This window comes from Chelonia mydas, chromosome 14, assembly GCF_015237465.2.
Source record: "Chelonia mydas isolate rCheMyd1 chromosome 14, rCheMyd1.pri.v2, whole genome shotgun sequence".
Taxonomy (NCBI): domain Eukaryota; kingdom Metazoa; phylum Chordata; order Testudines; family Cheloniidae; genus Chelonia; species Chelonia mydas.
In genome coordinates this window covers 20,508,006-20,652,184 of record NC_051254.2, presented here as the reverse complement: position 1 = coordinate 20,652,184, position 144,179 = coordinate 20,508,006, and the positions used below count along the sequence as shown (strand labels likewise).

Sequence of the window (144,179 nt, the reverse complement as noted above, 5' to 3'; positions counted from 1 at the left end):
CTGGTTTTAGTCAGACGGAAAGCCATTCTGAGAGCTGCTCTGTGCAACACATCAAGGCACTCATTAAAATCCCTCTTGGTCCCTCCTGATGGAAAAACAGTGACAAAATGTTCACCCTCTGTGGAAAGGCTGTTGAACAAATTAGACCATGTTTTGCCAAAAGATGATCCTGGATGGATAAGAGTGTTTGTGCAGAAAGGGGAAACCCCAAGAGATACCATCACCTGGCTGCAATCATGGTCTCAATAAATGGTCCCCTTGTTCAGACTGTAGACACCAGTGTGTATTGGATTTAAATACCTTGAAGACCACCAGTCACTTACAGGCCTCTTAAAGGGAAATTCCACTGACTCATAACCATGCAATTCATTCTGTTTATTGTGGTACAAATGGAATTTCTTTTGAAACTGAAATTAAATCTAATAGATGTGAATTACCTGGGAACATAAATTAAGTCTGGAAAGTTGAGGCCTTCACGCTAACAAAAAAAAAAAAAAAAAGGGGGAGCGTGGCTAATGCTGCTTGGTTTGAACTTCGGAATTTCATGTCATACAGATGCCTCATAGCTGCAGGCAAATTGAAAAGTTGACAAAAAATCGTTTTGGGGGCGATGGAAACATTTTGTGCATTTCAATTTTAAGTATTTTTAAATGCTTTTTCATTTTTCAAAAATAAAGGAAATTTCTAAATGAGGCATCACTTTGAATCAACAAATCAAAATGTTTCATTTATAAAAACGAAAGTTTTCAATTTTTAGGGCGGCTGCGGGGGGGCAGAGGGGTTGGGGTTCTACCAAAACAATTCAGCAAAATCAACATGAATCGCAAAATGTTTCTCTGTCACCAAATCTACATTTTTTTTCCAGAAAAAATGTTTCAGGCGAAAACTTTCACCCAGGTCTAGTGAGATCCCAAATGGATCTTTTGCTCTCTCTAGCATGGCATCTGAGTTTGGGGGCAGATGGAGTGGGATTTGCATCCTGATTCTTGGATCTCCAAAGAAACAGCCCCCTGAACCACATGCTCAGGGACTGTAATGATTCTTTTCCTGCTGCAACTTTTTAAATTAAGACCTGTGGGCCTGATTCGAGTCTCACACCAGATTTACATCAGAGAAACTCCATTGCCTTCTGTACACTGATTCCTCGCTTATACCACGGTAAGCAAGAACACAATCACACTCAATATCAATAAAATGGCAGCTAGTGAGATAGACAATGGCACGGGAACTGGTCTTCACTGAGATCAGGCATCATTCTGAAGTGGCCATGTTCTACCAGATATGTCAGTTTTTGCTAGGAAATAGACCCACTCCCAGCCCTATGCTTTAATTATCCAGTGCAAGCCAGGTATCTTTCACAGTTGGTCACCTTGAACAGAGCTTCAACAGTAGAGATTTAATTAAATTAGCAGATCTAAAAACAAACTTAGAAATAAAGAGGAAATATGTCTGGTTTGTTAAGCATAAAAAATTCATCACTTAATGGTGACATTAACAAACGATGTTCATTACTTATTTTCCAACTGACCAGGCCTGATCTCTGATGGAGATGTTAGGAATTCCAGTAATTCTCTTTTAATCATTTCACTTTGCATGATGAAAGATGGAAACCACTCACCAGTAAAGTAGTGCTAGGCTGAAGAAAAGATGCACTTCTTTAATGAAAGGACTAGCACGTCCTTTGTCTCAGTGCAGCCATGCTCCATATCAGTATAGATACAGGCAGAGAAAGAAGGAGCACAATGCACTATGATTTATTTCGATCGCAGAGCATTTTTAAATTCACAGAATCAGAATGGCTGGTGTTTAGCTTCACTTTCATGGGGTAGCATGTTTGAATATAAAATTAAAAAAATGGGCCAGATCTTCAGAGTATGTAGTACATACATGTATTTGTTTGAGGCTTAATAATATGTATTATATCTGAGCTTGCGTCTCTGTGCTTGGATTTGTGAGCTTTGATGTGTGTTTGCATACGGTGGTATTGTGTACATGTGAATGTTTGTGTGCGATTCATTTAGTGCGTGGGTGTTGGCCTTTGTAAGCATCTGCACTTTTGTGTGTGTTTGTGTAGAATAGTAGAGGGCATAGAACTTAACCTACATGGTGTACAGCAATAACAGTACAATTCCAATACATTGTTACTATTATTGCTTTTATTAATGGTATTATTTAATCCTTATACTGCCGTAGCTCCTAGAGGCATCAAGAAGATTGAGGCTCCCTTGAGCTAGGCGCTGTCCAAACACAGGTGATAATTTTCAAAAACTCCTGATGAATTTAGGAGCACAAGCCCATTGTCTTTCAGTGGGAGATCGCCTCCAAATCCTTTAGGCTCGTTTGAAAATCTCCCTCCCAGCAAATGACAGACCTTGCCCCAGAGTTTACAATCCTAATTCTGCAAGACCTTATTCAGGCTAATAGTCCTTGTGCACATGAATAAACCCATTGACTTCAATAGGGACTGCTTGCATGTATGTAAAGCCTCTTCTCCTGAATGAAAGTTTGCATTCTCTATCCCTGTAACAGGGGGTCTTCAAATCCCTGTCACTGGAGGTTTTTAAAAACAGGTTAGTCGAACACCTGTCTGGAATGAGCTAAGTACATTTAATCCTGCCTCAGCGGAGGAACCGTTGAGGTCCCTTCCCGCCCTACATTTCTATGATTCTTTTGAGAATGTCAATAAATGTTAAAGCATATGTTTGTATGTGTGTGTTTGATGCACAGCCGATGCTAGCCCATTGGGTGCTTTAAGCAGGAATATTTTTGCCCCCCCCCCCCCCACAATACTAAAACAGGCAAGTTTTTATAATAAAAAGCAAATAGGGGGCCCCTGTGAGCTGCTCGGAGCCCTAAGCAATTGCCTAGAACTGGCTCTGGTTTTGTGTAGATGTATGCTTGTGCCGTATTTAGATCTGAGCAAACTCATACCACGTTATTTTGCATGTATGTATAAATCTGTTTGTGTGTTCAGGATACAGGGGCCCTAGCAAATCAAAAAGGATGAGCAAAGGAGCAATAACATTTGTTTTACGCCGATGACCAAAAGAATGGTGAAAAACCCCTGCATTTTATGAGGGGGCAAAGCAATGCCTGGATTACAAAGGACAATTAGAAAATGGCCATGTTTTTACAAACTGCACTGAGCATCAATCAGAGTAAAAGACCTGCACCAGAGCGCAAGTCTGTGGAAAAGATCTTTGGATAAATTCCCAGAGCACTGCTGGTCGCTTCATATATTCAGCCTTTGTAAGAGGGCACTGGCTGATCTTTGTTTATAATCATCATCATCATTTGTAGTAATGGTAGTGGCTAGGAGTCCCCGTCACGAACCAGGATCTTATTGTGGGAGGTGCTGGACATTATTATTGCTGTTTATTAGGTGTATTATAGTAGCACCTAGGAGTCCCAATCATGGACCAGTACCCATTGTGCTAGGTGCTATACAAACACAGAACAAAAGGATGGCCCTGCCCCAAACAGCGCACAATGAGAAACAACAGGTGGAGACAAGGAAAGAACGAGAAGTACTGATCAGCATGATGGGCAGTGGTCAAAGCACACCAACTGCCTCACCATTGTCCCGTTTTTTGAAGGCAGCATGGTGCAATGAAGCGAAGACCACGTAGCATGATGATTTAGCTACTGATTCAATTGCAGTGTGTGCCGTCCCATAATGTTCACAACCTGCTTCTGGCTTGGGGATCGCTTTGGGTCCCACTGATGTCAAGGGGAGATTTCCCATTTACTTCAGAGGGTCGGGATTTGACCATTTAACTTTTTTGGGAGGGGGAGGAGTTTGTATTCAGGATGCCGTGTCCTGCTCAGCTAAAACGAGAAGGTGGGCTATCTGCCCTTCTTCTCTCCACAGGGAAGGCCAAGTGTTCCATCTGTTCTGAAGAAGACTCAGTTTTATGCAACAAACGTAACACTGGAGCATGAATTTGTCATTACAAAAGGCCTTCAATTCCACCTCAGCTATTTTGCCATGGTCTAAGCATTGCAGGTGGAATTTTCTAAACTGCCTTAGGAATCTAGATACCCAATTTCTAGATACCTACATTTTAATGGGAACTGGATATCCACATGTCCCATAGACATCTTTACAAATCTCAGCCCATATTCTGATTTTCCTTCTTAGTGGTGTCGTTGGAGAAAAGTGCATATACAAGAAGTTGCTAGTGAGTGGGAGTGGGGGTGCATCCATGCAAATTGGAGTGGTTGTGCGTGCAAATGGGTGTAATCACAAATTTTGAAGGTGCAGTTTTGGAACCCCCTGTGCAAATATGAGTCAGAACGCACTGACAAAACCAGGGCAATCTGGCTCAGTGGGCAACTTTACTTTCAAATTCACCCAGCTATACTGTTAACCTTCTCCAGCAGGACAGGGTGTGAGCAGTTGTGCAGGTGAAACTCTTTGGGGACTACATGGGCTCCTGTGCTCAGTGAGCTTAGCACACAGTGCAGTAGCAGGGACATTGCATAAACAGCGAGAGCTTTTGTTACCAGTCTTGTATGGTCTCTATTATTTGCTGAGATCAGGCACATATATAGAATGAGCCTCACACTTTGCACCCCCAAAATACTATTAACCTTTGAGCTGGCAGAGCAGAGTCTTTCTTTTTTGTATCCTTGGTGCCAGTGGTTGGTTTCAGTCAATGACATGTTGGCGAAGAGACGCAATTGAAGCCCTGACACAGTGTCATGAATCAGTGTCACTGTAATTCCCCGTCAATGCAATGATCATGGTGCATCACCGTTGTCATCCACACTGCTGTACCATGTCATCTTCCCAAAGCGTGACCCCTAGCAAAGTCTGGGCATGGACAGCACTGGGTCCTTCGAGCTCTCCAGGTGGCTGGGACGACTCTGGCAAGTTCAGATTTCTGAGGGATAGCAGAGAAATGAGTTTGCTGAGCAGTTTTACAGCTGTTTCTTCCCATCCCATATACTATAGATGAAAAAAAGCCCTATTATCAGGGGGGATGTAATTGGAAATGTGTTATCACTAAGGAAAGGCTTATTAGCTCAGTGGGGCTGTGAGAGGGAATTGCCTGGGGCTCCTGGAGCCTTAGGGATTTTCAGGTTTTGTCTGGTGCATCCTTAATTCAAATAATCCTCAAGGGCTTTTCTTTTGAGTGTAATAAACATACAATCCACTTACATGGCACTCTCTGGCCAAAGCAGTTCTAAAGGGTCAAGCATCTCCATTTTACAGGTGGGGAAACTGAAGCACCAGAAAAGTGAATTCACTTGCCCAAGGTCACACTGTGAGTCAGTCCTAGAGCTAGCAACCATTGCATGCCCCATCTGTGTACCTCTGCTGCTTCCCTGTAACATCCATCTGGACGGCATTGCTGGGAAAGGCCTAGACTATGTCTAACCCTAGGGCAGTCGTGTGTGGGAATGAGGGTTTTTTACCCATCTGCACAGCATGGTAGAGCTACCTGCATGGCATGAGCAGCTTTCAGGGGAGCAGTGGGTGAAGCAATAGCTCCATTCCTTACTTTCCTCCCAACGGAACTGGTGATTAGCAATGAAGAGTAAGGGGCACCTGGAATAGGGAGGTGGCAAATTACTACCCCCACCAGCCCAAGCAGGCCACAAGGCACCACTATCTTCATAATAACACAGGTCAGAGAACTGCATCTAGTGATTCCTTCAATGAGCCCAGTAATCTGTGGCTGAATGAGAGCAAGCGTGTGTAACTTACGCCCGAGGAATCAGTAGAAACTATTTAAAGGTACCACGATTTGAACAACCACTGCAAGGGCTTTTCAGATATTGGAACCCACGAGCTCTCATCCCAAAAGCCAGAAGCCTAGGCCTGCAACCACCCACGCTAATTTACGGGGAGTTTTCCGAAGGCACAAGAAACAGTCGTGCACCCAACTCCCACTGACAGGCAATGAGATGTGGGCACCTAACTCCCATCGTGCCTTCGAAAAGAGCAGCCTGCAAACCTGCCAGCCAACTCTTATGAGTCCGACAAGCGACATTGCAACGTCCTCCTGGACTGGGTACATAATGGAAACAACTACATGTTCTTCCCTCAGTGGCACCCCCGGGCGGATGCTGCCCTGTGAGCAGGGTAATGTTTCCCAGGTAGAGACTGAACAGGCAGGAGAGTTTTGGAGCTGGTGGCCCCTTTGTCTTCCTACCTCGAAAAAATTCTCCATACAAAATATTAATTCACTAAATGTATATATGCAATAAAACTCCAGCAGACCCCGCTCCACCAAATTTGCAGACTTCATTAAAGCAACTAAACTGTTGTAGCTCAGTTATATTTGTCACTGAATGTCCAAAGCAAACCAGGTGACACCTTCCTCCCATTTAGCCCCACTACTGACATCATGGGTGTAACGGAAAGTAGCAACTGGCCCATCTATTGCATCCCCCCACCGACCCCCAGCAGCCTTTGAGTTGTCCAGTCCGGAATGAGAGCACACTACAGCAGAACTGTCTGGCCATCCCAACTGGACAGGAAAACACCGTCTGGTTACACGCCAAGAGTAAAACACTATGGGCCAAATTCTGTTTCCCCACTCCAGCCCCGCTGAGGTGCCCCAGTAGGAGGGAATGTAAAGAAGCTGCGACAGCCGGTGGGAGAATTTCCCTGACGCAGGAGCAGCATAGGGCCAATGTAGTATAGGGCTGTAGTGTGGCCTAGTGCGGTGGTTTTCAAACTTTTTTTCTGGCGACACAGTTGAAGAAAATTGTTGATGCCCGCGACCCAATGGAGCTGGGGCAGAGGGCTGGGGTGCGGGGGTGAGGGCTGTGGGGTGGGACCAGGAATGAGGGGCTCAGGGTGTGGGAGGGGGCTCAGGGCTGGGGCAGGTGTTTGGGGTATGGGAGGGGGTCAGGGCTCTGGGCTGGGGGTGCAGGCTCTGGGGTGGGGCCAGGGATGAGGGGTTTGGGGTACAGGAGGGGACTCTAGGTTTGGGGGGGGCTCAGGGCTGGGGCAGGGGATTGGGGCATGGGGTTGGGGCGTGGGCTTCCCTGGCGCGGCTCCTGGTCAGCGGCGCAGCAGGGGTGCTAAGGCAGACCATACTGTGCCCCAGAAGTGACCATCAGCAGATGTGGGCACCTAACTCCCATTGTGCCTTCAAAAAGAGCAGCCTGCAAACCTGCCAGCCAACTCTTATGAGTCCGACAGGCAACACTGCAACACCTTCCTGGACTGGGTACATAATGGAAACAACTACATGTTCTTCCCTCAGCCGGCACCCCCGGGCGGATGCTGCCCTGTGAGCTGTGTAATGTTTCCCAGGTAGAGACTGAATAGGCAGGTGAGTTTTGGAGCTGGTGGCCCCATTGTCTTCCTACCTCAAAAAAATTCTCCGGACAAAATATTAATACACTAAATGTATATATGGAATAAAGCTCCAGCAGACCCCGCCCCACCAAATTTACAGACTTCATTAAAGCAACTAAACTATTGTTTAGAACTAAACGGCTTCTAAGGGGGAGGTGCACAAGAGGCTCCGTGCAGCTCTGGCCCACAGACACATCGCCCCCCCACCAGCTCCCTTTGGCCAGGAACTGGCCAATGGGAGTGCAGAGCCGAGGCTCGGGGTGGGGGCAGCGCGTGGATCCCCATGGCCCCCAGGCCCAGGAGCCGGACCTGCTGATGGCGGCTTCCAGGGTGCAGCACAGTGTCCGAACAGGTAGGGACTAGACTGCCTTAGCCGGGCAGCACCACCAACGGGACTTCTAACGGCCCGGTCGGTGGTCCTGACCAGAACCGCCGTGAGCCAGTGCCTTCCTTTCCGCAACCCAATTCTGGGTCGCGACCTGCAGTTTGAAAACCACCGGCCTAGTGAACAGAGCACTACACCGGTGTCAAGAGACCTGGGTTCTGTCCCTGGCTCAGCTCCTGAGCTGCTCTGTGACCTTGGGCAAGCTACGTCATCACTGGTTCCCCTTCTGTCTCGTGCAGGTAGCTGGTAAGCTCTCCAGAGCAGGAGACAGAGTGGTGTGTCTGTACAGTGCCCAGAACAATGGGGGCCCCTGGATGCTACTGTCATAACTGGCTCATGGGTACGTAGGCCTTTATGCTGGCCCTATGGTCGGGGTGAATGTCACCGTTCTGAAGAGAAAACGCTTTGCTTGTGCAACAGAGCGGATGGCACCCGACAGCAGGGATTGTCAAAGACATCCTGGGGGGAAGAAGACCAAAAGCTCCCCAAAGGTGCTCGCCCTTGCCCCCATTTCAAATTGTGCCAGCTGGCCCCTGTGTTCTCCTAGTAAAGCCGTGCCAAATGGCTTCCATTATAGGTTTCTGTTTGATTTCGTTTAGGTTCCAGAAACAAAGTATAAACTCTCCCAGCCAATGCACGTACTGTAAGTGCACCCGCCAAGTACGGTTTTCTCTGTTAAGTTTATGGAACACACTTCGTTTAAACAGGAAAACAACTGAATAGAGCCCCCATTTTCTCACAGCCCTTCCCTGCAAGCCCCCTGGGCAGTGGGATTTAGGGAAAATGTTGGCACAAGTCCCTTGTTAAAGTATTGGCAGCGTCTCTGGTGACATTGGGCACCACAGGTTGCTTTAGGGTTTAAAAGAGAGAGGGAGGGAGGGAGGGCAACTGATAACTCAGGCTGGAAATAAAGTAGCATCTTCAGAGTCAGTACAGCAAGGAACTGCTTCTCCTCTAGGCTACTCTATCCTGAAACTCAACACCACACACCAAATCACAGCCCCGGGAAGCAGAAACCGAGGTACCACTTGTAGTGTGTTCTCATGAGCTGTAAACAGGAGGTACCTCAATTTCTGCCTCCCAGAGCTATAACTGGCTCTGTGGTGTGGGGTGAAAATTCACCTCCATGGAGTGGGCCAGCTAAAACACCACTTAATCTCACTTAATTCCTCAAGGTAGGGTTTAAATGAGATTTAAATGGCATCAAGGCCAATGAGCAAGGGTAAATTTTCCCCAGGCTAGAATAAATCCTGTCTGACCCTTTCACTGAGTTATTATTTTTCTGATTAAAGGTGGGGAAAAGATGAAAATCTACCCTAAGTACAGCTGGCTAATTTTCGCACTTTCTTTACAACAAATGATAGGCCAAAGGCTCACTGCTGGCAGGCATCAGATCCAACATCTGCAAACAGAGAGCCTCTGGCCTCTGGAATTTATTGGAATTTTCCAACCCACGTAAAAAAATTCCCAAGCTGACTGCAATATTTATTGAGGGGAGGGTGGGGCAGCTGGATTGTCCATGCCCTGCCCCACCCTGAGATGTGTCCCTGCTTCCACCCTTATGTTCCAGGAGTGCCCAGCATAAGGATTTGACAGGATAAATCAGTCAGCCCTAGACAGAGTAGGTTTCAAAGAACTCAATTTCTCACCTTCAATCTGAAGGGGTAGCTGGTCTGAGGAACAGGGGTGGGATCTCCCACTCTGTCCATTTTCACTTATCTATTTGCTTCACTGAATGTGTCAGATCCAGTGTTTGGAAACAGCACAGTGACTTTCCCACATCACTCATTGAACCAGAAGCCCCAGCTGGGGGAATTGGTTAATAGCACTTTTCATCAGTAGATCTCAAAGCGCTTTACAAAGGAGGCTGCTATCATTATCCCCATTGAACAGAAGGGGAAAAGAGGAGAGAAGTGACTTGTCCAAGATCACCTTGCAGGCCAGTGGCAGAGCTGAGACTAGAACCCACATCTCCTGTGCCCCAGTCCAGTGCGCCAGCCCCTAGGCTGCACTCAAATAAGTGCAAATGAGTAGAACTGGTTGGAAATTCTCTGATGGAAAATAAAATATTTCATCGACAAATGCTGATTCGTCTCACTTGAAACGTTTTGCAGACATGGTTCAAGTTTGATGAAGTTGCAATGGACCCTAGGCAGATTTCTGATGTACCCACTTGGTGGGCTGTCGGGGAGCAGGGCTCCCAGGGCTTCCAAGCTCCTCGCCCACTATTAGCGCCGGCAGGGCTGCATGGCAGACTGCCCCAAGGCCGGGTCGCCATTCCTTTTTGCTGAGGATTTCAACATGTTTGTTTTCATTTCAAATCAGACTGAAACCAAACCGCAGTATTTCAAAATCCTCTGTGAAACAGTTACCTTTCTCCACATGGGTCTACTGATGGGATCTGGATGTTTTTCCTGTCTGAGGTGGCTGGAAAGAAATCCACCATGGGGTCAGTAGGTTCCAAAAGTTGTACCCATTTGTGGGCTGTTTGGTGGCCTCTCTGTGTGATGAGTTTGGTGGGTCTCAATCGGGTTTTTAGCCGAGAAGTGTCCACATCATCGAATCCATCACCACATCTGACACTATGAGGAGGCCTCAGCAGAGGATGAAGACTGAATAGTCCAAGGACACTGATCTCCACTCTCTCCAATAGATCAGATTGGTCCCCCTGGCAGAGGAGTGTGGGGGCACTGAACTAGCTGCTGCCGATTCCACAGGTTATCTGCTTCAGACTGTCCGTCTGGCTCCTTTCACATGCACTTAAGGAGACCCTAGACTACAAAGTGCATCCACAGAATTGTCTGAGTCACCTGGACACATGCCAGGCATCTGCTGGAGGAGACAAGCAACTCAGGGGTTAAACACCCTGGCAGAAATACAGTTGTATGATGCTATAAAATATTTTATAGCATTTTTACAATATTGTGCAATGGGGTTTGGGACCTGAAAAGAAAACACCCTATAAACGTAGGCAGCAGCTGATGGAGAACGCATGACAGGTATCGTTTACCTCCTCCCCCTTCCCTCTTAGTGCCCGCAATGCAACCAGAAACACTTGTTCCCCATTTCTCAGGTTGATTTGGGTTTCTTTTCTTTTCCCCGGCACATCTGTGCAGTTTTTATGTGAGTGCCGCATACTTACAGGGTGAGCGCATGTTCCTTGTTGCTGCAAACAGCCCCTATAAATGTTGGAGCCAAGCGTGTCTAAATATTACAACATATTAAACACCTTTCAGCCTGATCCATAAACTTGTAATTGGTACAGAAATAACAAGCCCCCTCTTTGAATGTGGCTCCATGTTCACCATTGTCCGGTTGCTCAGTTCCAGCTTGCCTCAAGACCCAAATGGCGGAGTCTATAAAGGAAAACGGCAGTGATTAGTTAGAACACTTTAGATGACTAAATAAGCAGCTACTAAATTTAGCATGTGTGTGCAGGGGGGAGGGTGGGTGAGTAAAATGAAACTTTAAAATTGGGTTTTCAGAAATACAGGACAGCTCACTGATTGATTCTCTTCGTGCCTGGCTGATTTTCACCCACGATGCAGTAGGTCAACACAAATTCGGTGCACCATTTAAACTCTTACAATAGGGCTGTGACTAATGCCTAACGCTCTGGAAAGAGGTGGCTTTGACCCAGCTGTATCTAGCACTGGTGTATCCCAGTGTGAGGATGGTCTAAGATTAAGGCTCAGGGTCTGCAGCTCCCATTTGAATGCATGGACAAGGCAGGAGATTTTCAAAACAGTTTTAGCTAGAAACTTACTTTTTTAAAAAAATGAAAGGCGAGATTCTCACGTAATCTTTGTATTCCAGTAGCCGGGGCTTAAGAAAAATTCCAAATATCACGAGACTTTCTATAAAATCGCAAGGGTTGGCAACACTATGTTTACAGTGAGGCATGCTAAGAAATGGCTAGTCCAATTGTATGATTTAGAGCGAAGCAGATGGCCTCAGGTGGTCAGGAAAGAATTTTTCCTCCTATGTACTGCCCTGCAATAATCATCCAGGTACTTTGTAGGAGAATGAGGGGTTCCTCTCATGTAAAAGCATCAAATATTTGTCCTCTCTGAAGGTAGATATCTGACTTCATGGCCTATTTGTCTGATCATTCTGGGCAAATCCTACAGTGTGATCCTATGGGTGTTTTGCAATTGCTTTAACCATGTCAAATGGAGCATACAATATAGTTTCAGCATAAGCAAACTTTCCGTACAACAGCTCTGTTGGCCTGACTTCAGTAGGGGACTCAAATTGTCTGTCGATGTACTGAGAGAACTGGGGGGCAGGGTTTCTTGACGATTCACTTTTGCATTTCAATTTTCTTGTGTTGTTTATTATTACAATTATTTATGTTCCACTAGCACCTAGGGAACCCAACCAGGCTCAGGGATGGGGTGATGGGGTGAAGCTCTTGTAGAGCCAGGAATGAGGAAAAGAGATGGCCAGATGGGCTGTCAATCACCCAGAGAGACAAGGGAGGGACCTCCCTTCCCTGCAAAGGACTATGGGTAAGGAAGCCCTCTATAAAACTCCCTGGCTTCCAGTTAGGAGTCAGAGTTACAGGAGGAAGGGTCACCTAGAGGAATCTGGGTGTGTTGGGGCTTTGTTAGTGAAAGTACTCCTTGTAGGGTGTTTGTTTATTTGGGGTTTTTTGGGGAATGGGGGTGGATGTTGGGGGGGGGAAGAATTTGGAATAAATCTTGGTATTTTTTGTTTAAACTCCTCTCAGTTGGGTGTAGCTATCACACTCTGCCACTGATTCATGGTCCTAGGTGCTGTACAAACACGACCCTGCTCTGGAGAGTGCAATGACAGCCTTAATAAACAAGAGAGGAAACAGGTTAAGTGCTTAGCCCTAGGTCAGCAGCTGTGCCAGGGCTTGGGCCCAGATTTCCTGTATTCTATCCCAGTGCACTGGACCATCCTGCCTCAGCTTCAGACAGAGCTGAACTAAATTGCTTAATAGATAGGTAGTTAGCCTAGTAACTTGCCAAGCTAGTCTCTTCATGATTTCAGGGGGTTCTGGCTTTGTAACTCTGGGTGAGGCCCACCACACGCACACGCGCGCACACACGCACACACACAGAGTTGTATGAAAATGACTACGCTTTCTGCCAAATTGTTCAGAAAACTTGTTCAGAAACTCCAGCTCAGTGATTTACTTTAAAACTCTCTCTTCCCTGCCCCCCACCCCCAGCTCTTCAGGTTTTGCATTTCTGCAGAATTTTATGCAGAGGGGTCAAAAAGCATGAACATTTGGATTTCAAAGTTTGAATGTTGACATGCAGTGACCCCTACCCATCAAAAAGAGCCTCTCCTACTGGAAAAGGTGCTCCTTTTCAAGTCAGAATTTGTCCTGTGCTGAATGGAATTTCTAGCCAAATGGTTCCAGATTCAAGTTAATCATGAAATGAGTGTTGGTTTTAAACAATCATAAAATCCTCTATCAGAATTTAAAATTGTTCCACTTTTCACTGCAAATATTTCACGCCGTGGGTTATAAGTGGATAAAGCAGATCTTCTGGTTCTAATAACCTGCCCTTGGAATATCTTGAAGGATGCTGTGACTGGGAATAACCCCCCCTGAAAATGGTACCTTCACAGAGAAACATCTGTCAACCAATCCTCACCAGCCAAAGAACTGCTCCTGTGCGCGGTGATTATTGCAGTGACATTGTTTAAGTTCAGGGACCGGGGTATTATCCAGCCAACCTAGATATTTGTTGGGTATCTCGAGCTATCATAATGGGAAACATATCCTATTCCCTATCCATCCCTAAGCATGATATGACATGACCCAAATTCTTGTAATAGCAGCTGCCCCTGTGTGTAATCCCCTTCTCAACACAGAAGAGATGCACACTAATCCCTATCCCACCCAGCCAGATGCCCCCTGCCTGTTGTTCTTTGATTCAAAAATAACTGCCCCAGGCCAATCCATCTCCCTCCTTCCCATCCATCTCACAGATACCTTCCCAGTTAATCCAGATGTCCCCATCCACTTCTGTCAGCCTCTCGCTTCCTCAGGGCATATATGCCACAGAAGCACAAAAAGCATTTTGCAGCAGGGGAGCTAGGTGAGTCTATGGTACTCAGGCTGCGAGGGAAGGGAGTGGGATCTGAGCCCAGGAACAGCTGAGTTAGTATGTGAGGAGCTCTGGGAGCCTGCTAGCTCACAAGGGAGGAGAGATCATGAGGATTTATGTAGAAGCAAATCCTTCCAGGGTCCATGTCTCCATCCCTATTGTGCTTTATCAGCTGGTGATGGTGAAGCCTTGAGTGTGTGAGGAAAAACCAGATATTGGGCGGGAGGGAACATCTCCAATACAAAGTGACCGTGATTCCACCATTCAACACATTAGTGCTCATTATAATAAGAGATTTACACAATGGGTTGCCTTTTTAAGCTCATTTATCCTCATATGGGAGACAAACCTCCTTATCGGTGTATTAATCGGTCTGTCCATTTAGCCACGTAGCTGCCTCTCACATTGGAATTTATAGAGTGCCCATCCTCACGGCACAGTGCTCTGACACACTCTGTGGGATTTCTTCAGACATGTGGCTATCTGCGGCCAGACTATGAATTGCACTGCAGCCAACCTCTTTTTAACCCTGCATCTTCCAAAGTCCACCCCTGAAACATCTGATCATCGCAGGGACCATATTAGAAGCCATGTAATTGCAAATGGAAACCATCCCATCCCAACCCCTCCTCCCAGGCCAGCTGCTATCAATGGCATCAGAACTTGGATTACATCAATTCTTTTGACATTGCCCAATTGAAACCTGGCTCCCCCAGGGAAGCCTGATTTAATTGAGTGTGGTTATTAATATTGTATTATCAGCAGCCAGATGGTCCGGAGACAGGCAGTGTTCATACATTTTACTGATGTCCTTCAGAGGAAAACGATTTCCACTTCTCTCCCAGTCTCCTGTGCTGTGGGTGCTACAAAGTGTTAACAGCACCCCGCTCTGTTGAGAGCCACCTCCAGCAATAACAGCCTGGCTGTAAAGTGGGATGTAAAAAGGTGTTGGTGTGGATTTTAATTAAAATAGTTTTCAGAACTTTTGCGGGGGGAGATGGGAAGTGCTGGGTCCCCCACGCTGAGCCTGGAAAATGCCCAAGAGTGACTTCTCTGGAGAGATTTTGGACTGATATGCTAAGAGCTTTCAGCAGCTTAACCTGGTGCCTCCAGTCCTGCTGCAGCTAATGCCAAAGGCATTTCCAATGTAAAGCAACCCTGATTCTCCAAGCAAGTCAGTTGGATTCAGGCAAGTTTGGGGACAGATCAAAAGCCAGCCTGGTGACTTGCATGGAAAAATGTGGACATGCAAGGGGGGGAATAAATCTTTTCCACAGCTTGGTTATGTCCAGAGAAGTGACTATAAAATCGTGGCTTAATGGGGGGACACTCCAAAGGGTCTTTGGAGTTCAGGCTTAGATTAACATCCAAATAGTGATCTTAGTCCAAGCTGTGGCTTCCAGCCTTTCCTGTCTACCCATAACCCCCTTCACCCAGTAGGTCCCACAAGCCTCTGTACAGAACACACACACTCACACACCTGCTGTTTGCCTTCTTGCAGGTCAGCAGGCTGGGGACGAGTGGGAGGTGGCAATCTAGCAACCTAATGACCCCTCTTGAATTGTGATCTTCTTCAGGAGTGACCTGGCAGTCTGTTCCATCACACTGACTGTGGGCTCGTGTTCCAAAGATAACTGTGATGCTGCAGGAGAGAAGCTGGCTCTCAGGTCTCCCAATAACTATTTGGGCAGCACAACAAGCAAGAACCAGGGATGAGGTTAAAAGGTGCAGGGGCAATGTTGGGACTTCCTCCATCTCTCCTCAGAGGAAGAGGAATGGGGACATCTTCAATGTGGTGTACTGAAAACTGTTAAAATGACATACTATCCCTTTAAAAGTAAGGGGTTTCCTGGTCTGGCTTGCAGGCTAGGGGGCTCTGTATGGAAGCATAGGATCTAGGTCTTCTGCAGTCCATCTGCAAAAAGACAGCCTAGAGCAAGATGGGGAGAGTTGTGCTTTCTGTCTTAGTGAGCAGTCTGTTTTGTCTGTCTCTGGTTTTGGTTACTGTGTGTTATCATTCTGGCTTCCAAGAAATAAAGTAATGTCACATTGCAGCCTTTCAAAAAGAGTTCTTTTATCTTTTTATCCAACTTCTCTGAATGTTTGCCATGATCACAGTACTTCATCAAGAGCTCTCCTGGATCTTGACGAAGGTTTGCATTTGGTTCAGTTGGAGGGATAGGCAAAAATTTGAGAGACTGGCCTCTTCACCCAAATCAATTCATCCGTCCCTAATTTGTCAGTGTCTTCCATACCAAATTCACTCAAGACCTGGTGCCAGTGACTCTGGGATATGGGACAGCCGGGAAAGAAAAGTCACTGCAGTTTAGGCTGCAGGAGGAAAAGAGCTGCAAAGTCCTTGTATTAGAGAATGATACTTGCTTTGAGACAGCAGTGGCCTCTCGTGACTGAGAGTCAGGAGAACTGGGTTCCAGTCCTGGCTCTGACCGTGACTCATTCTGTGGCCTTTAGCAAGTCACTTTGTGTATCTTCAGAGCCTCCATTTCCTCATGAACAAAGTGTTACCACAGGTAACTCTCACTAAGGGGGTTTGGGGGGGGGGGCGGGGGTTGTAAAGCACTGAGAGCCTTGTGCAGAAGGGGCTGTTTATATGCTCAGGGTGATACCAGTGCTCAGATAATGCCATACGCCTGACCCTGCAGTCATCACCCACGCTTCAGACTCAGATCTTGTTTGCTTTTCACACTGAGACATGAGTTCATGTGGCTAACTTCACCAGGGTGTCCTATGGGATTGGAATACTCAGTAGACTGTGTCCTTTTCAGAAAGGAGGTGGTAGACGACATGTGGAGCCTTGGAGAATAAACTGAACTCAGACATATGATGTGACATACATACAATGTCCATGTGCAAATCCTGGTTTTGGCCCAGTCTCTGCCTTCTACTTGGAGAGGGAAGGATATTGCAGGATTTGCTAGGCTTTTGCCTAGCCTGATACCCTTCCCTTGCTAGGCTTTTGCCCGTCATGTGCACTTTGTTTCTTGGTGCTGGTCTGCACAGCAATACCTGCCAGCGGGAAGACATTTACTCTGCTACGAATAGCTCCCCTGTTGCAGTATATTGATCCAGCCTCTTCAGCCAGAAGATAAATTGCCCTCATTCCCTCTCTCCCTGTCTGCACTTTGAAGAGTGCAGCAAGAAGAGCAAAATGGTGGTGTGAAAGGTTGAGAGAGAGTTTGCAGATAATACATAAATATTCACATTTGTGGCTTCATCATTCAAGCTAGGGAGGAAGATCGAGTGGTCTTTATGGGGCAGATCCCAATGCTTACTTCAGTATGCAAGAGCTTCATGTACAGCCCCCACAGTAGTCTTTCCAGGTGGGTGGGTAGGACAGTGTTTCCGTTTCCTTGAGCTCTGGCCATCCAGCCCTTGTCTGCATTTTAGATGGAGAAAATGTGTTTTGGGGACACACAGCTGGAAGACGGACCTTCCAAGGATCCTCAAGCATAAGGAATATATATATTTGCAAAGTGGCCTCTGCAACACTTGTCTTCTCAGGTCCAGTTGTCTTGGAGCAAAGGGTGCCCATTGTACTGAACTGCACCAGCAATGGGGAGTCTGGGACAGTGCAGACAGAAAACAAGCAACGTCATCAAAGCAAGACTCATTTGTGGTCTCAGATACCTAGGTTTTATGGGAAATCAGCGCCCTGTAAAGTAATCCTTCATTCACAGATTTAAGGGCAGAAGTGGACCCCTTTGGTAACCATTTGACCTCCTACATAATAGACCATCAGCCCCTCTGAGACTCGCACCCGCCACTCCTGCCTTACCCATTAGGCAACTAGGATTATGATTATTAAACCAAGCTGAAAAAACTAAGTCCACTTGCAAAGGGATGACTTGCTTGCTAACTTTGGGGTGGAAAAGTTTCCCATTAAGAGATGCTGGGAAGGCCTTGAGCTGGAATCATCTGAGCATAGCCCAAATGACAAACTTCCTGCACTTGCAGGGAGGAAAGGACCTCTGTCCTTCCTGTCTTTTATTTCTGTGTCCAAATATATGGAGTACACTCCTTCCCCTGAGCACTCTTGGTCACCGAATCAGCTCTTTTATATTAGCTGAGAACTTCTTCATCTTGGAAAATTTAACTGGACATAGATTGTGAGAACAGCCGCAGTAACGTAGCTTCGATTTAGAAAAAAGTATGGCCCTCGTGCTTCAGGGCATAAGCCGGTCACTAACTGCCTGGGATCAGGAAGAAGCTTTCCTATAGGCAACTCATACCATAAAGCTGAGGTTTTTTTCAAAAGGGCCTGAGGGATTTAAACACCCAACTGCCGCTGAAGGTCAGTGGACGTTGGGCACCTGACGCCGAGGCGAACTGCCCGACACGAGGTTTCTAGTACCTTTCTCAGAAGCGTCTGAGGTTGGCCACCAATGGAGTCAGGCTGCTGGGCTGGATGGACCTTGGGTCGGAGCTGGCCAGGGACTTCCTCTAATGGAAGATGCTGTTAGTTATCACCAACGTTGAACCTGAGGCTGCCTCAAGGAATGGTTTGTGACGGAAACAGTCCAGGTCGCAGACATTATTCTTTATAGCTAACTCTGCTTTTCTCCTTCCCTAACACTTGTGATAAAAGCCTCCTGATTGACATGTCCCTGCGGATTATTTCCTCGGGGTATCTAATCCCTATCATGACTATGGACCTCTACCTTTCTACCATAAGGGTAAAGCCACTGTGCAGGAGACACAGGCACCGGCTTTCCAGTGTGCCGGAGGGTGCTGGACCCCCAGCTCTGCCCCAGGCCCCGCCCCCTACTCTACCCCTTCCCCCAAGGCCCAATCCCCCTCCACTTCTTTCCACCCCATTCTGCTCCCTCCTCCAAGCGTGCCGCACCCTCGGTCCTCCTCCCCGCCTGGCACTAGGACTGCAGCAGCAGGCAGGCAGGGTGGGCTACGTGGCTGAGCTATGTGCAGCTGGGGTAGGAGACCGGCAGGCATGGGGAAGGGGGTGTAGGCGGCTGGGGCACTAGGAGGGGTGTAGGGGACTAGGAGCATGAGGATGGGAGTGCAGCCAGTGCATGGGGGACAGACTCTAGGTGGAGGTACTGGTGGCTGGGGGCAGTCCCTGGATGGGTGGGCTGAGTGTTGAGGGGCAGTCCTCGGGGGACTGGGGGCAGTTGCTGGGGGGGGCAGTCCCTATGTGGCAGGCTGGGTGGAGGGGGGCAGTCCCTGAGGGGGCTGTTCTGCCCTGGACAGGGTACCCTGTCTCTGCAGGGAAAGTACATGTGCCTTCCCAGTGTTGGGGTGGTGGAGTCTGGATGCTGGGGGGACAGTCCCAGAGGGGGTTGGGTGATGGGGGGAGCAAACTCTGGCTGGGAGGCAGTCCCTGGCTAGGGGGCAGTCTGGGAAGGGGCTGGGGGCAGTCTCTGGCTGGGTGCATAGGGGGCATTCCCTGGCTGGGGGGGGGATGCCCCACACCGGGCAGGGCTTCCCATCTTTGTAGGCAGGCTCTGCAGCCGCACTCTCCCAGCCACGCCACCAGCAGCAGTGCGGAAGCGAGGCTGGCAGTGCATCATACCATGCCACCCTAACAGGAAATTAATGAACTTGAACAGTGAATGTTTTGACTTATTTTGCTAATTTAAAATGCTCTTGGTAGACATTTGCCAGTGGTGAAATGAAAGGTATTAGATCGACTTGAATGGTATTGCTGTCATATAACAGACACTAAACCATATTGTTTTTCTAGATGTCCAGGTCGTATATATAGTGTGTGGATGCAGCCCACATAACACAGAAAGAGCGGCATATGCGGCCCACAATGCTAAACTGGTTGAGAACCACGGCTACCTTGCATCATGGGAGATGTAGTCTTGCTGGAGAGCTCAGCCCATAGAAAATTCAAGCATGAGGCTATCAGACTACAATATCCAGTAGACACCATAGCACCATTTCCAAATCGTAATTTTTTTGGTCTAAAAACTTGTGTTTGGCTGAAACTAGTTTTCAGTCAAAAACTCAAAATATTGCAGTCTTCAAGCATTTGGCTTTTTGATGTAAAAAATCAAAACTTTCCATAGAAAACACACTTTTTGAAAAAAAAAAAAAAAAAAAAAAGCACTTAGTCACAGACCCAGTTTTTCATGGGCCAGTTTTGACAGAACTTTTCTGACCAGCCCTCATCTCACCTTTTTTTATTTTTGGTTTGGTGAGAGGCAAATGTGTAATCTCAAAGGCTTTGCAGGTAGTATGTGGCTCTGCTAGGACTGGATAAGCCCTAACCTTGGCAGTAGTTGCTTTCTGCTGGAATATTTAAGCCCTGTTTTTGTTTGTTTGTTCTCTTCTCATCCGGAGCGGGGAGTATCTGGACCTGACGGTGACACTGCCAGGAACTGTGTGTGCTCTGCGGGCCATATACCCGCTGTGAACATCATAAGCAAAATACTTTAGATGACATCTGTTTGGTAGTTCATAAATATTTCATAATGTACTGTGAGCCACCCAGTGAAAGACAGAGACCTCAGCGCTAGTTCAGAGCTTATTACTGAAGACTGACAAATGCTGCTAATTGCATTGGTGGCAATGATAATATTGCCAGTGATAGAGGATTAATGGCTATGGTTGATTTGCTTTGCTATGGGTGATCTGTGTTAATATGTAATTTGAGGGTGACAGATACGGTTTTGTGGAGGGTTTCCTGTCTCCTCTTGTTAGACCAAGGTATCAATATAAGTAAATAGGCAGCTATTAAGTAATAAGCTATGCATATGGGGATAAATTCTGCTCTGAGATATGCCAGTGTAAACCTGAAGAATAATGAGAGTTACTCCAGGTTTACACAGGCGTATCTCAGAATAGAATAAGGCACAATGCCTTTCTACTAGCCCCACCCAAACTTGAGTCAAATGGTTATAAGGCTGAAAGAAAATTCTCCATGAATTCAGTCCAGTTGCTTTAAACTGGAATTTTTTTAAAGGAGCCTTTGGGAATTGGGGAAAGTCAATAGATGCCAATTCCCCTCAGTCCCTTTTGAAAATTCCTGATGCACTGTTTGTACCATGTGTAAAGAGGAGAGGATTTTTTATAAGTAAAATGATAAGCCAAATTCTGCAGTCCCAATTCAAGGAGAAATCCCTTTTTACCTAACATGCTTCAGTTATGTAGCTCTCCATGGGGGGGGGGGGGGGAGGAATGATGCTATGTAGGGTAGGGGCAGTGCGACTCAAGAAAGACTCCTGGTTTCCATTCATAGCTCTGCCACTGGTTTGTTGTATGTAAGCCGTCTCACACAGGTACAGTACTGCAGCTATATGTCTCTATAATGTATTCCATGGATGATGTGAGACTTGATTCATTAATGTTTGTAAAGCATGCTGAGGTCTTTGGCTGAAAGGAGCTTTTAGTAAAGCGTCTCCATGCTAATAGCTGCCTAAAACTAATAAACAGAAAGTTGGAGAGATGTAATTTGGGGGCAAGATGACAGCTGGTTGTGTGTGCATGCCTGCATGTACGTGTTTACGAATCTCGGAGACACCTGTTACATTTAGAGATAAAAGAATCTTCATCAAACCAAAGGGAAGAATTGTTGAGGTGTTTTTTAAGGATTTTTTTTAAAGAGCTCCTTTATGAGCTTCAATTTTTGCAGCTTGTTGGGTTTTTTTCGGGGGGGGGGGGGTGAGAGAAGAGGGCTTGCTGGTCATCATTACCTTCCTGCTAGAGCAGATTAACAGATTGCTGGAAGGATGCAATTTAAGTGCAATTAATTCTGCTTCAAGTCCCAATGCAGTGTTGCTAAATAGCTCTCAAATCCCCCGCATCAGACTCCACGGCCTTGCACTGCCTGTCAAATTCTGCCATGGGGCTGCACTTTTAACAGGGTTTGTTCTGCCAGTGCCAGCCCTTTGTTTGCAGTCACATATTTTGCTCAGATTATTGGCAGATGAAAATGGTATTTGTGCTATAACTCTACATTTTATAGGGATACTTAAGAGGTTTTCTGCTCAGTTACTTCTAAGCACCTCATGTACAGGGAGCAAACTCCAAACTGGCTTGGAAAATGCCAACCACAGCATCCACTTTGGTATCTGTTTGATATCTATTTTGTTGGCTCTGCTAAACAGTCAGAGCGAACATGTTCCCATCTGCTCACATAAAGTAGTAAGAGTTACTCGTAAAATAAAACAGATAAAATATAAGACAGTAAAATCACACTAGGCAGTATGCTAGCCACTTTTTTCCAGAAAAGACTGTTGTCTTGACTGTAGTAAGCAGGATTAAACTGGATTCTTTATTTAATCAACCACCCCCAGATTCTGCAAAGCCTCATACAGGGGAGTAGGTTTATGCAGGTGAAAATGGGACTCCTGGCTGTAGGTGCTGGAACTAGGGGTGCTCCTGCACCCCCTGTCTTGAAGTGGTTTCCATCATACAACAGGGTTTAGAGTTTGGTTCTATGGTTCTCAGCACCCCCACTATACTAATTATTCCTGCCCCCTGCTCCTGGTGGGTGTAAAGTTAAGTATGTGCATAAAACTATGCAGGATCAGAGCCTTGGTCTGTAAGTGCTTTCAGGCAGGGACTGTCTTTCTGTTGTATGTACAGTGCTTAATACAATGGGGCCCCAGCCCACCAGTGGGCCCTCCAGCTGATCCTGGAATCATCATCCTCTCCTTTACAAACACGGAACATCCCTACTTGTTTGTTGTCTCTGGGTCTGACCCCTTCCCTCCGGTCCACCTAGTGTTCACAAATAGGTCTTGCACGTGCTCGGTCTAGGGAGCATTAGGTACAATAAATCTACCTGTCTGAGTGAGGAGGGCTATATAAGTATCTGAGCTCCTCCCAGTCTCTAATGTGTTGGTCCTCCCCAGACCCTGTGAGGCAGGGCAGTGCTGTTATCACCTTGTACAGATAGGGCACAGAGGCCCACAGAGACTAAGCAGCTTGCCTAAGGTCACATAGGAAGGCCATGGCGGGGGGGGGGACTTGAACCTGGATGTCCCAGCGAGCACCCTAACCACTGGGCCGTCCATCCTGTCGAAGACCATATGAATATGAAACCGATGCTGCTGCTGCTACTGGCATTTTTAGGATGATCAGATTTTCAATGTGAAAAACCATAACCTCTTGGAGAAGGAGGGAGTGGGGTAGGAGGCTGCTTATGGGGAGGGGAATTCAGGGGGAAGTGCACAATAGGGGAGAGATGGCGAAGGGTGCCCCTCAGTACCCCTGGCTCTATTCAGTGGGTTTTGGTCTATATTTATTTTCATTCACCGTTGGAATGAGAACAAGGCTCTGCAAACGTACATGTGTGCGCACCGGCGTGGGGTGTGGGGGAGCCAGGTTCACCTCCCTACTCTGCTTGATTTAGAGCAGACCCTTTCATGGCCGCTCACTCTGACTCAACCAATCTTCTCGGTGAAGGCTCAGGCGAAACCAAAACGTCTCCGTGAAACATGTGGCTTCACTGAAGCAGCACGCTTTGCTGAAATTTCATTTAGGCAAAAATGTTCTGAGTAGCGCTCGTGCTCAGTGTTTTGCAGGATTGGGTCTGAAGTGCTGACTACTGAATGCAACGAGAGAGGGGCTGCTCTTTGCAGTCGGAACTAGGGCCTGGACGTTCGGCTCCTAACTACCTTTGAGGCTCTGGGCCTAGGAACCTTGTGAGACAGTCACAGACTGATTTTAATACCAGTTCTTGGTGTCTTAACCAGATAGGATTCACCTCAACGGGGTGGAGAGCCTATCAATGTGATGGGGGCATCAGAGAAGATGACTTCTGCTGCTTAATAATACAAGGCTTTCTAGCTGGGCATAACATGGGCCTGTGTGGAATCCGGCGTCATGTACCTTTGCCCTGCAGGGATATGTCCCCAGTCCCCGAGGCGAACTCCTAGAACAACAATGCAAAGCAGTTTTCATCGTTAGTGTCTCACATCTCACAAGCCAAGCACACAGGACAGCTGCAGAGGCCTGATTGTCTTAGGGCCCTTCAGCTAGTTTCCTTTGGCTGCCTCCTCACCACAGTGTCCTTGTGCACGGTGCCTTTTTTCCCCCTGGTTACAGCAATAGCCAGCAGCCCTACAATGCAGCGAGCAGGCCTGTGATGTAGTAATCAAGCCAGCTTTGAAGGGTATGTGTCGTTATGTTTGTATGTGTCGTTATGTTTGTATGTCTGTGTATACACATGTGCATGCAGGGGCTTGTTCAGATCCTCTGCTCTCGTTCTGAGCTACAGTGATGGGTCCAAGCCATGAAGTTTAGAATCCGATCTAAACTCATGCAATGCTTGAAGGGGCTGGAGTCTGTATTTCCAGGCAGTGGGAGGATCAGCTCTGCGAGGCAGGATGCAGAAGGAAAGCCTGGACTGTGTCTCTGCTCATCAGCCAGTCCCTGCCCACCCCACAGACTGTGCCTGTTATTTTGGAGAAACTTCACAGCCAGCTTCTCTACAGGAAAACATGACCCCCTCCACCCCACACCTCTGTGCTGAGACCAGGCAGGGCCAACAGCTGAGGAAGGCTGGCTGTGGAATTCCACTGTCCTGCAGGCAGCTTCCGCTGGCACTTCTCACAGATGTCAAAGCACTTGAGATGCGGGGCCGCTCTGAACTCAGCGACACCACTGTCTCTGCTGGGGGAATGGCTCCCTCCCCACAGGCAGGGAGGATCTCCACCAGCTCTGCAGTCAGCCTGCTCTGAGGGAGAGTGTGCAGAGTTTGCAGGGTCATAGCCTTGCCTCTTCCCTGCCCAGCACTCCAGGGACCCCATCCTAGGGACAGCCCCTGTGCTCCTCCAATTGCGGGAACCTCTGTTGTGACAAGCCTAGTATCCTTTCCTCACAATCTGACTGGATGCGGTTGCACCAGATTGACACCAGTGTGAGATCAGAATCTGGGCCAGGACACACAAATGTGCTTGTGCTGGCCAGTCCAGCTCTTCATCTCTGCCCACATTGTGCGGTCACTACAGAGACATCCTCTCCTCTCTTCTCTTACCCTGCCCCTTTCCCCCCTGTGTTCCACCCACCTCCTCCCTGCTTCTCCCCACCTGCCAGGAGGCAGCCAAGTCCTCCAGTGACCCTGGCAAAGCCCTCATGCACAGATGGGTTCATGGGCTGCAGTGGTGGCTGACCCACACATGGGGGATCTAACAGGGGGAGGAATTGGTTTCCTCTTTGTACACCCCCAGCATGGCACCCTCCAGTCTTGCTCTGTTAGGGCCGAGTCCATTGAAGTCAATGGGAGCCTTTCCATTGCCTTAGTGGGTGGCCGGTGCCCGCCCTGGCCTGCTGTGAAGTCTGAATGCCAAGGCTTTTGGATAATGAGATAGCTGACTATTATACACCAAGACCCCCTTCCACAGAAGCCTCTGTCACTGGCTGGCCTTCTGACATGCCTTCATTTGTCTGTACTGTGCAGTGTTCCTGGCAACTGGGATTCCCAGCGGGCTGAGGAGGCAATGGAGACGTACACCTGGCACAGATCTGCCGGGGGTTCCTCTCTCCTGATGCAACCAGTTTACAAACCAACCTAGACTGCAGAGAGTTACTGTTATTCTGGGATGAAAAGGGAGTGATTTATAACAGAGGAGTGGTGATTGTGAGCAGCACCTCTTATGGACAAAGGGTGTGAGCTCATTTGCGAGATAGCCCTTTGCAGGTCTCTTATTCGTGATGCTCAGGCGATGGAGAGACTGCCCTGAAGCCAAGAGGGAGAACTCTGCTGACAGATCCACTTAGCCTGTCTTGACTGCGAAATGCTGCTCTTACATGCGTGGATCTCCCATCTCCCTGCATTTGGCAGGAGCGAGGAGGATTTTGGAGCTGGGATCCTGGCAATGCATGTTTGCCATAAGTCTGGATTAACTGTGATGTCAGACATATGGTGAAAGCATCATTTAAACGGTGATAGTAAAAACATCATGCCTCAAAGCCAGCCAATCCTGGCTCTTCCAGAGGGGTTGATTCTACAGGGGTGGCCTGGCTGGCATTCCAAGGGGGTCAAGCGACACCTGTCTTGATGTGGCCAACTGTTTCCTGAGCTAGCAGGTGCACCTGCTCTTAAAAAATAAAACAAACAAACAAAACTCAGCTCGGACTATATTTTCTCCTGCTTTGCACTCTCCCAAAGTCAACAAGTGAACAGTCATTGAAGCAACGCCCTAAATCTGGTCAAGGATTCAGACATGAAGAGGTTCACAAATTGCCTGGGATTGCAGTAATTTTATTTCTTGAGCCACTTTTTATTTTAAAACTATTTATAGTTTGGGTTCTTTATTTCTGGTAGTTTCACAGAGAATAAAGAACTAAATGCATGCAGCCTTTTGCAAAGTTCACTGGTGGAATGAAATGCACCCTGATGCAGGGCGCCAGCACAAGTCCAAGGCACCCCTAACTCCCATTTGTGCCTTTCAGTGGGATGACTCACATACTTAAATTGATGTATATGATCAGGGCCTGTGTGAGCCAGTGGGATAGGTGGGTGTGGGTGTGGGTGTGGGTGTAAATCTCTGGCCTACAGGCACTCTATAGGTGTTTTAGTGCATGCAACTCACGTACAACCAAAACTGAGTGGAGGTTTAAAAATTTAGGGCACAGGGCTTGATTTTTGGTCTGGCTTTAACGAGGCCTTGAGCTTTGCACCTGACAAATAGTTGTAAGTGCCATTTTGTGCCAGCAATTACTTGTAGGTGCTGTCTAGGTCATTTGAAAGCTGAGGAATTGGATTTACAAGCACAGCTAAGAACTTAGGGCCCAGATCCTCAGATGCTAGTTAGGCTCCTAACTTCGAGCAATGAAATTAACTTGAAATCAGTGGAAGTTAGAATCCTAAATACTCTTGAGGATCTGGGCCTGGTTATCTAAATGACCTAAGGCTGAAATTTTGAAGCCACCTAGATCAGGGGTTCTTAACCTGGGGGTCATGACTCCCAGGTGAGCTGCAAACAGGTATCAGGGTCTCATGATTACCTGCCCTTCCCATAGTGCTACATGGGAGAGGGTTCCCAGCTAGAGGGCATCCCAAGATGGAAAAGATTGTCAATCCCTGGCCATCTGGACATGTAAGGCATGCAGATCCCTTAGGCAGGTTTGAAATTCTGACCCCAAATGTCCTCAGCTTGGCATGCACAAAACTGGAGAGCATTTAAAAAACAAACGAAAAACCTTTGTCCTTAGTCCATTTAGTTGATCAGGGCTAATTTGTCTTAAGACTGCCTCTCCAATCAAGTAGATTGTATGATCAAGTAGGCATGGTACAGAGCTGTCTATAAGAGTGGAGTGGGGGGGGGGGTCACAGAACAAATTCACTGTAAGCAAAGAGTCACTCTAATCCAAACTAGACCTGATGCGTTACAATGCCCTGTATTAATAGGGAACTTCCAATGTATTATAAACAGAGTCTGAATGCCATTTGTTTAAATTAGGTCTAGGTCTTAGGTACTTATATGGTCCCATTACCATACTATTTCAGCCCCTCACAATTGTTAATGTATTTATCCTCACAATTCCCCTGTGAGGTAGGGCAATGCTATATCCAAAATAAGACATGGGGGGAGGGGAGGGTTCACAAAGATATTTAGGTGCCTATCTCCAATTGATTTCAGTGGGAGTTAGGTGCCTAAGTGACTTGCCCACAGTCATATGGGTAGTCAGTGGACCTGAATCTAACCAAAGGATCATCTTCCCTATGGTCCCACTGGCCATTCGGTCTGTCCTGTTCAATTACATCTGCCTTTGTGATGTTATTTCCTGTCTCCCCAGCTGATGGCGAAAGCGATAGTTCATCCACCGCATTTCAGTTAGCGATAGAGGGAGAGAGGCCTAGAGACCGAACAGAGGCTGAGGTTCACTGGCTGGCTCTGAATCCCTAGCTCTGGCGTCAACCCACTGAAGTCAATGGAAAGATTCTTGCTGACCTCAGTGGGCTTTGGAGCCAGCCCTCGCCCTAGCTATTCCCCATCCAGCCCTTTCTAAACCGGGGCTGGACTGGCTAGTAATGCTTCCCTTCCTCATATGGATAGATGTTTGGAGGTGCTCGTTAGGTGCAAAGTCTTATTTTCTTAGCACATGGGATCAGTCCCAGCTGGCTCTGGTAATACAATGTAGCTAAACAACACTTGGAAAGGATAGAGCAGAGGGTCAGGACCCCAACAGGTGCCAGGGGCTTGGGACTATCCTGCCCTTCCCACGTTACTCAATGGGCGGGGAAGGGGGGTGGTCCTGGTGAGAAGGGATCCTGGTATGGAAGAGGCTGAGAGCCAATGAGATCAAGCTTATACCCCACCAAGCTAGTCTAAAAACCTAGGACAAGACAGATTCATAAAGCCCTGAACCCAGATGTGGGGGCTGGAATCAGATAGATAGTAACTAGCTCCCTGGGTAATTTTCACCTGGCTTATGGAGTGGCTTATGGATTCTCCTCTCTCCTCACAGTTTGAAGAACACACCAGTTCCCAGGCAGGCCCAGAAGCAGCAAGCCAGCTCCTGCTGACAAAGCCATTTCTGGATGCAGCCTGTCCCTCGAAAAGCACAGCCTTGCGTGTGAACCGACAGTATTGGAATCACTCTGGGGACCACCGGGTGGGCTATGACCTCAGTTCAGTTGTGCCCAGAGAGAACACGGGGTTTTAGCCACCCAGCATCACTGATGGTAAAGCCTGCACTGCTTTTTCGTGCCAAAAAATAACGGTATTGCTGATTAGAAGTCAAATTCAGAGCAGTTAACCCGATGAGCCTGCAGACCTGTACAGTGTATACGCATCCTCCTTAAGCATTCACTTGGCTAGAGAATGCCAGGACTTGAAGGGTTAATAGGGATGCTGGCTAGATAGACTATTAGAAATGGAGCAGAGTGTGGCCTCAGAGTATTATTTTCCCAGTTACAATTTTCAAAGCATGTTTACCAGCTCTAGTCAATACCAACCCTTTCATCGGCTGCTGGGGCAGTCAAATAACAGCTCATAACGACTGGCCAGCAGGGAAAAAGATCAAATGTCTTCCAAAAAATCCCAGCCCATCGTCTCGTCGGAGCTCTGCACACTCAAACATCTGAACCCTTGGCAATGATTTAAAGGATGCCGTGCGGTCCAGTACATTCTTCAGCAAACAAGTGGCTGCATTTTAGAGTGGGGCAGAGGTGGAAGAAGACATTTTTTTGGCAAGCTGTGTGGGGAGAAGATTTATGGAGGTTTTGTTGTGTTGTCTTTAGGCAGCTTCTGGGAGGTGGGTTTTTTTTTTCTTTAAATCTATTTCTTTCTATCTGATGCCAAATCCACCTTTCCTATGGAAGACAGGATGATCTGCCATCAGAATTACCATTATTGATTAATTAAACAAAAGCTACCCTTTTAGCCTTAAAATTCACTGGTGCACAGTCTTTGCTTCAAAGATCTGATGCAAGAAAGTAAGAATGCTTACAATAAAGGTCTTAAATGCTGAGGTTAAAAAGGGTTGACCTGAGGTTGGGGATCAGTTCCGTGATATTCTCTGGCACCCAAAACCCCCTCCAGCTCTAGAGAGATTAGTACCCAAAAGAAGGTGATTTGTTAAAGCTGTGGGTGTGTCTCTTTTGTATCTTAACCCAGGACATCTGGCAGAAGCAAGAAGGGTCTCTGATAGCCGGCTCCAGCCCCCATTCTCAGCCAGTGAGCTGTGCATCATTGAAACACTGACCATGGATTCTCATGCAAATGGCTGAACGGTGAGAGCAGATGTGAAACATTTGGTTCTGTTCTTGTTGGCTTGTAAAGAAATAATACAACTGAAAGGGGGGGGGGGGGAAGGGGCGGGTGGTGGTAGGGGGGTGAGGAGAGAAAGTTTACAACAATGACTTTCTCCCTTGGTGGCCCAAAGTAATGAAGTTTATGTCAGGCTGTGCCAAATTCATATCACTAGGTGAATGGGAATAGTCTTGTCAAATTGGAGGTAGAGGCAATGCACCAATATTATAAATATAGGGAAGTGTGGAAGCTGTGGCATGTCCAGTTTGGGAGCATCCATCATTTCCTCCTCAGCCTCAGTTTATAAAGTGGTTTCTGACAGTACTTCAGCTGTTTACTCAGGCAGTGTGGACTGGCTGGAAAAGCTGACTGCATGTTTCGAGTATGTTGCGTTTGCTGTGGCAGAGCTCCGGTGATGAGCTGCACTGGCAGGTTTTGTTGATATTAACGGACCAAAAAGCTGGGGGAGGAACTGCAAGCTCAAAGGAACAGGCAAGTAGAAAAAACAATATATGCTACGGATGACCCCTTCCCGGCCTGAAATGAGCACAGCATGTCAGTCATTTTCCAGCCGAATCCCCCCGAGCTTCATTCGGCTCACTGTATGTGCAAACATTACTGGGCAAATAATAAATCCTCTAGTGACACAAGTGATTCAGCAAAGCGGCTGGAGTTTTCTCGGGCGTTGTTCATATTGGCATCCTCAGCATACAAGTGTTCTCTTCCACATTCGCATGGTGCATAATCCACACACATGCACATAAATCCATATTCAAAGACACATGTGCACGACCACATCTTTGCAGGCACACAAATCCATGCACGCATTACACACCTTCCTATTAACATATGCATGTAGGTATACACACTTGTATATCTACAAACACATGCCTACAGGTATGCATAGACATAAAACATCCATGTGTATGCATGCACACACATATGAATACACACACATGCCACAAACACACATGCAAACAAGCATTCTTATATATGCATATATACACATGCACATCCATATTATTATTTATTCCTACTGCAGAAGAATCTAGGAGCCCCATTCCTGGACCAGAACCGCACTGTACATCCATACACATCACTATATGTACAAGAACACACAACCCACTCTGATCAAATCAATACAAAGAACTGCTTTCCGGGGACCAACCACTCAACCTTAACCAAAGCTAAATGACACTGTACAGGGCTCACAGGCCCTGTTAGTTCTGTGTATCTCCCTTTCCCAGCCATGCCCACTGCACTGCAATACACCTGGAGAGGCCATTACCTACATAACTACCTCCTTTTTGTTCCCATTTCCTTTGCTCCGCTTTTCTATCTGTTTGTTTGCTAAGAGAGGCCTCTGCATTGGGAAGCAGGCAAGAGCAATTAGGAAAATCCTCAAGATTGACTCTGGCTTAGCTTTGGGGGTGGATGTGCCCTCTAAGCATATTCCAAAGGATGCGGCTCACAAATCATGAGCTGTGTGAGGGCTAGATTCACTGAGAGAAGTGGGGTTTGTAAGATGTGGGGCCCAGGAGGGAAGGAGGAGAATGGAGGGAACAGAGGGGGGGTGACCTGGGAAAATAGCTAAGGACCCAGTTTATACGTATAGGCTAAGTCTAGACAAGGAAAAGCGATTGCGGTTAAGTGGGTTGAGGTTAGCTAGCCCCAACCTAACCTCAACCTTCTTCCTAATCTATATGCATGGTAACACCTTGTCTCTTGATTTAGCTGGTTGAGGTGTACCCTAGGGGTTAGCTAACCTTGACCTAAACTCAACCACGTTGTCTAGTCTAGACATACCCATAGATGCATGTACACAACAGCCTGGTCTGTGCTACAAAGTTTTACTGGTAGAACTTGCCTTACTTTGGCGTATCTTTGCATGTGTCCACACTTGATGCTCAGTCCTGTCAGTGCCGGACAGTGCCACAGGCCACCCTGGAATGCCTGCCCACAATGGAGTGCGTCTTTTGACAATACCGTACATCGCAGTGCAGGCACACAACATCAGCAAAGGCAGCTGAGTGTGCACACACTCTAGCAACCCTGCAGTGTTGGCAGCTATATGCCAGTGTAAGTGTGATCAGTAAAATCTTCTACTGCAGAAGTGGTGATTCTGTTCTGTGAAACAATAAGAACCAGATTTTCAAAACATTCCAGTGGACAAATTGCCTGCGCAAATCAGGTAATGACCCACACAGTCCTGATAATTGCCCATGCAAATTGGGCGTGAAATTACACCTGCATTTTGTGCTCCAAAGTTGTTGAAAACCCAGCCCTACGTTTCCCCCCAAAATGCTTTAGAACTTAAAGTGTTCCCAGCCTTGCCTCCCTTTCTGTTCTGCTTCCTGGCTCACCCAATGCACATACATTATTGCCACTGGAGACCCTGGAGTTTCAGGTTGCTGCAAAAAGGCACCAGCTAATTCCTCAGAGGAGAAAAGAAAATCCTCACAAACCATTTCTGCATAAACTTTCCACTCCCAGACAGATTCGCCACTAACGGATGGTAATTTCTGTGTACTGCATAGACACTATGGTGAATGCCATAGTATAAATGCTTAAGCAGGCAGATGGGCAGGCAGGCGTATAATGGACAGATTGATAAATGGATGATAGGACAGTCATTTCCCCATAAATGTCCCTTGCAATTTTAGTTGCCTTTGGTTTTCTTTGTTTCCTTCTCATTTCCATGATGCCTTTCATCCAGGAGGATCTCAAAGGGTCACAGATATATACAGAGATCACTGCACCCACTACTGATATGCAGCCACCTCTGGGAGGCAATGTTGCAGCTTTTTTTAACAGTGCACAGCAATACTGCATAGTAGTTTGGGACGAGAATTGAAGGATGCTGTATCCACCCAAAATAGACAAGGAGATTTAGGGAGGGCAAATTTCCCTGAATTGAGCAGGAACCCCGATGCAAAACCTTTCAAGGAGAAGGGGACATCTCAGAGGAAACAGCACGGCGAGGCAGCATGGCCCAGTGAAAGGAGCACTGCACTGGGAGTCAACAGCCACACCTGGCTTCACTTCCTGGCTATGCCACTGCCTTGCTGGGTGGCCCTGGGCAAGTCACTTCCCCTTTCTGGTTAGACTGCAAGGGACAGGGACTCTTTCAATGGATATGTATATCACCTAGCACAATTAGGCCCTGAGCTTGGTTGGGGCCTCAAGGTGCTATCATAATACAAATAAGGGTAATCCCCACCAAATCTCCAATAAAAACATGGAAAATGACCCCTTGTTAGTAAGGGACGATCTCAAAGCCTGGATCTGAACATTGTTCATGAGAGATTTGCCAGGATTTCACACCTGGATTTTACTACCCACCTCAGCCCCAGTTCATTTCAGGAGTCTTTCAATCTGGGGTTTTGGTTCATACTCTCAGAGTCCCATTCACTGCAGTGGGCTTTGGCTCAGGCCTGTTGTGATGACAGCGTATTTGGCTTTCTTTTATAGTCTCTCTCCATCTGCAGTTATCTAAGGCTTCTCACCTGTAAGTCTCAAAGCACTTTACTTAGGTGGTTAAGCATTGTTAGCCCTATTTTACAGATGGTGAAACTGAGGCAAAGAGTGGTGATGTCACTTGCTCAGGGTCCAATAGGAAGCCTGGGGCAGAGATGGAGACGGAGGAGCCAGGTGTTGTGGCTCCCAGTTCTGTATCCTGTCCTCAAGAACATGCTGCAATTTCACCTTACTTTGGCAGTGGAAAGATATACGGTATTTTAATACAGAATGTGAATGCAGATGTAGAGTTTAATTTTCCTTGTGTGGTTTGGTTTGGACTTTTTTTCAATTGAGAATATTATAAAAACAATCCCCTCCCCCCATGGTATTTACTGTCATTCCAGATTGTACTGAATCGTGATTGTACCAAACCAAGCACAAGGGGCTGCTGGGCACGAATAAAGCAACACATAAACAATGGTAATAAACCAGATAAGTACCTGTTTCCAAAGCACTTGGCTGGCAGCAGGAATGCATCTATTTCCCATTCCAGCTAATATAGCTGTCTCAAGTGATCCACACAAAACTATACCAGTGAGCAGTTTGTGGGTTTCCTTTGCAGAGCTCTGGTAAATATTTACCTGCGATAGTTAAGAGCTGTTGTTAATGCTAGTGATGTGCCGATCATTCAGTTTGCCAGACAATCTTAAGTAACCCACTGCTCAGAGGATCAAGCGTTCTTGAACAGGGGCTTGCACTAACACGCCGACATGGGTTGTACTGCGGATTTTGTCGAGGTGTAGAAGACACTGGCTTATTGGGACACCGGCTTGTCCATGAAACATACAGACTGTGCATGTGAAGTCTGTGTATATGTCACAGCTAGATTCAGATGTGAAACATTTGACTTGTATAAATAATAGTAGGACATATTTTATATATGTTTATATATAAAGCGCCTTTCATCCAAGGATCTCCAGGTGCTTTGAGCACATGAATCAACTCGCACAATGCTTTTGCCAGGCACAGAGTGGTTCATTGACCTTCCCTCTGCTCTGTCGGTTCCACTTCACAGGCTGGGGCGGGCTGGCAGGAGTGGAGTCAAACTCCCACCGTCTCTCTCCCCCTCCTTGGCTCCACTGCTGTGTACATTTGGGGCAGTAGGAAGGACAAGGATTGCAGCTGTGTCTGGTTCTATGCAGGCCACACAAAGAGAGGGGTGGAGGGAGATTCTCGGACCTGGCCCTCTAGATACCAGTGAAGGGCCAGGAAAAAACGGGCCTCTGTGAACTGACATGGACGTGGGTGTTTAGGAGCGTTACAGCGACGCATGTACATGACAATCCCTCTTGCCAGTCAGTGTGGTTTGTGTCTGAATGAATCGATGACTGTACGGCAGCAGCGTGCTAGGCGCTTAGCAGACAGGTGTGAAGAGAAGGTCCCTGTCCCATAGAGGAACATGCTGTTATGTACAGAATTTAATATTCAGTCTTTGAATGACATTAGTAACATACATGATATTGGCCTGTAACTCAGACGAGTTGTGGGTCCGAGGGAGTGATTGTCTTGTCGGAGGCATTCCTTTAATAGCATCCTACATTCTGGCTGCACTCTGGAGAGGATTGTGTCAGAAGATAAGAAGTAAGTGGAGCTCTTAAGCTATTATTCAGTAGGGTACTAAAGCACAGGCGTGATGTCAAGCATGTGAATGGTCCCATTGCAGCCAGCGGGCTGCTCATGGGCTTAGAGTATGGCACATGCTAAAGTATCGTGCAGAATCAGGACTTGAATGTGTATTTTGGGATCTAACGCAGGGCCTAATTTTCAGAGGTGCTGAAATGGATGAGATGAGAGCCCCAAAGCTGCATGTGCCATCACCCTGATCTGGGAGGCTGTGCCGAATGTAAACCACCCACGCGCAGCACCCCACAACTCCAGATCTCTGCTACATTGTCAAAGGAGCAGAACAGCACTGGTTTCAGCTACATGTTTTTGTGTAACTTACATCAGAAACTAAACTGAAGTTAGAGAACCCCTAAACTCTCTATGTCTCTCTCCAGCCTGCTTCCTCTTGCCTCTGTGCTGCCTGGTACATTTGTGCAGTGTGCCACAATCCCCGTAGTCAGAAACTAGGGAAGGGCACTTACTGCAGCTGCGTGAGTGAAGCGCCTAGCAGCAAGTTCAAGAGCACATGGTGGACGTGGCATTCAGCACCTCTGACTCATCTCCTTGGGGAGTGACGAGGGGTTACAGAGCATGGGAGAGCAGGCCCTGCCCAATGCAATGCTGTGCAGACAGCCGCCATTGCTATGCAGCATAAACCTTGGCGCTAAAGCCTGAGCAGCCTGACTTATGCTTGGCAGGGTGGGGCCTTTAGCATTTTACTCCGTGTTTCCCAAATGTGTGAAAGATGAACCTCTCCCCCTTCAGAAAAATGAGCCCACTCACGCCCCTTCCAATCCCACCAGGGGTTGCTAAGGTGTGGCTCTTCATATGATCCGTCCTCTCCTTTGTCACAAGCTTCGATGAGCAGTGACATAGTTAACAATGTTGCTGTTTAAAATGTCATAATTCGGCATCTGAGGTAGCATTGAAATGAAAGGGGGCAGTTCACACTGTAGAGCTTTTGTTTCAGGCTCTCTGCAAACTCAGGCAGACATTGCTGCACTGGTTACACTCGGGTCATGCTTTCAAAGTGTCTTGGCAAACAGAATAGCTGGAGACTTATTTTTTTTAAGAATAGAAATGGAAACTCAGACCATGGAGAAAGGTGGAAATACCTGGCTGGGCGCCGCTTTCTCTGGCTAGTCCTGTATACTTTGGGAAATGTTGAGAGAACTGATTTCACAGAACATCTGATCTATGAAAAGGCTATGGAATCCCACCCAAGAAATCACCGACCCGCATATCATGGGGAAAGCTATGTGAATCAGTCTTGTTTACAGGCTCATTTGAGCTTTTGATCCATTTCCCCCAGGGGTTATATTCTGTATGAATAATGCAGAATTCAGGGCCAAATTCTCTCCTCCTTTATGCATAGGGCTGCACCATGAATTCAGTGGGATCACATGGGGTCTCAGGTAGGGCAGAATCCAGCTCTTTGGCTCTACAGAAATCTGTATTGTGCCTGGCACCACCAAGTACAAAGTTTTTCTATCAAGGAGCTAGAAAGGTTTTGAATCCTTTTCAGTCTCCTCGTCTTACCAGCTCTTATTAATTCATGGGCAGGAGTGCCTGCCTAAACGTCTCCCAGATGTCCCCTATTCTCATGCCAGCTTACCAGTCGTGCTGGTCTATCTTTATTCCCTGCCTGGGACAGGATATCAGATACAAGGTGGATGGAGCTGATTTTCAGCACTGGATACAGACAACAGGCGTAAGAACACGCTGCCTCTTGCAGCAGCTAAAGCAAGACTGGGTAAGATTTCAACTGCACTATACTCTGCTCAGAGAATTGTTGCCTGCTTCCCTGGGCATAGGCAGTACTGCCTGGGTAAATTACCTGTGTGATCGCCTGCCTACTAGGGCTGCTTGAAAATTTCCCATCACAATTTTTGGACAGAGAATTGGGTTGTTGACTATACTGATTTGGGTTGTGGGGGTTGGGGAGAGCATCTGCTTTCCTAACATGATCCATTTGACATCAGAAAACCTACAAATCAAAATGTTCCTTGAGAAAAAACACCCATTTTCTGACAAGCTCTACGTAGAGTCAGTGTCTACGGCCAAAAGGGACCACTAGATCATCTCTAGCCTGACCTCCTGTGTATGTCACAGGCCAGCAGCACCCCCTAACAACCAAAATGAGACCCACAAGAGACCAGACTGTTATGTGCCACAGGAGGGAGGGAGGTGCACCAGTGCTCAGGGACCCTGCAATGGCAGGAAAAAGAGTAAGTGAGATATACCCAGACAATCCTGGCAAGTGACCCGCACCCACATACTGCAGAGGAAGGTGAGAGAACCCCCAGGTCACTGCCAATCTGAACTGGGGAAAAATTCCTTCCTGATCCCACGTATGGAGATCAGTTAGATCCTGAGCATGGGAACAAGAAGCAGCCAGCCAAGCACCTGAGAGAGCGAATGTTCTGTCCCTGCTCAGTGCCCTGGCCCACTCCACCCAGTTTCCCATCTCCAGCCCTGATGCTTCACGGGAAGGAGATCAAAAAACCGCCCAGAATACATTGGGGGAAATATCCCTTCCTGACCCTTGCTGGTAGCCAACTGAAGCCCTGAAGCATGAGCTTTAGGAACATAAGCCGTAAACCAGAAGTGATCCCCAGGGCTGCTAAACCCTTCCCTCTTCCATCCCAAGCATCCCCATCTTACAATCATAGTCATATATTTGTCCAGCTCTCTCTTAAAACTGTTTGCCCCCACAACTCCTGCTGGGAGGCTGTTCCAGAACCTCACACACTCCAATGGTTAGAAACTGTCTTCTAATTTCCAGCCTGAATTTGGTCATGGCCAATTGATATCCACTGATCTACCTTAAAGCATTCTGCATCTCCAGGGGGATACATCCCTCTTATCAACTGGTAAAGAAGCGCCTGATTCTTCCCTCTGTTGCTTGGGTGCAGCTCCCATCAGCAGCATTAACTACAGCACAGATGGCAGACCACATATCTGCAGGAGTCTGCCCAAAAAGAGAGGTGCCTGATGCCCCCCCGCCCCCGCCCACACTCTGCAGAGTACCAACCCTGAAGAGTGGAGGTGAAGGTCCAGAAAAGGGTAGCTTGGAACACCAGTTCTGCTCTCCATCTTCCATGCCCCCTCTCTGACCTCTTTCATTCCCACAAGGAGTGCATAGAGCCCCCCTGACCCTCCCTCACTCTCCTGGCTTAGCTGGGGGCTTTATCCTTTGTTGTTGCATGTGCCCAAGGATGGACAGACACTGAAGCGCTGTATTTCAGCAGTAGTGCCCAAGCTGGAATCAGGGCCCCATGGTGCTAGGCCCTGCACCCACATATGGGGGGGGGGGGGGAAGGATCCCAGCCCTCAAGCACTCGCACTCTGAGCACACAAGATGATAAAACACCGAGAAAGAAATGAGCTTCTGGGTATGTAGATGAGACTTACACAATGGGCCAGATCCTCAGCTAGTATGAACCAGCGCAGCTGTACTGGAGTAAATATAATTGAACCGCTCTCATCTCTACCAGGTGAGGAACTGGCCCTATTCTGTCAAAATAGCCCCAGTATGGACGTGCCTCATTTAATGGTAGAAATAATGAAAAAATTAATAACCATGAACAATCTTGGCCCGTTTCCTCATTCAGCTCTGTGCAGCTCCCATCAGAACGTTCCTCTGGGTAAAACCTCAATTTATCTTTAGTTGTAAAATTCCTTCGAACGTTAACGAGGGAGGGGGGAGATTCCGGCAGCCTCTGGCAGATGCTCAGGGGTGTGGGGAGGGACAAAGGATCCTTTCCCAGCAGACAGGATGTCAGTGCCCGAACACAACTTGGGAGTGATAGAGTGAGACATCCTGCAGGTGAGGGGCAGGAGTTAGGTTGTGGCCACACACCCCTTCCATGTCAGCTGGTGTGGGAGGACTGGAGGGAGCATATGTTGCAGCCTAGGACAGGGTGTAGCAGTGTCATTCCCATGCATGCTCCCCCTTTTTACGCCCCCTCCCCATGCTGCAGCAGTGCCCATTAATGCTACAATACTCCCTTAAGTGTTTTTTATCCCTGAGTTGAAGGCAAAGGGAGGCATCTGCAGAGCACGGAGCCCCTGAGCCTCCAACCACAGATGAAAAATCCACTAGGACAAACCCAGAGTTCAAGAGAGAGCTCTTCCTCCCGGTGATCCGTGCAACAGCATTTGCCTTGCAAGGGCCAGCTTTAAATCTGTCTCAGGCTGGATCACACATGATATGAGTTAGGTGGCCTCAGTGGAATTCCTAGCGGACAATGCGTACGTCCACACAATTCAGAGGCAAAAAGTCCTTGAACTTTCAGTGCAATTTCAAGGAGGGGAAAGCCCAGGAGATTACTGAGATCAATAGAGGATTTGGGTAAAACAGGACCCTCCATTGACTCTTCTCCTCTGGGCTCTCAAATCCTCAGGCTGCTGCTGGCCCAGCCCCATTAGCTATTGTTCCTATTCATTCTAAATGAAGGGGCTTTTGTCACACAAACCCGTTCGGGGTCAGCCTGCCCCTTGGTTATCAATCTGGCTCTCTCTCCTCTGTTCATTACCCCACCTCCCCTGGTACAATGGGATGTTTTCTTCTGGAGCAGATTCCTGACACCAAGTGGCTCCCTTTGGCTTCCAACCTTGTAATGAGATGTCAGGATGTGCGAGCCCCAGGCGCCAACGTCCCCTCGTCCCCAAATTCCCAGTTTAATTCCTGGTCCTATCTACATTATGGGAGTCGCTAATAAAAAAAAAAATTAATCAATTAAATTCCAATAGAGGCTATAACTGGCCACCCATTAATGATGCATCCAAGGTGTCACGTGCTGTAACTCGCAGTCCCACAGGCTCCTAAATAGTATGGAATAAACCTTCCTAACCTAAAGAATGGCACAGGCTGACATGTGCAAAAGGGACTCCTGCTTCTGGGTGCCCAACGCCCCTCCGCTGGGACCCAATTCTCAGAAGGCCTCTGCTCAGCACTTCTTGCAAATCAGGCCCCTTTAAGGTGCCTCATAATTTGTGACATCCCTCCAGAATTAAGCTCCCCCCCGCCCCAAATCACTAGCCACTTTTGAAAATGTAGGCTGTATTTTCAGATAATAGGCCAGATCCTCCTCTCATTGAAGTCAGCGAGTGTCTTGCCATTAATTTCAATGGGAGAACTGTGCTCACTGCCAGAAATATAACCAAAAAAACCATTTACAGTTGTATCGTATAGTTGGGCTGGGGCCACGTATGGGATGGTTCAATCCCTCTAGTGAGCGAGTGCAAACAGGGCTGTCTGATGAAAGTCTGTAAGTAACGTTAGCACTAGTATCTGCTTCTTCAGGCAAGGCAGCATGATCCAGTGCTAACGACAAAGGCCTGAGAATAACTAGTATTGGGATCTATTCCCAGCTGTGCCTCTGACTTGCCAGACTAGCTTGGAGGACTGATTTAACCTCTCAGTGCCTCAATTCCCATTGGTAAAAAGGGGAAAAATGGTGCTCAACCACCCTTAAAAAGAGCTCTGAGATTTACTGATGAAACGCAACATAGCCCTGATTCAGCAAGACTCTTATGCAGAGTTAACTTTAAGCATGTGCTTAAGTCCCATTGATATCAATGGGCTGTAGATCAAGCCTTGTAAATCCTAAAGGCTAAAATCATTTTTACGATAAACTTCCTCCATTTCTCTCCTTTTCCCTCCAAAAAAAGGTTGCCTGTAAGATTTAAAGAAAAAATTGTTTTCTGAGAGTCAGCTGAAAACAAGGCATCTCTTTGAGGAAATACTGTGATCAGTTCAGGAACCATCCCACAAGCACCTGCAGGATTTTATATTTCTTTTTCATTTATTTATCACATCTTTAAAAATTGATGAGCAATTTAAATGATGAGAAGAAGAAACTGAAACAAAGAATACACTAGCAATCAACGAAGGGGATCTGGCTATAGAATGAACTTCCAGGGAAGATTAGATGAATCCAGAGTCTTTACAATCTTTCAGAAACAACAAGGAGTTCTTGTGGCACCTTAAAGACTAAAACAAATTTATTTGGGCATAAGCTTTCGTGGGCTAAAACCCACTTCATCAGATGCATGGAGTGAAAAATACAGTAGGCAGGTATAAATATTCAGCACATGAAAAGATGGGAGTTGCCTTACCAAGTGGGGGGTCAGTGCTAATGAGGCCAATTCAAACAGGGTGGATGTAGCCTATTTCCAACAGTTGACAAGAAGGGGTGAACATCAACAACGGGAAAATTACTTTTTGTAGTGCTAACAAGGGTGGATGTGGCCATTCCCAATAGTTAACAAGAAGGTGTGAGTATCAACAGAGGGAAAAATACTTTTCGTAGTGACCCAGCCACCCCCAGTCTTTATTCAGGCCTAATTTGATGGTGTCCAGTTTGCAAATTAGTTCCAGTTCTGCAGTTTCTCATTGAAGTCTGTTTTTGAAGGTTTTTTGTTGAAGAATGGCCACTTTTAAGTCTGTTATTGAGTGTCCAGGGAGATTGAAGTGCTCTCTGACTGGTTTTTGAATGTTACAATTCTTGATGTCTGATTTGTGTTCATTTATTCTTTTGCGTAGAGACTGTCCAGTTTGGCCAATGTACATGGCAGAAGGGCATTGCTGGAACATGATGGCATAGATCACATTGGTAGATGTGAAGGTGAACGAGCCCCTGATGGTGTGGCTGATGTGGTTAGGTCCTATGATGGTGTCCCTTGAATAGATATGCGGACAGAGTTGGCAATGGGGTTTATTGCAGGGATAGGTTCCTGGGTGAGTGTTTTTGTTGTGTAGTGTATAGTTGCTGGTGAGTATTTGCTTCAGGTTGGGGGGCTGTCTGTAAGCGAGGACTGGCCTGTCTCCCAAGGTCTGTGAGAGTGAGGGATCGTCCTTCAGAATAGGTTGTAGATCCTTGATGATACTCTGGAGGGGTTTTAGTTGGGGGCTGTGGCTAGTGGCGTTCTATTACTTTCTTTGTTGGGCCTGTCCCAATCTTCAGAAATCCTGCCAAACGTGAGAAAGCTTTCCCCCAATAACTGAAATAAGATTCACAGCATTGAACACCCTTTTGTGCTTCCTTTAAAGAAACCTACCCCAGACAGGGCTTCCGAAGAGAATAGCCAGAGATTCCATGAAGTCTGCTAGGGAATTAGGGATTTGCTAATTGTGGAAGGTACTCAGCTGATGATGGCTGGCAATACAAAACCTTAAGATAGCTAGATAGATTAGCTAAAACTATAAAAGAAAGGAGAAAAGGACAGAACAAAAATATAAATGAATCCGTCATGATGGCAAAATGTGTATCAATATTGCTATGTTCAGTGCAACTACAATGTGAAACACCCCTTGTTCTGAAGTGCAAACTTCCTGAAAAATCATGAATATTACCCTGAAAAATGGTTTGTATTAAAGCTGAAACAGGTGAGGTGAGTACGCTCACAAATATAGATAAAACTGTACTCACCTAATATTTCTAACATTAGAAGTACAGTATTCTGCAACAGTGTTTACACCAAAATGCATAAATCTAGAATAGAAATATCAGCAAGACTTCATCTTTAACCCCAATTAGTGCCAAACTCTGCCTCCAGATCCACACCTTTTACCCTAAGTGAAGTGAACAGGATTTGTGCATGCACACCTGAAGTGGTGCCAATTCAGATGTTTCTTGGGGAGGTCAAATTCCAATCCCCTCCCAGCCAGGACCCCGTTCCTGTCCTATTTTATCCCTCTCCCCCTCCCTCCGGAGGATGTTTATTTGCTAAAAGAGAAAAAAAGTGTTATCAAATTTCTAAGCAGACCTAGTAGAATAATTCATTGTAAATGTTTATGAATTATAGTCTGTTTTCTATTTACAAACACATTTGTATAACTCAACCCACGCTGCAGATGGCTAAACGGTATTCATTGCCATTTTTTAATCTTCACTGAATAATTTGAAAATACACAAGTTCTGCTTCCAAGTAGCTGAAGTCTAATTGCTTAGCTAGATTCACACCAAATAAACAGAAGAAAAAATCCAAGTCAAGTGTTTCATGTGCACGTGTGTTTAAAAACTCTATAATCTATGACAAACATTTCATATTAAAAGGACATTCCCACAGGCAATGAAATAATGAAGCCCTTAGTATCAGGCATTCCAGGCATGAAGATGATAGCTATTTCAATATTTTATTTACTCTCAATGGAGAATAATAAATTCTGAAAGCAATATGTGTATATTTATGACAAACTGAGGGCCCGATCATGCAACTTGATCCTGAAAGCATAAGTATGTTCCACTGAAATCATTGGGGCTGGATCTGGTTTCAGGACTTCATGTACTTTATAAATTGCCTCCTACCAGTCTATGACCACAATTCTACAAAGATTTATGCAGGTACCTAATTGTATATATCTGAGTAGTCTCATTGACTTCAGTGGAATTACTCCTATGTGTAAAATTACTCATGTGCTTGAGTGTTTGCAGGATCAGGGCCTAAATCAGAAATTTGTGCTCCAATACCATGGTGATGGATATAGTATGAAAACCTAGGTGGATGGATGGTTACACAGCCAGATACAGTACTGGATAGGTCTAAACTCCATGTTTGTCCTGATACAAAGCCCTTATGGAAAAGTCCTATCGAATTTAATAGAGAATTTTTAATACATAGAATTTTATAATTCTCTGTGAAATTCTAGAAGATGATTTAAAATAGGGTTCTATAGAAATCACCCCAAATCCTATAGGATGAGATCCTTTCTATAGAATGTTTAAAGGATCCTATAGAATGCTGGAGCAGGGATACAATTCTCTATTAATAAATCCTATAGGATGCCCTAAACATTCAATGGAAAGTAGATCATTCATTATGAAATTCCATAGGATTTTAGAATAATTTCGACAGACCCCCTAGTACATTTCTCTAGAACCCTACTTCCTTTCATCCTTAGTAATAATCCTAATAGGGCTTCCGCCATAAAAAGAAGCGACTTCTGTGCTTGAAAACGTGTTTGGTGAAGAAGAAGTAGCTATCAAACGCTTAGGGTGAATTACAAGCTGGTTTTCCCCTAAATCTGCCTGAGCTTATGACAATAGAGAATTAGATGAACCTTTGGCTACCAAATCCACCTCTGGTTGGAGGCTGATATAAACACAGCGTGCAATGGACCAGTGGCTCCTGCGACTCGGGGAAGGGGGGTGGGGTATTCAGAGCCGCCCACGCCCCTCTCACTCCATTGGGTCGCCAGCAAGGGCTGCTCGACACGCGGCCCGCTCCAGAGTCCAGCCCCGGCTCTGCGCGCCGCATTCCCCTCGCTCAGGGGCGCGCCCCGCTCGCTGCCTTCGGAGAAGTTTTGCTCCAGCTCCACGTGTGGCAGCAGCTGGAGGCTAGAGGGGCGGTGACAGCAGCCCCGGAGCGCTCCCCCCCCCCCCCCCCGGCAGGTCTCGTCAGCCCAGGTGGCAACAGAGCGGAGCCAGAGGCTGCAGCCGGAGGAGGGAGGCGAAGCCGGGAGCCGGGAGCGGCTCTGTCCCGTTGGCTCGCAGCGATTCTCCCCTGCCGGGGGTGCGCAGCGGGTGGTGGGGCTGTGGCGAGCAGCTGCTTCAGTCGTGCAGACTGTGACACCCCCACCCCACTGCCAGGGGACTGGCCGGGCGGGGGCCGGCGATAGGTAGGACCGGGACCTGCGCTCCGGGACTCCGTTAGCGACTCGCCCTCCCCTGGGAGACGGGATCGGTTCGCGTCGGGGCTTCCCCTCCTGCGGGGCTTGGCAGGAGCCGCCTGCGGATGATGCCCCCCTGAAGCGTCGCCCTTAAGAGACCGGGGGTGGGGGGGAAACGGGGGACACAACCCGAGCCCCCTCCCAGCTCCAGCTCAGTGACAATGCGGCCCGGGGCAGCCCTGCGCCCCCCCGCTGGCTGCTGACTCCGGGGGCGGGGGGCATGGCACCTGCCTAGCATGGCCGGGGGGCCGGGCGGATGCCTCGGGCTAGCATGGCAGGGAACGGGCCGCCTGCTCCCGCCGCCTGCCCCGAGCCTCTGCCCCGCAGCGTCTTCAAGAAGTTCCTGCTGATGCTCATGTCCCTGCTCATGTCCCTCTACGTCTTCTACTGCCTGGCCGAGCGCTGCCCCAGCCTGCCCGGGCCCCTGCTGGCGGCCGCCCCGGAGCAGGCGGCGGGCGGCGGCGGGCCGCTGGAGCCGGGGTCCCCCTCGCTGGCCAGCTGGCCGCCGGCGGCCCGGAGGAAGCGGCCGAAGCAGCAGCAGCGGCGGCGGCCCGACGCGCCCGGCCGAGGCGCGGGGTCGGGCGGCGGCGGGGAGCCCCCGGGCACGCTGGCCCTGCTGCTGGGCGAGGGCAGCAAGCGGCTGCCGCAGGCCATCATCGTGGGCGTGAAGAAGGGCGGCACGCGGGCGCTGCTGGAGTTCCTGCGGGTGCACCCCGACGTGCGGGCAGCGGGGGCCGAGCCCCACTTCTTCGACCGCGGCTACGAGCGGGGCTTCGCCTGGTACAGGTACGGGACTGGGGCGGGAGCCGCTGCCCTCGCGGTTCGTCCGGGGCTGGGCGGGGGAGTTAGAGAGGTTCCCTGCTCCAGCCCTGATCCCCAAAGATACCCCATAGCCCTGATCCCCAGAGACACCCCATAGCCCTGATCACCATAGATCCCAGCCCCGATCCCCAAACACACCCCAGCCCTGATCCCCAAAGACCCCTCAGAGCCCCCAGCCCCGATCCCCAAAGACACCCCATAGCCCTGATCACCATAGATCCCAGCCCCGATCCCCAAACACACACCAGTCCTGATCCCCATAGCCCCTAGCCCCAAACACACCTCAGCCCTGATCCCCAGAGACCCCTGAGAGCCCCCAGCCCTGATCCCCAAAGACCCCCCATAGCCCTGATCCTCATAGCCCTGATCCCCATAGCTCCTAGCCCCGAACACACCTCAGCCCTGACCCTCAAAGGCCCTCACAGCACCGAACCCCATAGCCCCTCCCAGCCCTTCATCCCCATAGCCCGGATCCTCATACCCCCCATAGCCCTGATCCCCAGACACCCCCTTGCCCCGATCCCTATGGCTCCCTCACCCCTCCAGCCCACCAGCCCTGATCCCTGAAGACACCCTATAATCCCCAGTCCAACCCTGATCTGCAAAGACACTCCTCAGCCCATAGTGCTCCCTCCAGCCCTGATTCCCAAAGCCCTTCCCAGCCCTGATCCTCAAAGTTTCTTCTGCCTCTCCAACCTCCATAGCTTTCCCCACATCCCTTCCCAAATGCCTGCCAGGATCAGGTCATGCAACATGATCAGCAATGTCTCATTTGTCCACAGTTGCATCAGTGAAGGGGAAAGGGGGTGCGGGAGAGAAGAGGGGAACAGGACTCATCCTAACCCGGTCAGTGCAGGGGGAGCCCAGTGTGGGGAGGCCATAGCAAAAGTCATTTTATAAGGAGGGTTCCTCTCAGGGACAATCAGCTCTTGAACTGGGCTCCAAAGTTTTCAACCACCTATAGCATGTGATTTATTTAGTGACTGGCTCATTTTCTTTGTAAGGCTTCTTTAGTGATTAAAACAAACAAAAAAGCAAAAAATGCATCCGATGAAGTGGGCTGTAGCCTACGAAAGCTTATGCTCAAATAAATTGGTTAGTCTCTAAGGTGCCACAAGTACTCCTTTTCTTTTTGAAAAAAGCAATAGGTATTCATACCCCCCCCCCCCCCATTAAGGAAGGGAAGTACCATGTCAGGATGTTTAGGAAATTGTTGGGTGTTTTTAAGGTATATTTTGAAGGCTAAGGGCAAGTCTACACTACAAAACTAAGTTGACCTAAGTTACGACCAGGTACAGCCACTGCAGTAATTGAATCAGTTTTACATGTACACACTACGCTCCCTGTGTCTTCAGTGTGTGTCTTCACCAGGAGCTCTTGCACCGATTTAACTGCCAGAGTGGGGCATTGTGGGACAGTTTCTGAAAGGCAGCGGCAGTCAATGTAAGCAATGCAGTCAGTGACTACACTGACACTGCGTTGACCTAATTACATTAACGTAAATGCTACGCCGCTCGCAAAGATGGAGTTATTAAGTCAGTATAGTGGGTGAGTTCCGTCGGAGAGAGCTACATTTTAGTGTAGATGCTTACAGGGTTAGGCTGATGTCAACCTAGCTCTGTAGTGTAGACCAGGCATAAGCTGATAGCAAACTATATTTTGAAAGTCTGGCTCAAGGTACTATCAGTTGTGTTTTTCTGCTGTGATGATCTAAAAGACTTAACTCAGCATTTCACTTGATTTTTTTCTGTGTGTTTGCAACTTCCATGTACTTAACATCACACACACCATGGGATTACTCAAGTGTGTAAAATTGAGCAAGTTTGCAGGATCAGGGCCTAAATCACTATTTTCAGTGGAAATTTGGCTGATAATTTTAGATACCATCCTGATACGAACATTGCTTTAGATGATCTTTAAAAAAAGACTTGTTGCAAGAAAACTGAACTTTTTGTTTTTTAAAGAAGTCTCATTGTAGGAAAAATAAACTGCTTGTGGATGAAAGTAGATGAAAACTTAGCAATATGCTCCAGAGCCCTGTCTTTGTTCGATTTTTATTTTTTGTAAACTGCCTGGCTCATCTTTCTTTTTAAGAAAGAAAAATGTCATGCAGAGGAAAGCCTCAGAGTTCCCTTAAATTTGCTGTTGTATTTGTAAAATCGGGTAGTAATCCCTGTGAAAATGAGATAAGACTGTATTTTAAAGTGAGCAACTGACAGTGTAGAAATAGATATGTTATCAGGTATTACAAAATCAAGCAAATAAACAACCCCTAAGAATCTAGTCTTTAAAATATATTTCCTCCATTTAAGTATGAGGAAAGTTATAAGTTTCACTCATAATTTTGGGCAATCTGATGATAATAAAAATGTCAGTGGTAGTAATTATCCATAAATAGCCATGAACAAAGTCAGGAAAGAAAGCGAATGTTGTTAAAGTGTCTTTGTTTTAGCTTTCTGTTAAAGTAATTAATTTTTCATTTGCTGGAAAAGAAAGTAAGTGGGAGCCCTTGACAATGTGAAAACAGAAATTAAAGCCATAGGGCAATACTCCTCGTGTTATTAGTTAGATTTTTTTCTGATGTGTCGTAGTAATTTAAAGTTAATAAAGTTGTGTCCTCTGGCAAGTTCATATGAAAATGACTTGTTGGATCTAAGAATAGGTTGTCCTCCCTTTGCACAATAGAAATATTGAGGTTTTGCGTCCGGCAAACGAGCAAAAAAGAAGGGACTTGAAGTCACTCTAAAACTTGTATCTAATTGTCATTTAACTCTTACTAACATTTTAGTGGAAGGTGGTATTTGGTTAAAATTGTGATGACTATACTGAAATCAGCAATATCATCATACGGAAAGTCAGAGTCTAGCCCAAGCGTTTATGCAATGTATTTTTTGCAAAGGGAAGAGACCACTGTACGTCCATATATTGCACTGGATAGAATGCACCTTATTTTCTCAGATTGCAGGGTGTGTTTTTTCTGAGAATAAAGATTTCCTCTTGTGAGGGCTGAAGCTGTCTACAGAATGATATTTTTAGTGTGCGCTTATCCAATTTTCCATGCACTGACCCTCTATCAGAAAGGAAATATTAAAAACAAATCTGAAAACCTCAAGAACTTTAATCAACTCTTGACTTTGAAAAATAAACACATGGCTTTGGGAGAGGGTCTGCCATTATTTATAGTTGGTAATTCAGGAAATCTGTTTCTTTGACAATGGGTTCCTTGATTCATTGCAGAGGAGATGGCACTGTGGGTTGGCCTAATCCTGGAAATCTTGCCTGAGCAAGGAATGCAGAATCTGACCATTTGCCAGTGACATACATTATTGCACAATAGATTTCTTAGTGTCGGGGGTTTAATTTTCAAAGAGTTTGGGCTTGATCTGGTAGCTCTTGCCCATGTGAGTAGTTCCCCTTCAGGCTCTTCATGTAATCACCGTGTTTTACCATTTGATACTGGAGCGTTTACATTAATTGCTTCAGTTTGTTTGCTGTTTGATGTGTTGAGTTTCACTGTTTTGGTATTAGCTCTGTGGAGATTGAAGTACAGTGAGTTCTTTGTATGGGGCTATTCATGACTAGGGACCCAGTCCTGCAACCGTTATTCATGTGAGTAATCCTTACTAACATGTAGTTCCAGGAATCTCAGAGCTGCAGGATCAGAAAGTCGGTAATCACTTAAATGGCTCTGTTTTAAAACATTATTTAAAAAAATCTTTACATGCATTTGTCATGATCTTTGAGTTGAACTGAATACTGGGAATATCACCATATGTTTGCTAGTATCTCTTGATTGCTTGTCTTTGGAATCACCATCTTAGGTTTCAGATTTATTTTTATTTTCGAGCAGGCAGACTAAACAGCATCATTACAGGATATAAACATTTTAGTTCACTTTCTGTGGCCTTAGGGAACCTCCATGGGCACTGAATGCTTTATCTAAAAAGTAACAAAAAGGGCCAGGATCTTTACACTGAAATGGAAAAGCCTTTAAATAGTAATATTCATAGGTGTTTATTGACAGCAGCAGCTAAATAGCAGACTTAAGGGAAGAGAGAGGGGATCAGTGGATTTTACATGTTTCATGAAGTTGATGTGTTTGGATTCTTGAGAGATCATTCAAATTGGACTGTATATTGTCACCACAGTGCCCCTCACAGGCTGAGAAGAGAGAAGCAATGTTGATCACAGAGGAGATAAAGGGAGAATATCTATTTGGAATAAAAGATGAGCTTTAGTAGCTGTTGCATGTTATCATGAGATCCTTTTAATCGGGACGTCAGTGTTTGGAGAGGCCGATAACAGAAGTACAGCAAGATCAGACTCTTTTTTTTAACCGATGAATTAAATTGTAATACCTGTAGGATAGCAGACTCCTACGGCAAAGAACTTGTAGCAAAGCTCTGTGCTAATAAGTGAAAGTCTCAGCACCTACTGTGGTTCCAGACAATAAGTGAAACTGATCTAAAATGCTGTATGTTAAATCAAGTGGAATAATCACCTCTCCTCTTAGACTGCATTGCATCTGTTTAAAAGGCAGCTCACCTACAGTGAGGTTTATTTAAAAACAATCATGGTGATTTTATTTGGGAGGTGTGACACCTACATGGGCATTTGCATGAGGTTTGAATATCAAGGGAAGTTCAGTGCTTACAACAGCTTTCTCCATTTCAGTTTTGCGAGTACTTAGTTCATAAGGGAAGGAAGGAGGGGAAACAGCCCACAATGGTCTCATTGACTTTAAAACACAGAAATCTCTGCTCTGGTCCTGAACAAGTCTATTGAGTTGACAGAGTTCAATAGCAGGTGAGCCTGTGTTTTAATAGAGCTGAGCTACCATCCCCTCTACCCGGCACATGACTGTATGCAGCCTGGGGAAAACTTCAAGTCTATGGGGTGAATGCAATCGAGTAAGAAATGTCTGAAAGAAAAATACGTGTTTGTTGATGGTATTGTGAGCCTCACTGTTTCTCTCTGATCCTTTGTTAGCCGTGCACCGATTCAGTCGCCCGTTGGAATGTCATTATGCTGTCAGTCACACAGGGAACGTTTATTTCATATGTTTTAATCTCCCTGCCTTTGTAACACTGCTGCCAGTTGCACTAGAGAAAAGCTGAGCTAATGTCATTAGGCTACAGCATTCTGCAAGAGATGAAAGATTATTCAAGGTTTCTCTGTCAGGCTGGGAGTTTCCTCCCTGATGCCTCTAGACCTAGGAAGTTCCATGTCCTTGTATGAATATCCTCTTGGTTTTTTTCAAGGCAACCAGTAATGCATGAGGGTCAAAGTGAGCCGGGAGTTGTTCAGTTCCTGAAAAGAATGGCAGGAAAAGCAAGTTCATAGCAGCTGGGAGCAGCTGTAAAGGACCTTCTTGTGCAGTGAGTTTCCCAGCCCCTGTGCCTCAAGCCTCGATTCACACAAAGAGTCTGAAATGAAATCAGAGCCTCCGGGACTCTGGAGGTCAGCCACTATTGCGAGGTCGTATGGCCAGAGCTCATCTGGACAGCATAGTTCAGAGGAGAGGAGTGGGAGTCATTTGCCACTCGGCGAGAGACCAGAGGAGAGTATGCATTTTGGGTAGGGTTATGCGTGCACAGGGGGGAATGTTTTAAAAAGAACTAGCGCAATGAGTGAGAACTGCAAGCAGCCCAGATGGCCCAACCATCATGAGTAAAGTACTGCAGAGCAAAGTACTTGATGTAAACACCAAAAACCCTCTTCTCTCTAAGGGGAGATGCTTTAGCAATTGTGAGCCACAACTGTCCTCAGTCATAACTCTGTGCCTGGTAGGGGAGACTTTATGTACCGTACACATTTCCTCAGGGTAAGTGCGATTTTTCCCCTCCGTCATGCAGCTTGGTTGACAGAGTCTTTGGTTTCTAGATGTTGATGTGGTCCCCACAATACTGGAACTGTGAGCCTTTATATTGTTTGTATTCTCTGCGGGCAGATAATTATATTCAGGCATTCGCTTGATCTTAATTCTTTTGGTTTTTTAATTCCTGGTTTATATACCCCCCCCCTCCCCAGTGTGTGCTCGTTGTCGGAAGTTTTGCCGTTAAAGCAGATTTAAGCTTCCCAATCCTTGTGTTCAAGGACGGAGTCATTATTTTTTGGCTGGTTTTTCTATTCCAAGAGACGGTTTGTGATGGGGAGGCTGGAGTTCAGGAAAGCTCGTTTACATGAAGCCAGAGCTTTAAATGTTTTTGCGGGAGGCGCCTCGTTCTATGAACTCTGCTTCTCCCAAACACACTTGAATTGATGACAGCGTTGCATCCTGCTTATAGTGACTTTGCAACCTGCTTATAGTGAGCTTAGGCTGTGTAAGGAAGACAGTGGGAGAGAATGGGAGTCCTGAATTATGTATCTGTATTGCAGTAGGGCCTACAAACCCCAGTTATAGACCCATCGTACAAACAGAACAAAAAAAGGTCCCTGCCCCAAAGAGCTTACAATACAAGACAAGAGACAACCACTCAGACAGACAGGGGAGTGCAGTGAGACAGTGTTGGCCAGTATGATGGGCAGTGGTCCAAGCACGCCAGCTGCCTAACTTGTAGAGATTTGTGTAGGCCTCATGGCAAAGGAGAGTTTTGAGGAGACGTCTGAAGGAGGTTAGTAAGGTCGCTTTGCGGCTATTTAAAGGGAGCTTCTCCCTAGCCTGGGGGTCAGCCTGGGGGACAGCACAAAGGAGCTTGTTTGAAAATTTTACTAGTGGGTGATGGAAGCTGGCATCATCAAATGCAGCATAAGATGATGAATGGAGTCAGAGGGGGAAATGTTGTTCAGTGTTTCAGGTGCTCGCCTGGTCTCAGGGGACCAGGTTCAGTTCCCTGCTCTACCACAGACTTCCTGTTTGACCTTGGGCAAGTCGCTTAGCTGTTCCGTGCCACAGTTTCCCACCTGTACCGTGGGGATAATAGGCCTGCCCTGTCTCACAGGGGTATTATGAGGATAAACACCTAAAGATTGTGAGGTGCTCAGATACTGTGGTAACAGGGGCAGGGTCATAGACATACCTAAAATAGATAATCTGGTAATTGGAGTTCCTGTTACAAACTGACCATCAGGTTAGTGTGATATTTATCTGTGGGCAAAACACCTTCACTGTGAGGAAAACCCTACACGTGCTGCTGGGCCTGCGGGCACGGGGTTGGGGCCGGAGAGCTGTGCAAAAGGGATTACCTCGCACATGATGCAGGGCTCCATGTCCTTTACAGGGCCAGATTCACCTGTATGTTCCAGCTGCTTTGCGCCACTCTTAAGATACAAAGCAGCCATAAACCCCGCTCTGACTGTCCAGTTAAACCAGATTTGTGGCTGCTTTGCATCACCGGAGTATGCCAGTGAACTTGGCCCCCCTTCACAATGTTATCTGCGTGGAATGTCTTGATCAGGGCAAAGGCTGACTAGTTAAGAGAGTGAATAGACAAGTCCTCAGAGAAAGCTGAAAGAGACAAGTCCCTTCTATCACAATCTGCTCCACAGCCTTGTTTCTTATGTCTGCACAATCTGAGATTGCTTGGGAGCTAGCTTTTTTCACCTCTCTTCACTATGCGATGTAGAGCGCCATCTAGTGTATACACATGGGGGAAGATTAAAAAAGCAACATCGATTCCACATACCCAGCACCCAGTGGGACCCAAACTTATTTTGGGTGGATAATTTTTTAGGGATAAACCAAAGGGGTTTTGTTTTGTTTTGTTCTGCTATTTTCAAATAAATATCATCTTTGATTTCTTGCCTGTGGGGAGGCTGAAAATATACGGGGTTCCTTTAATTTCTAGGCATTTGGGATAACTCATCGTTTTGAGCAGGAGGAGGTCTGTGACAGGGCCAGGTTTTCAAAAGGGCCCAGTTCCCATTTAGGCACCAGAATAAGCAGTCAGATGTTTTTAAGTGCCCTGCAGCCAATAACTCCCACCGTGACCCTTACAACCAGGCTTTCAGTGCGGGGCTGGGAGCTCTTTCAGAAGCGTGGCCTCACATCTGGCTGCCTAAATTGGAGTGGAGCTCTCTTGAAGAATTAACCCTGTTTGTGGGTGCTGAGCAGTATTGAGAATCTGGCTCTGTACATCAAAGACTTCCTAGGCAAAACTCCCAAGGCCCAGTCTCATGGAAATCACTGCTGAAACGCCATGTGGCTGTCATGAGAGAGGATTAAGCCCATTTTCCTGCAGTAAAGACTGAGGGTACATCTACACAGCAGCAGGGCCGTGTAATTTCCAGCTTGGGTAGATGTGCACGCGCTAGCTCTGCTGAAGCTAGTGCCGAAAAACAGCAGTGTGGTCGCAATGACATGGGTGGCAGCTTGAGCTAACCACCGGAGAATGTACCTTGGGGGCTGGGCAGGATTGTATTCAGACAGCTAGCCTGAGGGTATGTCTTCACTATGGAGATAGCTGCGTATACTCTGGAGGCTGTGTCCACATAGCTGCATTGGTCAGTTCCCAGCTGCTGCATAGACATACCCTGAGTGGCACATTTTAAAGGCATGCACGAAGCCAGCATAACAGTGATACGCTTACCTCCATTTTTAATAAGTAGCTGGTGCTATCTTTGATCTTGCAAACTCTTACTTACACAGATATCCCATACATAGGCCAGTAGTGCTGCTGCCTTTGGGGGGACTTTTGTGAGTAATTGTATTGAGTCTTTGGTCCCTGGGTAGAAACCTGGCTCCATTGAGACAGTGACAAAACTCCTATTCACTTCACTAGAGCCAGGATTTCATCCCCATATCTTTTGAAGCATAATAAGAAATTAGGCATATGGGAGTAGTTAGTTTCTTTCCAAAGTGCTCAGAAGAGGGAACAAGCGATGAGAAAACCTGAGAATAAAAATGTTCTCCAGTCTCTCTCTCATGTACACATTAACACTTCTTAGCTACTAATTACACTTTTCTTTCCCTTGAGAATATCGGAGTAACCCAAACTGTTTGCATGCTGAAAGGGGGTAAGGGGAGAAGAGGTGATTGTTATGGTCATAAATCTTTGCAAATTCTCATTAAGTACCTTTATTATGGAAGGGAAGTGGATTAGGTTGCAGCTGTAGTTACATTCCTGGGGCCAACCCTGTAACACTTTCTCATATAAGGAGCCCAAAGTAAATCAGTGAGACTATTTATGAGAGTAAGGGCTGCAGGATTGGGCTCTTGCAGTTTACTGCTATGTTCACTAGCTTCCTTACCCCAGATACAGTTGTTTCCAGCCCTCTTGGCGCTAATCTGCCTTCAGGGAAATTCAGTAGCTATGCAGAGATTTCATACAGTGTGTAAACTGAGGGACCTGATCCTGCAAGCCTGACTCTTGTGAGGAGTCCTTACTCTTATGAGTAAGTCTATTGGCTTCAGTGGGGTCTCCTCATGCAAGTAAGCTCTGCAGGATCAGGGGTCTAATTATTCTTAGTGTTTCTGTTTCATCAAATGTGTGATTCTGCAAGAAGAAAGATACATATTTTTGTTCCTGCTGAGGTCATTGCTTTCTTTTCTTTGTGGAGAAGTTCATAAAATAATGTTCCTGTTGCAGCACCATCTGTTGCAATGATACCATCTAAAGTTCCCCCAGTCTCCCGCATTCTACAAATCTTGTTACTGGTTTAGTAATACAGCCTAGGACACTGCAAAAAGAAAATTCCCCACTTCACCCTGTGGGATGCTTTGGAAGCCAGAGAGAGGCTGAATTCATTTGGCATTGATTTGTTGTTTAGGTGTTGTACTGAGATGTGAAGGTCCGCACCTCCACGTGAAAGTAGGGAAAGGGGAAACTGGTGGCAGCATTGTAGAACTCTGCAGATCTTATGCGGCCTGTTATCTGCATCTTTATGTGCCCAGCTCTAAACTGTAAATCAGGATCTGAATGATCAGGCTGAATTTTCAGTGTGACGGGCCTGATCTAACTCCCACTGAAGTCTGGGGGGAATCTTCCCATTGATTTTGATGGAAATTTCATGAATCAGGGCCCACAGAATCATAGAAATCATAGAATTGTAGGACTGGAAAGGACCGTGAGAGGTCATCTAGTCCAGTCCCCTGCACTGAGGCAGGACTAAGAATTAGCTAGACCATCCGTGACAGGTGTTTGTCTAATCTGCTCTTTAAAACCTTAAAAAAACATGCTGAAGAACTACTTGCTTTAACTCCCTCCATGGCATATGCCTTTTAAATACTTGCCTCCAGCCGCAATTTCAGTTAAGTATAACACCTGGTAATAAAGGATTTCAGTTTTTAAAGGGTTTTTCTAATTTCGTCATTAATACAAACACATTCTTCCAATGTTTCTTCGAACACAATGTGTTTTGTTTCTAACCTCTGCCCCAGTCTCTCTCTATATAAACCAGTTCACTGCAGCAGGGATATTTAAATGAGATTTACACTGTGTAGGATTCATGGGTTTCTTGCTTTCTTCGATCTTTTGATCTTCCTAATCGGTGGGGGGAAACATTTTATAAAGCCTATTTGCAATGTTAAAATTCAGGTGCTTAAAACCCAAGTTCCTCCTCTTCTAATTGTAGCAAAAGCTTGTAGTATTTCATTATTTCATAGCTTCAGTGTTTTTGGTTTATTTTCTTCCTGAATCGTTAAGTTCCTATAATGGTCTCTAGGAAGCAGGAGGGGTTCTGTCAGGTTTAAGGAAGTGGCATGCGTTCTAGCTTGACCCACATGCTGTTCACCTATTGAAGTAAAATGGGGCTTTGCTTGGATAGAACCCAAATCTGAAAGGCCATATTCGGGCTGGCTGTGTGCACCACACAAAACCAGGCAGGAAACTGCATGGTGGAAAATGTCCAGCTGGAATTCTGGCTGAAGAGCTTCAGAGGGGCTGTGTCTCAGGTCCTCCATAACAAGAACCACAGAGCTTCATTCTGGGCTAGGGCCTCATGCGCAGGGGGGCATGGTCTGTGTAAGCACACTCCCTTGAAGTGACAAGATCTGTGCATAGGGAAATGGGGCGGGTGACATATTAATGCTTCTTTCGCAGCATAGTCTCTGTGGGCCAGGCTCTCTGTTCAGCCACATTCCTGCAATCTCTCTGGCTACAAATGTGCACCCTAACTCATAATGCTACGTACTCCATTTTAGACTTAAAGGGAACGACAAAGGTTTTCGATGGATTAATTCCCCCAGGAGGAGTATTATTGATGAATAAACACCAAGGCTAGCTAAAACTTTTACCACATTGAAAGTCTGTTGGTTGTAAAGAGGCACCGTCGCGTGGTTTGGATTCCAAGGTTAGCTGGTTTGAGGTTTTTTAATAGTTGTTACACTAATCTAATAATGAACAGAAAAGTACCTGGACCAAATTGTCCAGTCTTTCCAGTCAATCAAAACATCCATTGATTTCAAGCTCAGGGGAGTTCCTCCATGCAGACACCATTCATCAAAGGCTTTGTTGGGGCAAGTACATGGGAAAGGGTCTGGTGGGCTGAGGGTTTGATTTCAGTGAGAGTTTTGCTTACCCTGGGATTTCAGTTTGGCTCTTTGTGATACGGTTTGTTTTTTTCCTTCATTTCAATAAGAAGGATTTTGATTGTAATGTTTAAAGATATTCCTCTGCGGTGTGGGACAGTCAAACCCCACATCACTGGGGAGAGCTAGTGGAAAAACGTTCAGCAGAACAGTTGTTCATTGGAAAAGGCAGCTTCATTGACATTGAACGATTTTGTGGGAACGTGTTGATTGATTTTCAATGACATTATTGATGGAAAAGTGTTGAAACAAATCATTTTGACGTTTGTGTTTTGATAATGTAAAAAACATTTTGTTTCAGCTGTATCATTCCATTTTGTTTCATTTCAACTTTGATATTATCTTAATTTCAGTTTTATTGAATATGATATAATATACTGTTTCGTACCATAATGTTTCAACATTATCAAACTGAACTGTTTTGATTGGGCCCAGATTGCAGTTTTTTGATGTTTCTGTTCCCTGAGAAATGTTGACTTTTTGTTCCAATTTTGAACAAATATAAATTTTGAACTGTTGGACTTTCCCGCAGGACAGAAATACCGGTTTCTGACGAGCTGTAATACCGTGGTTGCGAAGGAAGACCAGGACATGAAATTGAGGACTATAAAGAGCAATGCCAACCACTTTGGCTTTACTGTCCAGTCAGTGCAAAATGTTGAATGTCAACAAACCCACATATACTAGTGAATGGGATGTTTTAAAGCCCTTTCAGATTTAATGAACTGCAGTACCCTGGGGTCAGGTAGGGTATTGTTTTTCTTCTATATGGGGACAAATTCTCCCAGTCTGCAGACTGTCCCACTGGATACAAGGGCCAGTTTCTGGTCACAAAGGGCCCACCCCAACTTCCAGTGAAGTTAATGGAAAGAATCCTGTTGACTTTGGTGGTTGTTGGGTTGGGCTGGAGTCTATCGTCTCCTCTGGGAGCAGTGGTGTTTAGGTCCCTGGAGCCTGTGCCCCGCCATCGCAAGATGAACGGAGATCCACGTGGAAAACCTTCAGACTGCGGGGACATCCAGGGTGAGGACTGACTCCTATGTGCTGTTCCCCACTGTCTACATTGCTTTCCTGACCTGTTCCTAACCCCTCTGCAGTGGGCAGGTGGCACAGAGCTGGAAAGGGACAGCATTAACTCCTAGAAAGGAGTTTTCCCGGAGGATGGTGCTGTGTGGAGTTCTTTTTGTTCTGTGTTTGTATAACACGTAACCCAGTAGAGTCCTGATCCACAACTGGGGCTCCTGGGAGCTACCACAATAGAAAAAATAAGTAATAACTATAGTGGCATGTTAAACTTTGTGCAGGAACCTGGAAATCTGTTTCCACCCTCCTTTAACAACGATAATGACTTTCCCATTGCAGATAATACTTTGTCCTTTAGATGTTCAAAGTACCACATGGACATTGACTAATGAATCCTCACAGCACCCATCAGGTAGCTGGATTATCATCATCCCCATTTTACAGATGGGCACACTGAGGCAGAAATGTACCTTGACTTGCCCACAGTCACCCAGTGAGTCAGTAGCAGAGCCGGGATTGCAATTCAGGACCTCTTGATGCCCAGTTCTGTGTTGCCACTTGTTGTTCTCTTGTCATTGTGATGGGTTAGGAGAGCACCAAGGAAAATCCAGGTACAAGAAGTGGTGGTGGGGTTCTGTTGGGCCAGGAATTTCCAGCATGGTGCTCCCAGTGTGTTGTCAGAGGTGCCACCTTTCATTCTACACGTGAAATTGTGGTCCTTACGCTTGAGGTCGTTCAAAGTTCTCCTGACTCTTTTTACACGGTGTCACTCCTGTCATCCTGGCTGAGTGCCAACTCAGGTAATTCTAGTCTCCATCCCTAAAAATTGACCTGGCGGTTTCAATTGGCTATGATATCCCTTATTCCCCTTTCACAAACTGATGGGCAGTGTGTTATTGGCATCGACTGATTGCTGGATTCCAGCCCAGAACTGGTTGAATTTCAGTGGTGGGGAAGTGATCCTTTGCCTATAATCTGAAAAACAACGTGGGATCCTTGCGTATGAAAAGCACTATGCAGTGGCAAGGGATGTTGATAATGTTCTAGCCAAGCCCTGGCCTCTCATACGGCGTGAATATTAATATTTATTTACAGCCATTTCCATGGCTTTTCTCAGTGTAGCGTCTGAATGTCTGTGACTGTTAAACAATCAGGACAGTTTACCTCCTCCAGAAGAAAGAACTAAAGCCAGCTGTCGCATGCTGAGCGCTCAGTGCTATCTCCACTGCATCTGTTGTTGTATTGGGCCACAAAAGCAGGTTGGTCTTTCAACTCTGATCACACGGTGAATGGGCATTGGCTATATGTGCCACTTGTATAGCTGGGGACGACATGTCTTATGGCTTTAGCAGGCCACCTAGGGCACATCTGAATCTCTTTGTCGAGCTGCAGCCGCTGGGTCACTGATTTTATGTATATATATTGCATTAGCACTAGAAGGCCCCAGGTGAGATCGGGGCCCGATTGTGCTAGGTGCTGTGTAGACATATAGAAAGATGCGGGGTGGGGAAGGCTGGTCAGGTTGGATGCGGGGGACACGAAGGGGAGTGAGAGAGGGCAAGGGGAATGGGAGGAGAAGGGCAATGAGGAGGGGGGTGGGGTAAAGGGGAACCAACAGCCAATGGCGATACAGAAAAGGAGGGGTGGAAATCCAGAGTCTTGATTTTACGAGCTGAGGGGCAGGGCTAGCAGGGGGCGGTGAGAGCTCCTCCTGGCCCCTGCACCCCATGTGGAGAGGAGGCCACTGAGCCCGGTGCTATGGGTTTGTGGGTGGGGGTGGTACAGGAGGGCTCCATGCCCTTGCTGTTGCTAGCTGCTTGGGAAAGGCACTCTGGGAGTCTGGGGATTTCCATGGCCTGCCGCTGGCAGGCTCCTGAAGGCTGCTGCATTTTCAGACAGGCCTCGAAACAGGGAATTTGGGAGCCCACATGTCCAGACGCAGAGTGTGAAGCGGACACTTCCAGCCTGGGTGACTGGGGTGGGGATTAGGGAAAGGACAAATCCAGAACCTTTTGGAGCAAGAGAGAGGAGCGTTTCCCTCACCCGGAGAGATCCTCTCTCTGGCATCCCCTCCTGGCCATGCCAGATGAGAGAGGCAGCCAGACCCCTTGCTTGGAAAAGGCCAGAGCAAAGAAAACAAAATCCTAGCCACACACATCACATTCTTCATCACAAATGCCCTGTGCTTGCTGTGACGGGTCGGACCCCTCCCACCCACGTCTAGGGTGCCACCTGATGTGCTGGGGTCCCACTGAGCCCACCCGTTCCACCAGCCTAGGATTCCTCACCTGTCCTTGCTGTGCCAGGCCCTCAAGCCTTCTCTGGCACACACACACGGGTAAGGCCACACCCAGCTCCGGACACAGACTGAAATCAGCTCTTGGGATTTACCCAGCACTTACGTGCACACCTCCTTTGGGGTGTAAACCCAAAATAATATTGTCTTGCGCTGTGTAGAGAGATCTGTACCACGCAAGCTCATAAAAATCACCCCCTCCCTCAATGTGGAGGGAGGTATGCACGGCTTTTTGTCCCCCCTCCCCACTCAATATGAATTGCACAAACTGGGTTACGGAATAAACAAAAACAAGTTTATTAACAACAGAAGGTAAATTTTAAGTGATTATAAGGGATAGCAAACAGAACAAAGCAGATTACTGAGCAAATAAAATAAAAAACACAACCTAAACTTAATTCACTAAAGGAATAGGTTACAAATAGTAATTTCTCACCCTAAATGTTGTTTTGGGCAGATTGCAGAGTTTCTACAGCTTAGAGTTCTATTTATTTCTCTTCACAGGCTAGACCCCTGTCTCAGCCTGGATTCAGCCCTTGCCTTTCCCTAGCTTAGTTCCTTTGTTTCTTCAGGTGCTTTCAGCAGTCTTCCTTCTTGGGCGGGGAGACAATGGAGAAGAGCCCTGATTGACTCACTTCCCAGCCTTAAATAGGATTTACACAAGGTGGGAATCCTTTGTTTCCAGTGGAAAAATACCAGCAGTGTCCCAAGTGGTACTCCATACCAGGTGACATTATCACATGGCCTTGCAGTGTTAAAGCCACTGTGAGACAAAGCGCCCCAGCACCTCTACACTTGGCAGTTCATAGCCCCAGCACTTGCCATGTCAGTTATGAAAGTAAAAAAATTGCTTGAGCCCCAGCACCTCTTCCATTACAAATTAAACACTGCTGCAGAGCTACCAGTGAGTGCATGGTTGGAGCATGAGGAGCAGCGGCTCGGAGCTAAGAAGTATTTGCAGAAGATCTCAGTGAGGTGGGACTTCATGTTGCAGTGCATCAGTGGCCCACCTAGTCCAATGTCCTCTCTTCTACAGCACCCTGCACAGGCTGTTTCAGAGGAAGACGTTGAGACTCATTCCCATTTCACTCTGCACCAGGTCTATTTGTGCAGTAAAATACCATGGGGCAGCATTTCCACTGATCCACCTGGCGATCCGTGTGTTCACGATCTGCTTGTGCCATTATGCTGAGAGCCCAAGCATCTCAGCACTATTCCCCCCAGCTCATCCCTACTGAGTTAATTATTGCTGTGCCTGACACATGTAGGGAGAGGAAAGTGCATTATCTGGGGCTCTGTAGGGGATCAGTAAGGAAAGCATGAGTGTTCTCCTGTGCCCTTTGACAACAGAGAGTCTGCCAGTGTTTGTCATTAGACAAATGCCTCCCTCTTGCTCTCTGTGTACTCAAGTAACTGGCCATTATCTCCTTTAATCCTTGTAATAATGGTGTCAGGGTGTCAAGGAGTCTCCATTGCACAGGAGCCATTGAGAGAGGGGAAAAAAGCTGGATTGTGTTTTTGAAAAGGCCTGAGAGAGTGAGAGACATGCAATTAGCCAGGGAGAGCCGCTGCAGTAGATTTAAAGAGGGAATGCAAAGCTATCCAGGCCCAACTCCTGCTCCCATTGCTTTCAACACAACAGTTGTCAGTGGAAACAGAATTGGGCCCTCAATCGCTGCTATTAAATTGCAAATAATTTCCTGCGAGGGGGTGAATTTTCCAGTAGGCATATGAGACATTTGAAGGTTTTAGGGGGAAGGAGAGAACTGTGCACTGCACCCACGTTCCAGGGTCACGCTAGTATTAATGAAAACCTCACACCGAATAGCTTCCTCCTCCAGTACTCTCAAGAGGCTGTGTTCTGCAGTCCTTACTCAGTAATAATTCCTGATAAATCTTGTTGGGGTTGGGCCTAAGGATTTGTCTGTTAAGAACCTGTCCACGGGTGTAACTACATCAGTTTAGTTACCCTGAATCAAACTGCTAATGGAGCGGTTAAACTAATTAAACTAAACTGGTTTCAGCCCCGTTTTACCCTAGTGCAGTATATTTGCACTGGTGTAAATAAAGCCGTTCAGTTACCTCAAGGCACGCTTTCTTAATATAGACAAGGTCTGAGTCAGGACCGCTGTTTCCCAATCGGAGAAACTGAATAACAATATAGATCTTCAAATCCTGTGATCTGGCGGGGAACAGGAAGCAAGGTGAAATGACCTAAATAACAAATTATTCATTGTGAATTACTCACTCGGTTCTAGTTATCAGGCCAAAGTCAGAGAACACTGGAAAAAAAATGTCATGTAGCTCTCATCTTAGTGAGGTGAAAGCCAGGGCACCAGCCAGATAAGTAATCACGATAGACACTAAGGGTACGCCTACACAGCAGAAAAAGGCCCGCAGCAGTGAGTTTCAGGGTATGTCTACACATTAAAAACCCACGGCTGGCCCATGCCAGCTGACTCGGGCTCGCAGGGCTTGGGCTAAGAGGCTGTTTAATTGCGGTGTAGACAGTTGGGCTTGGGATGGAGCCTGGGCTTCAGGACCCTGCGAGGTGGGAGGGTCCCAGAGCTCAGGCTGCAGTTTGAGCCTGAACATCTACACTGCTATTAAACAGCCCCGCGAGCACGGGTCAGCCATGGGTGTCTAATTACAGTGTAGACACACCCTCAGAGCCCAGGTCAACTGACTTAGGCTCATGCTGTGGGGCTAAAATTAGCTGTGTAGATGTTGAGGCTTGAGTTGGGGACCAGGTTCCACGACACTCTCCCTTCACAGGGCTCCAACCGGAGTCCAAGTGTCTACACTGCTCTTTTTAGCCCTGTAGCGAGAGCCCTGCAAGCCCGAGTCAGTTGCCCCCCTGGACTCTGAAGCTCGCTGCTGTGGGTTTTTTTGCCGTGTAGATGTGCCCTAAGAAAAGGGTCCGTTATTACATTAGACTTAATTATTGCTGGATAAATACTGGAGAATAACTTTCAGCAAATGTCATTTCAGGGTTTGGGGTTTTTTTAGTTACTTGAATTTGCTTTGTGTCCGCACCCCTTCCATGTCCGCTTTCCAGGAAGATTTCAGCAGGCTGGCAGGAATATCCCTGGGCACAGCAGATTTCAAAGGAGACCATAGTAGTTAGTTGCCCAGATCCCACTGAAATTTAATGGGAGTTGGACACTCAACTTCCTGACGCTCTTTGGAAAAACTCCCAGTCTCTGCTTGTGTCAGTTCCTTCTAGATTTGTTTTCCCCCAAACTTAAAATGTGATGTCAGATTTGGCTTTCACTCTTCAAATCATGGACACTGATGATCTGTACACAGGTAACATACAGGTGTTCCAACTTGCCATTGCTTTGTAGATCTGCTAGGACTGTATTAATTTACAAAGAAGAATAAGCCCAATAAGTGTAGGCCTCATTCATGGTGTCTTTTAGTGTAAATAAGGTACATTACACCTGTTCCAAAGCCGAGATGGTCTGCTAGTTCCCTCTATTTCTGTCTGTTAGGGATGGCTGAAAAGCAACATGGGCCCCAGGCTAAGCTTTGGGGCATCTGCCTGATCCAGCAAAGCAACAAGGAAATCTGCACTGCAAGACGTTGTGGAAAGAGGTCTCCTAGAAAAAAGAGAAGCATTATTCTTAATAGAAGGGCTGGGTGTTTGTGCACATAGATACATTTTAGGGATGGGGGAAAACTTGGTCAAAACTGTTTTTTGATGAAAAATTGGGTTTTTGACTAAATGAAAATTGTTCCTCAAAGTATCCTCTTTCCACAGAAAAGCCGAATGCCTGAAAAAGGTTTTATTTTGTGTGAAAATCAAAATATTTTGATTCTGATTGGCTGCTAGAGTACCTCATGGGAGATATATTTCAGTTGCCTCCTGGGATGTCATCCCCTCTGATACACCACGACCATAGGATTCCCATGATGCACCTCCTGCCCTCACCAAGAGGGGAGACCATGGTGCATCATGGGAGACATAGTCTGACCAGGGAGCCCAGCCTGTAGAGGATTGTGGGAGCCTGAGGCACCCAAACAAAAGTTCCCAAGAGGCACCAGGGCAGCATTTCTGAATTAAAATATTTTGTTTTTTTATTTTTTGCTGAAAAGTGAAAATTGTCTGTAGACTTTCCCTCCCCCATTTCCCAACTAGCTCTAATATATGTATATACACCTGTGTGTGTGTGTACGCATGCACAGACACACAGCTCTCCTCTGCTGTGAAGCCTACAAAATATAACAATGGTTAAGCCATTAAGTGCTGGGTCCACTATCGTCTCATTGCTATCTACTGCTCCCCTGTCTGTCTGTCTGTATTCATCTGTTGTCTCTTGTCTTATACTTAGATGGTAAGTTCCTTGGGGCAGGGAATGTCTTTGTGTCCAAAACCCAGTACAGTACCTAGCATGATTGGGGCTCTCTAGGTGCTACGGCAATACAAATAATAAATAATTATATATTATACATAGATACATGCTATCCATAGAAGCAGTGTGGCCTAATGGATAGATAGAACCCTGGCTTGGGATTCAAGAGACCAGGGTTCTTATTGGCCATCTGGGTGACCTTGGGCAAGTAATTTTAACCACCTTGTGCCTCAGTTTCTCCAGCTGTAAAATGGGGATAATGATGCTGACCTCCTTTGTAAATTGCTATGAGACCTACTGATGAGAAGCACTATATGAGAGCTAGGTATTATCACAGAATCTAATATCCCTGTTATAGAATCTATATCAGTCTCAGCATGTATCGTTCAGGGAGCTTTGATTCCCTGGGTATAACGATATCTCTGTTATATATCTTAGATATCTCTGTTACGCTTGCTCAACAGCAGGGAGTGGTAGAATGGGAAGCGGGGAAGGGTGGGGTGAACAGTTTCTCTGGGTTCAAATGCCCACTTAAGTCACCAAGCAGAAAAGGCATTTCATCGTCGTCTTCACGTGTGCACGTACTAAAATCACCGTGCAGCTTTGCATGTTGTGCCTTTTGGAGGGGCGGGGGGAGGGACAGCTCAGTGGTTTGAGCATTGGCCTGCTAAACCCAGGGTTGTAAGTTCAATCCTTGAGGGGGCCATTTAGGGATCTGGGGCAAAAATTGGGGATTGGCCCTGCTTTGAGCAGGGGGTTGGACTAGATGACCTCCTGAGGTCCCTTCCAACCCTGATATTCTATGATTCTCTGAGGGCCAGCCGCTGGTCAAGAGAGGCCCGGCACCTCCAGATGATTCAGGTTAGGAGGGAGGTGCATTAGCAAAGGCCAATGGGTGGATCTTGTCCCATGCTCACTTCTGCAGCGCCTGGCTGCAGTCTGTGCTGAGGGCCCCTCACTTTCAGGGGCAATAAATTCACTTGCATACTTTTCAGGAATAAAGAATAGCAGGAAATGCAAGCAGCTGGCTGCAGTCTCTGAAGGGGCCAAGATGGGGGAAGCGCTTCACACTCTGACCCAAATAGACTGCACAAGTATTTAATTGAATTAGATGGTGTCAACCACCTTAAGTGTGATTCAGCCTCACCATTAGCTGATGGAGCTCCATTGAAGTCACTTCGTTTGGCCACTTGTGCCTACTCCACTCAGCCCTGCCGGCTTTGAGGTAACAGGACACTTGTCGAATGCAGGGTGCCTTATAATCCACAGTCTAGTGATGCCACATTCAGCGCTGGATGGTTGTGGCTGGAATTGCATATTAGGGCTTGGAGAAATTCCTGAGCTCCAGCCGAAAACCGAGGGTGTATTTGCCGATTTCAGGGGTGTGTGTGTGTGTGTTTTATAGGCATCATCTGTTCATCGTTTCCTAATTACAGATGATTAGGAGGCCATTTGGCGAAGTGACAGCTAACTTTCAGATCCCGGCTTATGCATGGATGTCTCCATTTCTGATTCACCCATCTGTGCAATGCTGACATTCAAGTGTCTTTGGCTTCATCAAAAAACAAACTGTTTAAAAATTAACACTCCTCTTTCTCCAACCCATCCACACATACGCCCCCAACACAAACTCCAAAATCAAGGCTGCAAGAGGGAAATCTCTGGTTAATAAAACCCACCCATCTCCTAACCTACCCCCATCAGCAACAGGTACAGCCCAAAGAGGGATCTTACCTTGCCGAGGTATAAAAATTCCCCCACTCCAGGCTGTCTGTGCAAGGCAGAGAGATCACTAACAGATGGTTTCCTGCTGCTGTTGAAAGTGAAAGCCATTTGCTTGATTTAGCAGTTGGGACATGCCAGCTCTCCTGGGCTAGACAGAAGGCTGCTGGTTTTCAAGTTGTCCTCGAGGTTCTTCAATACATGAGTTCCATCCTCTTATGTTGTAGTTGGTTTTTTTTTGTTTGTTTGTTTTTAAAACTATACAACCATCCTTCTTTCCCAACCAAAGACTATTCTGTGGAGACCGGCTTTCACCCAGCTCCGATCCTTCATGTAATTTCTGAGTGTGCCTCGGTCAATTTCAGCACACAGCCACATCTCATTCCGCAGCAACTGGAACTCCTGTACCTGTGCTTGTTATAGTGTGCATTCACTCCCTTTCATTGTAAGTGGTTAAGGGAGCACATATAACCTGAGGGGGGTGAGAGATTTAGACACAGTGGGATTTAGGCACACTGGGGAAGACTTTGGTCATGGCTGCACTGGGTAAATCTGGGTTAAAATGAAGAGTGACTCTGGATTTAGACTAGTGCATCTGAAAGCAGGATTTGTTTCGGTGGGCCAAATTCAGCAGTGATTTATAGGTAGTCTTGGCAGAATTTGATTTTTATTTTTTATAAGTTTGATGGACAATATCGATGTTCATTTTTAGGTATATTTTAATTGGTATTGATTTAAATTTTCACCATTGTGCAAAATTCTAGGTTGTAAGCATTTTTTCCTATTTTTATCAATTTAAATGTTCACAGTTATGGGAAATTATTGGGGGGTGTCAGACAATAATTATTTAATGACAATAGATGCTGAGATTCAAAAACTTAAAGCTTTATAACCATTAAAACACACACTGTCAACATCACATATCAAAACATACAAAGTAAATAGCCTTAAATCAAACTCTAATAAGTTCTCAAGCATCATTTTTCTTACTTTGCTTCTCTGTGCATTTTGATTATTGTTGATGGAAATATTTGTCTCTGTGTGTACGGTGAAATTGACGTTTACCGATAAAAATCTCGTCCTACCATGCGGACATATAGGCTGGTGTGAAGAGTCTAAGCTTGTGTAACTTACGTGCTGCCAACCTCGTTTGACCCCATGCTAGTGCTTGGGCTGCTGGAACGATGGAGTGGGATGCAGCTGTGATTTGCCTCCTGTTGCCATAACCCCTGTAGGAATCCTGGCAGCAGGTGCTAGCTGGGGTGTAGAGAAACCCACACTTCCCTGCATTCCTGGCCCACCTTGGAATGCCCCAATATTCCCACTCTGTGGTTGTCTGCAGGGACAAAGCAGACCCAGTGCTTTGGCTGGTGGAGAGGCCTCATTGGGATTCATTGGCGAGGCGGGGCGGGCTGGGGGGGGCAGTGCTACATCTTCTAGAAGAAGATGCACATTAGAATGGAAGGGTGGCCTCCTTTAACCTGCACCTTCTTACACCCTCTGCTCAGCTGCTTTTCCTGCTTTATTCTTTTCCGGCTCCTCTCTGTGTTAGTTACCCCACCATAGACTCTATTACAGGCAGCTACCCCAGCAGTGGAGCTTGAATCCCATTAATCATCACCTCTGAATATGTTCCAGTACAGTCCCTCTCCAGCATGGGGCTGTCTGAAGCATGTGTAATGGTGGGGCAGGGGTACCCCGCCCCAAAAGGACAACAAAGGATCTGACCAAGGGGCTCATTAGAACTGGGGGCAACTCTTTTTACCCTAGCGGAACTAGCGGACAGCTGGCTGGCTTTAGTTTTCGATGCTCATGACCCTTTTATGATATACAATCCCCCTGTAAAAAAAATACAGGCCATTCAGTTAACTCAAGTTTGCCGAAAGTATCTCTCGCTCTTTTTTTTTTTTTTTTAAGACTAAAATAAATACTGTCACAGTAAATATAAGAATTTTTACAGTTACGGGGCCCATCTGTGGGCTGTAGAAACTCTGGTGCCTTGTGTTTTGTGCCTTGATATTTGATTCTTTGGCTCAGGTTTGGCCCACTGGAAATCTTTCCAGTGTTTTTCCATCAGTGCAGAATACCAAAGCTTACAGCCCATAAATCCAGGAGTTCGGCCGTCGGGGAGCTGAGGGGGCAGGAAGAGGGAGATGAAGACAGAGAGGTTTGAGTACCCAAAGTTTTTGCATCAGGATTGTGTTTCTTCAGTTTTTTAATCTGTCTTTCGCACTGGGCATGTTTATAGGGCCATTAAATCCCAGGATGTAAGGGAGATCAGAGGAGGTGTGGAGGGACTGTAATGTCAGGAATTGGATTGGGTTTCATTCTCCCCTTCCTCTGGGGTTGCCTCTGTGGTCACACTTGTGACAGGAATTGCTGCGTCTGCTCAGCTGGCCTAGTGGACAGACCTATCTGAGCCCTGCTGTGCGTTTCAAAATGGATGGAGACACTGATACGTCTTTCCTCCTTCCACAGGGAGGTTTTTTCTGAGTTTCCTTTGGTCAGGCCAAGATTGATGCTGCGACATGTCGGGCTTTGCTAATGGTCCCCCTGGATGTGTTAATTCCTGCATTTGGGGAAGTTTCAGCTTCACAATTTTTTCCCCCTTTATAGGTCCCCAAAACAATTCATAGTTTTTTTTTCTTTTCAATTCCATCCTGTAGAGTTGGTGGTGAATTTCACATCAGCGGTGGACCAAGTACTTGTCCTCCCCCCCGCCTCATCCAGTCACTGTGAGATCTCGGTTTTGCCTGGAACTAATCTTCATGTCTAAGTCCAGTTACTGCTGTGAGCTATAGCAGGGCTTTTGAAACAGAATACAGTATTTTTCTTGCCATTTGATACACAGCTCCTCCTAGATTGCTCATCTCCTCTCTCCTCCCCTGCCTATAATAGCAACTGTTCGGAGTGGAATAAGATACAGATTTTTTTTTGTTGGTTTTTGCTTTCTGTCCTGGATGGAGTAGAGTCTCTGCTGTCCATCAGCTGCTCAAATTACCTTGCCTCTCCGGATCTGCAGGGGGATCTGCAAAAGATGGTGAATGCATTTAAGAATTGCTCAAGCCAATTAGTCTCCTTGGATAAATGCTTCCAAGGAAATTATCAGTAAAGGGGTGGAGGGGAAGCAGAGCCCTATCTGATCTCCTAAGCCCAGGGGCTAAACGCTTGACTTATCCTATTAGAGTGCTTTGTTAGAAGAAAAGAAGCCCGTGCAGTGAGAGAGCTCCAGCTTCTGTTTTTCTCTTGGGAGGCACCTACAGTGCTGTGCACTTAGATGCTGGGAACCATGCAGGAATTCCCCTCCAGGGCTGACCACCTGTCCTTTATTTTACAGGACATACCCTTTTTTCCTCCCCACTATTGCTTGGATCTGAACAGCACGTTTCCAGCTGGAGTCGAAGCCCATGGAAAACAAGGGAAGGGTTTCCATTGACTTCCATGGGCTTTAGATGAAGCTCTTCGCACGTTGCCAGTGCATTTCTCTTGAGTTCAGATCCTGTTTCCTAGGTACCAGTACTCAGTCCCTTTTGGGCCTGACTCTCCTCTCCTGTCTGCCTATTTTACATGGCTGTCGCTCATTGACTTCAGTGGAGTTACTCCTGATTTGCACCGGCCCTTAATATTTAGGGTCACAGAACCTGTGGCAAAGAGAGGTGGCCATGAGCTGGGGAGTCAAGAAGAGCTTAAAGAGGAAAGGGACTGAGTGGCCTGGGAGGAGAGGGACATGAAGTTCTTAACGGAGGGGTTTGCACCAAGCGTGACCCCCAGCTTGTGGGTGCCCACAGAGGAGAGAGAGAGAAGGCCAAGTCTGGAGGAGCAGAGCTGCTCAGAGAGGTCAGGTAAAGCACGTCTCTGGAAAGCGCTGGAAATCAGCACGGCAGATTTGGCCTCTCAGCTGGGTGGGCGATGGGGAGGGTTGACAGAGTTGTTCCCATGCCATGGGATGGGAGTCACTGGCTGGTCTCAGCATTTGGGATTCTGAGACATTTGGAGAGCAGGAAGGACTGTGGAAGATTGAATTGCAGCAGTGAAGCCCGTCAGTGGCGGAGCGAGACCCCGGGTCTCTTGAGTCCCAGGCCTGTGCCCAGTCTGCTGGACCAAAGTGCCTTTTGCTCTGCCTACTATGACTCACGTTAAAAGTATTGGTAGGGGAAGCCATAAAACTGATATAGCAGTGGGAGATGGAGGCGCTGCTCAAGTAAAACTAGACAGCCTGACTAATCCATTCATCAGAGTGCTCCCAGCTCCTCCAGCAAGGCAGATGAGACAATGCGCAGAAAGTTCACCTTGATCCAGGACATTTTAATAAATAAAACATTATAAAGGGGGGGAAAAAAGTCTTGTCAAGAGGCTTGGTTTGGTTTGGAGGGTGGATGGAGGGGAACAGATTTGGTATGTGAGGGTGGGTGTTTCATTGTCTTACTAGCCCAATATTTCTGAGTCCATTAGAATCCCACCAGCTGAAGCTCAGGGAAAGTAGATTTCCAGACGCGCAGTACTTAACGTCTCTCACAAGGCCCATTAAAACCAGAATATTCTTTAAAAAGTGGATTTGCCTTGTAATCTAATCAGTATTAAATAACAATTCTAAATCTGAGGCTCCATATTTAAAGTGCATTTAATCTCTGGGGGTTGACGGAGTTATTTAATCTAATGAATCACTATTACTGTCTCATAAAGGTGCTGCACAGGGATGGATTTTTCACTGAAAATTGCAGTGGTTAAATAATTGGAAGTGAGGGCCAAATCCTCAGCTGGTGTAAATCCATCTAGGTTCATTGAAGTCAATGGATTTTACCAGCTGAGAATCCGCCCTAGAATTTATTTGCATCCCTACAACATCTTTTCAGTCAATACCAGAGGGTAAATAATTGTCAGTTGTCAAATGTTAATGGTAAATATTGGGCTGTGATAGAATTCTATTCCCTGTTCTGCAACCCGTTTGCCATGTGGCCTTGGGCAAATCACTTCCCCAGTGTTTCAGCATGAGGATAATAACGCTTCCCTTCCCCACAGTGGGTTGTTAGGAGCCAGTTGTTAATATCTTTAAAGAGTTTGCAAATGTGAAGTGGTGATGTTCTGCTTTGAATGCCATTTCCCTGGGATTGCACACAGTTTGCTCCTGACCAAACACAGATTCCCTTCGTCCGTAATCTCATCTGTTAGGTTGCTCCGTGCATGTAAAAAGCCAACCAAACACCCCTGATTTTTCTTTCTATGCTGCCGTCACCGTCTGCATTTGGTTTTGCTCTACATTTCCATTATCCCTTATGCAAAGGTGGAAATAATTACTTGGTAAGCAACTTCTTCTTCATTTTTGAGTCTGTTTATTTAGATTAGAGCTCTTCTGAACCATCTCTTTCCTTTTCTGGCCCAGACGGTAGTTATTTATTTTTAGCCCTTCTTAATAGCTCATTTTTTCTTTGGAATTTACTACATTAATTCCAACGAGCCGCGTTCCAAGTTGACTTCCCCTAAGGCGATGGGGGCCATTGCATCTGTTGATTCTTATTTTTTCCCCAAAAAACCTGGCTGTACTTTTTTTTTTTTTTTTTTTTTTCATTAAGCAGTTTTCCTTATCACCTTTCAGAGGGAAATAGGATGTGTTCCCATCTGGATTTCCCTCGCTGGCTTTGTAATGATTTCTTAGTCACCCGGTCAATCCACTCATTACAGAGAAAGCTGATCCATATTGTGCTGGTTAGTTACATATACTCTGAACTTTTTGTGCTTAAATATATTGCAGTGATATCAGCAGCAGGCAGGGACTCCGCTGCTGTCAAATGTCAGAGTTGGCATGACTATATCTAGCAAAACTGGGCAAATATTCCTTCTCTGTGGTGTGCACTTTAATTTCCCATGATTATTTCTTTAATAAGACTGATACTTACTGTACATTGCTCATTTGCTGCTAAAATTGGAACAGTTAGAGCAATAACTGGCAATTACCTCCTGAATAGCGCACCATGTGAATATCTACATTGCTTCTCCAAAGGGGGGAGTATGGAAGCGTGGCTTTTAATAGTAGGTGTCTGCGGGCTGCAATATAAGACTCCAGTGTATATTTAGGGATAGTCTTGGCGTGTTTCTGTTTACATACAGAGATCTGGAGCACTCCTAAGTTAGATGTTCAGCCAGGGCCCCATCTCTAATGTGTTACAATGCTAAAGTAACACTTTGCACTTATACGTGGAGAGGCAGTGCGGATACAGTACTGGGTGGGGAGTCAGGAGACCTAGGTTCTAATCCTGGTTTTGCCACTGAGTGTTAGTGGATAGTGACCTATCCACTAGACCACGCTGCCCCTGGAATCCCGACACACAAGCAGCAAGTGTATCTGGACAATTTGCAAGGAAGCAGTGTGGGGCTGAGACTGCACGAGGCACCTCTTCTCGTTTGTCCCTCAAAAACTTTCCACGGTGTTAAAAACAATCTGCCACAAAGAGCAAAAATAAAGCCCAAGTAGTTTTGTTTGGTGGCTTCCTCCCCTTACTGAGCAGAGGCTCCTGTCCTGTTTTGATCAGGGAGCGGCGCTTTATCCCTACAAAGCGCCTGACTGTTCATTAGGCTGGTCTATTGCAGTAGTGCGCACCTACTGAGGCGGAGCAAATCCCACTCTCATTGTCGACTCAATGCCCTAAATAAGTTATAATGAGGCTTAGCTAAATGAACCCCCAGATAGCAAGTAAGCCTCTAATTCAGGTGGCTGCTCGCTGAGAAAACAAGAGCCTGGAGTATAAACGGGACAGCAAATTCCACAGTGCAAGGAACTTTCTGAGTTAGGGAAATATCTTGCTTTAGGCTTTGCTGGTGGAAGGGAAGTGGGGCAAACGTTTCTGACTCCAGGTAGGTGGAAAGAGAAGCTGGCCTATATCCCCCATCCTGTGTACTTAGTCTTACACATACGGCTCAGATCTAGGAAGATTATCTTTTAACCCTTGCTAATCCGAGAGTGATGGATCAATAGAGATGCACTCAGCCTGATTTCTGATATCCTCATGCGCTAAAGGCATAGGTAGAGTCCCTCTTAATAGAGGTCACATGCACAGTGAGCTGGGGATGAATGATTGTACGCCATAGAGTTCTCCACTTGGCCTTTATACGCACATTTCTGGCCTGGAGTCTATTTATTATTCATCTCAAAAGTTAAATAATTTTGAGGGCTTTCAAAAATAGACAGCTTGCTCGTCCTGGAGACTCGGGTCTTTTATTTTCATGAAGAACGGACAGTGAAAGTCAAAGCATCTCTTGCCCTTCTTTGCCAGTGCACGTTGACTCTGCATCGTTGAGGGATCACCTCGGGTGGCAAGAAAGTAATTTGCAGGTTTTTGTGTGTGTATATATACACACCACTGTGCCTCTCCTCCCCTGCTTTCCAGTGGCTGGCTCGCCGAAGGTAAAAGCCTTACTACTAGCAACTGCTAATAAAGATTCTTCTGTAGCTCAAATGGGGGCTTGAGGGTTTGGAAGCTCGTGAGCCATGTTTGGACTGTCAGTGCAGAGATGAAAATGATTAGTCATCTGAAACCTGGTAATCTGAAACAGGAAAAGGAATGTAGCTTCAGCCTTCATTGTGGGACGGGGGACATGTAGATTTTCTGGTCTCAGCAGCAGAACTGGAGCGATCAGGTCCATTCAGCAGATCTATAGATAGATCTGCAGTGCTCAGCTGCATTCAGTTATTAATTAATATGATGGTACCATCAAGAGTCCCAGTGTGCTACAGACACACACCGTGAGATCGTCTCTGTCCCAAGGAGCCTACAGCCTGAACAGTCAAGACCAAGGAAGGAGGAGAGGGGAAACGGGGTGGTGGCGTAAAATGACTTGCCTAAAGATTCATAGCAGATCGCTGGTAGAGCAGAGACTAGGATCCCTGGCTCCCAGGCCAGGTCCTATGCACTGTAGTGCGCTGCCTCTCATTCGAGTCAATACAACTGGGATGGCCAGGGGACCAACCTAGCCTAAACAGAGTGGCCATGTGCTGAAAGCAGCCTTTTTTCAATCCCGTCTGAAATGAAAGCCTCAGACACGGGTGCAAGAAGAACAAGCCACCCCCGGCTCAGATAAAACGCAGCTCTATGCTTGCGAATGCAAACCAATGAAAAAGAGAAGGCAAGTCCTGCAATGATAACAAGGGGGCTCTGGGAGCTGCTGTTCATGAGCATGTTCCCCTAAGGGTGACTCCTCTGTGACAGCCTTGATGTCTGTGTTCATTATGCACATCCCTTTCCTACTGCCATCATTGCTCGCATGCTATCTAGTGTCATTAAGATATCAAGTTCATTTAGGTACATCCACACTGGCAGTTTAATTATGTCTGTGTACTACTCCGTATTTTATTCATGGACTATCTCGGGGTGGTTGTCAAACACAAGCCCAGGAGATAAAGGTTTTGTGGCTATAGCATGCTAATGTCCTGCTAGTTCCCTCTTGACAAATATACAGGCTGGTTATTACCAAACTGATTATTTCATTCATTAACACCACATACATCAGCGCCCTTCACCCCGTATTATTGTGTGCATTCGTCTTTTCATAAACAATCACCTGACAGGGTTGGGAAACGGGAGGGCTGGGAGAATTAATGCTCTAAGGGGAATTTCCTGGCTAGGGTCAGTAACAAGGTGCTGTGCATGGACTGCCCTGTTTGTGTGATCGCTTCATTAATCAAATGAGAGACAACAGCGCATCACATGTGTGCTGTGTTTCTCAACAATACCAAACCAGGTTCCATTGTACTGGTGGCTTAGCTGATGGGGATCTGTGTCCAGGTTGCTTTGATTTGGGAGGGTAAAATAAAGCCTGGAGATTCCAGTGGGAATCCTTGAAAAGCATTCTCTTTAGAGTCATCGTTGCTGATGTGTTTCCTGCATTGCTCATCTTCCCTTTTCCTTTTGTATTATTACTATTGTCATGAGGATCATTTGCATGAAAACAGGTTTGTTATTTTTTTGCCAGTTCCCTGGCTTCCTCTTATTGCTCTTCCAGAGTTGAAATTCTCTGCGACCGCACAACTGGTGGCCGTGGGAACGATTGCATTGTCGTGAACATGCAGGCTTCTGGAAAACAAAAAAGACTCTTCTTTTCAAATCGAAGTCTCTGCTGACGAAAAGCCGAGGGAATAATAATAAAAAAAAGAACCTAGATGGTACCAACAGGCTTTCTGGAGATGGTTTTGAAACATCAGGGCCAGGATTTTCAAAAGGGACTAGTGATTTTGGTTGCCAAATTTGAGACACCTCAAAGAAGCCAGACTGAGATTACGTCTACACTACCGCTGTTACAGCGACAGCTATGACGCTGCAGCTGTGCTGCCGTGGCGCTGTAGTGTAGACACTTCCTACATGGATGGAAGGGAGTTTTCTGTCGATGTAGGTAATCCACCTCTCCAAGAGGCTAGGTCGACCTAATTAGAGTGCCCAGGGCACGAAAATTTTCACAGCCCTGAACAACGTAGCAAGGTTGACCTAAGGTTTATGTATAGACCAAGCCTTCCAGAAAGTGTTGCCCCTTGGCGTGTTGCTGATGCCACTGGATGATAGCTGTTCCAGTCCATAGACAGTCCCTAAAGCCATTAGTGATCTGCAGAGGCAGTTTTATCTAGAGGACTGAGCAGAGGTCTAGGAACTAGAATCTCCTGAGAACTAATCCTTGTCCTACACTGACTGGCTGTATCACTTCCCTTCTCTGCCTTAGTTTGCCCATTTTTAAAATAGACATAAATAATAGGAGCTCATTGGGAGGGCTCAGCATTTGAGTGCGCTTGGTCAGTTTGCCCTGAATCCGTGGACCACGTGGTTTTGGTTCCATATTTATTCCTTTAAATTCACTGTACCCTCAAACGTTCCTGCTAGAAAACTCACTCAGTAGGATATCCACAGGGAGCCACCACAATAGCGCAAAGGCACATCCATGGCCAGTTCAGTTTCTTGCTCAAGCAAATGCTCATGGCAAATAATACTTGGTGGAGCTGCTGTGTCTGGGATTTTCAAAGCTGTCTATAGGAGTTAGGTGGGATTGGGGTGCCTAACTTCCTTAGGCTCCTCTTGAAAAGCCTAGAGCTTAAATAACTAAGGGGCTTTTGCAGTACCGTGACCATTGGAGATGTTATGGCATAACAGTGCTAATCATTCTTGCTATTGCTACTCCGAGCGGTTATCCAAAATTCAGGGTCTAGCAACTTGCTTCCATTAGGAAGAGAAATTGATGATGGAGTCAGGTTTTTCTTTGAGGCATTCCTGTTTATTTACAAAATATTTTTACATACCATCCTGTTTCCCTGAATGTGACAGGAGTCAAACAACAGGAGATAGATTCTTTGCTCACAGTTCCAACTCTCTTCTCAGCTTGCACTGTGCTGCAAAACTGTCTCTCTAGGCTTTTTCCCAGGGCCACAGTCCCAGTGCTTGTTCTGGCTGTCTCCTGGCCTTTTTGCTCCTTCTCTGTCTGGCATTACTTGCTGCTTCTCTCTCAAACATACACTCACAGTGCTCCACCAGTCAGTGCCTCAGTCCCTGCATTTTCTGTGCCAATCTCCGGGGAAATCCTTTGGACCAGGTGGTTTAGCTTCTACTCAAGCCTTGCTTTAGGCCTGTGTTTTGGGTAGTGCTCATGAGCCTTGTTTCAGCTGTCTGGTTCCACAAAGAAGCTCAATTGCATTTATCTTGAAGGAAAGGCACCGGTTACACTCACCCACTCCAGTGAGGTTTAACCCAACCTACAGCATTATCTTCAGGAATTTCTGATCACACCTCCAAAATCTTCACCTCCCAAAGGCTGCAGGTGCTTGGTGGAATTTTCCAAAGTATCTGTGTGATTCCCAGATTCCCAGGCAAAAGGGACTATTGTGATCATATGGTCTGATCTCCTGTATAGCACAGGCCAGAAAACTTCCCCCAAATAATTCCTAAAGCAGAGCTTTTAGAAAAACATCCAGTCTTGATTTAAAAATTGTCAGTGATGGAGACTCCACCATGACCCTTGGTAAATTGTTCCAGTGGTTAATTACCCTCACTGTTAAAAGAAGAGCCGATTCTTAAATATTTGTTCCCCATATAGATACTTCTAGACTATAATCAAGTCACCCCTTAACCTTCTCTTTGTTAAGCTAAAAAGATCAAGCTCCTTAAGCCTATCACTATAAGGCAGGTTTTCTAATCCTTTAATCATTCTCATGGCTCTCTCTGAACTGTCTCCAATTTATCAACACCCTTCTGGAACTAAATTGGACAAAGTATTCCAGTAGCTGTCGCACCAGTGCTAAACACAGAGGTAAAATAACCTTTCTCCTCCTACTTGAGATTTCCCTGTTTGTGCATCCCAGGATCGCATTAGTCCTTTTAGCCACAGCTGTTCAGCTGATTATCCACCACGACCCCCAAATCTTTTTCAAGAGTCTCCACTTCCCAGGATAGTGTCCCCTCATCCTGTAAGTATGGCCTCTATTCTTTGTTCCTAGATGCATACATTTACATTTAGTCATATTAAGATATATTGTTTGCTTACTCCCAGTTTACTGAGCGATCCAGATTGCTCTGAATCAGTGACCTCAGTGTCCTCTTCATTAACATTGATTTAAGAGCAGAAATCCTCTTGACTTCCAATGAGACTTGTGCTCCTAAGTCATTTACATGCTTTGGAAAATCCCACCCACCTTTCTTGGTATGGGGCCGATTTTTGCTTCCATTGCAGTCAATGACAAAACTTCCTTTGGCTTTAATGGTGCAGGATAGAACTAAATGCAGACACTTATCACTCTGTGTGATGAAATGCCATGCTAAACACTGACAGGAAGAGAGTAAACATGTGTTATGTGACAAAAAGCATGTCTTTGGAATTTCTACTGTTGTGGAATGTTTCAGGCTTGGACCATGTCTGTTTTAGCTTTTCATCCCTAAATTTTCCCACTGGCGGTAGCAATCACAGGCATGGCATTGGGGGCCACTGACATTTTAACTCACTGTGTCTGCTAACACTGTTCAAAAGTGATCTGGAGATGAAGATGTATTTATGGCACTAGCTTGTGATTTCATGGAATCTGCATTCAGTTCCTTGCCACCGACTTCCTGCATGACTCTGGGCAAGTCACGTGGAGCCAGATATTTAAAGATCTCTGGGCACCTAACTTCCATTGAAATCAATAGGAGTTAGGCACTTAAATACCTTTAAATATCTGGGCTTTGTCTCTCAGTTCCCCATCTCAGTTCCCCATCGGCGGGGAGGTATGGGGATTGATATGTGAAAGATTGCAAGGTGCAGTAACTGGGGTCATATATGGACCTTTGCCAGATTGTGTGGCGGGCGGGGGCGGGGAGTGCTGGCTCTTGTAAATGAAACAATGGGGAATCCCTGTAACTGTACTGTGCAGGGTCTGTGCTGGGGTGCAGAACCCAGTCTGGGATGAGATAATGGGGAATTCATGTACAGCACAGGTAGGAAGCAGGGGCTCGCCTCTTCCTGCAACAGCTGTAACCTGCCCATGGCAGTATGCAGAGGTAGCCCCTGCTACTGAAGTCCTCCGTTTGGCTTTTCTCCTCCATGTGGGAACAGAAGTTCCAGTTGAGATCAGGAATCTAGGAAAGGTTTGTTTTGTTTGCTACTTCTAAGTAGCACCCAACACAGTGAGCTGTTAGATGGGAGAATCCAGTGGGAACTAGCAGAATACAGGAATGTGTCTAAAACCAGGGGCACTTATTAAGGGCCAAGAACTGAGCCTCTAAACACTGCAGTTAGCTAAGGGCCATGAGGGTTTATTGATCTGGGCCCAAGTGGCTCAAGCTGACTTGTAACAGTAAAGGCACTGATTGGTTGCCTTTTTGTTCATTCATCTTTTTGGAGTTTGGCTGCTTATTTTGTAACTGGCTGGGTTGATTCTTAGAAATCCTGGGGTGTCACTGACTCCAACACAACAGCCCTGAAGCTGCCTGTAACTCAAGCGCTCAGATGCTGTGGTGATGAACATGGTATAAATGGATAGACAGAACTGTTCTCTAATTGTGGGCAATGACTTTGCCTTTTTGTACACACACGTACACACACACACACACACACACACACACACATCCCTCTCTCCCTCTCTTTGTATATCTATGACTCTCTCTCTGATATAAGGTTAGACAGTGATGCATTCCGTGTATGAGGCTGGAATAACTGAGTAGAGAGACTTGGGTGAACGACTCTTAATTTGTGACCTTTGAGCTGTGGCTAAAATCCATTAATAGACAGCAGGGCTTGTGGAGGCCAGGGTGTGACTGCTCAGCACATTCTCTGCTACACTGTCCCTTTCCTTACCCCGAATTTGCAAATCGGGCTGTGGAGACTCTGTTAAGGTTCACGCCCACTCCCCCCAGAGGCCTTTCCTTCTTTGTCACTCAGCTTTTCCACTTGAGCAGCGAAAACAGGGAACCCTTTGCTAGCCATTTAAGTTCCTTTTAACAAAAGGACAAATAATTGGCACTGGAACTATGAAGAATGACTTCATGGGTAAACTCGTGTGACTCCATATACTTTAGATCATAGCTTGAGGTCAGTAACTCTTTTCATAATACAAATAGATGGGTTTTTTTGCCTGGGAGCAGTAGAACGGACTATATAGTGATATATAAAGAAGACAATTCTCAGCATAATGTAAGAAACAATATATATTCTCTAAGGGGATTCCTTTTAGATATCTAGCTCTATCATAAAACTGTCATTGATGAGCCCAGATGTGTATATAAAGACTATCTGGCAGTAAATGGCATGTCATAGTATTTTCTGAAGGCTGAAAATTGACATGGAGTTGCTCAGGGTGATCCAAGCAAGTCTACCTGGGAGGAGAGAAGGCGAGAGGGCAAATATCTGGGGAAATGACCGTATGGTGTGGTGTATACAACTGTCTCCCAAGGGAAGACATGGAGAGAAACTCCATTGCCTGGGACGTTTGAAATGAGACTGAACAAAAGCACTGCAGGTGAGTACACTAGAGAAGAGTCCTAGTACAGTCTTTTAGCTCCAATTTAAGATTATATGTTATCAGAGCTAGAATAGGTTCCCACCCCTGCCCCACTTGGCCAAATACCCACCAAACTTTGTGTTTTCCTTTGCAAAGTTCTCATACAGAGGTGGGGAGGGAACCCTTCCACCCATCTCCTGATATACTCAAGTACTTGTGTGTGTTAAACAAAAGAAACTGGAGTCTTTGAACTACCTTCAGATAGCATTCGAACTCGAGTGGCTCTAAAGCCTGCTGTCTCCTCTAAATGCTACCAGTGTCACACACTGTCTCAAGGGCTCCTCTGCCAAAAGCTCATCTCCTTATGTTTTGACTAATGGCTGTTCCTACGATGTGCTCTCCCTAACTTCTGATTCCTACCCTTTGAAATCTGGTGATGTGCATTCTCTTCCCCTGGAGAAAGGAAACAGGAATGTGTTTCTCCCAGTCTACTCCTGGGGGAATTCTTCGCCACTGTGCACGTGCAGAATTCATGTCCCACGCACATTTCTTTGCTTCCCTGCAGAAAAATGACTTTCTGACGGGGAAGCAAAGGGAAGCCACAAGAGTGGTCATGTGCCCCTCCCCAGCAGCGCGGACACATCATTTCAGGCACCCGAAGCCACCAACGGAGAGGTAAATCACTGCGTGGGCGCAGGGCTGTGGCTGCCCTGGCCAGGGCTGGGTCAGACCCGCCCCCATCTGTCCATCTCCCTGTGCAGCTGGACCCCCCATACCCAGACCGTCCCGCTGAGCCCCCCTAACCCAAACCTCCACCCTGCCGAGCCTCACCACCCTGCATATGAAACCTCCTTGCCTAGCCCCACCCCCTGCATCTGGACCCCCCACCCCTGCACCCAGATCACCTCCCACTGAGCACCCCCACTCGAACCCCCACTCCGATGAGCCTCACCCCCATGTTAGCTATTTCCATAACTTTTGCTCTTATTAGAGATGGAATGAATGTCTGTGATCTATACATGAGTCCAGCAGTTTAAATTTATGTGGATTAGTCTACAACTGGCTGTATTTTTCCAAGTTTGGAAGAACACAATGTACTCAATGAGAGACATTGTCAAAATAATTAAATGAATTCACATCACCATTTTGTGGGTTGGTGCTCCAGTTTGATACACAGATCATAACTCCCATTAGCATCAGTGGAGGAGAGAGATTTATATGCAGAAAGAGAGATCAAGATTAAATAGCTTGATTCGCATCACATCCACCGATAGGTGTTTCCACGCACCCAATGTTTGGGATGCTGGATGTATACAGAGGCTCAAGATTTTCCGAGGTTGCGAATGATTTTGGGCGCTGCTGTTTTGGGGTGCCTTAGAGGGGTCTGTTTTACGGAAGTGCTGAGCATCCGCTTACTGAAAATCAGTCCCCTACGAGATGTCGCAAGTTGGGCACCCAAAATCACTAGTCATTGAAAAATCTCAGCCTCTTTTCCAGAGAGAAGCCAAAAAGTTCCCTTGAAACGTGCAGCTGGGTTTGTGTGACCTGCCGGGCTTTTTTCCCTTTCTTTCGCAAGATCTCAGAAAATTCCAGGAAGGCATCGGTTGTCTTTAACACCCAAAGGGAAAATCGAAGGGAAGGGTTCAATTACTCGCATGAAAAATGAGTTGCCTGCCCAGGGCATTTCCATTTATTAGTTGTGCTTGTTTTAAAACTGAATTATAGAGACTGCACATTTTGCCAGAGACAAATGCATTAATTTTTCTCAAAACAGACAAGAGGGAAGCAGAGGGAAAATAAGATAATAAGAGTTTCCACAGTGATTTATATGCCTTTGTGAAAAATAATGGGGGCAGAGCCCAGAATACACCAGCAGCCCGCAAGGGAGACGGGGGGCAGCTGTGACAGGGAAGATTGCAGGGAAAGCTGCCAGAAGTCCAAATAAGATTGTTGTTTTTAGATGATATAAGATCACTCTGTCTCTCTAGCTGGTTTGAAAAATATATATATAAACATACATAAAATATATGTCACATGATGCACTTAGAGTCGGCGAAGGCTACATTGTTTATACAGGAAGGGATTGTGTTCCTAGCCTGCCTCTTTGCTATCCTTATTCTTATGACCAAGGATAAACTGGGACCTTTAGAAAACAAAGGGGTGGATATAATTTTAACAGATTTGATCTTGCATATATTTATATAGGGTGGGAGAAGTCCCTCCCCATCCCCTGGCTGATTGCAGGGAGGGATATCGGATTCTTTTGACACGCTGTTTGCTCAGCCTATAGTCAACCTGGAGGTGTCCATTTCACAGTCGAAATTACAATGTGGGCTTGCAGGGCTGGAGGGCTCAGTGATTTGTGTGCCAGCTACTGGCCTTGACCTTCAAGTTGCTGATTCAAATCTGGTTGAGATCAGGGGTACTTGAAAGTTCTTACCATAGTTTGGCCTGTGTGAAATGGTTTGGTGGCGTTGGATCAGTTCTTCTTGGACAGATCACGGTATCAGAGAGCTCAAGAGCTGGAAACTGAATTCCTTTTTCCTCTCTAGAGTTGAATCCCCTCCTGGGTCAAGATTAAGCCTCATGGGGCAGGGGAAGATTCTCTGGATGGGAGCTGAATTAGCATACAGATCTATTAACTTGGCTCTTTCCACCCACCCTAAGTTCACTAGAAACCAAAAAGATCTTGTGATTGTTTTCAGAGGAGAAACTGCTGGCAAGTCAGCCTCAAAGACAAACCGAGTCATGCACTAATGTGATGGAGAAATTGTCAGGCCAGCTGAGAGGAAAGGTGGCTCTGTGGGAAAAGACGTTGGCCTGGGACTTGGGAGAGCTGGGATTAATTCCTGGCACTGCTGCACACTCCTGTGACCTTGCTCAAGTCACTTAGTCTCTCTGGGCCTCATTTCCCCAGCTGCAACATGTGCTAATAGCTCTGACTTGGCTATTTAGATCTGAAGCTCTTTGGGGCAGGGACTGTCTCTACTATGTGTCTGTACCATGCCTGGCAAAACGGGGCCTCCCAGGCATTACAGCAATACACATAATAATTTCAAATAGCTGGCAATCCGTCCCTCTGGGGATGGGTCATAGAAATCCAAGAGATGGGGTAAACTGGCACATGGGAATTGGAAAAGGATGCCCGTCAGTGTTATGCTTTGTGAAAAATGTGCCCTGGGTCAGTGCAAGATACGCATGTCAAGAGAGAGCAAAAGGGAGGCGGAAGGGAGCTGAGGCCCTGCACGTGGTGGAAAGAAAGTAAAAAAAAAAAAAAAAAAAAACCGAGGGGGATTTGCTTGGCACAGAGTACAGGCCTGCTGGGGAGCAGGGCAGCGGGAGCAATGATCTACTGCAGTAAAGTATAAGTGAGTGAGTATTAGTCAGACCCTCCTGTTAACTGCTCTCCCCTCCATCTTTCATCCCTCTTGTTCTTCCCAGGTTTTTTTTTTTTTTTCCTCCCTTGAACTTTCTATATAAACGTTTCAGCCTCAGCATCATTTCTTCCCATTGAAATGAAACAGTAGGAGCTTAATTGGTTTATTATTCCAACGAGAAGTGCTGAGACTCGGCTCCTGCTGGAAGAAAGACAAAATTCCAGACCTCGGCTGCTGCTCATATTGAGCTGCCTTTTCCTTCCCTGTCTGGGGACAATGGTGATGGGGACATAGCTGCGGCGCCAGATAGCAAGGTGTGTGCCCTGAGAGGGAATGGCTGGCTCATTGGAAATAGACACACTGAGCCTTTCATTCATCTCTCTGCCCCAGGTGAATCTCGGGGTTCAAAGCCAGCTCAGGTTGATGGGGGTTGAGTGTTGTCACTGTCAGAAGACAAACACTGGACAGTGGATTCAGCCCAGTTCCTAGTGGACAGGCGCTTGTCTCACGAAAGGAATTGGCGCTCCTGTTGATAGTCTTGAGATAGCTCATGGGCAATGTACTCTCTGAGAAGCTCATGAGGAATGTACTTTCTTCTCAGCCCTAAACCCAGTTTAGTTTTGAGGCACATTGCTAGGGACATGTGACCCGTAACTCGCGCCCCTCTTCCCTCTGCTGTGCCTGCTCTTGGGATAAACTGAAGACCTGGTCTTGAGGGAAACCAGTCTAGCACTGGGGCTGATTGGGAACTGGAATTTCCAGTCCTGGGGACATTCCGATATTTTGAATTTTTTTCACAGTACAAATCAGATCGAAAAGCCAAAATTTCCTGCAAAATGAAAACTGTCCAAACGTTTTGCTTTGATCATGTTGAATTGTTTATTTTTGATGAGGTAAAAACGCTTTGTTTTGATTTTTATCATTTTGATTCATTTTGGTCTGACTGATAGCCTTAATTATATTTAATATTTTAATATAAGATTTTGTCATGAATATTTTTAGTAAAAATCATGGACAATAAAGAAGAACTCACGGAAGCCCATGACCTGTCCCTGACTTTTACTAAAAATATCCATTATAAAATGGGAAGGGACTGAGCAGCTGCGGGGTGGCTGGGAGCTCTGGGGCCCCCACCACCCATGGGGACTTAGAGCTGCAGGGTCCTCCTGCCCCCTCCCCAGTGACGGGGAGCTGTGGGAATCCCCCTGCTGCCACCACATCGGGGAGATGTGGGGGTCCCCCTGCCTCCTGTGGAGGCTGTGGGCTGAGGGGTCCCTCCTTCCCCCCTGCGGCGGAGGGGAGCTGCCGGGCTCCCTGTCCCGCAGTGGTGACAGGGGAGTTGCCAGGGTCCCCCTGCCCCACGGCCGCAGCAGGGAGCTGCAGGGTACCCCCCTGCCTGCGGTGACTGGGAGATGTGGGGTACCCCCACTGCCCATGGCAGCTGGGAGCTTGGGGCCCACTGCCTCAGGCAGCGGGGGTACCTTACAGCTCCCTGCCGCTGCAGGAGGCGGCAGGACCCTACAGCTCCCAGCCGCTGGGGCTAAAGTCAAAGATTCTGTGACTTCCGCAACCTCCATGACTAAATCATCTCCTTAAATATAATATAGTTTCAAATGGAAATATAATGTTAAGATTTATATTTTAATATCATATATAAAGTCTCAACAAAATGAATCAAAATGATAAAGTCAAAATGAAACTTTTTACCTCATCAGAACTAAACAATTCATTTTGAATTTTTCCCATGTTCCCACAAAACATTTTGATTAAACTAAATTTTTTGATGGAAAACTATTCCATCAGTTTTTTTCAACCAGTTCTATCCAGCCCCCTTTCAGGCAGGCCTGGACTGTACAAAGTGTGTTCTGGAGTCAAAAAGACTGTGGAGCTATGGGATATATTCTGATATGCCCTTCCAATGAGTTAGGTTGGAATCCTGATGCTAGTTGGAATAATTTCAATGGATGCCTATGCTGTCTTGGTGTCTGAACAACAGCAGAAAGTACTCCTTGGATGAGTGCAATATAAGTACAGAGAGGTTTCAGAGTAGCAGCCGTGTTAGTCTGTATTCGCAAAAAGAAAAGGGGAGTACGTGTGGCACCTTAGAGACTAACCAATTATGAAGTGAGCTGTAGCTCACGAAAGCTTATGCTCAAATAAATTGGTTAGTCTCTAAGGTGCCACAAGTACTCCTTTTCTTTTTATAAGTACAGAGAGAAATTGAAAGTGGCATCTTACAAAGTGAGCTGTGGATCCTTCCCAGCTCAGACGGCCCAAAATCCACAGTCACTTTGTTTGACTAATGCAAAGTGCATTCCTATCAACCGTTTCTGCATGGAAACCAGGTGCCTGGGGTTGTTGGTTTTTTTGCTAAGAACTCCTGTGAGACTTCACTGTGCCTTTCTATAGCTCCCAAGCAGAAACTCCTTTGCTAACTGGAACTATGCAGTCAAAAGCCAAAAGACCTATATTTGCCGCCACTGTATTGGCGTCTGCTAGTGTTCTTACCCTGTGGACGTAAGACATCAAGTTCTTTACCTTTCCCTCCTTCTAGCCCCCATGCCACCGTGAGTTCTTTAAAGACAAAAGTGTAACTTGGAACAGTCAGGAGGCAGAGGAGTTTAATAAACACACCACAGCTGTGCTCTGCAGACTGCGAGATTTGAAGGATTGCATTTCTGTCTGGCTCATGGCCTTGGGAGTGAATAAATGTGTGGCTGTCACCTTCAGACAGTGTGGCAGACAAACTCTTGCCTTTTCTTGCTTAACAGCCCAGCGTTTTGCGGAGAGATTTTGCTCACACAGGCACAGCTGGCCTCTTTCTGCTTGCAGGCCTGCCCCACAGAGAGCCGCTACTGAGAGCACCATCTCCAGCCTAGAGAAAAGCACTCTGGTATTTTTGGAAGGGTCATTTCACTCATATACTGAGTTAAATAATCACCCCCCGCAGTGAGACCCGGGGGAATTATTATTTGGGTGGAGTGATGTGTCGCTACAATGCATGCGCAGTGCCTAGATATGGCAGCGCAGATGGCATTTGGAAACGCCGGTAGGGATGGATTGAAGGACTAATGAGCTGGTTAGATAAAAGAAAAATCCTATCTTCAAATATTAAGCCACAGCTCTCAATGAACCCCCCCCAAAATGTTCAAAGATACTTTTGATTAAAGCTGGTTGGAAAAATCCAGAATTCTGATTATTAGTATTATCTAATATAATTTCGGACGAAATGTTCAAATTTTGATGGGAAAACAGGACAATTTTCACTACAGGTTTGACTCATTTTTCAAGCAGCTCTTCCTCCAATGTTTTTCACCCCACGCTATACGTCTCTGCACTTGTGGGCTGCAGCTGGGACTAGATGTATACATCCCCCAATACCATGGGCAAAGTTGTTCTTGTGGCTTTTTTGGCTTGGCTGGAAGTCTCTGAAACCCAGCAGCAAAGCCTCTTCTGATGAGATCTTCTGCCCAGTCTGCTGTAGCTCACGAAAGCTCATGCTCAAATAAATTGGTTAGTCTCTAAGGTGCCACAACTACTCCTTTTCTTTTTGCGAATACAGACTAACACAGCTGTTACTCTGAAACCTTCTTTAACTAGATTGCTAATTTCAGTGCATCCATTAGTGACTAGTTCTTGCTGTCTTATCAGTTCAGTGGCCTGCGTGAAATGAGTATGATGATTTCAATTCAGTTCCTGATGACCGCAGTTGACTTTTGTCAGCAATTAGAGTGTCCAGGTGAAGCCCCCGCTAACACAATATGGCTCTTTGTCCCCCTCTAGTGGCTAGACCTGTTGGGTCATGAATAGAGCTGGGCAGGAATCAGATTTTTTTTATTTTGCAGGAAATTCTGTTAGTTCAAAGAAAATTTCCAAAATAGAACAAAAACGTCAAAAAAATTGAAATTTCCAGTAAAACAAAATTTACAAAAAAATGGTTTCGGGTTAATAGCAATGTTCTGTTTCAATAAAATCAAAACATTTTGTTCAAATTTTGACCTTTTAAAACATTTAAAATTTGTTATATATACCAGTTGTGTGTGTGTGTGTGTGTGTGTGTGTGTGTGTGTGTGTATATACATACACACACACACACGTCCCTTGGCCCGTGCCGCTTCCCGCAGCCCCCATTGGCCTGGAGCGGCGAACCGCAGCCAGTGAGAGCCGCGATCGGCCGAACCTGCGGACGCGGCAGGTAAACAAACCAGCCCGGCCTGCCAGGGGCTTTCCCCTAACAAGCGGCGGACTGGCTTTGAGAACCACTGGTATATACAACAGTGATTTTTGTTTCGAAATGTCATTTTGAAATGAAAGATTGAAATTTTTTCTTCTAAAATTGTCAAACCAAAGAAAGCCATTTGTCTACAGTGTGCTCGTCGTGGGCCGTTCAGACACACATGACAGTCGTGCTTTCAGAAAAGCCCGTGATTCCCAATTATCAGTTGCTAATAGCAGCCCCGCTGTATGATCCATTCATCTTTTAAGTATTTCGGCATCTGTGTTCCATTCGGTCCTTTCCCACTTCCCTGCCCCTTACCCCCCATCTCCGCCTCCCTCGGCCACAAGCCGCTGCCAGAGTAGTTAGCTCAAACAATTAGTGAATGCTGACTCATCGAGTGAATGAATGGAATGAGTGTCTGTGTGAGGTACACAACTTCCTGAGTGGACCTAATTGAAGCCTAAAGAGATTTTTCACAGATTCATGGGTTTTCAAAGGAGAAATTTGCATATTAATAAGAAGCTGTTCAGACTGATTGGCTTAATGTGTTTGGGGTAAGTATAATTAAATGTCAGGGGAGATATATCATGAAGTAATGAAGCTGAAGCTAATTTATCAAAAAATGAGGCCTAGAGAGAGACATTCAAATAATAAACAGTTCTTCAACCTTCCTTTATAAGGTGACTTGCTTAGTCAGGGCTTGGACGTGCCCCCCCCCCCCCTTTTTTTTTTAAGCTTCCCAAATCAAGGCACAGTGGGATTTTATTTTTGTTGTATTTCTCGTTTTCCCCCATGTGGGGTGAAAAGGAATATCTCCCAAGTATAAAGTTCCAGTCCATCTGCCATAGTATCCAGCAGGACCAGCTCTAGTGGACGGTCTCCCCCAAGGAGTTATTTCTGCCTTGTGTAGAGGGCAGAGCTAGGAGCTGGTCCACAAAAACTGAGATGAACTCAAGCGACAAAATTTGGAATGGGATTTCTAATGCCCTAAAGTTTGGGTGAGTTTTGATCTGGAATATTTGCCCTTCCAAGAGGAAGGATGGTCTTGAGGTTAAGGCATTCCCGTGGCACTCAGGAGACCTAGGGTCTGATCTCAGCCCTGCCATAGACTCCCACTGTGACCTTGGGTAACTCACTTAAGCCCAGATTTATAAAGATATGTAGACATTGGTGTGCTCAGCAGTGCAATACCTAACTAATTTAGGAACCTGATTTTCATTTCCAAAAGGGATTTAGGCACATAGAAGACCAAGTCCCATTTAGTCTCCTGGGTGCCTAAATCTCTTTTGGGAAAAAGAGATTTAGGTGCCTAAAACACTTAGGCGTTGACACACTGAGCACAGCAATGCCTACACACCTTTGAAAACCTGGGCCTTCATTGCTGTGTGCCTCAGTTTCTCATCTGAAAAGTGGGGATAGTAATCATTCCTTCCTCCCATGATGTGTCTGTCATCCATTTAGATCGCAAGGTCTTCAGGGTGGCCATTGTCTCTTGCTGCTTTTATGTACACCACAGTTGAGTCTCGATCTTAGCTGGTGCCTCTACAGACTACTTCAATAAAGAGTTGGGCCAGCTGCAAAATTCCAGTCCCAGACAGGAAATCAGACACCCCCACGAGGTTTAGGCAGGGTTCAGACCTCGAGATTGGTTCAGGCCCAAAAATCTGATTGTGACCTTCTCCCTTGCCAATCAGCCCACCCTGGCAGAAGCTTACAATATTCTGTCCCATTTAGCCACCATTCAGTGGCTAAGCAGAGGATCCCAGAGTTCTGTGTTCACATCTCCAAAGCTGCCAGTCTGGTCTCTTTAACCAGCACTACATTCAGAGGAATTAAAAAAAAAAAAAGATTTGTTTTAAAAAAGAAAAGCCTGATTTCCCAGCTTCTTGTATCTTGAGTCGTCATTTACACCTGTGCAGAATGAGTGTAAAACGCTTCCGTCCTAATTTGGTATCACAAAGCTTTCACTTTGCACCCCTCATGAGGTTACGAGGCAATGAGAGAAACCATGGGGCACCCCTCCTTTAATGCAATAAAGCACAAGGGGGATAAGCAGGTCAGGGAATGACGCAGGCGTCTGTATAAGAACGCTGTACTGGCATCAGTTTTTATTAAGAAGCAAACAACAAAACCAACACTCAACTTGAATGTATCCAGGCGGGTCTGTCGGGGAAATGAGAAATCACTTCTAATTTGGGAGCTGCATTGGTGACGTTAGGAGATTGTAGCAGGGCTGATTTGCTTTGATTGTTAGAATTAGCTATTGCTCTAAAGATTTATCAAATGACTGATGTCCTAGGGCCTGCCTGGGCCATTGGACTGTTGTGGGATTGGGGTCTGATGTGGGAGAAAGTGGCTCCGATTCATCCCTGCTCCAGTGCCGAGCCTGGTACAGGGCTTAAGGGTGGGGAGGCAAGGTCCCTTCCCCTTCCTGTGGCTGTTGGCAGCATGGTCAGTAAAAACAAGCTAAAATGTTCAAAGGTGCATGCCTGGCACCTGAATGGAAGATTCTGACATTGAGTCCCCAAAACTTGAATGGCCACTGATGGAAATATGTGCCTTAAGCTCACTCTGTTGCAGAGTCCCCCCTTCGAGCACTGGGAGGACAGCATTCACCCACATTTTAAAGGGCTTTAAGGTCAGCTGATAAAAAGTGCAAAGAATTGTTACTGTTAGAATGTTGTTAATTGTTGGCCACTGCCAGAGGCAGGATAGTTGATGGACCTGTGGTTTTGTCAGGAATGTCGGGTCTTGGGGAGGAGGGGCATTCTTTCAAAGACAGACCATTTCCTCGTTTCCCATATCCCCTTGGGGAAGGGAAAGGTAGATCAACAGGTCAGCAAACCGATGCGGGGGAGAGCAGCCTGAGCAGAGCCCACATATTGCTTATTTAGTATATAGTGTAGGTGGCAGGGATGGCGTAATCAGCAGATTAACCCTCTGGGCAACAGGGGATGGATCACTTGATGATGACCTGTTCTGTTCATTCCCTCTGAAGCACGTGGCATTGGTCGCTGTTGGAAGACAGGATACTGGGCTAGATGGACCTTTTGTCTGACCCAGTATGCTCCAAGGCCTTGAACTCCAGGATCACATGGGGCCGCTCCAATCTATTGATCACCCTGCTGGTAGTATGCTGGTGATGGGGACACCAGCTTGCCCAAAGAGAAGCGGTGGTGAGTCCCTCATCAGCCCAGTGGATGGCACTTCTGTGAATGATTCCTACTGCCACCATCGCCCACCCCAAGCAGAGGGGGAACTGTGGTGCAAGAGGCAGAGCTGTGGGAAGCCCTCCATGTATGGGATTTCCAAGGGTCCTGTCTTGCATTAGTCCAGGCTTTGTAAGTGGACAGCTCCCAAACAGGACAGGGAAATTGCCAGCAGAGTACCCAGGCAGGACCCAGCTGCTTCAGCAAACAATAAAAAATACCAGGGCGATTTTAATTGTTTGCTTTTGCAAACGAGGACACAGAAAAACAACTGCAAAAAACCAGCCAGTAAGGAAGATGAAAGGGACTGCATCGAGTGTTCAGATTGTATAAACTCAAATGATTTTCTTGTTAAAGAAAAGAAAATCAATGGCCTGCCCAGCTAATGGCATCAAAGGGTTTCTACTTGTCAATAGCACTTAGGAGCTGACAGTCTCTGGGAGATGCCCAGATGCACTTCCTGAAATAACCTCCTTTTGGGATCTTCTTGGTATGTTTCTGTTTTCCAGGCCAATCGGAGGACGGCGGGACCCCGGCTTTTCCTCCCGTGGCCACTGCTACCTTCCTTAGGAGAAGAAAGGCTGTTGTGAGCCTGCTCAGAGCATGGGGCTCTCGAGTTACCTGACAACCTGAAAGGAAAAGCGTTGCTCATCAATAATTAACCATAGCAATTAGGGAGGGGATTGTAATCTGTAATTAGCTGTGATCAGTGCTGTTTTCCCTCCCCACCCTCCTCCTTGGTGCCTTCCTCCTTCCCCCTGCCTAGCCCCCTAGGGTTCTGTTCCCATCTTTGGCATGCCAGTCAGCAATGATTCACTGATGTATCAGGTCCAATAATAAAGAAATAGTAAGAAACAGCTGTCCTGCCATGCCCTGTGCTTCTCATAAGGCCTCAAAAGCCACACTGGGTCAACTTGATCTGTAGCTAGAGAGGAGAGCTCTAAGGAACAGCCAGATGCTGCAGCAAATGGTGTTGGTGAAGCATGTAGAGACTAAGGAGTCTTTCCTGCCAGGCATTGAATGCTCTCGACTTCCATGGAAGTGGAGGGGATTTCAGGCTGCTCGCTGCCTCTTGGAATTGGGCCCAAAGTTTTTAAAGTGCCTGGAGCCCCTTGGGAATGTAAGATGTTGGGCCTGATTGAATCATTAAGAAAAGTGAGCGCTTTATACTGGTGTCCCTGGGAGCGACCAAAATAGTGGCGAGTGTGGAAGGAAGGAAGACCGCTTGAGAGACCCAGGCAAAGGGTATTTCTGTTTAACAATCCAGTTAATTATAATATTGAAAACATAGCAGGGGGACAGTACAGTACAGCCCCACTATACATGCAGGTGTTGCCTTTACCCTTCAGAACGTGGGGGGAGGGATGTTTTTAACATAAGGCTCCCAAGGCCACATGCAGACAGAAAGCCAGATCCCCAGCTGGTGTAAATTGGTATAGCTCTGTTGCCTGTGCTGATTTACACCAGCGAAGGGTCTGGCCCAGAAGCCCTCACTGTGATTAGTCATACACCTAACGCTTAGCTATCGGTCATCAGAGTAAACCTCTCATCTTGTGATGCTATATGTGTATGCTTCTCACCTCTGATCATTTCTGCCTCTCTGAGCCCTGGATTCACAGATTCACAGCAAAGTGCAACTGACCGTAGGGCTTTGTCTGCACATGGAGTTATTCAGGAAGAGCTCTGTAGATAAGCACTTATATTCTCTGTGTTCTTCTGACAATTCGCCTGTACAAACCGCTGATCCATTTCACATATCATTAGGAAATAAAATGCAACCCTTCCTGTCTGTTAGCTCAGAAGCTGGGGCACAATGGGTTAATACTCCTGGGCATCTCAGTGGCTAAAAGTCTGTGTTCATATCCCTATTTTAAAAACTGGGATTGATGCAAAATCTCTCAGGGTTATTGTCTTAATTGTGAGGGTGTTTAAAGCCACCGGGAGCACAATAAACAGAGGTGACTGCTGAGCTTGGGTCCCAGCTGCTGGGATGCTATCATGATAACGAAACTAGTCCTTCCATGCTGCAGGGAGGTGGGTTGAATGGAGAAAAATGTCTCCTTAGAGAAGGCATTTAAAGGAAGTGAATCTGATAACTCTGGAAGAGACAGTGGGGCTCTGGGGTCTGTTTCCAACTCTGCCACTGACCTGCTCTGTGATCTTAAGCAAGTCACTTACCCTCTGTGTGCCTCAGTTTCCCCCTCCGTAAAACAGTTATAATAATAGTTACCTATATGAGGGGAGGGGACTGTATATGCCACGAGGCTTAATTAGTCAATCAGTGTTTGTCAACTGCTTTGTGATCCTCCCATAAAAGAAGCTGTGGAAGCGCACAGTACGTGACTATTGTATAACTATAGAGTCTAGGTGCCTAGTCATGGGCCGGGAGCCCATTGTGCTAGGTGCTGTCCAAGCACGGAACAGGATGATGTTATACAACCCCAGGGCCTGTTGCTGCTGTGGGGAATATCGATAGGTTCCATACCAGTGGCTGGCTGTCTCTGGAGGCATTCTGCCTGCAGGGGAGAAATGCGTGCTGTCGGAGGAACCTGTGAAGGATCGTCAGCGGAGATGTTCTTTCAGTGCATGCAGCATGCAATGCCTGGTCCGATAGCTGGTGCAGAAGGGGTTGGCATCACAGTTAGCTTTCCACCTCCCCAGCTTACAGAGCACTAATATGAGGATTCTGGTTTCCATTGTGTGATGGCCACTATCTTGGATCCCGACAAAGTAGGCATTGAACGGGGGACCTGGAGAGCTAAAAGCATGATCTGCAACAGCCTGAGCCACAGCTTTTTAAGTAGGGCTGGAGCTCATCTCCTCTGTGGATCGGGCAGAGAAGGTATCTGTAACACACTCGCCAATGGGTTGCACTCACACAAACGTGCAAGGCGTGGGGAGTTTCCACAAGAGCCACCATTACTTCCAATTCTAAATCCCCTGTGACAAAGGGCTGACACTTTTCTTCTTTTAACACCCCCTCCCCACTCGTCGGTACGTGGGATTATAGCAGTTTTAAGACCGAAGCGCATTTTGAGGCTGACCCATTGGACAAGGCCCCTTTAAACATTCGCGGCTTGTCCAGGGCTCGGGATTATCACACTGGTGTGAACTAATGAGCCCTGCATGCCAGCAGTGAGCCCTGCGAGCGCCTCGGTGCATTGAGGCCGAGTTCCTTTCTCCTGGGCGGAGGTGTTGTCATTGTTGTAGGACCAGTGGTGAGCAAAGTGCTGAAGCAGCAGTTTATTTCCCGTCAAACTAATTACCGCTTTTCCCAAGCCCGAGCCTGTGAGTGTTTTGTTTTTGCTCTTGGGGAGGAGGGGACACCACATGTTCTAGAGCTGAATGTTCTGCCTGTGGGGCTACTGGGAGGGGGAGCAGGATAAAGCTGCTTTAGGCTAGTGAAAGGATCTTGTTGTTAGCAAAACGTCTGAGAGCATGAGCCTGGGAGAGATTGCACAATCCATGGAGCTGGCTGGGGGGGGAGGAGGTGTGGGGGGAAGTGACTGAAAACCACATATCTGATTAATCAGAGCATTGTGGGAACCTGGGATGGGAAAGCTCTATTAGATCATCCAGACTGTTTCCTGGCCAATACAGGATTGATCGTTCCAGGAGATTCCCTTGTGCTTTAGTCAATGGGACTTCCAGCGCTTCTCACCGTGTTGCTAATTCTTGTGATTTTAGCAGGAGTCTCGTGATAGCTGGTGTTTTTCTTAAGGATTCAGCTCCTGAAGTCGCTTGATTACATGAGAATCTTAGCCTTTTTTTCTCTCTTTCCCCCCCACTTTTTTGAGGAAGTTTCTAGCCCTTGGGGTAGTAGAGAGAGGCTTGAAAAGGGACCACTTTTAAAAATTCAGCAAGAAAAATAAACAGAACCCAGCAATATTGTGGTAAAAGAAACTCAGGATTTTTAAGCCAGTCACAAGATTTTGGGGGGCCTGACTCATGTATTTTGAACACTTGTGGTTGGCAACACTGGGATTCCTTCCATGGCCTCACTGAGCTCACTATAAGGAAACTTTTCCTGGTAGACTAAATGCTGCTTGTTTTGATTCCCTCCCATCACCCCCAGTTATACTCCAATATGCCACGCTACATAATTCCTCTCACTCCATACGATTTACATCCTTCAGATGTTTCTCATCTTTTCCCACATTCTCCCATGGTTAGCTCTTAGCCAAGACTGACATTATTTGTAGAGCTGGTCAAAATTATATCCCGCGGCCCCCCCCCCCCCCCCCCACACACACAATCTGTCTGCCCTGTCCTGTTTTTTGACCAAGTCTAGATCTGGTCCAGAATTTCTGAATTTTGAATTTTTTAAGTAAAAAAAATTGGGGGAAAAATTCCAAAAGTGATTTTTCAAAAGTTCTGAGATCTCAACAGCTCCCACTGAAAGCAACAGGGACTTATGGGTGCTCAGCACTTCCAAAATCCAGCCACTTCCATAGGCATCTGAGCTCTTAAATCCATACCTAACTTTAGGCACCTGTTTTTAAAAATCTTGGCCAAATACTAATTCGTTGGGAGGTGCATTGTACCTTTAACCTGAAAATGGCAATACCTAGCTCTCATATTGCACTTTTCATCAGCAGAAATCAAAGTGCTTTGCAAAGGGAGTTAAGTACTATTGTCCCCATTTTACTGATGGAGAAATTGAGGCACAGAGAGGGGGGAAGTGACATGCTCAGGGTCATCCAGCAGCAGAGCTAGGAATAGAACCCAGCAGTCCTGAGTCCTAGTCCAATTGCTAGCCACTCGGCCAGATCCCTCACCATTCTAACTTAGCCTCACAACCCCCTGTAAGGGAGGTAAGATTTGACAGCTGGGGAAACAGAGAGAGTTGGAGCCAGGGTTTGCCTGTCCCTATCACGGACAGGCAATGGACCTGCCCCCTTTGTAACCTCCCCTCTGCCCCTTTCAGGGACCAGTATCATTTGCAGATCCAGACTTGGGCAGCCATGGAGGAAAGCACATGCTACTCCCTCTTTTAGGTGGCGTAGCAGTCCTATTCCCCTTGAACTCTCGGAGGCACACCCCTCCCTGGTGCACAGCAGCACCTGGTCCTCCTAGTATGGTGGAGCGACCTCCAGTGCAGGCACTGGCCGAGTGCCGCCATCTAGCTTTAAGCAATCTGTGCAGGGTCAGAGAGAAAGCAAAGCCCCAGTCTCCTGACTCCCACTGCTGTGTCTTAGCCACAAGACCTGAGAAACGAAGGGCCTGAGCTAAAGCCTGCTGAAGTCAATGGGCTTCAACAGACTTTGGATCAGGCTGTACCAAGTCAAGTCTTTTAGCTGCATCGAGCTCGTGTCATTAGTAAGACAGCTAGGGGAATGTTTTCTTTTAATATGTGGCTATTTACTCAGCCATGTTAAGGGGTGCACTGATGACGAGGCCTGGAAGAGAAGAAAGGCCGTTTCATTGTTTAATGGCATGGCGGAAAGCTAGGAATAAAAGGAGTGTTCTTCCCACCCTGGAATAAGGCTCCTATTCTGCCAATCAATGTCTAGAACACTGGAATTCTTAAAGCGAGTCTGCCTTAATGCACCTCTGGTTAGCTGGCGAACAGCACTGTGGTGGAGGAAGCAGCCCGGTTATTTCTCTAGCTCAGAGGCCTAAGGAAATTGTTACCTTGATCGCTGATGGGATTAGTTACAGGCTACAAAGCTTAGTCACCATTTCAGAGCCAACCCGGATCAGGAGCCATCAAAATGTTTCCATCTCCCGCCATCTTGGTGGCCTGTGTTGAATGAGTTGTTGGTCTCAGAGCAGATTCGAGCAGGCCGGTGTCCATGATACAATTGGCATCCTGGTTGGCAGGGTCTGTAATGAGACTAAGGACTGAAGAGTCTCAGAGACCAAACCGTTCTCTCCCAATCTGCTGAGATGGGCAGGGCCACCAAATGTTTTGTCCATCCCTGCTTCCATTGGGTGAGGATCGGGATTCACATCTCCTCAGTGTCTAAGAGGGGTTGTATCAGTTTGGAGCCTGGTCCAAGAGGTTCCAGCTTGAGGGCTTGGATCCATTGTCAGGTCCTGTCTGCCTCTGTGCTTTGAGAACCCTCATCTCTCCTACACTGGCATTGAGGACAGAACCTTTTAATCAGAAACGAAGGGTCGTGGAGGTTTATATTTTGTGTAGTTTGGAGCTGTTTAGTCTCTGGAAGTGTCTTGGCTCCCACTGCACAAACACAGATGCAGGGTCACAACAGCTGCCATTGCCTGGGATACAAAGGGAAACAAACAGACAAACAGCCCCAAAACGGCTGTTCATTAAATGGAAGGGAAACATTCACCTCCCACTGCAGTGCTACAGCTTAACAAGGAAGTGAAAGGATTTTGATTTCTCTAATAACAACGCTGTCAATGAAATCACTTCCCAGGTAGTCATCTGCCAATCAGCATATCACTCTCATCACAGGGATCCTCCAACAACCACTGATCGTAGAGTGGCAGAAGGTCTATCACTCAGTCTGTGCAGTCGATCTGTCTGTGCCTGTCATTGCTGTGTTCTCTCAGACCTTCAATAGAAATGCAGATGCTAAAAGAGTGGCATTGGTGGCCTTCTTTCCTCAGTGATTATTGAACCAGCACCCTAGTAAGTTGGTAGGGGCTGACCTACTGCCAAGGGTTTCAGCTTGGATGTATAGCCAAGTTTCTGACCACTTGTGCTCTCTGCAGATGTCATGGCACTGGATGTAGGAATAGGGGTGTTTATACCACAAAGGTCTAGCCAGATTTCACTTTGGGGATTCAAAGTCTTCCATTTGAAAACTTTAGGGGGGATTTTATTTGCACCACCTGGTATGCTTCCTAATCTATGATGTGTTGCTGCCATGTTCCACACAGAGACCCTGGGAGTTTTTTGCCTTCCTCTGCAGCAGGGAGCAAGGGTCACTTGCTGGTTTAAACTAGTGTAAATGGTGGATTTTCTGTAAGTTGCAGTCTTTAAACCATGATTTGAGGATTTCAGTAACTCAGCCAGGCGCTAGGGGTCTGTTACAGGAGTGGGTGGGTGATGTTCTGTGGCCTGCGATGTGCAGGAGGTCAGACTAGATGATCCTGATGGTCCCTTCTGGCCTTAGAGTCTGTGTCTATAAGAGGTGGCTGCATTTCAGTGTTGGGAGAATTCTAATACATTGCACTCACAGAGTGCTCTTCAATTTCAAAATACTGTATGACTACTCAATCCTCTCAGTGTGCCAGTGAAGCCCCGTAGGTACTATTTTCAGTTTACAGATTAGAAAACTAAAACAAAGACTGTGAAGTGACTTGAATAAAAAGTAGGTGAGAGAGTGAGGGTCAGAACGCAGGAGTTCCAGGCTCCCTGTTTTATACTAAGACCATTAGATCACGCTTCTTCCTCTCACGTGGAAAATGATCCAGAGCAGACTAGCAACGACATGGGCTTAGTAACCCTCCCTTGCAGGGGTTCCCAGGGCCAGTGCATTGGACTAGAGAATCTTTGTAAGATCTTGAGTAGCTCCACTGAAGTCCGTGGGGTTTCTCCAGATTTCCATTGGTATAACTGAGCGCAGGAACGTGTATCCCTGTATGTGGGATCCATTGTATATACTGTGTATGTCTGCTAAGCTTGTAAAGGCCTTTGAGATCCTTATACATGAAAGGAACTATGTCAGTATAAGACAGCTGTATTACTATTATCATAATTTAACTAGATATGGGGCTGACTTCACCCCCAGCATCTGTCAAGCACTGCTGCTCTGATATGTGCAGAGTACACCAAGCCCTTGCATTGCTCTCTTTCAGGCTGTCTGCTTAGTCCTGTCTCCCTTCTGTTATTTAAAAAGAGGTTAGAATAAGCATCGGGTTACTTATCAGTGAGGTGAAAGGAGAGGAGGGAGCAGAGTGAATAGAAGGAGCTCCACTGATAAGATGTTGCTTGACAGATATAGCGTGGAAACAGATGCTACAGGCTGCCAATGTAATGAGATACATAAATACCGAGGCTTGCTTGAATAAATGAAGGCATCATCCTCCATAAAGATGTCTCTGGGAGCGCCTGACATCAGTACCTGTGTGTTTCAGCACCGGCCCACAGATCAGTTTAATTTCAGAGGGGGAAAGAGAGGGAAGGGCCTTACTCTGAAAGTGAATTGTAATCAGCAGCAAGGCAGATTTACACAGCATATATTGCTTTCTGAAGCGTGAGAGGAGTCAGGCAAATTGACTCTTTAAAAATGAAAGCATGGGATCCCGTACTTATTCCCGCTCAGTGATTTCTGGATCTGCTTTGTTCCATGTAAGAGTCAAAGATGGTTTTTCTAACTGCCAGCACCTCAGACTCAGCCAGGGCTCTACCAATCTAGAGAGGCAGGATTGTCCAGTGGTTAGAGGGTTAGCCTGGGACTTGGGAGACTAGGATTCCAGTCCCTGATCCATCACAGAGTGACCTTAGATAAATCACTTAGGATCAAATTTATAAAAGAATTTAGGAACCTAAAGATGCAAATAGGCACCTAGTGGGATTTTGGTAATTAGGCACTTTTGAAGATCCAACTAGATGTCTATCTGCATTTTAGCTGCCTTAATCCCTTTAAAAATCTGACCCTTAGTTGCTTTCTGGCTCAGTTTCTCAATTATACAATGGGGATAGTAACACTTCCCTACCTCAGAGGAGTATTATCAGGATAAATACATGAAAGGTTGCGAGGTGTTCAGATACTACGGTAATAATAGTACCTTGGAATCATAGAATATCAGGGTTGGACTAGACCTCAGGAGGTCATCTAGTCCAACCCCCTGCTCAAAGCAGAACCAATCCCCAATCTTTGCCCCAGAGCCCTAAATGGCTCCCTCAAGGATTGAGCTCACAATTCTGGAGTTAGCAGGCCAATGCTCAAACCACTGAGCTATCCCTCCTCCCCTTAGATAGATAGCGGGTAGGATGCTCAGCACCTCACAGGATCAGGGTGAAAGATTCTGCAGTTGGAATTTAGCTGATGGTGTTAGTGGATTGACTGATGATGCAGGATAGAATCTAGTTTGCTCTTCCCTAGCTGCACTGAGTCAGAAGTGCTGATGGGATCAAAAGCTTTGTTTTGCGTCAGTGGAGGAAAAGTCTGATCTGACTCAAAAACACATGGGGAGCAGATAAATGGAATAAGGTGTCACTTTTACGTAGAGGTTTTCTTTGACAATAGGCACATTTTAAAACATTCAGTAGCGAAAATGCAGTTATGTCTTGAGAACCAGAGATGGGTAGAACACAATAGCTTTTCTACATTTATTTACTGTTTTGTCAAGTTACGGTAAATCTGAACTGGTCTGTAAATATTTTTTGTTTTTAAATTTCTTCCTGATTTTTGGAGGTATTTAAAAAAAATTGTGGGGAAAATTATGATTGATGTGGCTCTAATACAGGGATTGGCAACCTTTGGCATGCGGCCTGTCAGGGTAAGCCCCCTGGCTGGCTGGGCCGGTTTGTTTACCTGCCGCATCCGCAGGTTCGGCTGATCACGGCTCCCACTGGCCGCGGTTCGCCGTTCCAGGCCGATGGGGGCTGCGGGAAGTCGCAGCCAGCACATCCCTAGGCCCGTGCCGCTTCCCACAGCCCCCATTGGCCTGGAGCGGCGAACCACAGCCAGTGGGAGCTGCGATCGGCCCAACCTATGGACGCGGCAGGTAAACAAACCGGCCCAGCCCGCCAGGGGGCTTACCCTGGCATGCCGTGTGCCAGAGGTTGCCGATCCCTGCTCTAATGCCTGTACTAATCTGGCAGTGGGCTCTAAAGACAATCCCTGTGAGTGAAATGGAGATCTTGCGGTGCATATAGAGCTGAAACAGCCCCATTGATATGGTAGGAATGTAGTTTCATCTTCAGCTAAGTTGAGAGATGCCACAGAAATCCTGAAAAGAGATGAATAAATATACTCTGCACTTTTCATCCATGCATCTCAGTGCTTCATGAAGGATGGTAAGTACTCAGTGGACACACCAACAGCAGAGTCAAGAATAGAACTCCTGACACCGATCTTTCTACTGGATCGCGCTGTCTTCTTTTGTAAGATGACAGCTCACGTGCTAGATGTCTTTGAACACACACCACCATGTTAGTGAAAATATAGAAGGAAAGTAAACACTGATGGACTCCAGGGGGCGCTGGATGAGCAGACCCCTTGAGCTCTAGAGCCATCTACTAATACCCATTTCCATCCAGAGTCCAGACCCCTGACCAACTCCTCCCATAAAGGAACAAAAGTAACCCAAAATCTCTGGAATGTCAGCAGGCAACTGTCTACCAGGAGCTCTACAAGTAACCCCAAAATAAGGAGAACAGAGGCCCCGCGTCCCCTGAACATGATGCCGCTGCTGAGGGCACTGGGTCTATGATAGCCATGCTGGAGAAATTTGCTGTGGACAGAGTATGTATCAAGGCCACAGATTTGCAACTGACAGTTATCTCAATTAACTCCTCTCTATAAGGGCTGACGACAGCTGAACAAAGTAGAAGGAAGAATATCATCAGTGGAAGATCAGGAGCTCTCTGCCCAGGTGCAGAGATGCCTCACAGACTTGTCTTCTCTTAAACCTAACGTTGCAGACCTCAAGTGAAAGTCTCACTGCTTTAATTTGAGAATTACAGGAGTACTTGAAGGAACAGAGGAAGGAAACCCCCTAGAATTTGTTCCCTGGCTCCTTTCTGAAGTGCTTAGTCTGCCTGATGATTTTAAATTTGATTTAGAAAGAGCACTTAGGTGTCTGGCTCCTAAGCTAGCCTCAAATGCCAAACCTCGTGCACTGATTGTCAGATTTACTGTAAAAGGAGAAATAATGCAGCTAGCTCATGGAAAGAAAGAACTGTCTTGGGGGATTCCAAAGAAGACGGATTTTTTTGTGATTTTTCAAAAGATGTGGTTGAACAGAGATAGTTGAGCAAGAGAACTTGCCAGGCAGCGAGGGCTCAAATATTTTATAAAGTTTCCAGCTCAGTTTCATGTCAAGGTTGGTGAGGAACTGTATCTATTCCAAAAGCCACCAGAAGCAGAACCTTTCTTAAAAATAGCCCGTAATGAATTGAGTAGCTGCTCTGTTTTATATTAAGTTTGCTTCCCAATTGTTATGTCTGTTCTACCTGCAGTTATGAGTTTATCCAGTTACTGTGACGAACTTACTTACTGATTTGGGGTGTTTCTTCTGCCCCAAGCTGATACTTTATTAACTTTTGGAACATGTCTATCAGTTCTCATCAAATGGCTGAATGTGAAGTACCCCATAGGGGATGTAAGGGAACAACTCATCCCAAATTGATCTCATGGGCGAAAATCAACAGAAAGGATTTGTTTAAATTGGGAGCTAGCAATAGTAAGTGCCTCTGCTCCTGTGGTTGTGCTGGGGAACTAATGAAGCAGTTGACAACAACCCTAATCAACACGAACCATTTGTTTGTGAATATACCAGGCCTGTGCGGCAGCTTGGCACTGATGGACACCAAATTGATCACCGGTGGGTGGTGCAGCACCCCTGTTGCTCTGTAGAAATTAGAGGGCTCCAGCACCTCTTTTTAAAATTGGTGCCAGTGGGAGACCTTGCTGTGTCTCCACGCCTGACTGCTGGGGTCCTCAAAACCTAGCAGCTTGACAGTCCATGTTCTGGAAGTGCAAGAGATGGCTCTCCTCCCTGCAAGGTGTCATGGAAAGCCGCACAGGAGCTGAGCAATGTAGTTGTAAACCCTATGGACCAGTGGAGAGGATCAGTGCTGAGATACATGCACAGTGATTTCTACCCTCCCTTTCACCTCATACTTCCTCCCTCTCACCCTGATCCTGTGTGCCCCTTCCCTTTTCCCCCTTACTTCCCCTATCCCTTTCCCCTTGTTGCCCCATCCCCCTCACCCTGAACCCCCCTTCCAACTTCTTCAACCCCCTTTCCCCACCCTACCACTGTATAAGCTCAAACCCCGAGTACATGAGCATGAAGTAATGAAGAATCGTTACTCGTTCCGTTGAATTGTTTGTTCTGTTCTTCAGCGTAGTAACTGATGATTGGAGGGAGCAGTCAGATTTCTCCCCTGTTTGACATATGTTTATTTAATACAGAGAAGGGAAACTGGATGTTTGGTTATGAACTAGAAGTGGGAGGTGGCAAGTGGCCCTGGGAAAGTAATCTACACAACATACATCTCTCTCAGTGCACCAAGCTGTATTGCCAATACTCTGGTGTTTGGTTTGGCAAACTGATGCCAAATAGGGGATAATACACAGGTGTATCCTTGATATACCAGGTTAATAAATATTACGTTTGTGGAGCGTGTGCTCCCTTTCTATCTCCTTACAATGTACAGTATGAGAAAAATAGGGTGCCTGTTAATAATTAATTAATTAATTAATCATATTAAATGGATAGTGGTGGCGCGCCTGGCCTGACTGGTGTGTCTCTCCAGCCTGCCCCCTCCACAACTTATGATTGGTTTAGTTTTGTTTGTAGTATTTATGTGTTTGATAATTGTTGCCTTTTCATTGTGATCTGCTATGCTTGGTAATAAGTTAGATAGTTACATATATGTTATGTGTTTGTACGGTTTTGCTTGTGCTTGGGTTTTTTTGTGCTCTTCCCTCTCCCATTCCAGATCTCTCTCTTCCCTGTTCCCTGGAAAGTGGCAAGGTAATCCAAAATCGGTGCAATAAGTGTCTAAGTCATGTCATCCATAGATTTCTGTATTGGAGCAGGATGGAATATAATAGCACAAGTAATACAAACATTCCATTGCCTTCATTTGTAAGACTAGACATCCAAAAAATCATTTTTAACACAGCCACATGGCCCTGAATCTTAACTGTATTTCCTGGAATGTAAAGCGGGTCAACACTCCAAGAGTGTCGTCATTGTTAACGAAAGCAAAGGCAGATGTAATGCTTTTTCAGGACAAACTCTTGACCATGGCTGAGATCGTGACTGGGTAGGAAAAGCGGTGTCTTTTTGCTTCTCAACCAAATTGAGATAGGTAGCCATCCTCTTCCATAATGTAACAGTCACTGAGTCAATTTCAGACACTCAGTGCAGATTTTTGATCTTTAAATTCACCATAAATGAATCTGAACTAATCATTGCTAGTATGTAGGGGCCTAACTTTGATGAAACTGTAACCTTCCACTGAACTATATAGAGAACCCCATCTCCCAACTCTGATTGCTGGGGATTTTAATGAGGTGCTTGAACCTTTTGTGGGCAAAGCTTGGCCTCAGGGTCATAAGACAACTAAAACTAGAATGGGTCTGGAGTTTCACATTAAAAATCTGGAACTGTCTGGTGGCTAATACATCCAGTGGGTAGGAACTATTCATACTTTTCTCTGGCGCATGGGTCCTATTCCCGAATAGATGTCTTTTTGATCTCCAGTGACTTGATTAATTTTGTAATTCATTCCTCCATTAATACAAATGCTGTCTCTGATCATGCCCCTGTAACTCTTCAAATAGCAGCAGTGCTGGGTGAGAAACAGCCATGTAGAGGGAGATTTTATTCTTCACTTTTATTAGATTCCCCACTTTAAAAAAAATTGGAAAAAGAAATTGGCCTGTTCCTGGGGACAAATGAACCCTCAACATCTTCTAGCAGGCTATTGGGGGAAACGCTCAAGGCTGTTTGAGGGGTAGAATTATAAGTTTTACATCTTTCAATAAGAGGGAAGATGGAGAAAATATGATAGGCCTTTAGAAAAAGGTAGAAGAGTTTGATTTGTCTTCTGCCACCATCCCATATCCAGATTTGCTATAATCCCTGATGAACTGTAGATATGAACTCAATCAGATGCACTAGGCACAGGCAGAATTCACTCTCTCTTGATTCGGGCAGGACTTCTGGGAATGGGGTGAAAAAATGACAAATTGCTGGCAGACCACCTAAGATAAAAGTCCTCTGCATGTAGAATCATGGCCATCCATTATGAATGTGGTAAATTATGTGCATCACCTAAAGATATTAATAAAGAGTTCTATAATTTCCACAAAAATCTGTACAAATTGGACACAAACCCTGCCACAGATCTTTGGATCAATTTTCAAAAAAGATTAAATTACCTCAAATTACTGCAGCCCAACATAGAAATCGTGAGGTGCTCCTAACTGAGGATGAGTCAACTGAGGTGATTAAGAATATGGAACTGGGGAAAGCCCCCAGGCCGGATGGTCTCCCTGCCAAATTCTGTGCATGCTTCCTTGACCTCCTGCCTCATAAGATGCTTAAAATGTCTAATGAGTCACTCCTAGAAGACACCCTTCCCCCTGTGCAGAGGGAAGCCCTAATATCAGTTATTCCTATAAGCCAATAGTACTGCACTTTTGTCCTGATATCATGGAAGGTTCTGCTTCACTTCTGTAACTGATTGTCCGACATAGACCTTCTAGCTCCAACGGATGTTTCTGTATTGAAATTGAACAGAGAATCCTAGCACCAGTAGCAGTTGTCTCTTTAGTATCACCAATCTGTCAAATCCATCAGACCGGATGTCTTGCCTCAACTTAGGAGCCTGTCATGGACCATGGACCATTGTGGTAGGTTCTCTACAAACACAGAACAAAAAGACAGATTTTGCCACCTTGGATTAAGCTCCTAGGTACCCACTCTGCCTGTCTCTCTATCTCACTTGCATTCTCTTCCTCTCCCTCTACACAGATGTATACCCAAGACCTTCATTTGTGGCCCAATCCAACTTCCATTAAAACCAACGGACAGACTCCCCGTTGACATTATTGGGAGTTGGATTGGCTCTTAACTCCTTTTAAGGCATAAAACATCTCATTTTTTTTTCCTTCTAGATTTCTCTGAACGTTTCCCACAATCATTTTGGCTTTTTCATTCCCACAGACTCTTTCTTAGAAGCTAGACTGCCTCTTTCTATTGATTGATTTCATCTGACATCCAAGGGAAGGAAAAGAAGTAGGTTCAAGTCAGTCAGATGTGCCCTAGTAGTTAATCAAAGAAAATTTATAGCCTGGCTGGATGGTTCAGGCCAAGAGAGAGAAGCTGATTGGAAATATTACCCATACCAGCCTAATGTTAGGGACAGGTTAATATCTTTGGGCAGACTTTGGCTTTAGTTTGTGTACGTACGCAAACCACACAGGCACGATAAGTTATCGGTCACAAGAGAACAGCTTCCCTTTCGTTGTCTGATCTTGCGCAAATTTTAGTCCTGCTTTTGGGAGCTGTGGAGGAAAGCATATATCTGGTGATAGTGCGTTTTGTTTTTAAGGAAGTAGCACTGAAAGGTCATCTCTTAAAAACTGTTTGAAAGAAGAGGAGGATCAACTGTTTTTTTTCCTGAAAGAGAACTAAGTGATGTGATAGGGAGAAATGACTTGGAAGTCCAAGTCATCTCTCTGGACAGACGCCCTGCCAGTTCTTCACACCAGCCCTGACCTGGAAGGCATGCTGAGAAGGCAGCCTAAGTGTCTATGGCCCTTTTGTTCCATTCTCTCTGGGGAAGGTTCCATATTTCCACACTGCTTCACAGTGCTGCCACCTCAGCTTGCACTGAAGACAAGCTGCATCTGGGGGATGGATGCAGGGAGATTTAAATCTTCTGGCCAAACTGAGTGATTGGAGAAGATAGTTTTGGGAACGAGAGAAGTAATGGTGGGCACATCTATCTATCTACCTAAGTTCTTCTGTGGACACTGATCTCTCTAGGATCTCTAACCATCACTGATTTAGAAATTCTGTTCAGAGAAGCACCCCAAAGGCTAGACCATCCTAATGTTGTCTAAAGTGCCTTGTGATCAGTGAAGACCACACGTGGCTGGAAACTTAGTTGTTTTTTCCCACTTAGATCTGGCCAGTGAACGGTTGTCCCATTCTGGGGGGGGAAATTGAGATTTCAAAAAATGTCCTGTTCTGTACTGGGACGAAAGTGAGACCTTCTGATGTTTTATTGTGAAAAATGTGCGTGTGTGAGAGGGGGAGAACTGAGATCTTTCAGTATATTTTTTTAAACAAGAGAGAGAGATCCAAACCCTAGGAGAGCCAGTGCCTGGTGATTAGAGCACTCAGCTGGGAGAGACAGGTTCAAGCCTCTACTCCAAATTAGACAGAGGAAAGACTCTCTCATATCCCAGCTGAGTGTTCCAATCAGCAGGCTCTTCTGGGGTCGGTCCTGCTTAGTCTTTCATGTTGGAGCTGTTCTATTGTGTATAAATAATTAAATATTCATTGGGCCAGAGAGAGAGAGAGAGAGACTGACTCCATCACCCAGTGATTAGGCCTCTAATTCCATCCTGGACATGAGGAACCTTTCAGAAGAAAGTTTTGTTGAAACTGATCCTGTCACATGAAAAGTTTTCATTGGCATTTTCTGACCAAAAACCATAGTCTCACAAAATTTCTGCCCAGCTGTGTACTCACCTCCACCCATGAGGAACAGGGAAATCACCTGGCTTTTTGGAGACAGCAGCATTGCTATGCTTCTGGGTGAAAGATGTCTGATTTTCCCACTTGGATCTCTCCCATAAATAGACCACTAACATATTTACCCAGCTGGGTAATATTTGAAATGTAGATAGAAAATCAGCAAACAAGAAACCAAGGCAGAAAAAACTGTGAAACAGGGACAAAGGATCTCAGAATGCAATTACCTCATCTCGAATACTGGTTAGGTTATTGGGCTGTTTTGTTTTTTTTTTAAAGCCGTGTATGTTGTTGACTCTTAGCACCAGAGGAAATATGTTTTATTTTATCTCCTCCTGCCACATATGCAAAGCCCTGATAATTCTGCATTAACAAGCAGGCTTCATTTTTAACCATGCTGTCACCCAGCAGAGCAACGACACATCACTGCTGCTCCCACAGAAGTAGCACCTGATTAAGTCATTTGTAACACTGATGTCACTGACAGAGATGTGCTCTCAACAGAGGATATATGCACCAGGCATTTCCCTGCTGATAGCACGGAGAAATCAAATTGGCACATGTGGTTTGATGCTGTTGGGCGTTCAGTCCCATCCCACGTCGTACAAACACTGAAGAACATAAGAGCGGCCATACTGGGTCAGACCAATGGTCTATCTAGCCCAGTATCCTGTCTTCTGCCAGTAGTTGGTGCCAGCTGTTTCAAAGGGAGTGAACAGAACAGGGCAATTACCAAGTGATCCATCCCCTGTTGTCCAGTCCCAGCACCTGGCAATCAGAGGCTTGCCTTGTGTTATCCCTTTGGGATCAGAGTTGGGAATTCCATTGGGAATTGTCATATTTGATGGGATTTTTCTTTAATAAGGGGAAAAAAAGCCACTGTGGGTTTGGGAGCCAGAAAAGTTACTATCCACCTTCCTGAAGCCTAGAGGAATGAACCACGCAACATGAATAGCCAGTTCCCGCCCCCTGAAAAAAAACCACCTTTATTCCTGGGAGTCATTCTTTCACAGTATAGGACCGCGTCAGCCAGTTCTCCACACACAAAGAGTTAGGTATGGGGAGCCTTATCCTAGAAGGGGAACAACTTTTTATTGGTTGAGTTCATCTAGGTATAAGAAATCTCTCTTTCCTGAATTTTCTGAATTCTAAATGCACCCAGGGCTCAAGCCTTTACTCACCCAAAACTCACTGGACTGGAACTCTAGCAACCTGGGTTCTAGTCCTGGCTCTTCTACATGTCTGCTTAGTGCCCTTGGGCAAGTCACTTCATTGCTGTGTAATTCAGTTTCCCATGTGTAAAATGGGGGTAATGCTATTGACCTCCTTTGTAAAGTGCTTTCTATGGTTGAAAAGTACTAGGTATACTACTGATTATTATTAATTTGAATGGAAGACACCTGAGCAGTGAAAACTGATGAAGGACTCAGGGTATGTCCTTCAGTGGCCAAGGTTGCTGCAAAACAGATTCAGACTATTATCTTAAAGGGGCAGCATCCCACTTGGTCACAGTTGGCTCCTTGAACAGCTCACATGTGTATACACACATACAATATGCCCTAAAACCAGTACAACCACAGGCTCAATGTGCGTGTTAGCGAGTGAGTAGGCGAGCCCTGTATGTGTGTATGTCGCAGGTAGGGATCATCCCTTCTGGTGTTATGATCTTGCAGAATCCTTAGGTTACAGGAGGGCTTCTCCTGCTTGTGTGACAAATAGTTTGGACAGACACCAACTAACCAGCCTCACCCCTACTCTCAGAGAATGGGCCTGAATGGTGTGTTGGTAGCATAGGAGTGCAGGAGATATGCACTAATCAAATAAACAGGCTGATCATGCGCACCTCTACTCCTGTGAGTCGGTCTTACTCAAGTGAGTAGCCCTATTTCCTTCACTGGGACTATTTACCCAAGTGAGGGACTGAAAGTCTAACCGCTAATTTCTGAATTGGCAGTTTGGAAATAAGTGGAAGTGTTTCAAGTGTGGAAGGTATTTGTTGCTTCACTTCCACTTCCTGTTTAACAATGCCATGCTGTACAGTTGTTAAACAGCTACCAGGTTCCACCCCAGAGGTGTCTACATTTCAGCAATGTTGGGCATTGTTTATAAGACGAGAGGTTAGGGGGAGGAAGGACCAGTTTTCGCCGCTGTAATGAAAAACCTTGAGCTGTAGCAAAAATGTTCCTGCATCTTCTCTGAGTGTCACTGTAAGCGATTTATCATCAGTTTCATTAAATAAGAACCTGCCTCTTCTCTAGGGGGCCAATCCTGCCCCAGAGGGCAGACAGATCTCCCATGGTATGGCTACCCTGTGCAACAATTGGCAGGGTTTGGAGGTGTCAGTGTCCCCCTTCTGCAGCAGGGACTCAGCTCTGTGCTGGCTCCCCTGCATACTAATGCAGAGATGGGACGCAGGGAGAAGCTCCTACATGGATCCCCTTGCCCAGTCCTCCTCTGCAGAGGGAGCTTCAGGGCTGTGGGAGGTGCTGAAACCTTAGGCCTGCAACAGTGGCCTGTGGTGGCTCCCCAGCTGCTCTGCTCCCTGGGCAGGGAGCTTTCCTTTCCCCTCTTTCCCCTTGCACGAATCTCTAGTGCCTGGCCCGGCTGCTGGGCTGAATATTCCTGTTGCATAGCCTGCAATGGTATCTGCAGGCTGGATGGGAATGGTGCATTCCCACTGGTTGTCAGTGAAGTCCCATCTAGGCCTGTGCTGCCCAGTGAATGTGTTGTAGAGCCAAGAGGGAAGGAGGCTGAACGCTGCCCTTATATTTCGCTATAAGCACCATGTCATAACATCAATAAGACTCTCCAGGCCATACGGTCCTGGGACCGCAGCCCTTTAAATCCTTCGGCTCTTAATGACTTTGTGCCTTCTAGAAAACCTAGCTTTGTGTAAACAATTTGTCATGGAGCTTCGGCATCCGCTTCCGTCTCATTCCCATCGTTTTTCTGGCAGATACTTAATGGCTTGTGTGCCCTTTAGGGGCCATGGCCAAGTCAGCGGGAACAAAGCCAACTATAAGCATAAACATCAGCTTCAGTGCTTGACACTGTGTTCTGCCGAGCCGTCAAGCTGCCGATAAGTTTTGCGGCCTCTGGCCTATGTTGTCCTTTGTTCACAGCGCCCAAGGGCATCTGCGTGGAAATAGGATCCTCACTGCTTAGGAGCTCATCTTGCCCTGCTGATTCCTCCTCCCTTGGCGTCCCAGGCCTCTGCACCTGATAGCACAATCAGCCCTTGCAGCAACCTACCGGGACGTCGCAAAGAGAGGATTAGAATGCGGAGGGCAGCTCTCTTGTCTGCAGCTGTGGATACAGCTGCCATCCACCATGTCCTGGAAGAGTTGTGACGCACATCAAAACTGGGTAGCTTTCTATCCCTTTCTAGTTTATTAGTGTTCTGGTAGTGAGGCTGGATGGTCCAGTGGTTAGGGCACTAGCCTGGGACTTGGGAGACCTGGGTTCAGGTCCTTCCTCCACCACAGACTTCCTTGGGCAGGTCAGCCTCAATTCTCTGTCTGTAAAATGGGATTGTGGTGCTACCCTATCTCCTAGAGTGTTGTGGCTAATTACATTAAATACTGTAAAGCAGTCAACTACATGGAAATAGAGGCCATGTAAATACCTTGGTGCATATGACCCCTGGGCCCTATTGTGCTAGCTAGAGTTCATACACCAGTGTACTTCCATAGTTCACATCTAGACCTGAGAGGGTAGCTTAGTTCTCATGACCCAGTTAATCCCTATCACTTCCAGCAATGCCCAAAGAGTTTTCGGGAATTCCAGAGGATCGTGGAAAAGAAATGTCTTCCCATCCACCAGGACCTTAACAATGTCCCTCACCACCACGTGAAGTCGCGTAAGCCCTTTTGGACCCATGCATTTAACCTTTATCAATGCAACTTCAATCCTGTTGAGGCTTGGAAAGCCGAATGGAGTTCACAAAAAGCCACAAATAAACACCTCGTGAAAGACGCGATGCAGAAGATCCCTGGCTTCGATCTCCCACAAAGCTCATGGGCAACCCTAAAGCGCATCTGCACAAACCATGGCAGATGCAGATACTTGCTGCACAAATGGAAAATTAAAGACCCTGCAGTGTGCACCTGTGGTCACCCAGAACAGACTATGGACCATATAACAGCTCTGCACGATTCACAAATACGAAGGAGGATTCACAGCAATACACTCTGCTACTCCAGATGCAATTATCTGGCTTAACCATCTGGATGTAAAATTCTAGTTGTTGCTCTACACTTACATCAGCCGTATGAAGAAGATGACTTCCAGCAATGGTGCCAGTTACGATGGGGTTTTTTTTGTCCATTTGGAACTGTGACGAAACCGCCAATTTATGTCATAGTCACTTCACTGCATATAGATCATGGAAGGCGCTGACTTTCAGACTTACCCGCCGGAGCTAGACTCGAATAACATATAGAAATGTAAGCTGTGTATCTGGGCTGAAACCAGTTCTTTGAGCCATCCTTTATGTTCTTGAATAAGTTGCAATTCCTCAGATGGACACTAGGTGGCATGTGACTGGGAGTTGTTCAGGGGCTCTAAGGTGAGGAAGCACAGTGAGTGAGCAGTGTAGCAGAAATGATTCTAATAACTGCATTCAGATAAAGGAGAGTTAGTTAGTCCTTTGGGGTCCAGTTCTATAGGAACATAAGAACGGCCGCACTGGGTCAGACCAAAGGTCCATATAGCCCAGTATCCTGTCTTCCAAGAGTGGCCAATGCCAGGTGCCCCAGAGGGAATGAACAGAACAGGTAATCATCAAGTGACCCATCCCCTGTCGCTCATTCCCAGCTTCTGGCACACAGAGGCTAGGGACACCATCCCTGCCCATCCTGGCTAGTAGCCATTGATGGACCTATCCTCCATGAACTTATCTAGTTCTTTTTTGAACCCTGTTATAGTCTTGGCCTTTAGCTAATCCTCTCGAAGGAACGCCACACACAGACGCAGTTCACTGTGAAAGGTGCTACAGCGACACAGAGATGATTCATAGATTATCACATGGTCAGTTGGGATCATTCCACTGCGCCCCAATAACACAGCGTTGGCGCCATCATGTCATAGGACAGCCCGACAATGCAGCGTTGTCATAAGTGACTGTTCCAGCGTAGATCCAGCACAGACACCTGAACACTGAGCCTGGCCTAGGCCAGCTGGGACAAACGGGTGCCACTAGGCGTTCTAGGAAAAGTCTGGGTTTTATTCGCCAGACCCGGATCCCTGATGAGCGTGGGTCCCAGTAGAGATCAGTGTCCATTGACTCCGATGGCTGTGGTTAAAGCAGCTTTGTTTGTCCCTGCTGCCTGTATTTGAATTCTCAATGCTTAAGGCGCTGAGCCTGGAGTGGAGCTGCCTGGTTTGCAACAGGATCCACTTCAGCTTTCCCAAGGCACTGGGGACCTGGATAGATTTAGATTGGGACCACGGACCACTCACTGCATCCTATCCACTGATGCATTAAATCCTTCCCAAGCTCTAAAGGAGCCCAAGAAGGTCTTGAGGCAGGAAGTTGAGTGCTGCAATTGAGAGAAAAGTGGCTGATCATAGAAGGAAATTCTCCTTCATTTTCCCAGACAGGCAGCAGGTACTGGCTGTCACATCTGTGAGAGACGCACAGACACCAGAAATGAGCCACCGCCATACGGGAGCTGGTCTCCAGGACAGCGCTGCTGCTGTTGGTTTTATTGCTAATCACTCCCTGCTTTTCACGCTTAGAATAAAAGGACACAAACAAACTGGAGGCGATAGCAGCTGTTTTCATCCCGCCTTCCAGCCCTGACAATGCGGAGACAGTTGCAGTGCCGGGATTTGATGGCAGACGCTTACTGGGGAGGGGGGAAATTTACCTTCTGCTGTAAATGACTGGTTCTGAAACTGTGTAAAACATCCATCGGTACATGCTAAAAGGAATACAGCGGAAAGGGCTGAAGACACACACATGTGAATTCTTGCCTACGGCCCCATTGAAAAATACAGTGAGTCCCAGTTTCAAAAGTGCTCGGCACCCAGCTGCTCCCATGTTAGCACCTAGATTTCCAGAAGTCCTCAGCACCCAGCAGCTTGCATTGTTCTCAGTGGCAACACGTAGGTGCTGAGCAATTTTGAATATCTGGCCCAGTATTCTAGCTTTGTTTGTGACCACAAAAGTGATCTCACATGAGACTTCGACAAATAATAACGATAGAAAGGAGGAGCTGTGCCATCTCAGACTGTGGTCTCATCAGATCGAGCGGGGGTTGAGCCCACTTACAGCTTGGCTGGGAAGACCTAGAAGGTTTTAGGGACAAATTTTTAAAGGCATCTAAAGATGTAGGGAGGCACCTAGTGAGATTATCAAAAGCATCTAGGCACCTCACTCTTATTGGATTCAGTGGTAGTCAGGCATCTAGGCACTTCTGAAAATTCTCACTAGGTGCCTGTCTACATCTTTAGGGGCCTCAAAGCCTTTAAAAATGTGGCCCTTAGTCCTTATGAAAATCAGGCCCTCGTCTCAAGTTGGACACTCAAAATCCGTGGAACACTTTTGGGCTTTAACCTCTCTTTGTCCACTTGCCCGAGGGGCTTGAAAGTGCATGTTTGTAAATTGCTTTGAGTTGCTCAGAGACAAGCAGCTGAAGAAATACAAAGCATTGGAATACAAAAATGCACATGCTGTACCTATCCTAACAGCCCCAATCTCTGAGCTCACCACATCCCTGGCTATTAACTCCTGAGTACCCTAAGGAGTCTGTCTTTGTAACAGCTGAGCCTGGCGCATCACCGTGGCGGAGCTCTGCGCCCTTCAGAAGCCTTGTAATGTAGCCGGTGAGTTTTGGAAGAAGAATGAGTGGATTCTGTGCTGCAAGCCTACAGACGCTTCAGTGATGCATGTAGGACAAGGGCAGCCTGTGTTAGTATGAAAGAGGAGAGAGGATGTTACACTTCTTTAAGTTTTGCTGTACCCCAGGCTTTCTCTTCTCTTGCTCCTCTGAACTGTGCTCATTCCAGGTGTGCATTGTGTCATCAAGTGCCTGGCTGTGTAGTTGGTCTGGCTCACCAGCGGAACGAATAAGTGCCTTCACTTTGCAAATCTGGGCTGGGGAGGAGAGATGCAGTCAAACAAAGGCTTTGCTTCTATTGGTCAACAGCTGCACTGAAACCTCTTCTGTCTCTTTGGGTGACTGACACCCCTTCAGATTGTGTTGGGATGGGAAAAGGGCGCTGCTTGGCATTATTGATCACCTACTGTCTGCCAGGCAAAGGAGGCCTGTCTTCATATGTTCATGCCATGCATCTGGGAGACAAGCACTCTACCTCTGCTCTGATGTCTTTGCTGCATCTCATTTCCACAACATTAGGGCATATAATGACTGCTAGCTCTGTATTGACTGGACACTATAACAGGCATAGCTGGTTAGAAGTCCCCAGTCTGATAGCTGGACTCTCTAAGCCCGTTGTTCTTGCCTTTTCCATGCTGTGACCTCCCTGGTGCAGCAGGAAAAGGTTTGGGAGAGTGTTGTGACACACCTCCTCCACCTGGCCCTGCTAGGCTGCAATCTCCAGGTTGAGAACCCATGCCCTGCCTGAGCCAAATTCATCTTTGGGGTAAGTCTGTCAAAGTCCATGGAGTTGCAGCAGGGATTGATTTACCACAGTGGCTGTGTCCCCCTTCGATTACCCAAATGGAGACCTTCCTTGTCTATAGGCAGCAGGCTCAGCCTTGGACTTGGGGCACTCTCCTGGCCTCAGTAGTGTAAGCACAACAGAGGGATTCCTTCAGCCAGTGCATTCCTGAAGAGTTCCTAGGCTCAAGCTTGGAACAGGACCCGGCAGGCAGAGATGGGCGGAAGGAGCTGGTGAACTGCAAAAGGCTGAATAAGTACAAACATCCCAAAGGCTCCCTTTCAGGGAAATCTTCCTCTTCTCTTAAGCAATTAAATAGGACCCAGAGCCCCACTAAAATTAAAATAACAAAATCCATTTATTCTGGCAGAGACCATTTGTGAGCACCTTTGCCAAAACATTTTTGTGGTGCTGGTCTTTTCAAGTGGCTCCTTTGCAATAAAATCCAGATGCCATCCGTCCGCAGAGCCCTCCAGGCAACTGGTGATGTCCATGAAAGATGCCCTTTGTAATTAATTAATCTCCCCAATGCTGTGGTGGTGTATTCCCAGTGGTTCCCAGCTCATTTCTTTTTGCCGACCCCAGCAGAAAAGGAACGTATTCATTTCTGAGCGCTGAAGAAAGCCTTTGTGCTGGAAGGAGCTCACCAAAAGGGTTAAGCTCCTAACTGGGAAGAGGCCGCTGGGATTGCAGGAGTTATCAAAACACAAACAGAAGTAAGCAAAGCTTTTAATTTGCCTGGCTGGGCCGCCATTTCCAGAGCCCCTTCCTTTGCTGATCACAGATAGTCCTGTTGATTTACTGACCGGCTCTGCTATGTCCTGTCCCAGTGGAATCAACTGGCCTGAGTGAAGCTATTGACTTTAGTGGGGTTACATTCGGGGTTTAAAATGTTCTGTGCCTCCTGCTCTCTCCCCCTGGCCCTGCGAGGGGCTGTCCGCCTCACCGTGGAGCTGGGCGACCCTGAAGGGCTGGGCCTAGCTGGTAGCGAGAGGCAGGTCAGGCTGTTGTGACAGGGAGCTAAGCTGCCTTCAGAAGTTCTCTCTCCCTCTAAGGATGTGACAAAGGGTTTGCATTAGCATGGGGTACTGGAGCTGTGTGTGGGGGCTACCTCCCACCCCTGCACTATGAACAGCACTCAGTGGTGTTTTGTCATGCGTATGCACATGGATATATTCGCAAAAAGAAAAGGAGGACTTGTGGCACCTTAGAGACTAACAAATTTATTTGAGCATAAGCTTTTGTGAGCTAAATTTGTTAGTCTCTAAGGTGCCACAAGTCCTCCTTTTCTTTTTGCGGATACAGACTAACATGGCTGCTACTCTGAAACCTATGGATATATTCGTTATCCAGACTTATGTGAAGCTTATGAACGTAGGCGTAAATGTGTGCTCCCCTAGAATCCCCTGGGAACACTGTAACTATCAGGCTAATTAAAGTATTAGCAAATGCTGGTAATCATCACAGCTGCTTTGGTGGGAACTCTCACTTTACTTTGTTAGATCTGGGCCCTCTGCATCTTCACAGCTCGGGGTGAATCAGCATTTCCATTATCAACCCCCATCTCCTCCATCCCACTCACACCCTCTAGAAGTTTATAGTTTGCTTTGGTCATAAAACTTGTGTTTCAGGCTGAAAGCCTCTGCCACAAAGTCTCAGCACCCTCTGCAGCATTCAGTTGGGAATCTCATTTAAATCAGTTTTGTGGTATGGGGTGGGTGACAAACCCACGTAACTCGGCTCCCCCTGCCTCAGAGCAAACCTCCATGCTTCAGGGCATCAAGTCGCATCCAGTTGATGAGGGTCAGGAAGGAGCTTCCCCCGTGGGCTTGGTTATAACCCCCTACTGTAGGGTTTATTGCACTTTCCTCTGAAATGCTTCAAACAGGCCACTGTCAGAGGCAAGGTACTGGACTGGGTGGACGACTGCTTTGAGCCCCTCTGGCAATTCCTGTGTTGTAGTGTATTCAAGACAAAGTCCTAGAAATGCCAAAGAGTGTGTAACCTGTCAGTCAGTCTTGTTGCTTTTGGGTAGCAGGAGACAGGCAGCTTGCAGTATTGCCAACCCCAGCGCTCAAAAATCATGAACCAAGCCCCAGAAAATTATGAGATTTTTTTGTAAAAGTGATAGATGTCACATTTTTTTTCCTTCTGTTTTTTTACCCATACAGGTAGCAGCCAGGTGAAGTCTTCAGGCTTCTCTCTATAATAGTGGGGGGCTAGAAACACCCTCTATCTTAATCAAAAGAAGAAAGCAAGCTGAGATCCTCACATAATCCTTGCACTCTAGGCACTTGAAATCAATGGGAGTTAGTTGCATAGCCTGCTTAAGTGCTTTTGCACATCCCACCAACCACCTATCTGCATTGTTAGGTGCCTAAATACCTTTGTCAATCTGTCTCTAAGTGCCCGAGTCACTTTTGAAAATGGGATTAAGGCTCCTAATTCAGGTGGATTTGAAAATGTTACCCTTAGTCTCTCTGGGCTCCAGGTCCCCATCTATACAAAGGGGATAACAGTACTTCTCTGCTTTACAGTATCAGATACTCTGGTAATGTTACCATGTAAGTCCTTTTAGAGTAACAGCTGTGTTAGTCTGTATTCGTAAAAAGAAAAGGAGTACTTGTGGCACCTTAGAGACTAACCAGTTTATTTGAGCATGAGCTTTCGTGAGCTACAGCTCAAGTGAGCTGTAGCTCACGAAAGCTCATGCTCAAATAAACTGGTTAGTCTCTAAGGTGCCACAAGTACTCCTTTTCATGTAAGTCCTTGTAATAGTATAAGGACCTTGGAAGAATGGTGGAACTCACTCTGTCTCACTGATTTCATGTCTCCATCGAAATGATTCTCAAAACTCCACTCTCTTCTCTGCTGCCTACAAGCAGCTAAGTATTATCAAGATCTCTCTAGCAGCAGCCAGTCATGCTGCTTTTTCAGTTGTCTGCACCTACTCTCACACTTTCTTACCGCGTGTTAACGACAGTACATCATGAGGCTGGAATGAACGGCTCGTGGTATGAAAGTGAACTGGGCTGTTTCTTTCGTGTAGCACAGTTCTAGGTCCTAAGCTCTTTGGGACAGGGGCTGTCTCTGCTTTGTGTTTGCACAGTGCCCAGCACAACAGGGTCTTGTTCCACGACTGGGGCTCCTAGGAGTTATGGCAATGCAAATAATACATGCTAATAATAAGTTGTAACCGCTACATTGCAAGCTCCCGTTGTTCTCTGTTGCACCGTACGTTTAGGTTTCCACCTGCAGATAGGGTTGCCACCTCTGAGATACAAAAACTCGGAACAGCCGGGATGACACTGAGCCCATAAAACTGGACAGCTGGCATCATATACTGAATGTCCTTACCGGTTTCTCAGGACTGCTACCTGAAAAAAGGGAGGATCCTGGGAAAACCTGGTCAGGTAGCAACTCTACCTGCAGACCCTAACTGCAACATGAGCCCCAGAAGGGAGAGAGTGCCATTGGATGGCAGCACGCATACTCTCCCAAGATGGCATGCATGCGCTCCAGCTACCTTAACACCTCTCATTCCCTTTAAAGGAGTTGAATGCTTCCCGACTTACAGTACAAAGCTTCCAAACTGGAGGGAGACAAGAGAGTACCTGCAAAATGGGCATTGTTGCAACTGGTGCTGCTGTGCGAGGAAAGCTGTTCACAAAAACTGCCTTGTCCGGCCGGCGACAGCTAATCCTCAGACTTGTCAAGGGCCTGCTCTTTGCACAAGCATCTGTGACACATAGCACGCAATAAAAAGCATTCCTCTAGAAACAATCAGTCGTTTCTATCTCATTTGTAACCTAACAACTCAGCCTAGGTTTTTGTTGGGGCCTTTTTGATCGATGGCTTTAATTTTGCTGGTGTTTTGCACAGGTTTCCAATCCAGATGTTGCCACTGCCAGACGGTAACTGCAGTATGGGCCGGGGGCAGTTCGTCATGGCGCTCTGGTTGTCGTGCCAAGGGGAGGTCAAAGGCTAGGGGTCAGTTGCTGATTTGATTCCAGCCCCTGTTTTTCAGGGGCAAAGGGTGCGGTTTCTTGGAGAGCCCTTCTTTGCACTGAGGGGAAACCTGCTACCAGTGCAGCAGCTGGCGTCCTGCTTATTTTCCGTGTCCTCTGGGAAGAACAGGCTCATTTACAGCAGATAGCAGCTCTTTGCAGTGAGAATCAACAAACAGTAGATCTGAGGTGGCTTCTCACTTGGCCCAGGACAGGTTCATTTGAATGACTGGCATTTTGCAGCCGTTGGGCTCATTCAGAGGTGTCCGGAAAGCTGGCATGAGCCTAAGGGGATCGAACATGGTGCCCTGTGGCCTCTCAACTTCAGTGACAGCAGGAAGAACGAGTTTGTGATCAATATACTAGACTCGGACTCAGGAGGCTTTTGATTCAATTCCCTGTTAGGCCACAGATGCTCGGTGTGACTCTGGGTGGGTCACTTATTCTTCCTATGCCACAGGCGCTGACTTTCAGCTTTCCCCGGGGGTGCTCCACCCCAGCTCGGCCCCGAAGCCCCTTCCCCCACTCCGCCCCTTCCCCCAAAGCCCCACCCTCGCTCTGCCTCAACTTATATGTGTCTGTCTTAACCAGATTCATGCAAAGGAGCTCATAGTTCAGGGTGGCACCGTGAGTTCGTTCCTCTTTGTCTAAGCACTGCAGCGAACATAGGACCAGCTCCTGCAGTCTTTTCTCAGGCAAAACACACACTAGCATCAGTGGAAGCTTGGCCTGCATAAGAAACCCAGCATATGTAATTTGTTTTTGGACCTCACAGAGTTTAGGCCCAGCAAGGTGCATTGCACCTATGAGGGTGGGTAATCGTAACCCTGAATTCCCAGGCCTTTTGCGCATTGCATTGAATTCTTAGAGGCAAAGGCTGCCTTTGCTTTTCCTCACCACTTCACACCGAAGACGATGGGAGTTTCACGAATGGACAGGACGGAAATGTGGAGTGCAGAATTCCTTGGGGCGGAGGGGAAGGAGGAAAGCATTGAGGGCAGGGGGCGAGTACTGCACATTTTTAGGTGAAACCATTGTGCTGTCTCCTGGATAACCCCAAAAGATTGTGACTGACAGTCCTGGCCCTTTAAAATTCCTCATACCCTACAGGAAGGGAGTGTCTTTCTTACAGGAACTCAGTGTTATTGAACGAAATTCAATCCAGGAGGCAGGAAATCCCAATGTGGGCAAGCAGGAATTTAAAGGGACAGGATTCTGATAATTTATAGATTAGATTGGTTCTTACTGTGCAGTTGCAAGCAATGGTTTGAGTTTTTTCTGGAAGTTCCCTGTTATGTTTTTATACCATCTCCTCCTGACTCAGATCCTGCTCCGTCCTCCACTGTACATGCTGATACCAGTGTGAAAATCAGTTATTGTGAGACAGGCCCATCAAGTGCATTGCCACATCTCCCTAAGGGTATGTGTCCACTGCACATGAAGGGTGTGTTCTTCACTCGGGTTAGCTAACTCAGGTTAAAAGAAAAGGCAACTCAGCTTTTAACTCAGGTTAGCAATTCAAGTTCAGCCCATGCTCCCCTACAGAATTTAACTTGAGCTGCTAAGCTGAGTTAAAACCTGAGTTCCTTGTCACGCTGCTTTATTAATCTGAGTTAAGAACATACCTTTTTTTTTTGCAGTGAAGACATACTCTCTACGTAATTAGAGAGTATGAAACTGCTCTGTACAGTAATTGCTTTGATAGATTCATAGATACTAAGGTCAGAAGGGACCATTATGATCATCTAGTCTGACCTCCTGCACAACGCAGGCCACAGAATCTCACCCACCCACTCCTGCCTAAAACCTCACCTATGTCTGAGCTATTGAAGTCCTCAAATCATGGTTTAAAGACTTCAAGGAGCAGAGAATCCTGCAGCAAGTGACCCGTGCCCCATGCTACAGAGGAAGGCGAAAAACCTCCAGGGCCTCTTCCAATCTGCCTTGGAGGAAAATTCCTTCCCGACCCCAAATATGGCGATCAGCTAAACCCTGAGCATATGGGCAAGATTCACCAGCCAGATACTACAGAAAATTCTTTCCTGGGTAACTCAGATCCCACCCCATTTAACATCCCATCACAGGCCATTAGGCCTATTTACCATGAATATTTAAAGATCAGTTAATTACCAAAATCATGTTATCCCATCATACCATCTCCTCCATAAACGTATCGAGTTTAATCTTAAAGCCAGATAGATCTTTTGCCCCCACTGCTTCCCTTGGAAGGCTATTCCAAAACTTCATTCCTCTGATGGTTAGAAACCTCCGTCTAATTTCAAGTCTAAACTTCCGAATGGCCAGTTTATATCCATTTGTTCTTGTGTCCACATTGGTACTGAGCTTAAATAATTCCTCTCCCTCTCTGGTATTTAACCCTCTGATATATTTATAGAGAGAAATCATATTTCCCCTCAACCTTCTTTTAGTTAGGCTAAACAAGCTAAGCTCCTTGAGTCTCCTTTCATAAGACAAGTTTTCCATTCCTCAGATCATTCTAGTAGCCCTTCTCTGTACCTGTTCCAGTTTAAATTCATCCTTCTTAAACATGGGAGACCAGAACTGCACACAGTATTCCAGGTGAGGTCTCACCGGTGCCTTGTATAACTGTACTAAAACCTCCTTATCCCTATTGGAAATACCTCTCCTGATGCATCCCAAGACCGCATTAGCTTTTTTCACAGCCATATCACATTGGCAGCTCATAGTCATCCTATGATCAACCAAGCGTGTTGCTTGTACAATGTTATTATCAGAAGTTATTGCAAGTGATCCTGGAGGCACTTGGGCACTATAGTGTCCTCACAGAAACCAGAACCCCAGTAACTCCTGGACCTTGTTTTTTTAGCATTTAGTCTCATTGAACATAAATGGGCAGTATCATAACTGACATCCTTATTAACCCACTCTTCACGTCGGTGCTGTTGATCAGTTTTCAGTCTGCTTTCTGCACTGAGAGCGTATTTGGGTGGATTAGCTCAATCCAGTTCCAAAACAGATTAAGCTAAAAGTGTCCACATGGGGAGCTAGTACAGAATAGCTATTCCAGGCTATTTCCCCATGTAGACAAGCCCCAAGAGCCTGATCCAGCTCCCACCAAAGTCCATGGGGGTATTTCTGGTGACTCCAGTGGAAATGGATCATCAGGTATTGTTACCTTTCCTGTTGCATTAACTTCAATATGTATGATATTGCGTTCTTGTCTGTTATTTTTCCACATTGACAGTCTCTCCGTCCTAGCTCCCTGAGTAGCATCATGCTTTCTGTAGTACTGCCCTTCTCTGAGCCATTGGGACACTCAAATGTGTCTGGCTGGAGAGGGGCAATCCATATGCCCACCGCATTTCTGTTACTGACACAACTCAGAGGTACCATGCGAAGGTGGAACTGTTTGTTAACGGACATATCCAATTAAGGAATAGGGAAGAACATGCAGGTGGAGCAATGCAGCTACAGTCAGTAAGGTCACAGCAACCAATCAAGTTAAGCAATAGAAAGGAAATGGGAAACTCCCTTACTTGGGTTTCAGCCCTATCCCATGACCCTTGGTGTGGAGCCCCGCTTTCCCTTCTGTTTCCCGAAGAGCCACCCATAGGCCACAATTCAGCAAAGTTCTCAGGACGTGCCTCACTTGAAAAAACGTTCAGTCCCAGTGCAGTCAATGGGGCCACTCATGGGCTTGAAATTTGACCTGTGCTTAAGTACTTTGCTGAACCAGGGCATCACAGCTCTTCCCCTTCACCACCTGTGCAGGAGGAGATGGAGTTAACCCCTTGGTCACCAGGACACAGATAGTGTCCTTGCACCCTAATGTTCACTCCCAGGTGATCATCGTCTGGGCCATGCTGTGCCCTGGACTCGCGTGCCCCAGTCCCAATGATGTTCTGCATTAATGTGTTTTCTCTCTCTCTTCCGGTTAGGGACCTGATGCCCAGAACCCTAGATGGGCAGATCACCATGGAGAAAACTCCCAGCTACTTTGTCACCAAGGAAGCACCTGCTCGAATCTCTGCCATGTCGAAGGGCACCAAGCTCATCGTGGTGGTGCGGGACCCCGTGACCCGAGCCATCTCCGATTACACGCAGACTCTCTCAAAGAAGCCCGATATCCCCACCTTTGAGAGCCTGACCTTCAAAAACAGGACTACAGGCCTGATCGACACCTCGTGGAGCGCCATCCAGATCGGCATCTACGCCAAGCACCTGGAGAACTGGCTCCTCTACTTCCCCATTGGGCAGATCCTCTTTGTCAGCGGGGAGAGGCTGATCAGTGACCCCGCCGGGGAGCTGGGCAGGGTCCAGGACTTTCTGGGCCTTAAGAGGATCATTACGGACAAACACTTCTACTTCAACAAAACCAAGGGCTTCCCCTGCCTGAAGAAGGCTGAAGGCAGCAGCAAACCCCACTGCCTGGGGAAAACGAAAGGCAGGACCCACCCCAATATAGACCGAGAGGTGGTGCAGAGACTGCGGGAGTTCTACAGGCCTTTCAACATGAAGTTCTACCAGATGACTGGGCACGACTTCGGCTGGGACTGAGGCTGAAAAAAAGAATAATTTAAGAAAAGAAAAAATATAATATAATATATATTTTTTTTACATATCAGTAGAGAGGGAAAAACAAAAATGTAAGCGTTGTGCTGAAAACACTCTCCGTTCTGTTTGTTCTTTTTGACACAATGTCACTGCTTGGTTTGTTTTCTTTCTTCTATTAGCAGCAGGTTGGTGTCTCCTTCCACGGATAAGGCAAGGTGGCTGTGGGCCAAAGCTTCGTGCTGTTGAAGTCAACAGGGCTCTGGCCATTTATGTCAGTGGTTTCAGGATTTGACACTGTGTCTATAGAAAAGTCTCGGAGCATCATTTTCAAATTTACCTAAGTTCCATTTTCAAAAGCGACATAGGCACTTAGAGGAGCCCAACTGTCATTGAAAGTCAATGATTTAGGCTTCTAAGGCCCAGATTTTAAAAGGTATTTAGGCATTGCTGTGCTCAGCCTCGCAATGCCTAACAGATTTAGGCACCTACATCTCATCATGAAGATTGAGGCTCCTAAATGCCTAAATCACTTTTGAAAATGGGACTTAGGCTCCTAAATCAGTTAGATATTGCAACAGTGAGCGCAGCAACATCTAAATACCTTTACAGATCTGGGCCTTGATGACTAAGGGCTGGATTTTTAAATCTAGTTAGGTGCCTGACTCCCATTGGAGGTGTCCAAATGCCTTTAAAAATGTATCCCTTAGTCACTTTTGAAAATAGGACTTAGGGTCCTAAATACCTAATTCACTTTTGAAGATCCCAAAGCTGGTCAGGACATTCTTTTTCCTGTGGAAAATTTTTTATCAATTTTTTTTCACTTTTTTATCAATTTTTCTTTGAAATTTTGGGGGGTTTGATCCAAAAAGTGGGAAAAAAATTCTGCACCAAAAACCAAGCTTTTTTTCAGCAGCTGGTGAAAAACGGGAGGGTTTTTTATATATAAAATTGAAATAATTTGGGTTTTGGTTGTAGAAAGCGGTGGAGGGGAGGAAATAGGTTTTGACAAAAACTGATCTTTTGACATGAAAATCTCAGTGTAGTCAAAAGGCTGTTTTCCAGCCCACCAGCTCACAAGCAGCTTCCCCCATCACTTGTACTCTCTCCGGGTCGCTATTTCAGAGCTCACCCACCTCTGTCAAGATTCCCATTCAGAAACTTCACCAAGCCAATGCGTCCCATTGGATGTCATCCGTAGAGTTTGAGGGTGTGACCCTCATGGGGTTTCATACTAAGAGGGGAGTCATTGTGGGGTGTGGGGGGACTCCATGTCCTGTATATTCTTGAATACGGAATAACAGGGTAAGAGCCAGAGTTGTGGGAAAGGTGGCGTGTGAGGTATCCTGCTAAGCCATGTTCAGGAATATGTTGGACAAGGCCCTCTTGGCTTCAGAAAAATCTTAGAAGAGAAAATGTTGGAGCAAAGGTTCATTTGAAAAAAACCCCAAAAACCAGCCAGTTGTTCACAAGAGTGTGGTGAGAACCTAATGGCTGCCCTGCTATGAACACAATGGCAGCACTCTTCTGCGGAACACGGGGGAGAAAACAGGAAAGAGCAGATTGGGTTTGTCAGGTTTCTTCAACATGTTCGTTAAAATAATCCTCCCTGTTACGATACCTGGAGATCTCAATTCTTTCCCCTGATTCTTGAGAGCTGTTTTGTGGCTTCTATAAAGTGAGTTGGTGGTAGCTATCCATTAATTAGGCAGGTGCCCAAATCACACAATTTGGCCCTTTTGTCCATAGTCTCATTAGATGATTATTATTTATATTAGCGCCTGGAAGCCCCAGTCATGAACCAGGACTCCATTGTGCTAGGTTCTGTGCATTACGATTGCTGTTTATTAGGTGTATTACAGTAGTGCTTAGGCATTTCATGGATCAGGACTCCATTGAACAGAACCAAAAGACAGTCCGTGCCATGAGGAGCTTACGGTCTAGGACAAGATGGAGACAGCCCAGGGAGCACTAGGTAACAATGAGACAATACTGGTCAGCGTGAAAAGCAGCATACCGGCTGCATAACCGTTGTCAAGATTTTTTTTAGGCATCAAAGCAGAGAAGAGAGTTCAGGAGGATAATGAGTTGATAATCGAAGAGGTCAAGATGATGTGTGTGAAATTACCCTCTAGCTCTGCAGGTGGTCCCTCCAGTTCCTGCCTACCTGTTCCGAAGGTAAAGAAAGCAGGTCAGGGTCCAGGGCTGTCAGGGCACCATCTGCCACCAATACCACATTCGTGTAAAGAGAAAGAGGATAGAGCTGGGCCTTCCACCCACTCCTGGCTCTCCTGAATCCACTTCCCAGCTTTTCTCCTAACCAGCTTAAGATATGATCCTGCACATTGCTGAGGCTGCAGGGGCTCAGAAAGGACTTTCCCCATCACTGCTGCAGAACCAAACCTGGGTGGATTCACAAACAGGACCCACTTCCCGATCTATTTAAAATCACTTTGTGTTAGTGTTGGCAGGGCTTTCTGAAGGCCTTGGCCCCAAGACTTTCTCCCACTTGTTGCCCCCATAAAGCCTTATATGAGCTCAGTTTTCCTTACCCAGAGTCCAGTAACAGCTGGCTGGCAAGCTAACAGTAAGGTGCTAGAAAACTGTTAAGTCATTTTCTCTGCAGTACACCCTCCCATCCCCAGCACAAGAGGCCACAGCAACCCCACTACCTTCAGCCAGTATGGTCATCCTCTGTCTCAGTTCTTGATTCAGAATGTTCCGGCTCCAGCTTTAAGCCCTTTTTTTGGCAGCATCCCGTGGCACAAAACATCTGGGTAAATATTTTATAATCATCTTGACCAAACAAAGAACAAAAAGTAGCGATCAGATCAGCTAAACGCAACCCAGAACAAAGCAAAGCCACAGCGCTCGCTCGAGCACATAGTGCCTCCCTTTGTGTCTTAATCCTCGCGGAGGTCTGTCTAAGGGCGGAGTCATGGGTGGCTACAGTGCTCGCCTGTTGTTAAGATCCTGGCCAGCTGTAGTCACAACAGCCAAATGGGCTGTGGCAACAGTCAGACTTTCTCAGCTGAGTAAAACAGAACTTGCAGATGAATTTGGACAGTGCAAGAATTTTCACCACCACCCTCAACTTTCATCCAAAACTCAAACCAGAAGATTTCTTTTGGGGCAGCAGTAAAGCTGTTAACTTTTCCCCCTTGTTATATTTCCCTATCCACCTCCTCTGGACTTCCATTTTCTAGCCCCAAGTGCCAAAATCAGAGCAGATTGGTAAATGTTTTTAGCAAAAATCAATGACAAAGTGTGTTTCCTTTCCCCTGAAATTTGACATTTTACTGGAATATTTCAATGAAATTTCAGAATGTAAAATGCTTTGACCAGCGCTATAGTTTCTGATGATCATGCTCAGCTGGTGGGGGTGATGGGAGAACCATCAAACCTGGCCCTTCTTTACTTGTTTTGCTATCGTCGCTTCACCTGAAAATTGAATCTAAGGCTTGGTTACAGCTGTCCTGCTGGCATTGCTCTTTGAACAGGCATCTCCATATATTCTGCTTCCCGTGTGAGCATGCCATTTTACACCTCAGGTTCCAAAACTCAGCTGTTGTTGAGCAATGATATTGCCTCCTTAGGTATCACAGTGGTTAAGCCTAACAGCAAGGCAGTGGCTGGTTCCTTGGAGGGTTGAGGGACCAATGCATTTTGAAGTTCACCAAAGGCTGAAGCTGTCTGAGTGACCTGATTCTGTTACCCAGAGCTTCTTTCAGCTTGTGGGTGAAGAGCTGGCCCCAGTCAAGTGTTTAAAACCTGATCCAAAAGCCACTGCAGTCAGTGGAAAGGTTCCTATTGATTTCAGTGGGCCTCAGATCAAAACCCTAGATGAAAAAAACTAAAAAGGCCCAATATGTTTCATCCAAACCATCCGTGGAAGTTTTCAAGATGTGGCTTTTTGGTTTTGGCCATACCACATCCATTCACATGAATTAGAACCAAGCATCTGAAAATCCCACTCCCCATACCTAGCGCTTTGAAAAGGCGCTCTTGAGGTCTGGTGACAATTCCTCTTGTTTTTAAGAGAGGGCTACAGTATTTATGGTCCTTATGCATTCCCAACACACACAGGACACATTGAAGGGAAATGAAAGCCCTCTCTGTGAAATGTGGCCTATTAGATCGTGTTTCCAGACAGCTCTGACTCATGTAAGACGCTCACTCGTATATTTATATGACATAATGCTTTCCCCTCCCCCAAAGCTGCATTACTCTGCAACAGGGAATCTATTGAACTTTGAACTTCCTGGCAGTGGAATATAGCCTCATTTTAAAATATTTATAATGGCTGAACATTGTATTCAATATTTGTGATTCTTATGGCAAGAATCCCCTGGGCTGCAGATAAACCTCGGTGTCATTTTTTCAGCCTGGCTTATACATGCAACCAGTGCCAGAGGTGATTTGTATGGGAGTGTAAATTACTCTCCTATAGGCTAATTTAGCCTTCCCACATGGGATTTTGAGACATACCTAAAGTGACACAGGAAGACAAGTTCCTTTGAAAGCCAATAGGGTTTGTGCTTCTAAATCACCGAGGTGGCTCTGAAATCTCATTTAAATTTTCTCAGTCCCACTTGGCAACGTCTGAGGGTACGTCCGCACTCCAGTGGAGCTGTGCCTGCTCCACATGCCGCTATACACAAGCTAGCTTGATTCTGGCTAGCTCAGGTACCAACAGCAATGAAGCGGTGACCACACGAGCTAGCTGCCCAAGTAACTACCCAGGATTCTGGGCCGTTTGGGACAGCCCACGTGCTGCTGTGGATTCCCTGCTCTTGGCACTCAGGTTAGCTAGATTAAAGCTAGTTCAGGTCTCACTACATGTGCTGCATTCAGACCTCTGATGGCAGTGTAGACATACCCGGAGAGAGTCTAACAGTCCTGCACGGTGACAGCGTGGGGGTTCAGAAGGAGGTCTAAAGTTCACTAAAAGTCCTTCTAAACTTATATCCACTGCTGAATTTAGCCCATGTGCTTGTACCGTGTCACCCTGTAGTGGCCACTGGACCAGGCATTGTGACTTCCTAAGAGCTCCAGTGAAGCAGCCTCGCTGCAATTCCCCCCTGCACTGTGAAGAAATCAGTCATGACCTTCCAATCGCTTCCCAGACTCAATGGCTTGGATCTCTTATAAGCCATCATCTCCATCTGAGAACATTGACAATCCCATCTTGAATCATTTGTTAACAGAATCAAGGACCAGTATCCAGTATTGGTGGTAGCCGTGTTAGTCTGTATCCACAAAAACTGCGAGGAGTCCGGTGGCATCTTAACAGCTAACAGATTTATTTGGGCATAAGCTTTCGTGGGTAAAAAACCAGCTGAAGAACTGTTGTTTTACCACAAAAGCGTATGCCCAAATAAATCTGTTAGTCTTTAAGGACCAGTATGTTTCATAAAGTGTTCATTGCCTGTAATCATTGTCTGCTGCTGTCAGATTGAGTATGACTAGCTATGCAACAAAAGCATGTCGTGGGATACCTTTGGAACAAATTGTCTTGCAAAGGTAGAGGTACAAGGATGTATCATTCATCTCGGTGCAAGGTTCTCCCCCTAACCCTTGTGAAAGCAAATGGGCGTCAAAATCAAATGGCCTTATGACACCAGTTGGGGGAACTAGACCACCTGCTTAGTTACTGAGCCACTGGCATCATTTAAAAGGGACACAGTCGAGTTTAGGGCCAAAAATTAGGCTTTGTTACAAAACAAAAAAGTTTCACAAAACTAAGAGGTAGGATTTTTAAAAGCACCTAAATGCCTTAGGCACAACAGGGAGCAAGTTTCACAGGCACAATGACCTATAGGCACCTAACGCCCATTGTTTTTCAGGAAAAGGTAGGCCTGCTCTATACACAGGTTTTGTACCAGTATAAGTGTTGGTTAGGGGTGTGGGGTTTTTTAACCAATATTGTTACAGCAGTACAACTAATGTGGATGGAGACTGGTGTAACAATGGCTGATCCCAATATAGATTAGTCCCCTTCCCGTACAGGAATAGCTATACTGCTATAAAGCATCTTTATACTAATATAACTGTGTCTGCATTATGCGGGTTATACTGCTTTAACTGTACCAATTGTGGTGCAGCTTTGGTGTGTAGACAAACCCTTAGCACCTGTCATCTGTACCATTGAAACGCTTTCCTGCCCATTGACTTTCAAATCTCCTAAATCACTTAGGTGCTTTTGAAAATCCTACTGACTGAATAAAGCTTGCCATTTTCCTAGTAGCCTAAGAAAAGTTAGGCCCGCAAATCCCAGTGAAATCTAATATGATTTAAGCCTCAGATCCTAAAAGGTATTTAAGTGAATTCAAAAAAAATACCTTTGAGGATCTGGGACCAAATTACCTAAGCCCTTAGTCTGATTTGAAAATCCTAAACAAGGGTGTGGGATGGATTTAACTAGTCCCCTGTGTAGGGAAACCCTCAGCTCAATATTACTGAGCAAGTATAGCAGAACTTGGAAAGTGAAATTGACTTAAAGAGTTTGATTTTTCCCAATGGAGTAAAGTGGGCTGGGGGGAGGGGGGTCAGGAAGGGGAGGAAGGGGATTGGTGATGAAAAGCAAATAAGATGTTTAAAAATCTTTCCGTTTTTAATAAGCTAAGATGGTCTTGGGCTCAGATAAGGGTTGGGTTTGTGTTTTGTGTCATATGCAACTTTTAGACTTCCACAGTGTTTCTTTAAAGCGCTGTATCTCTATGGAGTCTCATAGCCTTCTCTCAGTTCCACAGTGGCATCTCCCACTTAGCCTCCATCTGATCGCATTTACACCACTAAATCAGTCTCAGCTGACATTGCTTTATGTCTGTACATGCCTTGCACAAAGGGGTCCAGGCTCATGACAGGCTCCAAGGCGTTATTGTATTATGAATCATAATAACGATACGCTGGTGTAAAATGGGTGTGATGTTGGAATCAGGCCAGAGAGAAATTGCACAGCATGAGTACACAATTGGACCCCCCCTCCGCCCCACGTGATTTTAAATAACTGACAGCCTTGTCATCAGACGCACTGCGCACTTGTAACTCCCTTCAACTGATTTCAGTGCGACACACAGGTGCTCTCACGGTTCAAAATCAGGCCCTGGCTTTTGGTGAAATGGTACAAAACCAACCAGTGCATTTTCCTTCTCTAGACACTCTAATGGTCAGATGCAAAGTCAACAGGCATCTTTCCATTGACTTCAGTAGGTTTTGGATCAGACTCAGAAGCCCCAGTTCAGCAAAATATTTAAGCCCAGATTCTCAAAGGCATTTAGGCACCTAGTTCCTATTGATTTCTAAGAGAATTAGGCACCGAAATACCTTTGAGAAGCGGGCCCTAGGCACATGCTTAAATTTAAGCACATGCTTTGCTGAATCAGGGTAGACTATTGAACTGAGATCTAGCTGCCTGGATCTGAAAAGATCAGACTAACAGGGCTTACTTTGCAGGGTAGCTTGTGACCTTTCCACTGATGTGTTAAAAGGATTTTTCTTGTTGTGATTCCCTGGGAAAAAGTGGCTGTATGAACATTCTGTGCCATCGGGTATATAATAACCTCACAAGGAATTGTCTTATCCAAATATTTTAAACACTAGAAATGAACCTAAACACCAATATGTCGTGGGATTCCAAGGAATGAGGCTCCTGTATTTAATGCAACTGATATTCCAGGGGGGAGGGCTATAACCTTAAGTTATATTTCAAGCAATGATGTGCTTGGTATATGGAAATTTATATCCTGAATTTAATTTATTTATTTTAAATAACTGATATTCAGCCTCCTTTTTTGTGCCCCACGTAACTTAGCATATATTCAGTTAGATCTCCAGGGCAGGAGACTTGTCCATGTATTTTTAAACATAGAAAAAAAAACCCCTCTTGTTTGTACATAATGTTTTCTGGTTTTCCTTTGCTTTGTGATCTTCTCATTTCCTCCCTTTGGTGCTATTTCTGTATGGCCCAGATTAATTTAATTTAAGACTGAAGAAGCACACATTTAATAAAGTTTACGGGTATTGAGAGGCTCTGCTGTCTTTTTGCTGATGGCTTAGATGCAAAGGAGGGGGAAGGTATATGATACATACTAAAATGGAAAAATATTCATTTGTATGTGTTTTCTTCACTTTAAAATAATCCTTTTAGGAGCAATGATCACATGTACGTGCAGATGTATAAAATGGTTTGAAACAAGAGGCGAATTCTTCTCTCACGCTGGCGTAAATTTGTTGTACCTCCTATTTACCAAACAGGCATTTCTGTGGCCCTCATTATCTGTTGGCCAGATTTTTTAAGGCATTTAGGCACTGAAAGAGGCAGAGAGGCACCTAAACTGGGTTTTGAAAAGTGTCTGGATGCCTAAATCCCATTGAAATCAATCCCACTACGTAGAGCTGCATGATTAATTTGGTGGCCAAAGCAAAAGACTTGGGGATGGCACGGGGGGTGGGCGGGGATGGGGATTGTTTCAGCTCATCCCGAAACAAACAATTTTGGCAAAATTAAATGATGAGCAAAGGCGACCAAAATGCATTGGTCGGTCTGAAATAAAATCTTTTGTTGTGATTTTGAGGTTGTTGGGTTTTGTTTTTTTTTAAATAAAACAGAGGCAATTCTGAAACAAAATGTCTTTCCAAACCTAAAAGTTAAAACGCTTTGTTTTGGACGTTCTGAAGTGAACCGTTTAGACATCTCCGCTATATCTATAGCTCTTTTACAGCCGAAACAATTCGCCCAAACCGAACCCAATTCACAAATTGTTTCAGTCAACTCAAACGAAAAATTTCATCCACCTCTGGCAATAGGCACCCACTTACCTCCTTAGGCAACTAAATGCCTTGAAAAAATCTGGCCCTGAATGCCACACAACTATTAATTGGTCCACCCCAGACTTCTGTGATTTCGGGAAGTCCTAGAAGTGAGGGAACTGCAGCACACAGAGATGTAGAGACCTGCCTGAGGTCAGGGCCTAGTGGGTGTAAATCAGTGCAGCACCACTGAAGACACAAAGGGTGGAACGCTGGCCCTGTTGAAGTCCACTTCAGTGGAGCCAGGATTTCACACACGGCATAAGAAGTTGAACATTTCCATTAAGTGAAATCCAAGGTGGAAACATTTAACCAAGAAACATATGTGGCAGCACTGCCATGATGTATCAGGTTCTCTGTGTGGTCAAGTAAAGTGATATTCTATTTACTTTTTTAGATAAGTAAACAGATTAAGTCCCAGGAAAAATATGCTCCCAAACTTCATAATAGTTTATTAAACCACAGACGTTTAATAGAATCTTTTGGCTTTCATAGAAAAATGTTCCGTTTATTTCCTGAGCTGCTTTGATTTTATTTTCTTTTAATTATTGTTATCCGGAGTTAACAATGTGGGTTCTCCACTCCACCCAAAAAAGACTACCCAGATTGTAACTGGGGAGTTTAGTTTAAATAAAGAAATAATTGTGTGGGGTTCGGAAGGCTCTGGTGCCGCATGGCAAGCATAATATAAAGACATAGTTCTGCTTAGACATGAAATAATAATCAGCCTACCTCACTTTATATGCTTTATTAGCCAAGCTATTTGCATGCAGACAGATTTGACTTCATAGCAGTTATTAATGTGTGTGTGACACTGCAAATGAGAGGTGATGCCATCTCACGGTTAGTGCAAGGGACATGGATCCAAGACTCGGGACTTCCTTACTTATTTTGGGCCTGATTTTTCACATGTGCTGAGCACTCAAATTTCCAAGGATCTGATCTAAAGTCCTGTGAAGTCAACGAGAGCCGCTGGGTGCTCATCACGTTTGAAAAATCAAGCCACTTGCTGCTATACTTGAAATGCTACAGTGCTTCAGCTGTGCCACTGTAGTGTTTCAATGTAGACACTATCTGTGGGTTCTCTGGAGGGGTTCTCTGGACAGCATAGGTAAGCCACCTGCCAGAGAGGCAGGAGCTAGGTCAACAGTCAAATTCTTCCGCTGACATAGCGCTGCCTGCATCAGGAGTGAAGTTGGCTTAACTATGTTGCTCAAGGGTGTGGATTTTTCACACCCCTGAGCGACGTAGCTGGGTCGACCTAACTTTTTAGTGTAGACCAGGTCTTAGGAGCCTAAATACCTTTGTGAATCTAGGCTTTTGTTACCTAAATATGGTCTTAGGAGCCTAACTTTAGGCATCAGGTTTGGAAATCTTTGTAACGCTTAGCACTGGTCAGAAAATGGCAAACCCCCCCCCCCCCCCCAAAACAAAAACAAAATATTTTCAGCCACACACTGAAAAATTTGAGGGTTTTGAGATTTTTATTTTTGGTAAAAAAATATGCATTTGTTTTTATTAAATCAGATACTTTCCATGAACATTTTCATTTAATCAAGAACCCAATTTTCTGTCAAAGCTTTTTTTGAAGAAAATTTTCAACCCATTTTACTGACATGACATCAAACCAGCTGTCTAACTAAAATATTCCCCAAAGCTTTTCCATGTGACCAACTCTTAGGATTTTATTGTGATTCTCCTGACCTCAGCTTCTGGAGTCATGTGAATACATAAGAATCTCAACTTTCAATTTTAAAAAGCAAGTTTCTAGCCCTCATGGTTGTGGAGAAATGCTTGAAATCTTGACTCAAGGTACCCAAAAGGCTCAAAAACCAGAAGGCAAACGGAGCCCAAAATTCATTATTTTTAAAACTCTCACGATTATCGAGCCAATTTCATGATTTTCACTGGCCTGATTCAGGATTTTTGAACACTTGGGATTGGTAACACTGGACATTAGTGTTCTTTAAATGCAGCCTGTCTATGAATAACAATGATCTTTGTAAGTATTCCCTAGCCACAACCTTTCAACTGCTTCCCCTGGATGTTTGTGGGCCCCAACTCATGGGCCTTGTTGAGAGAAGGAAACAAATTATCTGAGAATTACAGAGTGCGTCATAGGACTGCCGTATGACTACTTTCTAAGGGGCTCTCCCCTGTCATAAAGACAACCTGCAAAGGAAACATGCATGAAGAAACCATTATCTTTTTTTTTCTACTTTTTTTTTTAAACATTAGTTGCAATATTTGCCCTTGTCTACAGATGTGAAATTGACATGCGATCGGAATCAGGCCTGACATCTAGAAGTCCTTTGACAGACACACAGTAGGCCGGAGTGCCAGCTGGTGTAAATCAGCGTAGCGCCAGTAAGTTCAGTGGGGCGATGCTGATTTACACCAGTTGGGGAGCTGGCTCAGTTTCCTGTATTTTCTCCAGATAATTTCTTTTGTTCTCTCACCAAGGCCTATGGGTTGGGGAATGCAAGCAACAGCCAAAGGAAATAACTGAAAGGTACTGGCTGGGAAATATTATCTCCTCTCATTCAGGGCTTATGGAATAAAATGAACAGACATCCCATACTGCTCATTGCTAGCCATCCCCTCGAGTGGGGTGCATAATTGAAGGCAATGGGGAAAAAATAGTCTCATAAGAAGGATGTGCAAAATAAGTCACTAATCTAATTACTAACCATTCTGCACACTACTGCTGGCTTCTGTTTTTTTCTCCTAATTCGGAGGGTTTAATGAGTTATTTGCACTACCATCAATCGCGGGTTTACAATGGCTCCAGTGGCTCCATGGAGCCGGGCCCATGCACACAAGGGCCCCGGCCTGCTCCGCTTGCACTGCACCGTGAGACCCCTCTGGCTCCCCCTGCCCACCACTTGCATCTCTTGGCCTGCCCGCCTGCTGCCTCCTTCGCCCCACGCCCCCTGCTCCTCTCTGCCCCCTGGCCGGACCCCAGTGCACCTCTGGCTCCGGGCAGTCTCTGCTTCCCACCTGTGGGGCCCTACCTGTCTCCCCAGAGTTGAGCTGCCTTGGACTGGTGCAGAAGCCTGGCCAGTCTCAGCCAGGGTTGGGGGGGAGAGGGCGGGGAGCTTGGCTGGGCCCCTCCACGGGATGTGCGTCTTGAGGGAGCATGGCTGGGGCAGATCCTGGCCTGACTGATCACACCACTCCCAAGGGACTGGAGCGATTCCCCGCCCCAGGACCAGCTCTGGCTGCACTGGCCGCTCAGCCTGGCAAACACAGTCACCTCCCAGCCTGTGAGTGCAGCCGGGAGGCAGGGCATGGGGGAGGGGGCGCTGGGCTGTGAGGTGGCAGTGAAGATGTATGTGTTGGGGCACTAGAGAGTGGGGGTTCTGTGGTGGGGTGCTGGGGGGTTGTGGTGGGGTTGTGGGCGGGGGGGCGCTGGGCAGGGGTGGTGTTGAGCAGGTCACTATGCATTTGTGTGGAGGGGCTGGGGGGCGCTGGGCATAATGGGTCTGGGGGGGGCTCTGGCCATAGGGAGTTGGGAGGATGTTGCGTGGTGGGGCTGTTTTGGTGCAGCATGGGCCTGCCCCCCAAAGGGGAAGGGGCATGCTAGCAGCACAGGGCCGGGTGGGCCACTGTGCGTCTGGCAACTGCCGGATTGTAAATAGTGCCCTCGCACTGGGCTAGGCGGAGTGGGGGCCGCCCCTGCCATGCCATGCCCCGTTGCCCCTGGCTGACCCCTTGCTCCCCATGCCATGCTCCATTGCCTCCATGGGGGCACACAAAAGGTTAAACCGGCCCTGACCACCATAGTGCCTAGAAGTCCTAGTGATGGACCAGGGCCCCATTGTGCTAGGTACTGTAAAAACAGAGGGTGAAAAGACAGTCACATTTAATATGCATAGTATAGGAAATACTGCATAGGATATGCAGATGTATCATTAGTTTTGGTAGATGTAGGCCTACCACGCGCGCTCTTCTGTTCGATTTCACACGCTAAGCAAGACAAGGCTTGTTTAGCACTAATAATGGAGACCTAAAATGAAAACACTGGTTTATTGCCATTCTCCTCCTAGTCAGTGATGACTAGATCCCCCAGCACGATGCTCGTGCCATTGTGCTATGAAGGTACCAACTTTAGGAAGAGACTTCACGGCAACACCCTAATCTCTAGTGAGTCTTTAGAGACCCTGCAGCACTTTTGCAGGAGCAAGGCTGTAATTCCTTTGTCTCCTGGCCAGATTTTAATTGAGCTAATTACATCTGTACGTTCTGGAAGAAGGCTATAAAAGTTGTTGACCCCGAATAGGGAAGTGGCAAGAAAAAAGACGACGACGACGACATCTGACCTCCATAAACTCCACTGCAATGTTAAACAGCTGCTGTCTTCCTCCCCAGAGGTGGCTGCATTTCTGAGGTGGGTAAAGTGATTCATATACATAGTTTGTAAATTGCTTTGGGATCCTTTGGCAGGAGAGGCACTCTATAAATGTCAGATGTAATTATTAGTGCTATGTTTGTTTCCCCGGGAGGATCTAGCTTTTTCCCCTTTTCATCCTCAAGCCATTATCACAGACATCATCCTCCCGGCTAAGGCGCACAGCACTGATTGCTTCATTTGTTGACGGAAAAAAGGACCAATCATGTAATCTCTGACCACTGAACAATATTGAAAAAACCTGCAGGTTACTCAACCAGCGTCAGCAGCGGACGGCTCTCCTCAACCATTTGTGTATGCAGTGCTCCCGCAGGCGAAGGTCTGACAAAGCCATAGCTCAGACACTGACTTTGGTCGTCCAACGGGGAACTGGGTTCCAGCACTGAGGGTTCTCCACTGAGAATGCTTTGGCCTCCTGACACTGAAATCCACACTGCTATCTCAAGCACCCCAGCTAATACTAGCTGCCATGGAGAGAGAGAGAGAGAGAGCTAGACGCTCCCTCCAGGGGCCAGCACTGAAACCACCTGTGGCTTTGCAGCCCAGAATCAAAGCCTTGAATTTTACCTGGAAGCACAAGAAAAGGGGTCATTGCACGCTGGGAGACGTGTAATATGCTCCCTGTCGCGCACCTCACCGAGCAGGTGGGCACTGCATCCTGGCCTGGCTACAGCTCCTGAATGGCTTCCATGCAGCGCCCATGGTGGTCAACAACCTGGAGGTCACGGAGCCACAGGTAACAGTAGCCTGGTCCACAGACCTTCACAAGATGTAGCTGTAGGGTGATGATATTTCCCAAAGCGAAACTTGGCCACCCCTCCCCCCGCAAGCAGGGCTGCACACCCACCCACCCCGCCCTGCGCGTACAGGGCTGACAGTCTAAGCGCCCATCCACCCGCCTTCCCCTCCCCTTCCACCCCCTCTTCCCCCCACGCACAGGGCTGGGGCTGGCTCGCCAGTTGATGATCAGTTGGCAAGAGCAAACGGAACAAATGCCCAGTTTTGCCAAAAAAGTTGGGATGTCCAGGACAGAGCTTAAAAAAGGGACTGTCCTGTATGGTTATCCTGTGTAGGTGGACACATGGTGTCAGGGCCAGGCTATGGGCGTGCCCACGTGCACCAATCCGTTACCAAACTGCGGTCAGGAGAGGAGGCGGGGCGGTCTGTGTTGAGCTGGATCAGGAAGTCAGGGTCAGGCACTAAGGTGCAGGTGGGAGACAAGTAGCGGAGTCAGGGATGAATCAGAAGCTGGAGTCCAAGGGCCACAGCACAGCAGGGTCTGGAGCGGAAGCAAAGAGGCGGCCTGTGTCATTATTCACAGTTCCCCATGATGGTTCCCTGGTTTATAGGCCAGCATAAGCCAGTCAGTGGGCTACAGGGCGCTGCCCCCCCCGGGCCGTCCCAGATTTCTGTTAGAGTTTACCAGCCCCGCTCTGCTTTGTTTGGATTGAGCTTCAGCCGGTTTGCCTTTACCCAAGCCCCAGTCTGGGCAGGCACTGGGAAAGCAAAGACACTGCATGGCCTGGGATCTTAGTGAAAGGGACCTAGTGCTATGAGTTATCCATGCACTGAGGGCATCACAAGTGAGCCGGGAGGTGGGTAATAGAATAGTCCCCACTGGACGAAACCACTGGCCAGATGAGAGATTCCTTGATAACACCCTGTGGGATCGCGCTAGTCTGAGATTTTCTGCAGAGCCTGTCACCAGTTCTTCTGTAACTGTTCGGAGGCGTCACTTTGGAGCAAAAGCCACTTAAAGGAGCTATCTCTGTTGCTATGGCATTAATATGATTGGTCCGCCCGAGTGACATGTCTATAACTCAGTTTACTATCTGACCAGGGTCACAGGTTATGGCCCTGCCTACCTTTCATCCTTTGAGGGAAGAGTGTGAGGGGCTTGTTAGCCTGGCTGGTATACAGCGCCCCGGAGCTCTCAAGCCATAAGAACGCAGTGCGGCAACGCCACCAGAAAGGTACAAGGGCAAGCCCTGTGGGTAGGCTCACAGCAGTCAGAGAGCGATTGCACCCCTCCAATCCCCTGACCGAGGGAGCATTAGCTATTTAACTGAAGCAATGTCTCGTTTTAGCTACAGGCCAGAAGTAGCATGTGAATATCTACCCACAGCAGATGTTTCACACTTCAGCATCCTAACTCCCTCTAAGACAGCACATTCTCAGTACTTGTTGACACTGAAAGCTGATAAGGCGAACACTGGACTGATACTGCTATTTTAAATTGCATTTATTTGATCCCTGGTGAGTAACGCTACCAAAGAGGTTATGACACCTCCCCCAATGTTCAACCAGCACAATTGCTCAGTGGGATTGGTCCTGCTTTTGGCTCACATTTTTTGCCCAGCTCTAATAAAAGTCAGAGGTGTGACTGCAACGTGGGTAGATGTACCTGTGCTAAAAAACCGCAGCGTGGGCAGTGTGAGTACTTCAGGGATTCTGGGTGCCTACTCACCTTGCTAGCTTGTGCGATGGCCACGCCACCTCACGGACACCGGTATTTTTAGCCGTGCTGGTGCGAGTAAAGGCACCACGGGTATTTCTGCCCAAGCTGCCATCACATCCCAGACTGCAAATGTAGACATACCCAAAAAGAGACCGTCAGCTCCTGAGCTGAGCTACTGCACTGCTCTACTCTTCTAAGGGCTGACCTGCTCTTAGCCGTTGTTTGTCACAAGCGGAACCTCGCCTCTCCAGTCTCCTCCTTTGATTGGCAGCGGGCACTCAAATGTTCATCTCTGGCACACACCCCTCCCCCCCCAACGCTAGTTACCCAAATGGATGCCTAGGAACCGGCCACAGTGGAAAACAAGTCCCTTCATTTCCTCTGCTCCTCAGAGTTCACTAGTAGCGATCCAGGCCCCCCCCCATTGAAAAAACACCTGTCTTTACATTTTTGCAGTGGCTATGCACTCGGTTTTTTTTACCTCTCTTTTTTTTTTTCAAAGGTATGGAGACCAACCTGTTTTAAGCACTGACATTAGCCTTGGTTTCCATTTGCAATTTGCTCCTGAACTAATCCTGACTCCTGCAAAAGCCTACACCATCTGCTGCTACATGCCAAAAAGTTTGGACAAACCATTTGCAGTGTATGTGTTGTTTGGGAACTATTCATGCCAACAATGCATTATCGGTAGCGACTGGTCAACCAAGTCACATGGTATTGCTTCTGGTCCCCAACACCTTTTAAACAGAAGTAAAGTAAGTAGCGAATAATGTATTCTCCAATGTGAACTTTCAGATGAATAAATGTCCGCCTTTAGGGATTCACTCACGTTCTCGGCAGTTATTCACGTTTTTTCAATTAAAGTATTCGCAGAATTTTTATTCATGAAAATACATGTGGGTCTGGATTTTTTTAACATTTGAGCAGCTCTGTTACTTCCCAGTTCCCAACTATTTGTGATCCAGTGCTAGAGAAAGTAGTTGAGATGAAGACCAGGAGACTGAGTACTGCTAAGAAGTAGCAATGCCATGCCACACTTCGTGTTGACACAGGCTGGAAAATACTTGCCTGAAATCATGGGTCATTGAAATCCAAGCTCCATTTGACTAGTGGCAAAGGCTTATTATTATTTAGTTGTATTACAGTAGCACCTAGTAGCCACAACCCAGATAGAAATCCCATTGTGCTAGGCGCTGTACAGACACAAAATAAGAGACAGCCCCCAAATGCTTACACACTACATTGACAAAGAAGGTAGTAAGTAATATCCCCATCTTATCACTGGGAAATTGCTGCCCAGATAAATTAAGAGTGGGTTTTAGAAACTCGGCCTCTTAGGCCTGGTCTACGCTACAGAGTTAGGTCAAGGCAAGGCAGCTTACGTCAACCTAACTATGGAAGTGTCTACACTAAAATTTCACTTCCGCTGATCTAACTCCCCTGCTACGCTGACTTAATAATTCCACCTCCACAAGAGGCGCAGAGTCAATGTTGATGTAGTTAGGGCGATGCAGTGTCAGTGTAGACACTACGTGGCTTACATCAACTGTTACTGGCTTTCAGAAGCCATCCCACAATGCCCCACACTGGCAGTTCAAGCGCTCCTGGTGAGGACACGTAACCGCCGACACAAGGAGCAAAGTGTGGACACGCACAAGCGATGGAATTCCTGTGGCAGCTGTATGCCAACCTAAGTTAGGTCAACTTAATTTTGTAGTGCAGACATGCCGTTTGGATCCTGCAGTATACCAGCCCCTGAATATGCTGTTGTCTTCCACCACACATTGCACGCACACTGGCTTCCATCTGAGCACCAGACCTGCTCACTGGACACGCCATTGGCCTGGCTATTGAGCACACTCACTGACCATCCCTGAGCAAGAATCCCCTGGATGCTCTGATGGGAAATGATGCAAACAAGCCACCCGAGGATGTGTTGCCTTTTATGATGATTATTATTTCCTGCCTGGACTCAAGCTGCTGTATAATGGAGACAACCGGGCGAGAAAGAGTGCACAGCTGCCCAGAGCATATTACGGGGAGGATGCAAGTGCTGATCCCTGTCCTCTGACAAGCTGTCAGGATGGGGAGCCTGTGAGGGACTGCAGATGGTTAAACAAATTAATAGGACATCTCTGGGACACAACTGATTATCAGCAAGGAAGCCCAAATTCCCCTCCCTTAGATCCTTCACTTTCTCGCATGAATATTCCAGTCCCACCCTCCTATATCTCTCGGCTTCAGCTTTAACCTTTCAGACTCATCCACTGGAGGGGAGCGGGTAAGGAAGAGAGGGAATGAAAGGAGAGAAGGAGACTGATCTGAAGCCCATTGAATGCAATGAAAAGATTCCCTTTGGCATCATTTAGCTTTGTACTAGGCCCTCTGCAACCCATCACGTGGGGCTGGGAAAGCATCCCAGGTGCCTCTCAAATGTTCCTCTGGCTTCTGCTCCATCCTGAGACGGATAAGCTGCAGCAATGCCCTCCCGCCTCTCCCCTTCCCAATGCTGGGCTCCAGCGCTTTGGCTGAGGGAAAGAGCAAAATTTCTTTCTGCATTGGCCAAAAACACCCAGTTGAAAAGAATGAAACAGAAAGTTTCAGAGAATAGACTAAGCGGGATGGGACCAGGCAAATGGGGGCTGACCGGGCTGGTTCTGCAGGGCTCACCCCCTTTATCGCTCTCTCCTTTTGGCCATGGCATTACAGGCGTCCTTGATGTCCCATCTTCCCTTGCTCCCTAAGACTTATGTTGCATCACCCCACACCCCATTACAGGGACCCCCCACCCTGCTCCCCATATGCTCCCCTCTCTGGCTCAGTCCCAGTCTGCAGCACGAGAGGAGCCCCACCTACTTCCCTATCTCCACTCTAGTCTGCTGCCCTACAGTATGGCCAGAGCTCCCGCACGTTGCCTCTACTTGGAGACCTGCCCACAGCGCTGGAATTAGACCCTATGCCGTGGCCAGGGCTCCAGAAGCCTGCAGACCCTGCTGGCTGATAACCTGCTCCATCGCTCACACATTTTTGTACCTGAAATGTAGCAATGTTCCTTTTCAGTAAAACTAAAAAGCCCCAATAACCCAACACCAGAATTTTTTTTAAAAGTGCTAAACATCATAATCCAAGAATCTCACTTACCTTTTAATCTCCCTTCCAATTTGTTATCATAAAACCCATCTGTTTTGTTGGCCGCCCCCCAACCCCCCCGCGGAAAATTCCTTTCACAAGCACAGCCGCAGCCCCTGTTCCTTCCAGCAGCAGGACTCTTGTCTCCAGCAAGAAATAAGACAGGACACATTGAAATTAACGTCTGGCAAAAATGCAAGTGCCGACAGATTTGAAATGGTATTTGATGAGCTTGGCACAATTCATTTTAAAAGTTCCCCCGTGCAAAGAGCTGCTGCTGTGTGTATGTGTTTGGCTTTGCTGGTTAGCTCAGTGACACACACTCAGGTGGCTTTCTGCTGTGTGGGTTTGTGTCATGTGGGCCGAGACATGGGTGGGGTGGTTTGTGGCTTTGCACTGGTGAGACGCTATAGAGCCTGAGGAGTTATTTCACTCTCTGTACTCAGAAGGATGTATGCATCAGCATCAGACAGTGCGTCACCACCACCCATCTTGCTAGCACAGACGCTTGCCACATTATTTTCCGGATGAGAACTTAAAAGCCAGCAGTCACAAATTTCCATTTAAAAAAATGGACTAATTCAGTAGTGTAAGAATAGCAACAATACTCATCGCTTTCCACCCTGAGCCCTCCAAGTGTTTAGCATGGGAGACAAGCACATTTATCCCCATTTCCATGGCCCTTAGCTCCCATTTAGGCACCTAATTAAGGGCATTTCAAAATACTCTGCACCCAGCACCTCCCTTTATGACATTCCTGTGTCCTCCTGAGAGATTCTGCCGTTCTTTACAAGCGACATAAATCCAAACACTGAAACTCAGCCACGTGTGGAGTGGCATTGGCCCTCAGGTGGACACCTGGTGCACAGAAAGCAACATGCAGGTGAGACAGAGAGGAAAATTCATCGCAAGACAATAAGACAAACCTCTTCTTAGAGCAGAACAGCTGGGACCTTGATTCAGAAGGTCTCTGAAACCCCCTCAGCGCTCAGATTCCCAGCCTTCAGCTTAGAAGGTTGTGGAGCTGTGTTGAGCCTGCTGGGATTCGACCCTGTAGAACTGCCCACGTCAAATGGCATAAAACCCACAAAGGCCTGGGTTGCTTCTGCAAACTCTCCCTCCCACACATACACCCATGCCTTCAGGTGAAGAGGTAAGTTGTTGCCCTGAAGTCGGTGGGTTTTAGTGGCCCGCAAGCTCAGGAGAAGTCTAAATGGGTTTAAATCTGAAAGGCTCAATAGAGCAAAAGAAGAATGTGGATCAATATCTCTGTGCTTCAGGATGCAGAGGAAACTCCCCTTCCCAGGGCTCGGCCGAACTCCCAAGCTGCAAGGCCACTGTGAGTGCATTTCCATGTCATGCCGGCCATAATGGGAAGTGACAGCCGATGAAAGCCACTATTCATAGCCTGGCGAAACGGCTCTTCCCCCTAGATGAGATTCAGTGTGGCATGAGTCTAAACACACAGACCAAAGGGTCTGGAGAATGTATCCCCGTGTCCCCAGGGGCTGACACAGGCCACGTTTTGTTTTGCTAAGGGGGTTTCCTGATTGCGCATCAAAGCGGCTTGTGTTAAACAATGAGAGTCTTTGTGCTGCTCTCTGTTATCCATAGTGAATGGCCCACCCCTGCCACACCCCCTTTCTGGTTTATTTTAGTTTGCATTACATTTCAGGTTGGACACTGCCAGTTGGTTAGCAAGGCCCACCACTCTCCTATACTCCTGTGGGTTTGTTGGGAGTCCACGTTAACTCACTCAGCAGGCAGACTATTTACTCCTCTGCTGTTCATCTTCAGCTGGTGCCATTGACTCAGACATGAAGCCTGCTGAATATTTGAATTGGAGCTCCCTATAGCTTTACTCACATCCCAAACTCCTCACCTCTCCCCAGAAGTTCCAGGACACCTTCTGTTTTCTTGCTTCTTGGCTTTCCCAGCTTAAAAAGCCTTTTTCCTTCTGGCAGGGAGAATATACTGAAGGTCATAAGATTCATTTGCAGCTGATTACATCTGTCGAAAGTGGGAATCCAGGGGAATCCTGTAATACAACTAAATAATTATAAGCCTTTGCCACTAGTAAATGGAGCCTGGACATTAATGATCCATGATTTCAGGCAAGTATTTTC

The 144,179-nt window shown here is 46.5% G+C and overlaps 1 protein-coding gene across 1 annotated transcript; it reads left to right on the top strand.

Annotated features, from left to right (window-relative positions):
* The first annotated feature begins 43,857 nt into the window (after window positions 1–43,857).
* LOC102932558 (heparan sulfate glucosamine 3-O-sulfotransferase 3A1) lies at window positions 43,858–124,692 on the top strand. The gene is made up of 2 exons (XM_037914388.2): window positions 43,858–45,067; window positions 122,632–124,692. The coding sequence occupies exons 1-2, from the start codon at window positions 44,538–44,540 to the stop codon at window positions 123,248–123,250; spliced, it is 1,149 nt and encodes a 382-aa protein (XP_037770316.2). The 5' UTR covers window positions 43,858–44,537; the 3' UTR covers window positions 123,251–124,692.
* Window positions 124,693–144,179: the final 19,487 nt, after the last annotated feature.

What these genes read in the sequence shown, in the direction of transcription:
- LOC102932558 (XM_037914388.2), top strand. Translation starts at nt 44,538, where the DNA reads ATGCCTCGGGCTAGCATGGCAGGGAACGGGCCGCCTGCTCCCGCCGCC. An exon ending in CGGGGCTTCGCCTGGTACAG is followed by an intron (nt 45,068 to 122,631) that starts GTACGGGACTGG and finishes TCTTCCGGTTAG; the next exon opens with GGACCTGATGCCCAGAACCC.